General features: G+C 36.1%; 2 protein-coding genes across 5 annotated transcripts; one reads left to right on the plus strand and one right to left on the minus strand.

The window, feature by feature from the left end:
• Positions 1–14,056: 14,056 nt before the first annotated feature.
• On the minus strand, positions 14,057–44,490 carry LOC116586097 (wiskott-Aldrich syndrome protein family member 2-like). 2 transcript variants are annotated; one of them, XM_032335670.1, is made up of 2 exons: positions 43,646–44,490; positions 14,057–14,139 (listed from the first exon to the last, which is right to left on the minus strand). In XM_032335670.1, the coding sequence occupies exon 1, from the start codon at positions 44,297–44,299 to the stop codon at positions 43,967–43,969; it is 333 nt and encodes a 110-aa protein (XP_032191561.1). In that variant the 5' UTR covers positions 44,300–44,490; the 3' UTR covers positions 14,057–14,139; positions 43,646–43,966. The 2 variants fall into 2 exon arrangements, with proteins under 2 accessions (XP_032191561.1, XP_032191562.1); XM_032335671.1 differs by lacking the exon at positions 14,057–14,139 and adding an exon at positions 42,851–43,375.
• On the plus strand, positions 43,980–116,288 carry CHD1 (chromodomain helicase DNA binding protein 1). 3 transcript variants are annotated; one of them, XM_032335667.1, is made up of 38 exons: positions 43,980–44,085; positions 46,181–46,376; positions 52,770–52,847; positions 70,756–70,957; positions 71,892–72,002; positions 73,163–73,227; positions 75,160–75,309; positions 75,450–75,721; positions 77,036–77,261; positions 77,830–77,930; positions 78,151–78,329; positions 79,206–79,333; positions 79,776–79,992; positions 80,638–80,727; positions 81,717–81,907; positions 82,599–82,787; positions 84,075–84,237; positions 85,155–85,307; positions 87,877–87,948; positions 88,415–88,564; positions 92,334–92,482; positions 93,097–93,193; positions 93,297–93,392; positions 94,789–94,965; positions 97,474–97,634; positions 98,944–98,985; positions 99,768–99,898; positions 100,578–100,716; positions 101,143–101,293; positions 102,228–102,350; positions 103,171–103,299; positions 103,765–104,028; positions 104,383–104,523; positions 108,830–109,008; positions 111,177–111,273; positions 112,225–112,276; positions 112,690–112,900; positions 114,749–116,288. In XM_032335667.1, exons 2-38 carry the CDS (start codon positions 46,324–46,326, stop codon positions 115,092–115,094), a joined length of 5,475 nt encoding a protein of 1,824 aa, XP_032191558.1. In that variant the 5' UTR covers positions 43,980–44,085; positions 46,181–46,323; the 3' UTR covers positions 115,095–116,288. The 3 variants fall into 3 exon arrangements, with proteins under 3 accessions (XP_032191558.1, XP_032191560.1, XP_032191559.1); XM_032335669.1 differs by lacking the exon at positions 103,765–104,028; XM_032335668.1 differs by lacking the exon at positions 52,770–52,847.
• Positions 116,289–144,179: the final 27,891 nt, after the last annotated feature.

Raw genomic sequence — 144,179 nt, forward strand, 5'->3', positions numbered from 1 at the left:
TTGAAAAGGAAAACTAAAGTTGGTGGCATCACAATTCCAGACTTCAAGCTCCTATTACAAAGCTGTAATCATTAAGACAGTATGGTACTGGCACAAAAACAGACTCATAAATCAATGGAACAGAACAGAGAGCCCAGAAATGGACCCTCAATTCTACGGTCAACTAATCTTCAACAAAGCAGGAAAGAATGTCCAATGAAAATAAGACAGTCTCTTCAACAAATGGTGTTAGGAAAACTCGATGGCCCCATGCAGAAGATTGAAACTGGACCATTTCCTTACACCACACACAAAAATAGACTCAAAATGGATGAAATAAATCAATGTGAGAAAGGAATCCATCAAAATCCTTGAGGAGAACACAGGCAGCAACCTCACCTGCAGCAACTTCTTCCTAGAAACACCGCCAAAGCCAAGGGAAACAAGGGCAAAAATGAACTATTGGGACCTCATCAAGAGCAAAAGCTTTTGCACAGCAAAGGAAACAGTCAACAAAACCAAAAGACAACTGACAGAATGGAAAAGGTATTTGCAAATGACATATCAGATAAAGGGCTAGTATCCAAAATCTAAAAGAACTTATCAAACTCAACACCCAAAGAATAAATAATCCAATCAAGAAATGGGCAGAAGACATGAACAGATATTTTGGCAAAGAAGACATCCAAATGGCCAACAGCCACATGAAAAAGTGCTTAACATCACTCAGCATCAGGGAAATATAAATCAAAACTACAATGAGCTACAACCTCACACCAGTCAAAATGGCTAAAATTAATGAGTCAGGAAATGACAGATGGTGAGGATGCAGAGAAAGGGGAACCCTCCTATACCGTTCATGGGAATGTGAGGTGGTGCAGCCACTCTGGAAAACAGTATAGAGGTTCCTCAAAAAGTTGAAAATAGAGCTACCCTATGATGTCAATTGCACTACTGAGTATGTACCCTAAAGAGTAGTGATCCGAAGGGGCACACATGAACCTGAATGTTTACAGCAGCAATGTCTACAATAGCCAAACTATGGAAAGAACCTAGATGTCCATTAACAGATGAATGGATAAAGAAGATGTGGTATGTACATATGTATGTATGTGTGTGTGTACATATATATATATAAAATGCATGCAATGGAATACTATGCAGCCATCAAAAATGAAATCTTGGCTTTTACAATGACATGGATGGAACTAGAGAGTATTAAGCTAAGCAAAATTGGTCAATCAGAGAAAGATAACCATCATATGATCTCTCTAATATTAGGCATTTGAGAAGCAGGGCAGGAGGCTCGTGGGAGGTAGGGAGGGCAAAAATGAAACAAGATGGGAATGGGAGGGAGAGAAACCATAAGAGAGTCTTAGTCCTAGGAAACAAACTAAGGGTTGCTGGGGGATGGGAGGGGAGGAATAGGGTGGCTGGGTTATGGACACTGGGGAGGGTATATACTATGGTGAGTGCTGTGACTTGTTTAAGACTGATGACTCATAGACCTGTATCCTTGAAGCAAATAGTACATTATATATTAATTTTTTAAAAAGAAAGAAAAAAAAAGACTGAGTTCTAGCCAGTGAAATATGTGCACAAATGACATAAGCCACAATAAGCCTGACACACACACAAAAAACTTCTCATGTAAAGTCTTTTATCTGCTACCTGATTGAAGAGGTCTTGGAGGACCCAGAAATAGGGCAAATTCTGGACTCACCCCAAAATATTCGGAAGGCATCCAAACCAGAGTTAGAAAACAGGACTATTGAAAGAATGAGAAATAAACACACTATGTTAGGCCACTGAAATTTGGTTTGTCAATAATTCGTCAACTCTCTTCCAAGTGGAATTATTCACCTCTGGCTTTGTTTTCCACACTCTTCCCCTGTTTCTAGACTGGGTTTCCTTATACTTTCCCTAAGTCTGATATATGACATCTTAACTATTCAGGAATGGTGCTTGGTTTTAGGTTACTCCCAATGGGCAATGTAAATCCATAACGAAATTACACAAGATTACAAATAACAAATGTTCAGGGTGCTGATATTGTTCGGGATGAAGTTAAATTCCAAATATTTGTGTAAGCATAAAAATAATGTCCTATATTCTCCTTTCAGATGAGCAATATCCCAGAATTTAATACTTAGAATATTGGTTCCTATTAAATAGTTATTGTGATTTTACATGGTTTTACTTAAGGAATTTTTTAAAATTTCTTCTGAATCTATCTTCTCTAGTATGATTGCTCTCTCTTTAAAACCAACTCCCACGTATCTGTCACTGATGAAAACTCTAGAATTAGTTTTGGTTTTTAGCAAGCCCTGATTCTTCTAGAAGCATTTTTTTCAAAACTGGTTTTTGATATATCCACAATTGTAAATATGTAACCTAATCTTTATATCACAAACTTTTAGTCTCTCTTTAGGAATCTTAGTTCAGTGCTTAATAACAGTAGCATCACTATACGATCTGCTCTATGAAACACTATTTTGTGATAAATCTTCCCAGACCACCTAAGGGCTTTTTGTTAATATGTCCTTTTCCCTTTTTTTTTTTTCCTCCAAGCAGTTCACATTTAACCTTAAAGGAATCAGTTTAGTTCTGCTGTGCAGAAATGTCTTTATAACTTACATTCCATTGCTATAGTAGAAGTTTATTTTATAGTCGTTAATAGGCAACAAAGTATATCTTAAGCAAATCGCATATTAGAGATTCTATTTAAATGTCAAAGTGAAACTTTGTAATTTAAACAAGCTCATAATAATAGCAACAAGTTTCAAGTTCTGTGTATTTTCAGGATTTATGTCCCTTTATAGAGTCAGTACTCACTTGAAGCCATGGAGCATCAAAATGGTTCTCTAATAGTTGCAACATGGGCAGTCTTCCTGCTTTGCAGTAACAATTTCCATTCCATGTTTTCTAGCATCTTATTTTCTTCCTTTCAAGAGAGATATCCTTTTCTGACAAAATAATAACAGAATTCTCATCATCTCTTAATAATTACAATCAGGATGTTTCATAAAATTTATGTTTAATGTGACTAGACATCTATTTGATGAATTTTACTATTATTATAGTGTTGGGGGGTTGGTTTGTTTTTGAATATTTGTGATTCATCTAATCCAATGGGAGCATATACAATTATATTGATAAAACATTGGTAGATTTTGTTTTCAGAATCAACAAATACTATTCCTAACCATGAAGCTTCAGAATAATTTCTCATTGTATTATTTTTATGAACAATATGTATTAGAAAAAATGTTTCTAAATGGTTCTTTGATTTTTTTTAGACTTTATTTTTTTTTTAAGATTTTAATCCATCCATTAGAGAGAGAGAGAACACAAGCAGACAGAGTGGGAGTGGGAGAAGCAGGCCTCCGGCCAAGCAGGAGCCTGATGTGGGGCTCAATCCCAGGACCCTGGAATCATGACCTGAGCCAAAGGCAGGCACTTAATGACTGAGCCACCCAGGCACCCCCACTTCTTTTATCTTAATGACTCACGTATTATGTCTCTTTTCTGATTTCCTTTCACACATCCTAGTGGGCTATTTATTGATAACTTTGGATCAACATGACTACTGTAGATTCCTAATTATTCTTTCTCTCTCTAAAACTTCCATTTTCTGTACATAATGGCCTTCTTACTTTTTCTAAAATAATTACATTAGATCATTTTTTCAATCAATAACCTTCTATTGCTAACCAAACTAGTAATTTCTTGGTGAATTACATCTTACTCACTTTTGTAACTCTCACTCCTAGTACCAAGTTCAGCTATATTAAATGCACTTTTAAAGCTAATGGCTTTAAAATTATTCCAAGAAGGTCCTAGAGGAGTAGATAGCAAAAAGCAAGTAATACTGCAAGGGAAGGGAAAGTAAAGAAAAATTATATATAATGAGCTCCTACCGTATCATCTTATATAGTCCCCCAAACAGCCGGTGAGCTAAATATCATTACTCTCATTTCATAGATGTGAAACTAAAGCCAAAAAGTTACATGATAGCCAAGTGCATACAACTTGAAAGTGGCAAGCCAAAAGTCAAAGGTAGGTTTGACTCTAATACATTTTTGCCTCTTTCTCTGGTCTCAGGTCGTACCATCTTTGTTTTGAATCACAAGTATTGGTTTCTCAGCTAGGAGAGAAGGGGGAATTTTATGATAGGCAGAGGAAACAGTACGAACAAATAGGTAGTTATATACATGAGACATTTGGGAAAATTTGAGTAGCCAGTTATTATTGGAGCATAGTTCTACCACCACTTCCACTGGTGGATGATTGGGAAACAGGTGGACAGATGGGGGAACCTGTCAGTGTTCTAGAGCAGCACTTGGGATAGTGGGTAGAATTACCCACTAAATAGTTAGCCATATTAATATATATATTACAAGAGGTGTTCTGGAGCAAGATGGAGCTATCAGCTCTCTGATATTCAAAGGTAACCACTATTTTAATTTCTGAAATTTAGTTTCTGAATGTTATATTAATGGAACCATGCAATTATATTATTTAATGTCTAGTTTCTTTCAGCCAACATTATATCTTTGAGATCCCTCCATATTGTGTAAATGGAAATAAAGTATGTCACTTTCCTTTCCATTTTATGAATGTACCACCCATTATTTATCCATTGATTATTATTATTTTATTGTGGTAAGAACGCTTAACACAAGATCTATCTTTTAAACAAATTTTAAGTGTATATTATTTCTGACTATAAGTACAATGGTGTGGAGAAGATCTCTAGAGTTTATGCCTGTTGATTAATAACTCACTGTTTCTTTTTCCACCCAGCCTCTGGTAAACACCATTCTAATCTTTATGAATTTGATGATTTTAGATACTGCATATAAGTGAAATCACAAAGTACTTGTCTTTCTGTATCTAGTTTACTTCATATAGCATAATGTTCTCAAGGTCCATTCATGTTGTCATAAAATGCAGAATTTTCTTTTTTTTAAGGTTGAATAGTATTCCACTATACACACACACACACACACACACACACACATACACACACACACACACACACACACACATACACACACACACACACACACACACACACACCATGTTTTCTTTTTATTTATCCATTCTAATTCCATCTGGATTCCATCTAATTCCATCTGGATTCCTGTTTGTAGTCATAGGAAGTAATATTGTTATGAATTTCCAGTGTAGTTTTGATGTTTATGTGTGTTTATTTCTGTTGAGTATATGTCTAAGACTGAAATTGCTGTTCACTGAGGGTACATATGTTTAATTTTAGTAGGTAATATCATTTTCCCAAAGTTATACCAATTATACTTCTATTAAAGGGCATGAGAGTTCTAGAACAATACCAACACATGATATCCAAATCCTCATCAACTTTTAGTACTGATATTTTTAATTTAACCATTCTGGGAACTGGCTAATGTTAACTCATTAGAGTTTTAATTTTCACTTTCCTATTAACTAATGATGTTGAGTGTCTTTTCATATATTTATTGAAAATTTGGATATTATATCCTATGACATGTCTATCCAAGTTTCTTGTTCTTTTTACTATCGTTATCTTTCTTTTTTTTTTTTTAAGATTTTATTTATTAATTTGACAGAGAGAAATCACAAGTAGACGGAGAGGCAGCCAGAGAGAGAGAGAGAGGGAAGCAGGCTCTCTGCTGAGCAGAGAGCCCGATGCGGGACTCGATCCCAGGACTCCGAGACCATGACCTGAGCCGAAGGCAGCAGCCTAACCCACTGAGCCACCCAGGCGCCCCAATCGTTATCTTTCTTATTAATTTGTAGGGTTACTTTGTTATAAGCATTGCAAATTTTTTTCCTATTTATACCTTGCCGTTTCACTCTTCTATGGTAGCTTTTGATGAATAAAAGTTCCTAATTTTAATATCATCTACTTTGTCAATATTTGCCAATCTTTTCTTTATAGTTAATACACTTTGTAATACTGATTAAGAAATCATTGGATTTCTTTGGGAGGATAAATAAGAGGTGTTTTGAAGAATCAGGAGTCAGTTAAGGACAGGATCAAAGCGACACAGAAAAAGAACAAGTGAGCAAGGGCAAGTCAGTCAACTTTAGGTTCATGGCAAGTTCAGGGCAAGTCAGGCACCTTTAGGTTCATGGTATGTGGATGTACTGGTATTATTTAAGGCTACAGAGTTGAAATGGATACTACATATTACTCAGATCCCTTCTGCCAAACAGGGTTCAGTCTAAGTTTCTTTGGAATGACCTAAGGAAAACAGGTATGCATATTCAGAGGCAATCTCCATATGAGGACAATTGCAGCATACCAGCTCAGCAGAACACTACTTTCACTATATACTAGGATTCTCCAGCTAAAGCTATAGGTCCTAGATGTAGAGCAGGGTGTATGTTAGCCAGGTTTGGCATGAAATAAAAGATAACATGAAGAAACAGGTATCCATACTGGGAGGTGTATATACTAAAGGGTTGGTTCCCTCGGTGAATTATCTTAAAGAACCTTATGAATTATCCTCAAACAAGTACAAATGTAAATGCCTATATGTTAGGGAAAGCCATCCAGTGTTTTCCACGTGGTCTGTCTGCTTGGATATGTGATACAGGTTTGCATAAACTTTATATTGCTCCTTCCCCACTGGAGAGTAGATTACTCAGGTTTTCCAGTTTTAAGATTTAAACCAGCTTCTGAAGAAGGGATTGAAAGGAGAAAGAAATCTCTTTGCTTGTTTAATTGAAAAAAAAGCAAGAAGTTTATGATTTCAGGCATGACCAGATTTGGGAGCTTAAAGACAAATGACTGGGTCTCTCTCATTCTTTGTTTCTGAAGTCTATGTATTTATTAGTGACAGCTAATTACCACTGTAACATACTGGTAATGAACACAAGTTCTAGACCCAGATTGTTGAGGTTCAAGTCTCGGCTTTACCACTAGCTGTGAAACTTTGGGCAAAACATTTAGCTTCCTTTACTTCATTTCTGGATTGGGGATAATAAATATTTACCCTGCTTCTAAGGGCTATTGTAGACTAAACAACTAGTTGTATGGTTAATTAACACCAATTAATTGTTCAATTAATTGTTCAATTAATATCATCTAGCCATATATTGATTCTATTTTATTCTGCATTAATTTCAATCTTAGATAGGCTCTCCTTAGGCAAGCTCTCCACACACAGTAGCAAAATTGTCAACAACAGCTCAAGATTTTTAATACTGGTTTAAATCTGTTGTAAAGGAAGCTTTTCTGCCCCCCAACAATTTCAAATATAGCTCAGAATTTATCCTCTTGTCTTCTATTGTGTAGTTATCCATGGCCCAAGCACTATGGCTAGACTAATGTGATTCTCCAACCGGATCACATAATCACTCCTGGACCAAAGCTGGGGGAGGATCAGTCCCAACCTAATAAAGTGAATTGACAATGGAAGAGAAGCAATGCCTTAAAAAAAAGAAAAAACAAAAAAAAACTCATGTATTTACCATGAGAAAGGAGAACATCCTGGCCAAGCTAAAACATTAAATGTCCAACAGAAGCAGGGATCCTGTAGGTTTCCTTGAGCAGCTCATCCAGGTAACCAACAGGGCTTGTTCTTGGGAAGGCAGGATATAGGGGGAAAGAGATGGAAGCTTTGATGGCATGAATGTGGTGATTAGCTGAATGGGTAGAACAATACACTTTTTGAAAATTACACTGTAGCAGATTATGCCTTGGGTCTGCATAGTAAATGCATTGGAAATAATCTAAAACATAGCTGGAGCAGTAATTGGTCCAAGATGGTAGATGACAGACGAATGGATACAGAGATATAGAACTTTGAGCAGTGACTGCTGGAAGCATGAGGAGAAATGGGCTCAATGACAGGATATCAGTGTTGGGTACTTTTTCTTAATAAATCATATGACAATGACTAGGGGAACTGGAGGTTCAGTACAGAGAAAATGCTCTTGCTGGTCTGCCATTTTGGCGAATGCATCTACCAAGATTGTGATGTGGTCTCTGAAAAGATTCAAGCATTTCCCCAATCTAGGGTGATGATTTTGCAGATGGCCTAAGGGGTTGGAGTGAATAAAGAAAGTCTTCCAGAATTTCCTAATCCCAAAGAAAGAAATAACTGAGTAGTGCCATAGTATAGGGCATTGCATTTTTCTTCTTTTTTTTTTTTAATTTAAAATTCAATTAGCCAACATATATTATATCATTAGTTTCAGATATAGAGTTCAATAATTCATCAGTTGCATACAACACCCAGTGCTCATCACATCAGGTGCCCTCTTTAAAGCCCATCCCTCAATTACTCCATCCCCCACCCAGCTAGGGCATTGTATTTAGAGAAAGCACCTTTTTTTTTTTAAGATTTTATTTATTTATTTATTTATTTGAGAGAGGGGAAGGGTCAGAGGGAAAAACAGACTCTCTGCTGAGCAGGGAGCCTGATGCCAGACAATCCTGGGACTCCAGGATCATGATCTGAGCCATAGGCACTTGCTTAACCAACTGAGCCACCCAGGCACGCCTGAAAGAGCACTGAAATTTCTAAAAGCAACACCAGCATGAGAGTACAATTAAGACTTATGTTTGTACTTCCTCATTTGAATGATGGAGCATGGTGTTTTTGTCTAGTTTAGGACCTGATTGGGGTTATGTCTGGCTCATTACCAGACACTAAAAGGCAAAATCTCCACTTGTTTCTGCCTAATTGTCTCAGTTATTGTCAGTTGTGGCCAACTAGTGGACTCACAGTCTGGGCCAGCTTCCCAGTCAGCTCTCTCTTGAGGTCCTCCTGATCTAAGCCATAAGTGTGGGCCAGTTGCTCTTAGAAGAACCTAAATTCTGCATTTACACTTTCCAAAACAGATGTGCTAAATGTTCTGTTAAGGTAAGCTGGACATTTCAAACACAGTCTAGAAGATGGCCAGAAACCCCCATACAACTCACCAATAGGAAATTGCCACGATACCTAAATAAAAATGTGCATTTATCTATGCCTAATTAGCAAAAGACTAAAACTACTCTTTTTAAGTTCCATATTCATTCATTAGAAAAATAATTATTTATTTTTAAATTTTATTTATTTGAAAGAGAAAGAGCACCAGTGGGGGGAGAAGCAGAGGAAGAGGCAGAAGTAGACTCCCTACTGAGCAGGGAGCAGAAAAATATTTATTGAGCACTTATAGTATGCCAGAAAACTTTTCTTAGGTGCTGGGCATGTTTCTGTGATTACAGCAGATAAAAATTACTGCCCTCATCTAGCTCACATTCTAGAAAGGTAGGACAGACATTAAACATGGTAAGTAAAGTGCACATTATGGAAGGAAATGCTATAGTGTCTGAGATTTGCTTTAACATATACAGAAATAAAAGTAGTGGGGGTATAAGTTAAATAATGCTGGTAAAATATAGATAATTGCTGAAGCTTGGTGATGGAAACATGGCAATTCATTATCCCATTCATACACACCCACAGACAACACACAATTGTGATAAACACCACATAGAAAAGTAAAGCAGCATAGGAGAATAAGAAGTAGTTGGGTACAATTATAAACAAACCATGGAAAGGTGACATCTGAGCAAAGATCAAAGGGATAGGGTCATACAGTTATTCACTCTACTCAGATATATAGTAACGATGAGGTCTTTTCATTTTCTGTAACCCATCTGATCTTTCTTGGGAGTCCCCACTTGCTTTTGGGAAGCAGGAAAGAAAAAAAAAAAATCTACATTTAATCCAGTCCAAGAAAACCTCAGCCTCATCTACTTGTCTGAAAGGTAAAAGAAGATGAGACACTATGAGGCAATCTGGAGACACAAACTTCTAGTATCCATGGTGAACACAATCTTCTAAGTTAAATGTAACAGGTCTAAAGCATCTCAGTGTTTTCTGTGCATACAAGTCTGTACTTTTTTTTTTTGCCTAACCCAAGCTTATCATTTCTATGTTCTCATCTTTCTTCCACAATTTCTCTCCGCCTTACCTTCCAGTGGCTCCCTCCTTTTTCCCCCAAGGTGACAATAACTAGACTACAGATTGTTCTACCACTGTTTACCAATTACTTCATTTTCTTATTGTATTTTCCTATTTAAATATCGTGATCCTGAAGAGGAACTCCATTATTCAGGACACCAGGAGTGGGGCCTTATACAGCATCAGTCAGTTAGAGCCCGTCCTTTGATCAGATTCCAGTTGTGGTTTTTAGCTCATCCTCTGCTTATCATCATAATAATGAAAACATTCTGTACTTGCCTCATCCTTATCTATTTTTCAGAATGTCTTGGTAAACTTATACTTCCCCCTGAATTCAGTAATGAACTCAGTGACTTTATCCATTTTGTTTTTTATAACCTACATTAATGTAATTCCATTACAGATTTTTTCCTTCTGATCAATTCTACTCAACACCAAGAATTTGAATACTCTGATTCTTCTGATTCTCTCCCCCAAGCATTGTCCGACCCCTGTCATCCCCTCCAGAAGCTGACTTAACTTCTCTTTTTCCCAATTGAATCCTCCCTTTTTGAAAAAACCACTAGGCTAGTTTTTTGGTTGTTTTTAACTCTGATCCCAGTTCAGTGTGTTGTGAATAGTGTATTAAAAAGAGATGAAATTGTAGTGGATAAAGTATATCAAAATACATCGCAAACAATAAGTTTTTTATGGAACAGTTTTGTTTCAGCTATTATATTTATACTATATTTATAATGAATATAAGTACATTTGAACTGGGTTATAACACAATGTTTCCTATTGTGATTAGGGGTGCCCTGAAAGCCCAGTGGCTATCAGGCCTAGCTTTTGATATGTTAAATGCAAGTAAAAGGAGTTTAGGAAAACCTTTTCACTCTCCAGGTTTGCAAGACAATTATCTTCCTAGAGAGGGGTCAAGAAAGTCAGCTTTTGAATCTAAAGCTCATCAATGTCCTTTTTGGGGTAGCTTCTTCCGTATAATAGCCTCTAGCTCCTTCTGTGTAACAAGCCTCAAAGTAAGGGAGAGAAAGGTTGCAAAAAAAACCACTAAGTTGTATCATATTATATTATAAACTAGCATCCTATTAAATGTGCCAATTTTGAGTCTTAGGCTTCCATGTGGACTTGCAGTTGCTTAAGCAAGAACAGCATTTTTTTTTTCTCACTGACCCCAAGACATGTCTGAGGAATGAAGCAATGTTGGCTTGCAGATCCCTAGAACAGCTGTGGGAGAAACTGCTGCTACCTGCAGGAGAAGCAGTTTCTCTTTCTAACAAACTAATTCAGCCAGGTGGATAGGTATAAATATTATGGTCAGCATTTCCCTCCCTCACCCTGCCTTATCTTTGGGCTTCAACAGATGCACTTATCCCACTAGAACACTAGAATATAAGGGGTTTTGTTGACTACTATATCATTAGTAGCCAGAACAGCATCTAGCTTCATAGCATGTGCTTGTAAAAAAAAAAAAAAAAAAAAAAAAAATTGTTGGGGGAAAAAAAAAAAAAAACTGCTGACTTAAAGTGTATTTTTACATATCTTGAGGAAAAATATACTCCTATAATGAAGTTAGCAGCAGAATGTCCATAGTCCCCACAAAGGGATTAAGTGTTAAATTACCCTGGGCTGCAGACCTTAGAGCATGAGAATGACTATGGTAAGTAACTCCATTACCTGCAAAGGTCCAAAATAAACAAAGGCAAGTCAGAATCCCAAGATTCAAGAATTGAGAGTGGGAATTTACACACAAATGCCAGGTTCAGGAAGTGGAAATGATGGAATGAAGACTCAAGGAATGTATAAGAAATGGACCACAAACAGGGAAGTGGGTCCAGGATGATTTTTGCAAACACTGGGTAGTCTCTTATACAAGCCTATAGCTAAGTGACATGTGGTAAATTAGACGGATTAAGAGGTACAGGGTTGAAATGAGCAGAAAATGAGCAGATGGCTAAAGAAGTAAAATTGGATATATAGATGGGCTTTGGGGCAAAAAAAAAAAGAAAAAGAAGAAGTGAAGGCCTGAATAAAGCAGAGGAAAAACTAGATTTTTAGTTGATGATGAATTGTTAGTAAGCTCTTAAGGAAGCATAACAATGATTAAGGTAATCTACTTTGAGGAACTGGGAAGACAGTGATTGTATTAAAAAGGAATGGGGACCAGGGGGGAGCAGTTTTGTTCACTTTATGAGTTGAGTTTTAAACATATCTGTAGAAAATTCAAGTTGAGGGACGCCTGGGTGGCTCAATGGGTTAAAGCCTCTGCCTTTGGCTCAGGTCATGATCTCAGGGTCCTGGGATCGAGCCCACATCATCAGGCTCTCCGCTCAGTGGGGAGCCTGCTTCCTCCTCTTTCTCTGCCTGTCTCTCTGCCTACTTGTCATCTGTCAAATAAATAAATAAAATCTTAAAAAACAAAAACAAAAACAAAAAGAAAATTCAAGTTGAGAGGTCAAAAAGGCCTTTGGAAATTCTCCTGTGGATCTCAGAAAAGATTAGATTTGGAACTAAAGATTTAGGGAACCAATTGTAAGTACTAATGAATTTCACAGGGACAAGTTGAATGTAAAGATTGCTCATGGAATCATAGAAAAGAGAGTGAAGCACATAAGGATGAGGTAGTTTAACATGTAGGGGATAAATGGAAGATCATCCAGTAAAAGGAATGTAGATAAAATAGGAGCAGTGGTATTTAAGAAAATGAATTTGATATCCAAGTCTTGTGTTCGTCCTTCCCCCATGATTATGCCACATGTGATAGCTAAAATTAATCACCTCATTCAAATTTCTCTCTTCCTTTCTCTCCCCTATTTCCATATATGCAAATATATATATACACACACGCACACACACACACACACACACACACACACACACACACAACTATTGCAGGGCCGGATCCTTGGAAACACACCCTGAGATTCTGAGATCTGCATGTAGGAGGCCTGTTGGGGGTGGGGTTTTCTCTCAGAAACAAGATCTGTGAGCCCTAAGAGAAATAGTATTGGGTAGAGGGAGAATTTGAACTGTGATGCCATTGTAACACAGGCCTCCGTTGACCCGTGTGAGATCTGAAGCCTCCTCAGAGAAGCTCCCCATGTCGACAGAGGGAGTGTAAATGTGATGCAGGATCTTCTTCAGATCAAGAGGAATTTCAAGATTAGAAGGTAGCTATGAGAGGTCCCCAGCCAACACTCCAGGTGGATGTTAGCATGGGTGTCTCAGTCCTAAAGGGGTTGAAATCTGGGTGTTACAGCACAGCATCCAAGATTCTCATTTATATTTCTACAGGTACATGCACATGTGTATTTACTGATTCTCTGGTTCATCAGTGAGTATATAATAAAAAATGATTACTCAGGACAGAAGCATTTTGTTTGATATAGCATAAATACTCTGGTAAGCTGACTGACTGCACCTGCTGTTGTTGAGAAGCTACCAGTAAGAACAATTTTCCAACTCATATCCCAGAAGCCCAGAAGCAGAAAGAGCATAAACTTGGGTGGGAAAACCAAGGTTGGGGGATCTTATCTCTTCCCTAAGAGAAACAGTCAATAAAAATGTCTATTTTATGCCCTGATCTTTACAGTTTGCTCATATTGTAGCATCAAAACGGGAACTGTGTTGTATTACTTAGAGCCACCTATACAATAAGAAATATAATTTTGCCAGAAATTTTCAAAGCCTATCAAAGTTTCAAAGTTCTTACTAAGAATAATTTTTTTAAAGATTTTATTTATTTATTTGACAGACAGAGATCACAAGTAGGCAGAGAGGCAGGCAGAGAGAGAGAGGAGGAAGCAGGCCCCCCGCCGAGCAGAGAGCCCGATGCGGGGCTCGATCCCAGGACCTTGGGATCATGACCCAAGCCGAAGGCAGCGGCTTAACCACTGAGCCACCCAGGCGCCCCCTAAGAATAATTTTTAACCAACATACAGATGTAATATGCTGTGATGATTTTTTTTTTTTGGAGGGGACTTATACTGTTTCTGCTTTGGCTCACTTGGAACTCTCAGCAGCACTCTAAGACAGTGAGGGCCAGACTCTGGCCAGCACTCTGGTGTCTGGAGATGTTGTGCAAACAACCTATCCAGCGCTTTACCTTTTTGAAGGGAAGGAGGCCAGAACGATAGTTAAGAGGAGGGAAGGCCCCAAATGCACCATGAGCAGGGCAATGCAGAGTTCTCACGGGCTAAATTAAAAAAAAAAAAAAAAAAAAATCTAGTCAAGCAAAGTAATATAGACCTGAGATTTAATATATAATGATTTTTATATATCATCCAAACTTAATACTAATAGTGCAAAGCAAGCCCAAGACTTTTATGCTTTGTAAAAATATGTTTCGGGGTTGTCTCAAATCCTCTTTGTAAAGAATTCAGATGTATACAAATATTAACATACAAATAGAAATACAGTCAATGAAAATGAGGAATAGGATCAGGAAGAGGAAGAGGCATCAGATTTATTTGTGAATTCAGATTTATTGGTGAACTCAGAAAATATTAACTAATTCTGAGGGGGTAAACCTGATCTTATTCAAGCCTAAAGTTCTTCAGATCTCTTCTGAATCCACTGCAAAGTTCATAACTAGTTTCCATTTCATGGATGCAAATTAAACGGATGGTTTGTTGTGGTAATATGGACAAAATTAAATAAATTCTGCCATCAAGTGGTTAGGCAGTCTTAGAGGTATCACACACAATCTTTAGGCTTTCATCTTCTTACCTATAAAGTGAGGGGGTCAGACAATTACTAAGGATACTTTATGCTGTAAGGGATACATGAGAGGTTTAAATGATTCATTAGTAATAAATATAAAGAGCATGTAGCACATTACTGAAGGAGCATTTTAAAAGCAGAATTATAGGATTTTGGCTCTGAAATATATGTTAAGCTATAGAATTCTTGAAAGCAGTCTATTACTGCCCTCTCCTGTTAATTATATGGTGAAAATAAGAAATAAAACAGAAGATATGTGAAAGGTACTAAGAGGTACGTCACAACACACGCAATGTCACTAGTCATTTGGGAAATGGAAATTATGATCACCATGAGATATCACTTGATGCCTGTTAGAATGGCTGTCATCAAAAAGCAAGAGACAAGAAATGCTGGCATGGATGCTGAGAAAAGGGAGCACTTGTGCACTGTTGGTGGGATTGTAAATTGGTACAGTTATTATGGAGGATCCTCAACAAATTGAAAATAGAACTACACCATGGTGCAGCAATTCCACTTTTGGGTCTATATCCAAAGGTAAAGAAAACAAACTAGAGAAGATATGTACACCTCCATGTTCACCTCATTATTTACAGTAATATTATTTACAATAGCCAAGATATGGAACCAATCCAAGTGTCCATCAACAGATGAGTGGATAAAGTAGTTACCCCCAACCTAAACACATTCAGTTGAATATTACTCATCCATTAAAAACAAAACAAAACAAAACAAAACAAAAAACAAGGAAATCTTACCATTTGTTTTGTGACAACACAGATGAATTTTGAAGGCATTATGCTAAGTAAAATAAGTCAAATACAGAAAAACAAATGCTGTACAATCTTACTGTACAAAACCAAAAACCAAAAACCAAAAAATCCGAACTCATAGAAAAAGAGATCAGACTTGTGGTTAACAGAGGCAGAGAGATTGGGGGAGGGGAAATTGGAGGAAGGTGTTCAAACGATACAAACTTCTGGTTATAAGATAAATACATATTAGGGATGTAATGTACATGATGACTATAGCTAATACTGCTGTATGATATATAGAAAAATTGTTATAGTAAATCCTAAGAATTCATCACTAGGAGAAATTTTTTCCTTTTTTTCTCTTTTTATTGTATCTATATAAAGAAATTGATGTTAGCTAACTTATGATTGTAATCATTTCATAATATATGTAAATCAATCATTCAGTATGTCTTAAACTTATACAGTGATGTATATCAACTATTTTTCAATAAAACTGGAAAAAAGAAGTAAAACAAATATGAAGCATTTTTATTTTAAACTAACTTAAAAGATTCCTAACACCCGTCTCAGCAAATATTCATTTACTCACAAAAAGGAGGAAATATATTAAAATACGGCATTCATGTTGAGTTTGATCAAACATTGTAAATTTTTATAGTTAATAAAAAAGCCCATGACTATCATTGTATTAAGAAATTGATCCAAGGAAATAATATGCAACATGTGAGGCATCATGAATTCATGTCATTAAATGTCACTGTAGTACTTATAAAGCATAAGAGCATTTTTAAATGTCATAAAGGAGCACAGCTGATCTGGTCATTATTTTGCCTCTGAAAAAGCAGCAAGGAAATTTCTATTATATACATGCTTGCCAAAATCTCAAAGTTCAAGGGTGTATCGCAAATATCATTAATGTCTCCTGACAACTAATGTTCTTATTCGGTATTTGATTTAAATTTCCTGTTTTTATTTTGGGGTTTTTTGGTTGGGTTTTTTTTTTTTTTTTTTTGGTTCTTGTTGTTTTATTCTGAACATCAGAAATCAACATTTTAAAGATTTTTTTTAATTTATTTGTCAGAGAGAGAGAGAGAACCCAAGCAGGCAGAGCAGCAGGCAGAGCAGCAGGCAGAGGCAGAGAGAAGCAGGCTCCCCACTGAGCAAGGAGCCCAATGCGGGACTCGATCCCAGGACCCTGGGATCACAACCTGCGCTGAAGGCAGTACTTAACCAACTGAGCCACCCAGGCGTCCCCAGAAATCAACATTTTAAAATCGCAACATGAATACCCTTTCTTCTACATTCAAAATGCAACATTCCATTCACTCAACAACTATTTAAATTGATACGTAACTCACATTCCATAAAATTCACTACTTTAAAGTATGTAATTCAGTGTTTTTTAGCTAAGTCACAAGGGACAACTATTTATTGAACGCCTACTATGTGCCAGGTTTCTGGTTAATTTGATATTCATGAACTAACACAGTTTTCAAATTACAATATGAATATTCCTTATCTATGCCAGATAAATCAGGCAAGTTTGGAATAATTCTTAGTTCCTGACCAGAGATGAATTTAGCCAATGTGAAAAATGAAATATGCTTCCAGAGTTAAAAAGAATGCAGAGTGCAGTTAAGAATTGTTTCCCCTTTGGCATAGTCTGGCTTGCTCATGACCTTAGATTAAATCCCTGGTATCACCTGGATATGTGAAATGGTTTATAACCAGGTAGAACTGGAGATCATAGAATTTTAGAGCTGAAAGGTGCCTTAGAGATCATCTATATCTTTTACCTCCACTATGCAAATCAGAGAATCAAAGACCAGAGAAGGTTAACAACCAGCTCAAAGTCACAAATTCAGAGCAAAACTTTCAAATCCTTACATAATGCTTATTTCTCTATAACACATTCCACACTGTAATTCTCAGGTGCCCAGGATTCTTGGGAGGAACCAGTGGGACTTCTGGGATGACAGAGAAGTGACTGAGTCTAAGAGACTCTACAGACCTCCCTAACTTCAATTCTAACATCTCTACTTTTACTACTTTTCCATACAATTCTAAATAAGCTTTTGATATTTTAATATTGTGCATATTTGAAAGTCAAAAAAGGAAAGCAATTTTCATTTACTGACCTCTTATTTAGATATTGAAATCACAGAAAAGAAATATACTGGGTAAGTGATTGTATTTATTAACCGAATGCAAATCTATATCAAAAAACAGATTTCTATTGTTTCTGTAGTATTAATCTGAACTGAAAATAGATTAGCATCTTCCCAAGAACACTTGATTTTTAAAAGTACTTATAAGGATTTAAAGTCTACTTATGCCCAAAGGAGTCATAAAGATGCCTTGCCTAACAGTCTACTCAAATACAGTCTAATATTAGTATAGTACTACCAGTAACATAGTATTTATTTCCTAATGGAACTGGTCTTCCAGGGGTACAAAAGGCTGATCTGGCAACTGAATTTGGGGTGAAAAGAGTGGGGTGCAGCCACTCAAGAGATCAATGTTATTTGAAAATCATTTCAGTTAATGTTTCTCTGTAGACTCTGACACTTTCTTGAGTCACTTACTATACTAGTTTTCCCAAATGAAGCACCACAGATTGGGTGGCTTAGAAAACAGCCCAAGGTCAAGGTGTCAGCAGGGTTGATTTCTTCTGGAACTTCCTCCTTGGCTTGTTCATAGCCACCTTTTCCCCCTGAGTCCTTCCATGGTCTTCCCTTTTGTATCTGATCCCAAATTACCTTTTTATGAAGACACCAGTCACACTGAATTAGCTTCATTACCTCTTTCAAAACCTTATCTCCAAATGCAGTCACATTCTGAGGGATGGGGAGTTAGGACTTGAATATATGTGTTTTGGGAAGACATAATTCAGTCCACAGCACTTACCATGAAGCAATAAATGCTGCTAGTCAGTGTTTAGCAAGCAGCTCTCCAAAAAGGAAAAGACTTGAATTGCAGCATTTGCTTATTTCTATGGCAAAAATTCTCCCACCACAGCCAATTGCAAGCTACCAGTGTAATTTCTCTGACTGCAGATTTTGGAAGTGATGCAACACGGCACACCATTTTTTACTATTTCTACCACAGAAATATATAGATGTAAATAAACTTAAGAGATCAGAAGTCAGCTAACTTTTCCCTAGAGTGCCAGGTAGTAAATATTTTCGATTCGCTCAACTCTTGAATTGTAGCAAGAAAGCAGCCATGGGCAGCATGTAAACAGATGGGCATAACTGTGTTCCCGTAAAACTCCACTTTGCTTGACTTATTTCGCTAAGCATGATACGCTCTAGTTCCATCCGTGTAGTCACAAATGGCAAGATTTCATTTCTTTGGATGGCTGCATAGTATTCCATTGTGTATATATACCACATCTTCTTGATCCATTCATCTGTTGATGGACATCTAGGTTCTTTCCATAGTTTGGCTATTGTGGGATTGGGAGGGAGACAAACCATAAGTGACTCTTAATCTCACAAAACAAACTGAGGGTTGCTGGGGGGAGGGGGTTTGGGAGAAGGGGGTAGGATTATGGACATTGGGGAGGGTATGTGCTTTGGTGAGTGCTGTGAAGTGTGTAAACCTGGTGATTCACAGACCTGTACCCCTGGGGATAAAAATACATGTTTATAAAAAATAAAAAATTAATAAAAAAAAACCCAAAAAAACAAAAAAAACTCCACTTTGCAGTTGGCCTTTGCCTAATGATACAGACTTGGGGGGATGTAGTGTTCAAAATGCTTCTTCAGCAACTTTCAATCAGCACTCCATGGTTCAGCCTCCCTTCCCATCCCCTTGATCAAGTTCTTCAGCTTCTAGTTGCTGGCACCCCTAAGCCTTTCCAGGCTAGATCAGGATAGCCATGGAAGTATACTGCTTCTATCTCCCTTCAAGACAGAACTTGCAATTCAGCTGCAATTAACGCCATTAAGGTAACTGCCTCTACCTGCAGTATTTTCAGGTTTTAATACAGCATTCCAACTGAGGCAAACTCTCCTGCTCAGCCAATGACTGAGCATGGCGGTGGTACTAGGGCCCAGCCATCTTTGCTCAATGTAGGATTTCCCCAACAGGAATATTTGCTCCATAGCTCCGCATTGTGCTGGCTAAGCTTTTGTGGTATTTGTACCATCATCTGAAACCTTTCTTTCCCAATCCTGCTTTCTCTCCCTTCATCTTTTTTCCAATAGGCTTCCTGGACAACTAACTTAGTGCCATCATCTGTTTCTTGGAATACCCTGAGTGAGACACTTGGTAAAAGGAGTTGTCTAAGAAATCAGTAAGAGGGGGTTTGGGAAACTGGGTCTGAACTGTCCCACTGTTCGTGAACCTCACCACATGTGGTATCTGGGGCTTGGATAGTCTCTGGTACAATGTGGTGGCCCAGTTAAGAAAACATTCACCAGTTGTCACTAGGGAGATTCTCCTGAAGCAGAGGAATGCCATGACAGGGGCAAAAATGCGGGCAATTCAAAAGTGTGTGTAGGTGTATGAATAATAGATACAAGCTATTATTAGCTGGCTATTATTAAGTTGCACTGAGGCCTACAGAAGGTTAATGAAAACCAGAGAGCAGTTAACCAAGTGAAAACTACTTCCCTAGTGGCTTCCAAAGACACCTTTGCCTCCTGGCCTGAGAAAAACAGAAAAAGCTTTAACACCAAACCCAAAACTTAAATCAATCAAGAAGCTTTAAAAACAACTGAAGCCAAGGGTAGATAACTTGTTGGAAAAATCAGGACCCTCATAAACGAGGCATATGGAGAGCTGTGTGGATGCCCCCAAAGATTCTGAGAGACTTCCATGAACACTCAGAACCTACAGAAGTTGCCCACCTTTCTGGTTAAAAGCTAGCACTCCTGGACTCCTCCATGGCTCAGTTGGTTAAGCAGTTAAGCTGTTAAGTGTCTGCTTTCGCTCAAGTCATGATCTCATGGTCCTGGGATCAAATCCCTCATAGGACTCCTTGCTCAGGGGGAGCCAGCTGTTCCCCCCTCTTTGCTCCCTCCTTTCTCTGTCAAATAAATAAATAAAATCTTTTTAAAAAGTAGAAAAAGAAAAAAAGAAGCTAGCACTCCCCCACGCAGAAAGTCACCACAGTAAGTGCTTCTGAACAAAAGAGGACTCTCTAAGAAACTTAGCCCACCTTCTTTCATAGCTGCTACACCACATGGGAATATGCTAGGCAGCAAGAACTAGTCAGCATATACTGACCCAAAACAGGGGAATATTTGGGCAGGTTTTCAGAGCACTTGATCAAAAGAGCTAGAACATAAGAGTAGATAAGGGTAAGCTATTGACTTGTTGGCATTCTTGGGTTATGGGAATTCACAACCTGACAGGGTCCCAGGGGATGGTGAAAATCTCCTGTTAGGATGGATCCTAAAAGTTTGGAGAAAGTAATGGCCTATGCTGAGAGATGCTGAAATGCCTAAATTGTCACACCCGACAGTGGAGGGTAAGATTTAAAAGATCAGAGAAGTAGATATATTATGCGAGGCCAGAGCCCAGAATGGAAGATTATGTTCCATGAGAGGGTACATCGTTCTCCAAAACCAATGGGCATGCCCTGGTAAGAGAGGTATCACCCTCATGAAGAAGTTCAGTGACAGCTTACCTCTAAAGACCAGGGCTTATTGTCGGTGATACTATCATAAAACTTGGTTTATTAGTAGCAATGGGAATGATGGGGCCCAGATGCATAGCAGATCCAGAAGATAGAACTTAATACCAGAAGTCAGCATGTCACAATTATCATAATGACTGAGGAAATCAGCATGATAGCCAAGGGAGTTCGACCTGGAAGAAGTTGTGGAGATGTCTTCTAGAAGTGCCCCTAAGAGAAAAAAAAAAAAAAAATGATGGGCCGGCAATAAGAATACTGCCTAATGTATGTAATCAAAGAAAGGAAGAATGAATGAGGAGACCGAGCATGGTCACTATAGTAAAAAGTGTCATGACCCATTGCCCAGTTCCCAGACTGGAGCTAATATTTTTTAGACCCAGAAGCTATTGACTATAGAGGTAGTCAGGTTCTAGGAGAAAGGACTCCACAACACTATGGCAAATATATATTGTAATGATTCTTCTAGTCCTTCCCGCAAAAGGACCTAGGCCATTTTCTCAGGTGACTGAATACTGAGGAAAAGGAAGTGTCCAGACATTTCAAGGAAAATTAGACACAGGACGTGTGTTGACATCAATTCTAGAGACTGAGAATATTTTCTTGACCTCCCTATTAAGAGTAGGAATATATAAGAGCCAAGTAATAAATGTAGGCCTGGACAAATTTGGACTCACAGTAAGTACACTGGGTCTATGGAAACAACTAGTGCTCATTTCTTCAATCCCTAAATGTAATAATTGTGATTGACACACTAGGTGTTGGAGTAATCCCCATACTGGGTTTTAGCTTTTAAGTAAAAGCTATTTCAGTGGGGAAGACTTAGAAGTCTTGGAAACTAATACCCAGTGTACTTCTGACCCCAAAACGAAAAAACAATGTATCATATTTTGGGTATGCATTGTGGAGATGGGTGCTAGTTTTAAAGGTCATAAAGATGCCTGGGTGGTGTCCGTGAGAGTTAATTTTATGTGCCCACTTCACTGGGCAACAAGGTGCCCAGATAGTTGGTTAAACTTTCTGGGTTTGTCCATAAGTGTGTTTCTGGATTCAAATTTACATTCGAATAGGTGGACTGAACAAATTGCCCTCCCCACTGAGGGTGGGACTCATACAATCTACTGAAGGCCTGAATAGAACAAATAAGGCTAAGTAATGGAAGAATTTTCTCTCTCTGCCTGAATTCTTAGTCTTCTCCTGCCTTTAGATTCAGACTCAGACTGGAACTTACACCATCATGTCTCCTAGTTCTCAGGGCTTTGGACTAAGACTAGAACTGTATCATTAGCTCTCCTGCTTATTTGTACAGCTCTTGGGACTTCTTAGCCTCTAAAGCATGAACCAATTCGTTACAATAAATATCTTTTTATATATATCCTATTAGTCTGTTTCTCTGGAGAACCCTAACACATGGTCCCTATCATTTGTCTGCCCCCTGCAAAAACTGAATGAATCCTAGAGAATGACCATACCACTATAAGCCCAACTAAGTAGTAACTTTGACTGCAGGCCAAACTTGGCCTGTCCCTTTACTAGAGCATATTAATATGGCTTCAGTTATACAGTATATGATAATGCTGTAATACAAATTGTTTGCGGAACAATACTGTTAAGCAAACTGAATGCAGAATCTTCTGGATGTTTATGCTATTTCGCTTTTTTTTTTTTTAACTGTTTCATATATACCTCATTTATCTGAATATTCTTAGCCAGTTGACTTTCAGTTTTTCAAAATCATTCCACAAAAGTTTCAAAGAAACTAGATTGTCTTCTTAGTTCATCAGTTTATGTATTTTTTATTCAATTATATAACTGCAACAATGAGTACAACTAGCATTAACAGGCTTAAAAGAACAAATACATAATTTAAAATATGCAATTCAACTTACAGAAGCAGAAATGTATGTTGCACTAGAGTAGCTTTCCACATATAAGCGCTTAAAAGCTGCCGATGACAGCAATGTGTTTTACAGAGGGAATGGAGAGGGTGGGTTATTCCAAGGAGTTATAGTGGATTGAAGATTAAGTGGAGCTCAGTTATGAGGGTGTTTATGCTCAAAAAGGACATGATTTTCCTTTCCTTCTTCCTAGTCCCATGTATGTGTATATGGTGGGAGGTGGTGGGGAGAAAAGGCAGTGGTAGGGGAAATGTACTTTAGATCTTACCAACACTAAACAGATCTGATCTTACCGTCTCCCTGCTCCCAAAACATCATTAGTTCTCACTGCTCTGAAGACAAATGAAAACTCTTTAAGGGTGCCTGGGTGGCTCAGTTGGTTAAATGGCTGCCTTTGGCTCAGGTCATGAGTCTGGCATTGGACTCCTTGCTCAGCGGGGAGTCTGCGTCTCCCTCTCCTCCTACCAGCTGCTTCCCCTGTAGGTGCTTGTTCTCTATTCCTCTCATAAATACATACATACATACATACATACACACATAAATACATAAATAAAATCTTTAATGAAAGTAAAAAAACAAACAAACAAACAAATAAAAACTCCTTAAAAGTGGTGTGTCCCTTCACCAGCTCAGAGTCACTATGTTTTCTGTCATATTTCTACCTTGTGTCCCTTCCCCCACCAATCCTCCTGCCATGCCACTCAGTCTAGAATTAATTTTCCCTTCCTTTTTTAGGGTGACTACATAATTTACTATCCATAGTGGTAAACATTTAAGAGCAAATGAGAAAATGGGAAAAATTAAACAAACTGGGGTACTCAACAGACCTGTAATCCCCCTATTCATCATAGGCCCAATGATTTCCTCCTTTCTCTGACTCAGGGCTTAACGCTCAGAGAATGCTCCAAAAACCTTGGTTGAAATTGATTATATATTCAATAACCCTCTCCTGTTGCTGTTTTTATTTCCCTTTCCAACCTTGGTTACCAATAACATGTATAGCAACTTTGTGTGAATTATAAAATGTGCCCTTTCTTGCTGGCAGCGAATTCCAGAGTACATAGCAAGTAGATACAGGCTGGATTTCAGCCACTACTTTCCCTGCACGTGGGTATTCTTCTGTAGTGAAAAAATTACTTGATGTGTCTCCAACTATTTAACCTGCATAAAAATTAACTGGTGGTGGAAGATACTGAAACACTCCACTGAAATCTATGTCAGATGACATTTGAAATCTGGATGAGAAAAGATGCAAAGTGAATTTGTAGTAAGGGGAGGAAAGTATCAAAGATTTATCCAGAATTTTATGTGGAGTGACCATGAGAACACTGTGAAAATCTACTGGGGAGTAATAAATTTGCTTCATGTTGAAACAGGAAAAGATTTGACAAGGGGAACATGGGACCATAATATTATTTAGAGAAAGCATACTATCAATATCAATCTAAGAAAAAGAAAAGCCGATATTCTCACTGCTCAGAAACAGGCTATGACAACCATATGTATAAAATGTCCATTTTGTTTTAAGAAATCTATCTTAACAAACAAGCACTCAGTATTTTTTTTTTTTTTTGGTTGCTCAATACCTCTGTAACATAGTACATACATTTTAGATATTACCCCCTGGGAACTTAAAAAAAAAAAAAAGATGAGGGGCGCCTGGGTGGTTCAGTTGGTTAAGTGTCTGCTCATGTTGTGATCTCGGGGGTCCCCGGACCAAGCCTTGAGTCCTGCTCCCTGCTCAGCAGGGAGTCTGCTTCTCCCTCTCCCTTTTGCTCCTCCCCCTACTCATGCCAACAAATTAAAAAAAAAAAAAAAAGATGAAACTTCAAATTTCTTATCCTTTAAGACTCTGACTTCTTATGTATCCCACTCTATGTACCCCACTTCTGGATTACCATTCTCTACATTCAGAACAAAAAATACTTTGATTTTTAAATTGCCCATATTAAATAGTAATTAAAGAAATCATTTTTTAAAATGGACTCAATTTAAAATTCTAACTTGGGGGCTCCTGGTTGACTCAGTCAGTGAAGCATCTGCCTTAGGCTCAGGTCATGATCCCAGGTGCCAGGATAGAGCCCTGGCTCCCTGATCCACGGAGAGCCTACTTCTCCTTCTCCCTCTGCCAACTGCTCCCACTGCTTGTGTCCTCTCTCTCCTTGTCAAATAAATAAAATAATAAATAATAATAAAATAATAAATAAATAATAATAAAATCTTTAAAAAAACAATATTTATTGAAAGCTATTTCTTCATTTACATATTTTAGATAATGTCTCTTTACTTGTTAAGAGAAAGTAGGGATTTTGTCAGGTAAGATGCCTCAACTTCTAGTAATACCAATCCCACCCCATTTAAGAAGTAAGAACTGTGCTGATTTCCACAATTCAAAGTCCGGAGTTTATTGTGAACCTGAGTCAACTTCATTCAGCGACACTAGCTCCATTTCTCTGTGGTTGCCTCAGTTCTATTATCTTGGAATGATGTCCCATCCACAGACTGCCTTTCCCATGGGGCAAATGAACTGTAGTTCTTCCTGGTCTCATGCTAACACAGCTGATATCCAAAGGAAGAAAGAGATTCATTCTCTGATTTTTCAGATTAGAATAAAGAAGATTTCTTTTTCTGAATATCTAGACGAATCCCATATAGATCTTTACTGTGAATTGGGTTATATGTTTGTTCCTCAGCCATTCCCTATAACCTAGGGAATGCCATGGATTTACTGGCTCAGAACCACCCATCCTCAGATATTAGATTGGCAAGGGCAATTGGATTACACTAATCAATTTAATCAGACTGACCCCTAAAGTGGTCTTCATGGCCACTATGCAATAGGGAAGAGGTGGAATGGATGATGAACAAACAATGTCAACTTCCACTATAAGCATTCAGCACTCACATACTATGTCCACCCTTACCACTCCAAGGGTATTATATCACCATATTTAGTTAAATCATATTTAACTTCATGATAACCATGAAAAAGATGGCAATAGGGTACTATAATTTTATTATCTTTCTGTAGAATGTTTATACTTTACCTGTAATTTTTTAAAGATTTTATTTATTTATTTGACAGAGATCACAAGTAGGCAGAGAGGCAGGCAGAGAGAGAGGGGGGAGGAAGCAGGCTCCCTGCAGAGCAGAGAGCCCGATGCGGGGCTCAGTCCCAGGACCCTGAGATCATGACCTGAGCCGAAGGTAGAGGCTTAACCCACTGAACCACCCAGGCGCCCCTTACCTGTAACTTTTAATTGCTCTTAAAAATCCTACAAAATTTACTTTTAACATAGTCTAAGCTTTTTCAAATGTTTCACCCTATCAATTGACCAGGGTGCTTACCTTCTAGTAGGGGAGGAAACAATAGGTAAGTAAGACAAGGAAAATGAGGTAAATGTAAATCCTAATTGCTATTTTTATGAGGAAAATAAACAAGGGAACTAGAAAAAGTAACTGAAGAAAGCCTCATTAGAGAATGCTGTTCAGAGGCCCCTTTGAGGAAGTGACATCTGACCTGAGACCTAAAGGATGACGAATAGCCTGCATGAGAAGAGCTGAGAGCAGCATTCCAGGCCCAGAAACACCCAGAGCAAAAGCCTGGGAGGGGAAAAGCATTTGGCAGGCTTGTGGACAGAAAGGAGGCCAAGTGACCTGGACAGAGTGAGTAGGGGGGAGAATGATGGGGTAAGACTGCAGAGCAAGACTGAAGTCAGGTCATCCAGGCTCTTGGAAGACCAATGGAAAGAAAGCTGGATTTCTCTGAAAGGGTGTGAAACAGTGGAGCAATAGGATTTGCTTAATGTTTGTAAAGACACCCCCTGCATTCTTTGTTAAGAGTGGATTTAGGAGGAGGGTGGGGGATGGAGCCAAAATGGAAGTTATTGAAATCAGCAGGCTACTGGCTGCCACACTCTTCCTCATAGCAGTTCCACTAGACTGCATTCTTCATCCTATGTTTTTTTTTTTTAAAGAAGCTTGAATTGTTTTGAAAATGTGCAATCTGCTTCATTTATTAATGACTAGATGTTCATATAACCACTAAGACCAACAGAACATCAAACTTAGACAAAGTACTTGTACTTATTTTTCTTACTTATTTCAGATGAATCATGTAGGCTCACCTACTATCTCCTCTGAAAGTTTTGTTGGTGACATATATAAAATGATCATTCCATGTAATTTTTGCTTACATTCCTCTAATTAAAGTGATCTCCATTCATCACAGGAAAAAAAAAAAGGTGAGCCACAATAATAACTAATATTAAGAAATCATAAAATCGAATGGAGTTTTAATTTTTAAAAATAAAGCATTTATGCCTTATTATGTGATGCCAAATGTCTAAGTACTTCACATTTCCAGGTTGAAAAATTAAGATCTATGGAGAATTTAAAATATGAATAGAGATAGAGAAGCTTCTAGTTAAATGAGCACTTTTACTTCCTCAGTGTTAATACAGAAATTAGTATAAACAAACAAATAATTACTATGTGAGTGCTCCCCGGCACTGAACTCAAATCAGATTCCTTGCTGTGTCATAAACATAATAAGTACCCTCTGGCCTTAGGGCTTTTGTCCTGCTCTTCCTTCCACACAGAATGCCCCTGTCCCTGCCAAATATCTGCAAGTGTCTCACTTTATTCAGTTTTTGGCTCACATGTCTATAACCTTATCAGAAAAGCTCTCTGTAACCTTGTTTAAAATACCATCCCCATCACCCTCTAGCCCTCTCAAAATGTGTGTTTTTTCTTCATAGCACTTAACACTACCAGATAGAACATATGTTTACTTTCTGGCTCCCCACACAGGAACACAAATTCCAAAAAAAATAAAAAATTGAAAAAAATGCAATTTTTTTTTTTTTGGCTTTCTTGTTGATTGTTGTATCTCAAACATCTAAAACAAATAGCACAATACCTAGATGTTTCACATATGCTTGTTGAATAGGATGTGTCCTTATCAAATAAGGACCTACGTTCTTAGCATTAAATGAGTCTAGGCTGTCTTAAATTAATAATGACTCAACTACATTCTTTTCAACTGTAGACTTTCTTTGCCCCTAAATAGTGGATCTCAGGGTCAGGATCTGGGGCATGTCCTTCTTGTCTCCAAGAATATAAGCTCCTTTGAAGCTGATGTGATGACCTTGATTACTGGTCAAGTCCTGTACAGCTGTTCACTGCTAGTCATTCTTCTATTTATTGACAACTTTTTTTCTGGTTTACGCTCATATTTCCCCTTTCCAACACTATATATGATCATTCTCAGTGACTTTCAAAATATATGTAGCTGACCCACCCAATAGCAGTGTTTTTGTTTCTGTTTTTAAATCAGCATTTCTGTTTCTTTCTTAGGATTTCCAACTCTCAGCTTACATTGCCTACCTATTCTTGCATGATGCCTACTTTATCTATTGTTCGGAATGTATCAATCATTGTTGTTTTAAATTCTTTGATTAATAATTCCCAACAACTCTGCCATGTCCGGTCTGATGCTTACTCTGTCCTCCGTCTCTTCAAATTATGGTGTTTTTTGTTTTGTTTTGGTTTTGTTTTTTGTTGTTGTTGTTTGTTTTTTGTTTTTTGGGGTTTTTTTGTTTGTTTGTTTCTTGATATACCTGGAATTTTTTTTCTTGATAGTTGGACATAACATACTGGATAAAAGGAATTGCTGTAAATAGGCCTTTAGTGATGTGGTGTTGAGGTGTTGGTGGAGGACAAGCAATCCATAGTGCTGTGATTAGATTTCAGTCATTTAGTGTGCCTGTGTCTCTAGACTGTGAACCTTACAAGTGTTTCTGTTTTTTCTATTCCCTTGCGGTGGGACAGGATAACTAGAGTGGATAGGAGTTGGATATTTCCCTTCCCTTAGGTCAGTTAGGCTTTGAAAATAGCCCAGCTGGTTAGGCATTGGCTAACTAGTTTCTCCTGAGGACAGGCTTTGTTCAGAAGAACAGAATGGTCTGGAATATTTCTGAATGGCTCTTTTCCTCTCTCCCTGCAGAAGGCATAAAGGGATTCAAGTTAGATATTTATTGTGGGAACCTAGTCAAGCTCTTGGAGGTAAATCTCATAATATTTGGGGGACCCCTCTATGACTGTCCCCTGAAGTTACTTACAGACCTCTAGTTCATTGATACCCTCTTCCATTCCCACTACTTTTTAATTACCTGTATTCACTCCCACATTTACCCAGCGTGGAATTCATGTTTCATCATATAAGCATTCCTTCTGAAGCACAATCAAGTGCCTTGGCTCCCATCTCTCTCTGTTGAAATCATTTCACAAAATCTCAAACCTGCTTGAATTCAATCTGATTCTTTGTGCAGAGATCCAAGCTACTTAATAAAGAAATAATACAATTAGCGGACTCATTTCTCTCTAAATTCATGACCACAGACCACAAACGAACACCCAAGCCAAACTGGCAGTCCTACTATGCTTCCCTAGGAAGTTCATCTTCACATTTTCTGAGGTAGATATGTCATCTTTTTTTCCTGTTACCTCAGACTCCTTCACTCTCCTCATTTTCAGCAGATGATCCTGCTCCATACATAATTGATTGTGAATACAGAAACCATCAGAGAGGATTTACTTCATTTTCATTCCAACAGATATCCAAACCTCTCTGCATCCTTACTCACCTTCTCAGCCTTCTTTTCTGTTCCAATTGAAACAGTATCATTTTCCCTATCATGAGCAATTGTAACTCTTGACACCTATATTTTCTCCTCTCGGTTCAGCTCCTTCAGTTATTCCATTTGTCTACTACACATCACCAAATTTTCATTCTCTGCTTATTATTCATGCCAGTCTACCAACATACATCAGTATTTTCAACTAAAAAGAAATACTCTGTTGACTTACTTCATCTATTACCACACTGCTCTCTAACCTTTTCACAGCAAAGGTTTTGTGTACACACACACACACACACACAATTTTTATTTAAAAATTATATTGAAGTTTATGAAAAAAAAAAAAACCCAGCATTTCCTTCTCAGCTCTCTCTACTCTCAAATACCTTCAACCTGACTAGCTCTTTGATATTTATCTCCAGATTCCCAAACAATATTCTTGTTAGCTATTTATCGATATATTTAGATACTAATGTATCATAAATGAGGATCTCAACTCAAATGTTGTCATTCTTAAAACCCAAATTAATCTTAATTCCATTTTCTCTAAATTTCAAAGCTACTCCTCTAAACCTAACAGCTATTATACATTAGACTAGCTTTTTAAGTGGAGAGTTCGAGAGAGCCGCTTTCACTTTTGCTACTATTATCTATTTTTCTACATAGAAGCTACAACAATCTTTTAGAAAGTAAATCAGATTATGCTACTCTTTAGTGTAAAACCTTTCAATAGTATCTGCTTGTGTTTGGAATTAAACTGCAATGCTTTCCATAGGCCACAAAGCCCTAGATAAAAGGAGGTTCCTTGAATGTGTTTTTGAGTCCAGTATCAACTTCTCATACACTATGCTTCAGCTATACTTGCCTCCTTTGGTTCTTCACATATAACAACCCCCTTCTTACTCTAGGGTCTTTGCATTTGTTCTTCTTCTTGCTCTTCCCATGGTTCTTCCTACACTAAGTGCAACCTCATTCTACCACCTACAGCTTGAAGAAGACTTTTCTTCTGACCACCCCACTGCTCTTTCCATTTGCCTCCTTTTTAAATTTCTCTGACATTTTCCCCTGCAGAACCCATCCCAATTTATAACCTTATTTCCTTAATGATATTTATTTCCCTTCCCCCAAATAGAATGGTAACTCTAAGTGCAAAAATTCATTGTCCATCTTAGCACTTTTTTCCATGTCCCTACCCCAAGGGTAGGCATATAAAAAGCACCCAAGAGATATTGAAAAAGAAAGCCAACGTTGGTGGCATCACAATTCCGGACTTCAAGCTCTATTACAAAGCTGTCATCATCAAGACAGCATGGTACTGGCACAAAAACAGACACATAGATCAATGGAACAGAATAGAGAGCCCAGAAATAGACCCTCAACTCTACAGTCAACTAATCTTCGACAAAGGAGGAAAGAATGTCCAATGGAAAAAAGACAGCCTCTTCAATAAATGGTGCTGGGAAAATTGGACAGCCACATGCAGAAAAATGAAATTAGACCATTTCCTTACACCACACACAAAAATAGACTCAAAATGGATGAAGGACCTCAATGTGCGAAAGGAATCCCTCAAAATCCTTGAGGAGAACACAGGCAGCAACCTCTTCGACCTCAGCCGCAGCAACATCTTCCTAGGAACAACACCAAAGACAAGGGAAGCAAGGGAAAAAATGAACTATTGGGATTTCATCAAGATCAAAAGCTTTTGCACAGCAAAGGAAACAGTTAACAAAATCAAAAAAACTGACAGAATGGGAGAAAATATTTGCAAACGACAAATCAGATATGTCGTTTGTCCAGAATCTATAAAGAACTTAGCAAACTCAATACCCAAAGAACAAATAATCCAATCAAGAAATGGGCAGAGGACATGAACAGACATTTCTGCAAAGAAGACATCCAGATGGCCAACAGACACATGAAAAAGTGCTCCATATCACTCGGCATCAGGGAAATACAAATCAAAACCACAATGAGATATCACCTCACACCAGTCAGAATGGCTAAAATCAACAAGTCAGGAAATGACAGATGCTGGCGAGGATGCGGAGAAAGGGGAACCCTCCTACACTGTTGGTGGGAATGCAAGCTGGTGCAACCACTCTGGAAAACAGCATGGAGGTTCCTCAAAATGTTGAAAATAGAACTGCCCTATGACCCAGCAATTGCACTATTGGGTATTTACCCTAAAGATACAAACGTAGTGATCCAAAGGGGCACATGCACCCGAATGTTTATAGCAGCAATGTCCACAATAGCCAAACTATGGAAAGAACCTAGATGTCCATCAACAGATGAATTGATCAAGAAGATGTGGTATATATACACAATGAATACTATGCAGCCATCAAAAGAAATGAAATCTTGCCATTTGCGACAACATGGATGGAACTAGAGCATATCATGCTTAGCGAAATAAGTCAAGCAGAGAAAGACAACTGTCATATGATCTCCCTGATATGAGGAAGTGGTGATGCAACAAGGGGGCTTAAGTGGGTAGGAGAAGAATCAATGAAACAAGATGGGATTGGGAGGGAGACAAACCATAAGTGACTCTTAATCTCACAAAACAAACTGAGGGTTGCTGGGGGGAGGGGGTTTGGGAGAAGGGGGTGGGATTATGGACATTGGGGAGGGTATGTGCTTTGGTGAGTGCTGTGAAGTATGTAAACCTGGTGATTTACAGACCTGTACCCCTGGGGATAAAAATATATGTTTATAAAAAATAAAAAATTTAAAAAAAAAAGCAAGCACCCAAGAAATACTTGGATTAATGTTGTATTTTGTGGACTAAATATAAATTCAACAAGTTCAACTAAATTATATATTATATTCAGCAGGAGTGGGATGGTAAATAATAGGCCTTGAGATCTTAAAAGGCATGAGCTAATGGACCCACTTCCTGGTCAATTATTAGGATATCTGGCTGCACCTAATTTGGATTCTCTTTTACAATCTTCCAGAGCCACTCCTGACAAAGGACACTGAGATTCTTCCCTTGGGGCAAGGGTACCCACTTCTTGCTGGTGCAGATTGTTTTGTACTGGAGAATGAGAGGTGCTTGGGGGTTTGAGATAGTCTGTGGTCTGAGTCCACTTTGGGGTTTATGACATGCAACTGCTTTACTATGGAGAACTGCCTGCCAATTTTCTTTTAGGGAGATCTGTATTTAGCTAAAGCTGAAGAACTTAGTGGGTCAGGTTTCACCATAAGTTGTCAGTTCTTCTGGATTTCTGTTTCTTAGCAACAGCTGGGACTCTGTCCATCTTCATTGTTGGCTGCTTTAGCCTCAAAGCAAACAAGAGAAAAAGTGCATACAGCAACTTGCAGTTTGCCATTTAGTAATATTCCCAGACATACAGTGCATTCCGATCTTAGTAGCTATTGGTAGACCTTGTAAAGGATCATCACACTTTTGTGAAGGGGATGGCAGTGAAAAATGCTTTGATGGGAACTGAGAAATTGGAATACCTTAGTATCATTTGCTCCTTCTTGCAAGTCTTATTGCTATTACCAAAATTTCGCTTCCTGGAAATGTAAAACTTCAGTGTAAATGTAAATGTAAACTTCAATGTTAGAAATAAGGTGGTAAAAAAAGAAAATGTTGCAATTCAATAAACCGCTTAATTAATTTCTTTTTGGTGGGGGGAGGGTGGGAGAATGGGGCCGAGGGAGAGAGAATCTTAAGCAGATTCCATGCCCAGCGGGGCTCGATTTTACAACCCTGAGATCATGACTTGTACCGAAATCAAGAGTGGGATGCTGAGGCTCCTGGGGAGCTCAACTGTTAAGCATCTGGCTTTGGCTTAGGTCATGATCTCAGGGTTCTGGGATCGAGCCCCACATCGGGCTCCATGCTCAGCGGAAAGCCTGCTTGTTCCTCTCCCACTCCCCCTGTTCAAGTTTCCTCTTTCCCTGTGTCTCTGTCAAATAAGTAAATAAAATCTTAAAAAAAAAAAAGAAAAAAAGAAAAAAGAGAGTGGGAGGTTTAACTGAGTTACACAGATGCCCCTCCATTGACTAATTTCTTGGTCTGTTTCTATATTATCAGATCAAAGGCAAATTGGCTTCCAGTAATTGTCAAATCTGCTAAATTTGGCATAAATGGCCAAATTTGGTACAACTGACTTTCATCTAGGAACTTTGTTTAGAATGTCTTTTTTCTTTTTCCTTTTTAAAAGATTTCATTTATTTATCTATTTATTTATTTATGTTAAAAGATTTTATTTATTTATTTATTAAAGATTTTATTTATTTATTTGACAGAGAGAGATCACAAGCAGGCAGAGAGGCAGGCGGAGAGAGAGGAGGAAGCAGGCTCCCTCCTGAGCAGAGAGCCCGATGTGGGGCTCGATCCCAGGACCCTGAGATCATGACCTGAGCTGAAGGCAGTGGCTTAACCCACTGAGCCACCCAGGCACCCCAAAAGATTTTATTTATTCATGAGAGACAGAGGGAGATGTGGAACTCGATCCCAGAACTCTGGGATCTTGACCTGACCTGAGCTGAAGGCAGGTGCTTAACCTACTAAGCCACTCAGGTGCCCCAAGAACATCTCTCTTTTCTAATGTACTTTTTAAAAAACTCTACATATACCAACAAAGGCATGTGACTTTTTTTTTTTTAATGTAGCTAGAAAGTTCTCTAATGCCTTACCTCAGTGTATACATACTCTGAGTTCTAAGATACTATTGGAGAAAGCCTGGGTAAAAGAATCACAATTGTATTAACACAAGTTTAACAAGTTCTCATTTCAGGGCAAGAAAGTCTTCATTGCCTGCTATTCCTTGACTCAGCCAGCTTCAGTTTATCTGAGGTTTATTTTCTGTTCCATTCACACTCAAACTGGAGAAATATTCTTCCAGTTGCAACTGGCAGAAACCCACTTAAGCTAGCTTAAGCAAAGACATGACATTTTATTATAAGGATAAATTACAATAAATAATTCAAAGATAGGAAGCAAACTCAACCCTTTCAAGAGACTGAGATCAAGAAATGGAAACCTGTCAGGAATCAAGGCAGCTCTTACAGCTGTGTCTAACAGGTCAGCACTACTTCATGAAAGCACAGACTTGAGTCAGACAGCCCGAGTTTTATTTTAGCTTCAATACATATTTACTTTAGTCAAACTTCTGAGCTTCCTTACCTGTAAAGTGGGGATAATAGGACCAACCTCACAAAATTAAAACACTTAGAACACTGAGCGACATAGTAACATAAAATCATTCTTACTCTGCAACACAACTGGGATTCTCCACTTGCTGCTCCCAAGTAAGGCAGACGTGACCCAACTTCCTTTCTCAGAACAGATTAACTAATAAACATTCTCGATCTCAGTTTTACTCAAGACAATTTGATTGGTCCAGAGGTGTAATTGTTCAGCCTAGCTAAAGACAGAGGCATTAAGTTACCTAATACACATACAGATGCTGAGGCCCACCCAGAACATCTGTGAATTTTTCTCAGTGGTTGGGGAGAATCATGAAATAAGGCTAAAATCAAAATAAAACAGACAGTGGATTTTTCTTTTTTTTTCTTTCAAAGATTTTTATTTATTCATTTGAGAAGGAGAGCTACAGAAAAAGGGAGAGAGAGAGCGAGAGCAGCAGCAGGGGGAAGAGGCAGAAGGAGAAGCAGACTTCCAGCTGAGCCAGGAGTCTGACATGGCACTCAACATGGGGCTGGATCCCAAGAGCAGAAGGCAAATGCTTAACCATATGAGCCACTCAGGCACCCCTACAGTGGATTTTTTTCTATACTTCTCTTAACTCACTAATCTTCTGTTCTTCCATAGTCACAAAAAATACCAATAGAAATGACGTTATCAATGTCATAATAATGGATGAAGCAATGGTTCAAAACCAGATCTGACTCCAAAATCAAAATTTATTTTCACTAAACAATGCACTGGAGTTGTTCACAATGTGAATCTATTAGATAGTTAACCCCGCATTTAACCAAGCACTTGAGACACAAGACTTCAAGTAGTTCAAAATTAGGTTTCCCAGTTTCTTTCCCTAATTTTAAGAAATGGGGATGTGGCATATACACAGTAAAGTCAACAAAATTGAAATGTTCAGTTCAAACTTTTTCATATGTATACACTCATATAACCAGCCAGATGAAGGTCTGGAAGGACATTTCCATCATTTCATCACCTATGCTCCATCTAATACCTGTGCCCTGAGAGGTTACTATCCTTTTATCACCACAAATTAGCTTTGTTTGTTTTAAAATTTTATATAAATGGAATTACAGGGGCGCCTGGCTGGCTCAGTGGGTTAAAGCCTCTGCCTTCGGCTCAGGTCATGATCCCAGGGTCCTGGAATCGAGCCCCGCATCGGGCTCTCTGCTCAGCGGGGAGCCTGCTTCCCTTCCTCTCTCTCTCTGCCTGCCTCTCTGCCTACTTGTGATCTCTGTCAAATCAATCAATCAATCAATCAATCAATAAGTGGAATTACATAATATGAGTTCATGTTTATTTCACTCAACACAATACCTGTGAGATCTATCCATGCTATTGTGTGTAGCGATCTATTCTTTTTTTTTTTTTTTTTTTTTTTTTTTAAATTTGTCAGAGAGAGAGAGAGTGTGAACACAGGCAGACAGAATGGCAGGCAGAGGCAGAGGGAGAAGCAGACTCCCTGCCGAGCAAGGAGCCCGATGTGGGACTCGATCCCAGGACACTGGGATCATGACCTGAGCCGAAGTTCACTGTATGGATATACTTCACTTTTTTCAAGTTTGAGGCCGTAATGAATCAAACTGTGATGAACTTTCATATATGAGACTTTATCGGGACAGAAACTGCTGACATAGGGTAGACATAAGTTCAGCTATAATGGATACTGCCACTGATTTTTCAATCCCATTTACACTTCTACCAGCAATAAGAGTTTCAGTTACACTATATTTTCTTTTAAACAAGGAAAATAACATAATCAGTCTATTGTGCTAGTTACATTTCTTTGTTCTACACATGTGTTTTGTTTGAGATTCTTTTGTTGCTAATATCAGCAAGGCTGAGTTCAGGCTAAGTTGATGGGTAGGGTAGATCCTCCTTCACTTGCACCCTTACCAAACCACAACCCTACCCATGAAGATTTCACTAAAAAGTAACTATTTAGCTTGACATCTTTTATAGCAGGGTTTCTCAACAATGGCACGACTGTCTTCTGGGGCTAGATAATTCTATTGTTGGGTCTGTCTGGTGCATTAATGGATCTTTAGCAGTACCCCTGGCCTCTACCCACTAAATGTCGGCAGCACCTGCCATTCTATTGTGACAACCAAAAATGTTTCCAGATGTTGCCAAATGTCACCAGTGGAGCAAAATCTCCCCTTGGCCTATTACTAAACACTATTATAAAAAATAAATGTCCTGGGCGCCTGGGTGGCTCAGTGGGTTAAGCCTCTGCCTTCGGCTCAGGTCATGACCTCAGAGTCCTGGGATTGAGTCCTGCATTGGGCTCTCTGCTCGGCAGGGAGCCTGCTTCCTCCTCTCTGCCTACTTGTGATCTCTTTCTGTCAAATAAATAAATAAAATCTTAAAAAAAAATAAATGTCCTGGACTCTCTATACTTCATTTAAACTACTTTTAGTCAGTACAGTATTAATAAAACGATGTCCATAGTTTTCCAGTGCCATAACACAGAACCATCTTTTAAAAGGTGAGCTTTTAAAGAATGCATAGGCCAAGGCCCTACCTTAAAACAATGGAATGCAATCTCTTGAGGTAGGGCTTGAACATTTTTATTGTAGAGCTACCCAATATTTAATTCTAAATTTTGGCACAGTTGAAAACTTAACATATTTGTCTTCCCAGAAGTATATGCTTTAAAATAGATTTCTACAAACGATTTTTCAATTAGTAGAATATGAGGCATACATAAATGTGGAGACTAGAAGGCTCTCAGAAACTCTCAAATCACACCAGATGACCACCTGGAGCCCCTAACAATAAATAGTGGATGGTGCACCCAGGTGGCTCAGTTGGTTGGACAACTGCCTTCGGCTTGGGTCATTATCCTGGAGTCCCGGGATCGAGTCCCACATAGGGCTCCCTGTTCGGCAGGGAGTCTGCTTCTCCCGCTGACCTCTCTCCTATTATGCTTTCTCTCTTTCAAGTAAATAAAATAAAATCTTTAAAACAATAAACAGTGGTATCTAATGTTTAGTTCCTGATTGAAAAAATTACTTTTTTCCCGAAATCAGAACTTTAATGTATTTCCTTTTCTGAATGTTAATCCTTCCAGCTGACTATCACTAACTCTTCTCTAATCAACCTCTCAAAAGGACATTTCCCATTGTTTTTGAAACATCTGAAGTCTTTCACCTAAACAAATCCACAACCCTCCCCCACAATATTCCCCCCCACAACCCTCCCCCACAATATTCCCTCCCAAGTCAAAGTCAATGATTTTAAACTAAATGATCCACTTCAATTATCACATTCCACTCCAATCTGACTTCTGGCCCTATTCTTCCAACAAAACACTTCTAAGGTAACAGATGCTCATCGTGTTACTAAATCCAACGGATATGCTGACCTTATTTCAGTGATTCTCAACAGCATTATACACTGTTCACCACTCCTTTATTGAAGTACTTGTCTTTGTTATCCATTGCACAACACCCTTGACATCTGCAACTCCTTATCCAGCTCATCTTCCTTCTCCTAGCCAAAAATTAATTGAAGTTCTTGACTGCATACTCCTAGGCTGTCTTCCAAGTTTATCTCACATATACTCAAGAGTTTAATTTCTCCCCACACACCTAACAGTTTTTTATTCAGTCCAAATCTCCCTTCCTAGCTCCAGACTTCTATACCAAAGACTCTGACAAGGTATGAGAAACTCAGTAAGTCCCAAATTTATGATCTTCACACCTACCGGACTCCAAATACATTACCATTGAAGGGAATGCTATTATCATTCAGTTCCATGCCATTCTATTGTATGCGAAGCTTTCCTCCTCCTCCTAATCCTGAATCTAATTGCATTGACAAATCCTGTGGACAGTTCCTTCCAAAACTTCTCTCTCTTCTGTGACACTACCCTGGTCCATCAAATTATTTATCTTTAGTCAAATTCACTTAAGAATATTGTTTTTTCTTTGACATACCACCAATTTTTAAAGGCTGGAGTAAATTTTCCCATTTGCAAATCCTCCATTACCATAGTTTAAAATCCTTCAAAGGCTCCCTTTGTTCCAAGAAAAGGACACACTTAATTTTTATTACTTACTTTTTTAGAGAGGGAGAGTGAGAATCCCAATCAGGCTTGATGCCCAGCATCCATCTTACAACCCTGAAATCATGACCTGAGCTGAAATCAAGACTTGGACGCTTAACTGAGCCACCAAGATCAAACCCACTTCTTTACCTGGCTTTGGGCCCTGAAGAGCCTGGCTCCTATGCAGCTTCATCTCCTCAGTTCTGTCTGTTCCAGCAGTACTGTGCTCCTTGCAGTCCAAACCAGAGCACTTCTGAAAGTAAAAAATGCCTATCCTTGGCAAACTGGATTATAAATTGACCTAATCTCTCTGGCCCAGAATTTTTGCTCATATTATTTCTTTTACCTGATAAGCTCTTTTTTTCTCTTTTGCTTATCTTCTCCATATTAATTCTTCGGTTCTCCAAGGAGGTCACTTCCTTTGGAGACTTTTTTTAAAGATTTATTTTAGAGAGATAGAGAATGAGAGAGCACATGAGTGAGAGGGTGGAGAGGGAGAGAGAGAATTTCAAGCCGACTCTGCACTGAGCATGGAGGCCGGCAGAGGACTCTATCGCAGGACCCATGAGATCATAACCTGAGCCAAAACCAAGAGTTAGATACTCAACCAACTTAGCCACCCAGGCACCCCTGGAGACTATTCTGACTAGGACTCTCCATTATGAATTCTCACATGATTGATTCTTCATACCATTTTTCTCAGTTATGATTTTGCAGTATGATGGTTTCCTCTATTAGACTCTAACTCTTCTAAAGTAACTGTTTTCTTCTCTATTATAATCCCAAGGCAATCATCTCCCACCCAAGCAGAATGTCTGATACTCAATTTATTGAATAAATGTCAATAAATGTCAATAATAGTGTACTGGGGACACAGAGAGTCTCCACTCAAATCAAACCTGTAAGAGATTCCTTCATAAGATAGATGGGCTATATCCATTTACAATTTAAAAGTTAACTCTTTTTCTTTTTAATTTAATTTATTTTTTATAAACATATAATGTATTTTTATCCCCAGGGAAAGGTTAACTTTCTAATAACTTGAAGGAATGTGTGGCTAGAGTGTCATGTGTCTCCTAGGAATGATGGAAGGCAATGCTGGAGTCAGACTATGAAAAGACTAATTAAAATATAATGTATGCAAACCTGCAGTATATCTAAAAATATGTATTTAAAAAATAAAATAATAAAAAATGTGTATTTAAAGCAAGGAGTGATTTCATTAACTTCAAGTCTGAAGGAAGCTACAGGGTGAGCTAGAGGGAAAAACAGAGAAAGTGGGGCTTATAAAAATAAAGTAGTGGAGACAAAGAAAGGGTGAAAATGACATATAAGAGGTAAAATAAACAGTAACTAAAGGATCTGCAGGAGAGGAATAACACAGCATCAATGCACCAATTTGATACTAGTTAGTAAACTCACTTTTCTTACTCTCTGGGCATACTTAACTTTGAAATTAGAGGAAGTAGAATCTTTATATATAGTTTTCTATATATATTTATACGTGTGTGTGTGTGTATATATGTATATATACATATATATATATATATATATATATAGTTGCCTCTTAGTATCACCTCTAAGAATTTTCCACTTGAAGTTTAACTTGATTCAAGGATTTATCAGGAAAAAGCCCATATAAAGTAGCTATAAGCAAGGTGAATAAACCATTGGTGGATTTCTGAAAAATCCAGAAAAAAAATTTTCTAAACACTATCTAGAACCTAGAAATTCTGCATATTAGAAGAGGAAAGGAATGGGAGTGTCCAGCATGTACAGTTAGGAAAAAATTTCCTCAGTTACTGACTCCTGCACCCTGTCCAACACTGGGAACCACAGATCCTGTCATATAATTTTAATGATTAAAAAAATAGAAAATGTAGATTTTCATATAAGGTGATTTAGAATTTCATGGGTCCTATTTATAAAGGACTTGGTAAATTTAAGTATATTTGGAAACCCATTCCTCTGTTTAGAAAGAATCTGGGGTATGAGGACAGAAGTTCAGTTTTTAGGCTATTTTTTTTTTTTAAGATTTTATTTGTTTATTTGACAGAGATCACAAGTAAGCGGAGAGGCAGGCAGAGAGAGAGGGGAAAGCAGACTCCCTGCAGAGCAGAGAGCCTGATGCCGGGCTCTATCCCAGGACCCTGGGATCATGACCTGAGCTGAAGGCAGATGCTTAACCCACTGAGCCACCCAGGCGCCCCTCTAGGCTATTTAAATACTGTTCTGATTGTTTTAGCAGCTTCTCATACACAAATCCTCCAGGCAATAAGAACATAATTATGGAATTAAAATCCTATCTGGGCATCCAAAACGTTCATGAGAAAAGTTGCGTTTATGTTGAACACCCCACAATTCCAGATAAGTGGTTTTCAATCTATCTTCACCTATGGGTACCCATCAGTAACTACTCCTAACAGAGCAAATCAGAATCAAGAACCCACAAAGTACTGCCCTAAATTTTGTAAAAATAACATGCTTTCCAAAGAATATGAAATTTCTCAAATGGGAAATAATCAAGACTTCCTGGTTGACATTAATTTTCAAGGATTTTTGCTAGTCATGTGCTGAGATTATCAACTACTGTTTTTAGTACAACAGATAGAAATAAAGACCGAGTTTGTCCAAACAAAGTTAAACTAAAAATTTAACTGTGCAGGTAACAAACGGTCAAACTATTTGACTTATTATATATCTTATATATTATATATCTTGCCTTATTCATTAAATAACTTAAAAAAAATTAACTGGCAAGATTGTTCCCATTTTCCACTTACCCTGTATTTCCCCACATTCTCAACAGTAATTCTAAAATTCTGTGGAGTCATAAAGTATATTATGATATTACCAGAAATAAAAACCTCCAAGGTTCAGTATTTCGTTATAAATTTATTAAGACTTATTTTGCAAAAAAAAAAAGGGGGTCTATAGACTTTATGTGTAGTATATCACATCTAAATGGCAGTTTAAAAAGGTTTATGATGTGATTTCAGAAAAAAAAATATATATAAATCATACAATTCTTTTTTGTAAGATGATACAATATAGTACAGATATAATTCAAGTCTTTATTATCAGAATCATTCTTCTGATTACAAAATTCTTTATCTACCATGGTTACTGTTTTTCTGGGGCTTTTTCTTTTTACTTACCACACTAGTAATCCAATAAAGAAATTAGTCTGAGGCACAAGAAGACCCTATTGTTAAAGCACCTTTACCCTATTTTCAAAGCGTAACATTAAAAACTAGCAGTTAGTTCCTACTTTTAGGGACTTTAGAAATGGATATTTGTTATAATCTTATTCTTCACAACCCAGCACTACAGCTCTTTAATAACTAGGAAAAAAGAAAAGGTAGTGTTACATTTTACCACTTCATAATAAACATTTTTTTTTCTTTTCGAGAAGACCATGTATACTTGTTTGCCTTTCCCTACTTCCCACGGGTGAATACACTTCCATACAATGAACACATATTTGGAATTATGTTTTGAGATCTTTTCGAAGGCTTTAAATCAAACTGTTTCAACAGCTGGCGGACTAACATGACAATTTTCTACAGACGAAAAGAATTATTTTGGGAATGCAGCTACCGCATTCAAACTCATTTGGTTTGAAAGCTGGGACTTTGCACCAAATCCAATCAGTGGCGAATAGGATTAGAGAGTTAACCTCTCTGATTATCATTAGTTATCATTAACCTCCAGTGAGTCCAGACTGATCAATGAACTGGGGGGGGGGGGGGACAAGTATAAAAAGAATTTTGATTTTAAAAATGCTTTCAAGAAGAGTGAAGCCAGCCACCACCATGCTTGAAAGGTGTTTCCTTCCACACTTACAAAGGGTTGTAACTGAGGCCCGCAGCTACAGTTATGAAAGAAACCGTCAACTAAATTGCAGCAGGTTAAACCGACACAGTTACTAACATCCCGGAGTTGCTTTTCTGTTGCGAGTCCGCACCGCACCCTCCACCCCGCCCTCCAGGAAGAGAGACCTGGGAAGGTCGTAAAAGCTTTTTACTGAACCAGGCAAAGGCTATCCACAGATGGAAGTGTCACACGAGGTCAACAACTCGGTCTCTATTTTCCCCCATCTCCTCAAGAGCCCCGCCCGTTCGGGGTATCAGACCCCGGAGGGGGCCCGTGTCACAGGCCGCCTAAGCGTAGGAGGCGGCCGGAGGTGACCACAGTTGCCCAACAGTTGGGTTCCCAAGCTGCCTGGTGTGACGCATAGCCCCCTCCCCACCCCTCTGGACAGGCGCTCAGACTGGTCGGAGGGAGTGATGGTTTGGGGCCTGGGCAACCAGGTTCCACGCAAGACCCTGCTTCCTCGGCTTATCCAACTTGGCCTCCCGCGGCACCCCAGCCCCAACGTAGTTTTTAGCGTTTCCCCACCCCTCGGCTTCCCCCGTAGCCTCTCAGTCTCTCAGTCGCGATGTCCTTGCGTAATCGTTCCGAGTGACAGTAGCGTCCATACCCGCACGGAGCGAGCCTGCAGCTCCCACTTCCCGGAATTCAACTCCCGGCCTCTAAGAGAGGGCGCCCGAGCAAGGATCAGCAACCCACGGTCGTGGCCAGAGTCCGGCGGCCTCCGCGCGGCCAGCGTGCGCGCTCCCATTCCCGCGCGTGCGCGCACTCACCCTCAGCACCAATAGCTTTCCTTCTATACCCCACGACTCCACAACGTGGCCCCTCCCACCGCCCGCGCGCCTGCCGGAGGTGTTCGGCGTGCGCGCGCCCGTTCGCCCGCCGGCCCGCCTCGCGCGCAGTGGGGAAGGGGAGTGAGCAGAGGAGCTTACGTCGCGCGGGAGGCGGAGGCGACGGCGACCTCGGTGGTGGCGGCGGCGGAGGCGGCTACGACGGAGACGGTTGCGCTCGCTCTCTCGGCGTCATGGCGGCTGCCGGGAGCCGATAAGCGGCGGGAGCGGGAGCGCGCGCGTGGCCGCGGCGACGACGACGGCTCGTTACTTCTCGCTTTTGCTGCCTTCGCCGTTGGTGCTTCAATAATGAATTGATTGTTGGATCCGCTCCGCAGGGGATCGCGCGTTGGTGCCGCGGCCCGGGGCTTCCCCTTCCCCTCCGCGTCCTTCCCCTTCCCCCTCCTTCTCACGGACTCCGGCTTACCCCGAGACGCCCGCAGCCCGAGGACTCACTAGCGGCAGAGACCGCGGGCCCGGGCGCGGGGGAGGCCGCCGATCGAGTCGGCTCCCTCCGCCCCGCGAAGCCTGCACGCCCGCCGGTAAGAAAGGGGGCGGCGGGCGGGTCAGGATGTGGCGGGGAGGACGGGAGCCGGCCAGGCGGAGGGCGGGGGCGGCGCGGTTCCCGGGCGGCGGCCCAGAGGCCGAGCGCCGGGCGAAGGCCGGGGCGGCTCTGTGAGGGCCGGCAGTGGCTGACGGGCTCGGAGCACAGGGGGCGTGTGAGTGGCGAGCGCAGGCCGGCGCCAAAGAGCGCATCCTCGCGCCGGACGGTCGGGCAGCCGGGCAGTCGAGCCTGGGCCTCCTCGGCTTGGGGCTGGCGGGGCCGCGAGGGGAGAGCGGCGAGGGCTGAGCGGCGAGCACTTGCCGGGTGCTTTAGTCCCGCCGCGACCCGGACTCCCAGCACGTGGGGAGCGGCGGGGAGGGGGAGGGGGCGGCGGCCCGGGCGAGCCCGGGAGGGCGCGGGGCGGGTCTGCGGGAAGTTTGAGGCGGGAAGAGAGACCCCGGGACCGGGATGAAGGCCGGGAGAGGGACAGGGGTGGAGGGGGTGGGGGGGGTGGTGTTGTGCATCTGGTTGGGAGGCTGATTGGAGCGAAGCTGCAAAGTACGGATGCGGGAGGAGGAAGGTTTCCAGCCTCCTTTCGAGGACCGCGTTGAAAACTTAGCAGGAGCGGAGCAACTGTTAAAAGACGGGCGCAGAGAAGGAAGATTCAAAGAGGTTTAGCGTCTTAGGGGAAAGAGTCATTGTTAGGACGCGTGAAAGGCAGGGCAGAGCTGCTTGCGCCTGGAGCTTCAGAACTTAAGGGTGTTTCTCACACCCTTAAGTCTCCGAAAGAGGACTTAGTCGGAGAAGGAAGATGAGGGGGAAAAGGAAGTTTCACTGTACGGAGAAAGCCATTTTGAGGGGCGAAAGGAGTGAAAAGGAAAGAACGAAAAGAGTTGTGAACTTTCTCGTTGAAGAGAGACTTTGGGTAAGCGGCAGTTTGTTCGAGTACCTAGGTTTTTAGGACATAATTGTTTAATAGTAAAGGTCTTTGACTAGTTGGAATTAATATTTAACGTTAAGAATAAATGTTGCATGGAATAGTTACTTTTTGGATGACCGTTTCTTGCAGTCTACTGGACTGTAGTCTCTGGAGAAATAAAATTCCGATCAAGATGCAGAGTTTACTATAATTGGGTTGACAACAGCGTATTTTCCCCCTCTTTTTTGTGGAGTGGAAATAATCGTAGGAGTAAATTCTCTTTGCTGAGGTCGGCGGACAGCTCTGCTCTCAGGCGCCTGTCTCGGTACTTTCTGGCTGGGGAAGGATCTGACGTCTCCTTCCCCCGCTTCTTCCTCTCCCTCCCCTGCCAGAGATCTCCTTTGTTTATTCGTGGATGGCTTGTAGGTGACTCTCCAGTGTTGGACTGAAATCTTGAAAGGTGGAAATGCTGTGTCTTGGCTCATGATTTCTACCCCAAGCCCATTTCTTAATTAATCCTAGTGTATATTCTATTACTTTTTTTCTTTTTTTTAATGGAACCGCTGCAAGTCCAGACTGGATAACTACTATTTACATTTTATCTCTCTATTCTTGGTTTACCTGTGAAAGGAACACATTTGTTTTGACCTATACATTTTCCCCTGAAATTATATGATACACTTATATTCTGTTCTCATGTGAGCATTTTCAAAACTTTCCCCCACTTGGGTATATGAAGTTCTGGGTAATAGGAATTAGTGCTTGATTAAAGGTAACCCCCTCCCCCCCATTTGTTTGACCAAGTATCTAATAAGTCTAATGAGACTTCATTTTCTGTTCTTGGGATATGTATATGTTACATACTAGCACTTTGTTTTAGTTATCTGTTTAGAGTGTTTATATATGTGCATTGATACACAGTTGCAGTCAGTCTAAAAGTCTTATCACTCCACATGTATTTTAATTTCTTCTGTCAAAAATAAACAGTGGTACTAAATTCTAGTAAGTAGTCAGGAATGTATTTAATAGAAGCCTAAGTATTTTGAGTGAAAGACCCCTACTCCTCCCTTACCATTTCTAATTGTCTTAGGTAGATTTGTATAAGTTCCAGATAGACTTACTCATCTTTTCCTCTATAGGTAATTTTCTTACTTTCTCAATATATTTTCTTTAGGTGAATCAAAAAGGGCCCAGGAAGCCTATGAATGTTGGAGAAAATTCATCTGTGAATTTTTGATGTTTAAGGAGTTCGTATTTGTATTCATCTTTTAAACTGGGAAGATTTATATTTTATTTTAAAACTTCTTGGTATTTACAATGAATGGACACAGTGATGAAGAAAGTGTTAGAAACAGTAGTGGAGAATCAAGGTAAGCACTTTATTACAATTTTTTATTATGAAGAGAATGTAAAACTTGCATGACTCTTTAGTTTTCCTAGTAGGTGGCAGAGTTTCCAGATCAGATTCTTCCTCTGAGTTATCCAAACAGTAAAAAAAAAATTTCCTGATATATGAAGTTTTGTTGATAATACAGGTTTTATTTTTTTTTATTGGGATATACAAAGTTGAATTTAAATATGAAAAGTTTAGGTGACTTAAATCTCTTTGGAAGTTTATATTATTTGGTCAGTTATTGAAACTAGACCAAGTAAAAAGAGACCCTTAAATAGCTTTGACTATTGGTGCACTCTCCAAATAAAGGCAATAAGAAGTTCTTTACTCACCTTTTTTCTGGCATTTTGTCATCCATACATTTCCTGTACAGTATAGTAGCCACTAGCCACATGTGGCTATTTAAATTTGAACTATTTAAAATTACAGAATATTCAAGATGTGATCATTCAGTCATACTGGACGCATTTCAAATGCTGAAAGCCACATGTGACCATGATCTGTAGCACAGATAGAAAACATTTCTATCAGTGCAAAAGTTCTTTCGGCCAACGCCGATTGGGACGTTTGTTAGAATATTGCTGCAACCCTTTTTACCCCTCTGATTTTCTTTTTAAATTTCAGTTTTAATTATGTATGAATGAGTTACTTGAGCCATGTCTTTGCAAAGAAGACATAGTTAATGGGAATAAGACGTATTAAGCTATTTTAATGTGTAAGAAACCTCTTCAAATACAAAGACTTTAAATTCTTCTGTAGCCCCCAGATTTTGAGTTACCTGCACATTGATGGAGTCCATATAGTTATATACACTTATCAGTAGAGATCAGGTGTGAACATCAGAGCCAGACCCCCTGATTACTTTTCCCAGTTCTACTTTTTATTAGTTGTATAAATTGGGGCGGATGACTTTACCTCTGAGGTTTTGTTTTTTTCACTTATAGAATATGAATTACAGTATTATTTATCTTAAAGTTGAGAATAGTGAAGTGTTCTGTGGAAGGGGCTTAAAGTAGTTCTGATATAATGAGCACTCAGTATTTGCTTACTATGATTAGCATCATGTTTTAGGTACCATAGAATACTACATAACTGGAACTTTAATTATGGTGGTAGAGAAATGTGATGGACAAGAAACAGGAAAGTTTTGGTAGTTGGGAGGGTTGCAGAAATAATATTGGTAGAAGAGAAAGCAGTGTTACTAGTATATGACTAGAAACTTGGTGTTTTCTGGTCATGCTAGTGTGTACTTTAGTTTATCAGCTTTCACAGGTGCACTGTTTGTATAACAAAAACATCATAGAGAGAAAGGAACAATTATGGAAAGCAGCATTGTTTAGTTGAACAGGTATTGGTCTAAACATTACAAAACCTGAGCTGACACTGCATTAACTAGTTCTCTGAACGATCTCAACTTTAAAAAAGAATTGAACTAAATGATTTTGAAGTTTCACCTCACTACTTAATTTACAAAGTATAATAAGGTTTTAGACAATAAGAGTTGAAGAATCAACAGAGTTGAGAGGCTAAATTGGAAGAGTTTTGAATCTCATGTCTGATTCAAATCTCTACAGGTAAATTGACTATAGTAAGTGATTGTACACATTCTTTTTTTTTTTTTTTTTTTTTTTTTAAAGATTTTATTTATTTATTTGTCATAGAGAGAGAAGCGAGAGCAAGCACAGGCAGACAGAGTGGCAGGCAGAGGCAGAGGGAGAAGCAGGCTCCCCGCCAAGCAAGGAGCCCGATGTGGGACTCGATCCCAGGACGCTGGGATCATGACCTGAGCCGAAGGCAGCCGCTTAACAAACTGAGCCACCCAGGCGTCCCGATTGTACACATTCTTTTATTTCTTAGTGAACAATGAGATGGTTAAGAGGTAGAACTTTCTAGAGGAAACACAGGAACTAAACTACTCACAAACTACGAAATAAGACTCTTGAAAATAAATCCTCTAGTTGAGTATTCAGAGAGGTCATGTGCTGTTACATTCTGAGCCCTTATTTGTTCTAATAATGTTTTATGTATTTTGCTGCCATATCTAGAGGGGAGCAGTGAGATAGATTTGGTAGTATAAGTGAAAAAAGTTAAACCCTGTGAAATCAGATGTACTTAAAGGAATCTTTTGCAACGCATACTTATTTAAAATAACTGCAAATCATATTCCCTAATTATTCTGAGTTACTATTTCTAGTATACAGGTTTTACATGCTTCTGAGAAGTGTGGTTGTCAAGTTATCTTGTTCCTGCAACTGCCTTGGTGTTTATCAGGAGGGAGACCTGCTTCTCATCTGCTTTCATTTTCTTCCTTACTGCTGTTATGCTGTCTTTTTCCTTTGCTCCACTGTCATTGTTAACAACCCTCAACCACCATTCTCCCCAGCCACCTCCTGCCCGCAAAAAAACAGAACACTTCTAGTAACTATAAATATTACTATAGAGTGAAGAGAGGAGAAATATGCTCTGCTTTTAAAATTGATACATACTGTAAATAGTTTTTAAAGTAAAACTTGATTTTTATTGGGTAGAATTTTTAAATGGATTTTTGCTTTAGATTTTCTTTCTTCCTTTGTGGAAATTCCATTATGAAATGAAATAAAATTAAGCAAGGAGTCATTTGACAATTTTAGATGTTATAATTAGCTTTCTACTAAAAAATGGTTTTTGATTGTTTCCATGTGGAAAGCTGTCTATGACCACTGACTGAAAGAAGGAAGAATACACAGGAAGATGTCTCTTTAGCTATGCTATAACTGACAATTTTGAAACTTATTTACAAAGAAATGTGGGTCAGGATGCACCTGCACATCAGTTTAAACTCAGCGCAAAGTTTATTATATAACTGAAGTTAAGCTTTCTAAAGATGTTTTTGGAAGATTTCAAAGTACTGATTCTTGGCTATGTAGGTTTGAGGAAAAAACAAACAAACAAAAAAATCAAGTTTTCCAAATTCTGGTTAGACTTTTTATTTTAAAGTTCTCTTGAATGATTTAATCCTGGAATAATTTGTGGATGAAGACCAGAAATACATAGTCACATTTTACTACTCAGAACAATTTCTCTCCTTGACTGCAGATTAATTTTTAATAATCTAAAATTGTACATGTAAATATACAGTCACATTTTGCTACTCAGAACAAATTCTCTCCTAGCCTGCAGATTAATTTTTAATAATCTAAAATTGTACATGTAAATTTGATAATTTATTTGAATTACTTTAATTAGCATCTACATATGATGCTCTTGAAAAATTTTTACAGAGTGAGGGAGACTGTTAGTGATGTGCTGCAATGGTCTTAACCATTGTTATGGTGAATCTATGGCTGGCAGTTGAGCTTTATTAACCTGATTCCTAGAATTCTTTATTTCATTATAGCTTTTCATAGCATTAACAATGCTTGATTTAATATATACGTATGTTTTAAATATATATGTGTGTAAATTTTATATTTATTTTGAAGAACTCTGTCACACAAATTTCCTTGGCTTTATAGAAAATATTTTTGTTAATGTTTTATAGTTCAAATAACTATAACTGGATCTGAACTTTTAAAGTATTTCTTGTAAGCAAAGAGTAGGAAATATGATCAGTGGAAATGTTCTAAATGAAAATCTCCTTTTATAGAAATTCAGCTTCTTTAAAAGGCTTTGAGAAGCCCCCTAGTTTAAAGGACCTGTTAAGGGGCACCTGGGCAGCTCAGTGGGTTAAGCCTCTGCCCTCTGCTCAGGTCCTGATCTCCAGGTCCTGGGATGGAGCCCCACATCTGCATGGGCTCTCTGCTCAGCAGGGAGCCTGCTCCCCACCCCACCCCCCCCCGCCCTCTCTGCCAGCCTCTCTGCCTACTTGTGATCTCTCTCTCTGTCATAAATAAATAAAATCTTAAAAAAAAAAGAATTAAAAAAAAAAAGGACCTGTTAAATTTATTAACACCAAGTCAAAGTTAATTTGAACACAGGCCATGTTTCTTTACCATGTATTTATTTGTTAGTGTCTTGTTGAAAACTACTATGGTACACCATTTTTGATGTGTTGCATTTATGTACATTCATACCAGAAAGATTTGTTTTCATCAAAGTCAGTTTTTTTTCACTAAGTAAACTTGAATGATTTTTAAAGGCTATACCAGTTAAATGGTATTTTCTGAGCTGACTTTGCAGTTATCTCAGAGTTTTAAAAAAAAGTTCATTCTTAAATTTCAAATGTTTCTGCTAAGAAATATTTTAAGAAAGGCAGGAAAACATGAAATCACAAAGCCGGAATGGCTAGAAATCATTCAGTTAAGGAAACTGGTTTTTTAAATTTTCCCATGATGTAATTATTTGCAGGGAAGTATGGCTCTTTTACACCATTTTCTGTTAATCCCTGTTTTTCAGTTCTATGTAATTTCGTTTTTTCCTATTAGTTTTTTCTTTCCTCAAATATCCTATACTTGATCCTAGAAGATCTGACATTAAGTACCATTTCTTAACATTTTGAAAATTGAATAAACTGTTAAGCAGGAACTTAATAGGTTACTCTCTCTCCAAGTACAGTTTACTGAATTAGAATTTTCATAGTATTGTCTAGGATTGTAATTAATCTAGGTTACTGTAAAGTTTTGAGACTTTCAACTGGTAAGGATAAGAGAATTGTGTATGATTTGAGGTTCAAATATATTCCTTTTATCTGCATAGGCATGAGATAATGTGGAAGCAAATGTTAATGTGTAATTGTCCCTTTTTTATACTACTAAGGTAGTTGCTGATTTAAGATCATGGTGATGGGTTACATTTGGTATGGTTCTGTTTTTAAAAATAAGAGTATTGGGGCACCTGGGTGGCTCAGTGGGTTAAGCCTCTGCCTTCAGCTCAGGTCATGATATCAGGGTCTGGACATTGAGCCCCGCGTCAGGCTCTCTGCTCAGCGGGGAGCCTGCTTCCCCCCTCTCTCTCTGCCTGCTGCTCTTCCTACTTGTTATCTCTCTCTCTCTGTCAAATGACTAAATAAAATATTTTAAAAAATAAAATAGAAAAAACAAGAGTATTTCTTTGTAGGGAAGAGGTAAAGAATAAATAAGAAAAACCTTTTATCTTTTTATCTTTTTTAGAGAAAATTAAAAAAATGCATAAATAGAAAAGTTAAAGTTCCAGTTATAGTCCTTGGACCAATAACAGTGGCATCAACTGTGAATTTGTTGGAAATGTACAACCTTGGGCCCAACCCTGTCCCCCTGAATCAGAATCTTCATTTTAACAAGATTTCCAAGTGATTTTTGTTCATGTTAAATTCCTGTGTGTGTGTATAGCTACACACACACACACACACACGGAACTGTTTGGAGTCATTCATCACCTAGCCACTTACTTTTGTTACTGATGTTGTTATTTTTTTTCCTGGGAACCTCCAAAGGATGGTGTCATGGCCCATGCCAGCAAGAGATTGAGTACATTTCGTTTCTTTTGAATCAATAATAATGTGGCATGCAATGATTATTGAACTCTTACTCTGACTGAACCAGGCATGGTACACGTAGTGTACAGATTATTACATGAATTTATCATAGTTCATCCTCATAAAACTCCTGTGATGTATGCAGTATTATGATTCCTCCTCTACAGAAGGGGAAACCAGATTTATAGCCATTTTTAAAAATCTTTTTTAAAAAACTACTAACTAAATTCCACACTTTACTTGGATTTCATTGGTTTTTCCATTAATGCCACTTCTGTTCCAGGATTCAATCCAGGGTACCATGTTGCATTTAGTTGTCAACTCTCCACAGTATCCTTTGGTTTGTGAGAGTTTGTTTTTTGTTGATTTCCTTAAGTCTTAAAGTGCTGGCCAGGTATCCTATGGAATATCCTCCAGTTGGGATTTATCTGATGTTTTTATTAGGATAAACTGGGGTTATCAGTTTTTGGAAAGAGTATCACAGAGATGAAGTGCTCTTCTAGTCACATACATGGGAAGGGTAGTATCCACATGATATTAACCATCATCACATAGCCAACATAATATTTGCCGGGGTTCTCTATTTTAAGTTGCTCCTTTTTTTTTTTTTCCTCACACTGTATGCTTTGGAAGCAAGTGACTATGTCTAGCCCTCTCTCAAATGGTTGGGGGGAAGGTTGGAATTAAGCTCCATCTCCTACTGACAGAGAGTATCTGTATACATTAAGTGGAATTCTTCTGTAAAGAAGTCTTTTCTCCTCTATTTACTCATTCATTTATAGAAGCCTGGACCTCCATATGTGAATTTTATGCTTTGGGTTATAATCCAGTAAGTGGTTTATTTTGTTGCTCAAATTGTTCTAGCCTTGCCCATTGGGTGCTATCTTTCCAGTTTGCCTCTGTATCCTTTTTACATACTCCTCTATCTTTTTGCCCTAGAATCAGCCCTGGATTGAAGAGAGCCCTGGATCCTTTTATTGGAGAAAAGGGTGTTAGAAACCAAGACTTGGGTGCTAGGTATGCTTGTTGCTACCCAGGTATCTCTGCTTCTAGGTCCTCTCAGTGGAAAAAGCAGATAAGCTAGATAGTATATGTATATATACTAAACCATGTATATCTACGTATCTCTAGTATATCTGTGTATATCTGTGCATCTCTATCAGTATGCATATTAAGGTGGACATGAGTTTGTATTGATGTCTAATTCTGTACTACAGGATTCATCCTTACCTTCCTTTCTTGTTTGTTTGTTTCTTTCTTTTCTTTTCTTTTCTTTCTTTCTTTCTTTCTAAGATTTTATTTATTTATTTGACAGACAGAGATCACAAGTAGGCAGAGAGGCAGGCAGAGAGAGACAAAGAGAGGGAAGCAGGCTCCCTACTGAGCAGAGAGCCCGATGCGGGGCTCTATCCCAGGACCCTGAGATCGTGGTCTGAGCCGAAGGCAGAGGTTTTAACCCACTGAGCCACCCAGGCGCCCCTCTTTCTTGCTCCTTTACAACTGCAGTTTCCTTCAGGGAGAAACTTGGCTCTTATCAACCACCATCCCATCATGCACCAGATGCAGGTAAAGCAATTTTAGAATTTTTAGGCCACAGTCCCAGAAGAAATAAATTTATCAACTATAATACAGTATTTATGTACAGTATACAGTTTATATGATATTTAGCCTTACAGTTTCTAGTCAAAACACTGTTTTCTAAAGTTACTAATGTTAGTTTCTTCCTGCCACGCTCTTCAGTGTGGTTGTCATAAATTTGTAATAAAGTTAGAGTCATTTGGCACAGTTTGCATTCCATTCTCTGTTCTTCGGTCACATGGGTTGATCTTTTAAAGTTGCATATATTACATTTACTCTCTGATGTGCAGTTTCATGTGTTTTTAAAAAATTCACAGAATCATTTATCCACTACTCCATTACTGGGCAGAATTGTTCCTTCACCCTAAAAGTTCCCGTCTTTGACCCAGATCTGCTGAATCAGAATTTTCATTTTGACAAGATTCCCAGGAGATGTATATGCATATTCAATTCATATACATATAGGAGAAGCTATTCACCTGGGATCCTTCAGTATCATGCAGTGTTAATGAAGAAAGATTATTATGATTTAGAGGTGATAATGCGGTAGCTAGGTTTTAACACACAATTAGGTATGTTCAGATTCTTGGAACCATATAGGTAAACAAATGAGGTGGAAGAAAATGGAATTGAACAAAGTGCTAGAGTAATGTTATGGGCTATATGGGAAGTTTTCATGGAACTCTTTAATTTTTGTAACCTTAATGGTAAGAAATGATGTAGTGTGGAAAGAAGCAAGAACAAATAGTATATAGTCAGAAGTAGGATGGAGAGGAAAGTTTTTACAGAGTCATAGTCCCCCAATAAATAAGTGTAAGTTCCCTAATAATGTGTTGGACATGCTGGCTTTGCAGTTCTCCAGTCTGATGTTTATTCAGTGTTATGCTGAAGTTATTGAATGGTTTAGTCCTAAGCGAAGGAAGGAGAAAAAGAGAAGGATCGCTGAACAAATGTAACATGTGTTGACAGAGTAATACCCATGTAAACGGGTTGTCAGAGCCACTGGTTTTAAAGAGGTACTCCAGAAATTTATTGTACTGGAATCAAGTTCTTACATATGAAGACTGAAAAAAATTGCTGTTTATAGTTAAAGGTATCTTATCTTTCGCTGTAATATGAGGTGACTGCTTAGTCAAAAGTCAGCTTTAAATGTTAAACTGCACTTCAGAGTACTTTGGTGTGGATAGATTGAGATCTAAGCTATCATTGAGAATAAAGTACAAAGATGGTAAGCTCTGGCTAAACAGTACTGGCTTCTGGCACCTAGTGTCTACAGTACCTATCTCTCAGAGATGAGACATAAGGCACAAAAATAGTGAGAAGCTCTTTTCTAATGAAAACCATTCATGTTAGCTATTTCACATCTCTCATTTCTGCTTTCAGAAGTACAGTTCTCTGTCTTCATACGCTTAATTTAGATGATTAAGCATCAACTTTGTGGTAGATTGCATGAGATGTTAAAATTGGAGATTCTCCTGTGAAGTTTATAGTGAAGAAAGAAACCAGATTTAAATATTTGCAGTATCAAGTGGTTATAGTTAATACAAAGAGGTAATAGTGTGCTGCAGTTCAAAGGTGGGAGTCAGAGAAGTTTGATCATAAGGCAAATGGTTAGTTTATTATTTTTTAAGGATTTTATTTATTTGAGAGACCATGAGAGAGAGAGCGTGAGAAGGTAGAGGTCAGTGGGAGAAGCAGACTCACCATTGAGCAGGGAGCCCAGGGTGGGACTTGATGCTGGAACTCCTGGATCATGACTTGAGCCGAAGGCAGTTGCTTAACCAACTGAGCCACCATGTGCCCACAAGTGGTTAGTTTCTCTATCAAGCCCAGTGTTAGAATGAATTTTGGTTTTTTCAAAGAGATGTGTAAACCTGTGATGATCTTAGATTTTCTGCATGTTTAAAGTTCTGATAATGTGGCTTTTATGATGGTGAGGCATTTTGACAGGCTTAGGGGAAAAGCAGAGTAACTTTTATACCCAGGAAAATGTTGTTAGATGGCAGTAAATACTGTGCTGAAGAGTTATTATGTGAAGGGATGGGGCCATAGGACAAGAGTGGAGTTAGTCTGAATATCCCGAAAGGAGACTATTCTTTTTGTGCTTGAAGTAGATTATAGTATGATTATTGCCATTCGATGCAACTACTACAGTATTCCCATTTCTAATTGAGTAAATCTTCCATTAATAAAAGGAGGAAGTTTGATCTGAAAGGAAATTTTATAAGAAAAGAATTACAGTTGTATATGAGTATGAAAAATATAAATAATTTCTTTATTCCAGTTTTACCCTATATTTTATACCAAAGGATTGAACTAGTGTTCAGTAGCTTATCTCAGTCATATTATACTACATTGATGATTTCACTTTTTTTCTTAATTGAACAGCTTACAGTAAATGAAGGTAGTTGTTATGTGCAGCACACTCCTGTGTATCTGCAGACTGATGAAATACCAAATTACAAATAACTTTGTTGGAAAGTAAAGCATATAGTCCTGAGAACTTAGTTGTTCTGCTGTAGTATTCATTGACATAATAAAAACCATATACATAATTTCAAAAATCCTTTTTTTAAAGATTTTTATTTATTTATTTTGAGAGAGAGAGAGAGACTGAGAGAGAGCATGAGAGGGGAGGTCAGAGGGAGAAGCAGACTCCCCATGAAGCTGGGAACCCAATGTGTGACTTGATCCCAGGACTCTGGGACCATGACCTGAGCCAAAGGCAGTTGCTTAACCAACTGAGCCACCCAGGCGCCCCCAAAAATCTTTTTAAAACAAATTACTCAAATGGATAATCTCTTTAAAAATAAACTTTTAAATATAGACATTTATTTTGTTATTAGTGTTGACTGAAAAGTTGTGAATGGTAATTTTAAGCATATGTATAAATAGTGACAGTAGTAAAATGAACTCTCATGTATACATCATATAGCTTCACATTTTATCTCATGGCCAATCTAATTTAATCTCAAAATCCTCCCACCTGCTCAATTATTTTGAAGATTATTTTGAAATACAATTTTTTAAAGGTTTTTATTTATTTATCTATCAGAGAGCAAGTGAGCACAAGCTGGGGAGCGGCAGGCAGAGGAGACAGAGGGAGAAGCAGACTCCCTGCTGAGCAAGGAGCCTAATGTGGGACTCCATCCCAGGATCCTGGGATCATCACCTGGGCTGAAGGCAGATGCTTAACTGACTGAGCTACTCAGGTTTTCCTTGAAATACAATTTCTACAATTTCTACGTATGTTAGACTTCTGCATGATAGGTAATAGTAATGGGGAAAACAAATATTATAGTTAAGGTTCATCTCCTTGTTATAATTACAAATTATAGAATTGAGGAGCACCTGGGTGGCTCAGACTTTTTAAACGTCTGACTCTTAATTTCGGCTCAGGTCATGATCTCAGGGTTGTGACATCGAGCCCAGTGTCGGGCTCCTCTCTGGGCCCGGAGCCTGCTTAGGATTCTCTCTCTACCTCTACCCTTCCCCCCATTTCTCTCTCTCCTTCTCTCCTTTTCTCTCCTCCCCATTTAAAAACAAAACAAAACAAAACAAAACAACAAAATTACAGAGTTAGAGATGTGTATTGTTATTAATATTATAACAAATTTTGTATGTATTTTACGAAACTTAACATTTAGCGACTTGCAAATGTATATATAGTAGCCTTTATTTCTCATCTGATTCTCTGAATGTTTAGTAGAGAAATTTTGAATTTACTGTCTAACTCATATTCAACATGACTAAACCCAGTCATTTTTTAAATTAGTCATGCTAAATGTGACCCTTTCTGGCATCTAATTCTAGCAGTTTTATTATCGTTTATTTAGTTGGAGGCCTTAAGGTGGTAGAAGCATACTGTACTTTGAGTTTATAGTAGCATTTTGACTTGGATTGGTAATGTAGAATGCTAAAAGGAACCGTTGGGTTCCTTAGCCATAGCAGCAGCATTAGTTGGTTTTCAGAACCATGCAGATGGATAGATATATTCCAGGTTTTCTCAAACCTTTGGTATTTATTTGATGGCTTATAATAAAATCAAGTGGATACAGATTTTAAAATAAAGGTGGTATGGTCTCAGTTACCATCTACCTGAGCTCTTCTCATTTTTTAAATGACTACTCTAGGGTAATACATTTTAAATAGTAGGTCATAGTATGTTAAAGGATTAGGATCCGTTCTTACTGAAAGAGAATAGTGTAAATTAGAATAGAAAATACAGTGTACCTTTTTTAGAATACTAGTTCATCAAACTTTTATGCCTATGTGTGCATGCACGTGCATGTGTATACTGCATCATGATAGGAACTGTACATATACGAAATAGTCCAAGAAGTTTGAAAGCCATTGCCTTTGGCCACTAATACTTTTTTGTTGTTGTTTTAAGTATTTCCTCAGTACATACAGATTTCCATATTTTTTTTCTCTAGTCCTGTTGAAGTGAATAATGGTCTATAAAAACAACTAAAATGAAATCTCTGACTTAATGAATTCCAGGATATAGTTAGAAGAAAGACACATGAGGCACCTGGATGGCTCACTTGGTTAAGCTTCTGCCTGCAGCTTAGGTCATGATCTCCGCGTCTCGGGATTGAGCCCTGCTTGGCTGGCTCCCTGCTTGTGCTCTTTTTTTCTCTGTCAAATAAATAAATAAAATCTTTTTTTAAAAAAGAGATACATGTATACAAATAATTATAATATTGCGAAGGCGTTACTAAAAACATATGAGCAAAATATTGTGAATTTGTGGGTTGGAACAGTGATGTGCCTGGAGAAACTGGAGAAGGTTACATAAAGAATATGATAATTTTGAGTAATGTTAGAGCCAAAAGTTTTATCTCTTGCTTCAGAGAGGAATCATTCTCTAGAGTGAAAAGTAGGGGAAATACTACCTATACTGAGCTCTAAATCACTCCCTCCACAAAGCCTTGCCCCTGATTCCATTTCCCTCAACTCTAGTTCTTTAATGAGGAATCAGTCCATCTTTATATCTTTAATTTTCAAAAGTTTTACTTTTTCCCATGGTATTTTGTCTCTACTAGAAATTCTTACTCAGTATTTGTTTGTCGAAGAGATGAGCCAATGAATTCACATTATCTATGTACAGAACTTATTCTTACAAAAAATGTTTATTACATTAACATTATTATAGTATATCAGAGAACCAGTTAAGGTGTTCTCTATACCAGAAATTTACACTATTCTCTTTCAGTAAGACCTGATCCTCAAAACACAGGGGCTCAAAATAGTTACTTCTTTTTCATTCTCAATGAGCTTTACCCCTTGGGGTTTTTAAGGTACTGTGGCCCGTGGGACAGCTTTGCTATTCCTAATCTTAATACATGGCTTCTCTTGCTCTGTGAGCTGCCATTTTCAGCCAGCGGGAAGAAGATGGGGAGGGAGTGGTAGGGTTTAAGGCAAGTCACTTTGTTAAGGCTGTGATGTAAAAATCCTATATCACTTCTAGCCATATCCCTTTGGTTGGATGGAACCTGTTTACATGGCCACATCTAGCTGAAAGCTGGACATATAGCAGTGAAAACTTCAGGACAGTTATGTACTACTAAAGGTTAGACAAAATGGATCCTGGGTGAGTGAGGTGGAGCAAGTAGACACGAGCAAGAGCATATAAACATAAGGCACAAATAGAAAGAAATGTTATTTCAAAATAAATCACTCCTGTCATACTAAGAAATCAGCGACTTTCATTTTTCTTAATTTTCTTTCTTTATATGTATTCATCATTTGTACACTTTTGTTATAATAGTATTGGTATTTGGTTTTGTCACTTACTCTTCTCTGAGCCTCAGTTGTTTATTATATGAAAGTGAAAGGATTAAATTAGAACCCAGGATCTGGCACAGAGCACCAAGTAGTAATTATGATCTGTTTCCTTTTTTTATTAAGCAATTGGTATTGAAAACTTTAGTATATCTGTATGTTTAACTCACAGGCATTTTAGATATCTACATTGACAGTTATGACATTCTGAAGAACAGCTAAAGTAGTCCTTGGAGTAATAATTCTGATCTTGAACTCAGGAAAAAGAACTTTTTTTTTTCCTAATAGTCGTCAGTGTTGAGTTCCTATAATACATCAGACTGTATGCTTTATATCTCTTTTAATCTTCACAGTAATCCTTAAGTATGTTTATTATTTCCATGTGGCAGAAACTTGAGGCTTGTCTAAAGGGTGTACATATATAAATATAATAACAATGAGAAGGAGGAGCTAGAAAGCTAGGGGGAAAAAAATTGAACTTCAGAGCACTCATCAGGTTAGCTCTGAATTTTCCCCATAAGTGTCTTTCAAAAATTCTTTCAGAATTCCCCCAAAGAAGTCCTTTTGAATGGTTTTGACTCTTAAACAGTAATCAGGGGAGGGAACAAGGCATGAAGTAAGAATTTGGTGCAATATGTTTATTCCTTAAAATAGTTAATTTCTTTGTTTATGTATTACTGTGTTTGTCAGGCATACAACTTTCTATTAATATTTCTGTGGAAAATCAGTTTACCTTTTTTCAGTGTATCCTATAGCTTTCCTCCTTAGAGTCTACTCCATCTAAATACTATGACCAGTTTAAAAAATTTTGAAAATGTTAAAGTGGGGAAATGGCATATACAAGGAGGAAGATCTTGATGTTTGATGTCCTAGGGACAAAGGAAGAAAATAAAAGAATACATTATTTAATGGAATTAAAATGAGAAATCATTGATGTAAGCCTTTGATACAGGCATATGTTTGACATATATGTTTGAATACACAGCCTTTTGTTTTTTCCTTCCCTGCTATTGTTTTGAGAGTTTCTTTTTATTGCTCCTTGGTACTTTTGCACCCATCCAATAACTCTTTCTTTATTTCTTCTCTCCCCCCGCCCCCAGTCCTATACCACTTTCTTGGCTTTTTCAGTCTATTCCTGTTCCTTTATCAGGGCCAGTTTCTTCTTTTATCTGATGGTAAGGAAAGCAGCTGCTCATTGTTACCATTTTCTTAGATCACTCACATTTTATTCTTTATTCCTTTATGTGCCATTGCAGACATAGTTTCCAATTTCTGTGATAAAAAAAGCAAAAAAATACTTGAACATTTTTTTCTTGTAATATAGAAGAATCTTTGTTTATTCACTTGAGAATATGTTCTTCTCATCTACCCATTAGGCCTTGGTATTTTCTTTAAAGGATTGATTTGAGTGGAGAGTAAAGCGCAGAACAAGGAGATGGTGTTGCTATTCTGTCATATGCAAGGCTGAGCTAAACATAGATTCTCCTAAAGTAAAGTATATCCTACCCACAAACGCATGAGAATCCTAAATAAAATTGGGGAAATGGGCGAAAAGTAAGTGCATTGCTGAACTTCAGAGAAAACCTTCATGTGCCAGAACAAAAGGGACCTTAAAGTCAGCAGTAAGGAGCAGTAAGCTCTGAGCAAACATGGCAGTACAGGGAAGATGTAAAAAAGATGTAAATATACATGGTCTCTGAATAGGAGGCTGAGGTTGGAGTTGAAATTAAGTATTTGATTAGGGAATTAAGTCTCTTTAAAGTTGGGACCCTAGAAGGCTTGCCTGCTCTGGAAAGAATCTAGAAAAACTTCTATGTGTACCTTCAAGGACACTTTTTCTTGTTGTTGCAAAGATGAATTGGAATATAGTTATGAAGATATTTTGAAATCTATGAAGTGCTATTAAATTTTGTCTAGAGTAAAATGAGAGAAAGGGCCATAAGGGCCAGGCAGATAACGTAAATGAATGAAGATGTCTGGGTATAAGATACTTATTTGGGGGAGGTGACTAGTGAAGATCATATAGAGATTTGGTGATTATAGGCATCATTGTAAGGAACCAATGCTACTTGGATATAGACAACTGTGAGCATGTGGACAATGGACCTAGTTTTAGTGTTCTAAATATTCTGATTCTTCAAAATTATTTTACCATTAACAATTTTAAGTTAGATAACTTAAGAAAGAAAAAAACCCAAAAAGAAGAATAGAAGCAGAGAAACCAGGAGGAAAGAACAAGAAAATCATAAAAGATTTAGGCTTATGATGTTTTTGAATAAAAAGCAGAGAGGTAGTAGTATTAACTGTTTATTGAGTCACATGTTTTTTGAGTCTGTCAAATAGAGTTCTAGAGAGTAGAGATAGATTTAAGCAGTAACACTCCTATGATACAACTGGCTTATATTAAGCAATGTGCTAAGTGCCAGACTTCCTGCCTATGTATCTTATGTAATCAGTGGAGATCAAGAAAAACTTGATTGGAGAAGTGAAGGATAAATAGAGAAGGAATACTAGTGAAGACTGCAGAAGAGTTGCAAAAATAGTACCAAGAAATTCTTTGTGTATCTTTTGCCCAGATTCATTACTTTTTAATTTTTTGCCTTTATACATACATATCTGAATACTTGATACATAATGTAATACATATTTATTTTTCCTGAATTTTTTAAGAGCATGTTGCAAAAATCATGCCCCTTTAGACACTGATACTTCAGTATATATTTTCTAAGAACAAAGGTACCCCTTTACAGAAACCATGTATAGTTAATAAATTCAGAAAAGTTTACATTGATATAATACTTTAATCTTTAGTCATTATTCCATTATGGTCAATTATCCTTATCATTTTTCAGTACAGGTCCAGTCTAAGATCACATAATGCATTTGGCTGTCACGTCTCTTTAATCTGTAACACTTCTCTTTGTTTTTCATGACATTAGCATTTTGAAGATGATAGGCTAGTTATTTTACAGAATGTATTTCTCAATTTGTGCTTGTCTTATGTTCACTTATGATTAGATCTAAGTTATGCATCGTCTACCATATGCATCCCTGGCTAGAATACTGTGTAAGTGATGATACATCTCTCTCAAAAGTATATCTAGAGGCTTATGTTTCTGCCTGTCCCTATTGATGTTAGTTTTGATCATCAGGACAAGGTGGTACCTGGTTTTTCAACTATTTTCAAATTTATCTGTTATACTAAAAAGCAGTTTCTGAGAAATTAACTACAAGTATCTACTCATCAGACTCTTTCCTTGGATTTAGCTTGTATTGACGATTCTTACCTAAACCTATTTTCTATAATGATTGCAAAACGGTAATTTTCTAACACTGCTCTCCTGTTCACATTAATCAGTTGGCATTCAGAGCCCTATCAGAACCCTCCCCTGTCTTTCTTCTTGGTTAACTACCTACCTACCTACTTATCATCAGAATGGACTCAAGGATTCCTGTTTTATTTACTGGGGAATAACTTTTTAATGATCTCTTTTGATATTCAGGTCAATTTGGCCAATGAAAGTTTCTTGAGGGTGGTTCCTGTGTCCTGTTTTATTTTTTTCCTATTCTTTTAACATGTCCCCATTTTTTCTTTTCCTTCCTTTCCAAGTATTTTGCTTTTTGGCATAGGAAGATAGTTTAGATTCATCTTTTATTTTCCTGTCCCAAGAATCTGCTATTTTTTTTTCTTTTTTAAGATTTTATTTATTTCAGAGGGAGTAAGAGAGCATGAACATTGGGGAGGAGGAGAGGGAGAAGCGTGCTCCCTACTAAGCAGGGAACCTGATGTGGAGCACCATCCTAGGACTCTGGGATCATTCCCTGAGCCAAAGGCAGACACCTAACTGAGCCACCTGGGTACCCCTAGAATCTGCCATTTCTGAAAGGTCTCTCAGTTCCTGTAAGTGTAGAATAGTACTTAGCTATCAGGATCTGGGTGCTATGTGATTACAAATTTAACACTTCAAAGTGGATGTTTTTATATTGGTTAATAAATAGCAAATCAGAGGATATACTGTCATAAATACAAAAAGATATATGCACAGGGCCATCTTTTTGTATCAATGTGATATCACAGGAATGGAAGCAAAGCATGTTCATCATTGAGAGTCAAGCTGGAACGGTGATGATTTTACGAAAGGGAGTATGTGCAGTTGTATGAAGGAAGGGGGAACATATCTACTGCTGTGGAATGATCTCTAGAATAATATATATGTATATAATATATCATTTATTTAATAGTGTTAATATGTTAATGATTGTTTATAAAAGAGGGGATAGAAGCATACATTTCTTTTCTTTTTTCTTTTTTTTTCAAAGATTCTATTCATTCATTTGACAGACAGAGATCACAAGTAGGCAGAAAAGCAGGCAGAGAGAGAGGAGGAAGCAGGCTCCCGCTGAGCAGAGCGCTGGATGTGGGGCTCCATCCCAGGACACTGGGATCGTGACCTGAGCTGAAGGCAGAGGCTTTAACCCACTGAGCCACCCAGGCACCCTGAAACATACCTTTTTTCTTAAGCACAATTTGCTTACATTGAAAAAAGGGAAAATAAATTTAAAATTTTAAAAAAGAACTATAAGGGAGAAAGGACATAGTATAGAGGAGACAAGGATGGATAGTAGATTTTAACTAACTTCTGTAAACTCAAGTTGGACCCAGGTAGATAATAAAGCAAGATTAAATTGAGATGAATAAAAAAGTAGTCTATAAAATGAAAAAAAAAGCAAATGACTGTAGGTAAGCCAAATTGGTGGCTATATAGAAATAAACTATTTCAGGTGACATTAAAACAATAATTTGATTCTAGGAGTGTGTATTCCTGAAGGACAAAAAGAATTGTAAAGAAATCTTGATATTTAGTAATAATGTTGTTAATAATATCGGTATTATTTTGGAACTATTATATATAATCTAAGATAGACAGTAATTTTGTTAATGTTATTTGGAACCAAAAAACTCAACCCAAGTGATATTATAAATATAAAACTAAAGAAATAAAAACCCTGCAAATTAAAATTGGAAATGCTAGTATAAATTCTTAATGCATTGTCTCTTAAAGTATTTATTCTAGGACCTTCCATTAAAAACAAAACTTTTTAAAGATTTTGTTTGTTAGAGAGAGAGTGCACAGCAGGGGAAGCAGCAGGCAGAGGGAGATGCGGGCTCGCTGCTGAGGGAGGAGCCCTTTGGGAGTCTGCATCCCAGGACCCTGGGATCAAGATCTGAGCTCAGGGCAGATGCTTTGCTGACTGAGCCACGCACGAGCCCCTGAAAACAAAATTAAAAACAGTGACCAATCACTAGTTATAGGCTCAGTTAGGACTCAGATTGAAATTTAAGTTCTAATCTAAACAGAAGCAGGGCTTTTGATGAAATACCTGAATTATATTCTGAAATATGCAAGATGAGCCTGGTTCTTCTTGTCAGACCAGAAAGTGAGGAAGCTATTAAAGAGTACTTGAGTTCTTGTCAAAAGTACTTCAGAACTAATAAACCCTTCAGAACAGGGTTTCCTGTTGGCTAAAGATGGGACAATTTGGACATCAACAATGATACAGTGGATTAAAATTCATCAGATAATTCAAATCCATGAGTTAATGAGACAGATAAATTATTGATTGACTTGGAAAGGATGCTAGCAATTTAACTTTCAAAACTGACAAGGAAGAGAAATGAAAATGGCTTTCATGTATGAACTGTACCTTAAGGTTAACAATTACCAAAGTTTCTCATTATAGAAGTATTCCACCTATTAATGAAATTATATAATGGGTAAATAAAGGTAGATCACCATTTTACTGCCTCTAAATAAATAGATGATAAAGCAATTATGAGCAATGGCTGCTAAAAACATTAGATACAGAGCTTATAGGAAACTGTGTAATGAATAGATAAGGCTGAAAATGCCATAGCTGAAATTTAACTTCACTCAAAAAGGACAGCCAAACTTAAGATTCTTTTGATAGAAGTCTATAACAACTCAAAAATTATTCTTGCTAAGGAAAGCTGAATTTGAATCTGAGTCTCTTGATCTAAGAGTTTACAGGAACTATAAGGGCCAGGAAAATATGTTAATAACAAGGGTTGAAGTTAGCAAAATCTGAAAAAGCAAGAAAAACTACCTAATTTCTTCCACAAAATAAATTGCAAGAGAAAACGAAGAGGGAACTGTCAAATTAATGAAGGAAACTTAAAGAGTCAGAGAAAAAAAAATACCGTATGATTTCACTGATATGTGGAATTTAAGAAAATGAATGAGCAAAGGAAAAAAGGCAAACCAAGAAACAGATTTTTAACCAGAGAACAAACTGGTGGTTTCCAGAAGTGGGGTGGTTGGGGGGGGGGCTTAGTTAACTAGGCGATGGGGTTTAGGAGTGCACTTGTGGTGAGTACCTGGTGATGTTTGGAAGTATTGAATCACTATACTGTATACCTGAAACTAATATTATACTGTATAAGTAACTGGAATTTAAATAAAAACTTTAAAAAATGAAAGAAACTTAAAAAAATATGATTCAAGTACAATTTGTGAATCTCGCTTGGATTCCTATTCAGTCAGTTGAAGAAACAAAATTGTGACTAAAGAGGTAAACTGAACTAGATATTTAATATTATTTAATGTTTAATTTCATATTGAAATTCAGATGTAAGTGGTATTTTAAAGATATGGTACTGGTATTGTGGATATTTAAAAATAGTGTTAAACTTTTTATTTGTATTACCTAAATATTTATGGATTAAAATTTTAAAATGCCTGAGATTGTATGTGTTTAGGAAGCTGGATTATTTGAAATAAGATTGGTATATTGATAATTGTGAAGCTGGTTTTTAGATATATGGTAGTTCATTACATTGCTCTCTTGTTTGTATTTGAAGTTGAATATAAAAACAGGCCTGCAAAGAGACTTTAATTTGAATTGCTATTTTATTATTTAAATGTTGTATTCCTATTTAATTTTCCCTCCGAAAGCAATTCATCAGAGTGCCCATAAGTTTATGGTGGGTTTTGTTTTGTAAATTGACAAAGGTGAGGAATACAGTGTTTCTTTTAATCCACCACTTAATTGTAATGTGGTAGCGGGATTTAATATAATAAGGATAATGCTTAAGTAAACTCTTATGTGACTTATGTTGTATAGATTATTGATATTGGTTGTTACCTAAATAAATAGAACATTAGTTGGAGCTCAGCAATATTTCTTGTAGACCAAATATATTTGTGAATTGTACAAGCATTTGAACCCATATATTATCTTTGATCTGTTTGTTTATATGTACATCCAACCACCCATCAAAGATACTGAGCTCTTCATTTGGTGTTCAGTATACAAAGGACAACAAGTAAAAATTCCAACTCTCTTGAAACATATAGTAGAATATGAAAGATAGGATACCAAAAATACTACAGCGTTGTTTACAAAGTGTATGCACAGCCAAGATTGTGGTATGTACATAACGTTTTGGAAGTGTTGAGGAAGATACCTAATTTAAGGTTGAACTGAGAATAATGGAGTCAGGAAAAATGTTGAAGTGCCTCTGAGATGAAGCTCAAGTAGGAATTCTATAGTGAGGAAAGAAAAAGAGAAGTACGTGAGCAAAAGCAGGAAGTGGAAAGAGAAACTGGCTCTCAGAATTACAAGTAGTTTGCCATTGATAGAACTAAGGATTTAAGTGGGAAACTGGCTAGAAATAGGTTGGCAAAGACAAATTCCTGAAAGCCCTCATAGGTGTTTGCATTTTGTTATAGAAACACTGACCACGCCCAGATTTTTATTCTGGAAAGAGCATTTACAGGAGTGGGCTGAAACAATTACTTTAATAGGGAGGAGTTTTTCAACAATTTTAGCTCAAAATTTTTTGTCCGAATATAGTTTTTTTTTTCTGAACCTGTGTCTGTTTTTCCAAAGTTTTTAGGATTTTCTTTTTTAAAAAGTTATGTAAAACATTTACATGTCTTCAGTCTGACGACTCCCATTTCAAACCTTGTCCTGCTGTTCTTCCTCTGTCCCTCCCTCTGTAGATTACCATTTTTTTTTTTTTAAGATTTTATTTTTTGGTTGAGGGAGAGTACAAACAGGGGGAGCAGCAGAGGGAGAGAGAGAAGCAGGCTTCCCACCAAGCAGGGAGCCAGGTGTGGGGCTCGATCCCAGGACCCCAGGATCATGATCTGAGCCGAAGGCAGTTGCTCAGCTGACTGAGCCACCCAGGCACCCCTGTAGATAACCATTTTTAACTTTAATTGTTGTCATATACTGCCATTATTGCTATTTTAAAAATATGAGCAAATAATGTGTATTTTTCCCTTATGCAAAGGAAGCATACTATAAACATTGTTTTATATCTTGTTTTTTTTTTTTTTTAAAGGTTTTATTTATTTATTTGACAGAGAGACATCACAAGTAGGCAGAGAGGCAGGCAGAGAGAGAGAGAGGAGGAAGCAGGCTCCCTGCTGAGCAGAGAGCCCGATGCGGGACTCGATCCCAGGACCCTGAGATCATGACCTGAGCCGAAGGCAGTGGCTTAACCCACTGAGCCACCCAGGCGCCCTATCTTGTTTTTTTTTTTGTTTGTGTTTTACTTAACTATATTCTGGAGATTGTTCTGTGGCAGTATAAACTATTTCTTAATCTTTGTATACTCTTAATCCTACTAAAAACAACTAGATAAAATAAGTACTTTATATTTCTAATACATAAGGTAAAATACATTCTATAATAGGTTCGTGCCATTAGAGTAACCTGGATTCAGGCTGTTTTCTTTTATCTTCAGCCAGAACTACTATAACCTAAAGAATATGAAGGGAAAGATTCCTCCTTTCACTTAGAATTTTGATTTATTTTTAGTTTTTAAAGATTTTGTTTATTTATTTATTTGACAGACAGAGATCACAAGTAGGCAGAGAGGCAGGCAGAGAGGGGCAGGGAAGCAGGCTCCCTGCTGAGCAGAGAGCCCTATGCGGGGCTTGATCTCAGGACCCTGCGATCATGACCTGAGCTGAAGGTAGAGGCTTTAACCCACTGAGCCACCCAAGCACCCCTAGAATTTTGATTTATTAACAAAGAATTTTGACTAGCCACTCATCCGAATGACTAATGAAGACATAATCAAGAATAGAGCCCATGATAGTCCCCCAAATTCAGTCATTCCTGTCCACCTATTTTTTGAGTCTCTGTTGGACACCTTTACCTGTGTAAAGTTCTGTGGTTAAGTAATCTGGAAAAAAATAAAATGGTGTCTTAAGAAGCTTACAAGCAATTCTCCTTTTCTATCAATGACACATTTTTTTCTGTGTTTCCTAATTACTCTGTTTGACTTGCTTGTATATGTAGTGCTCCCTATACACCTAGATCACTTATCTTAAAATAGCACAGAACGACACTTACTGGTTGACATGACTGTCTCTCCATATGAAGTTAGAGGTTTTTTAATGCTAAGAATTTTGTATGCTCTTGGTCTTGCCAGTGCCTAATACATGATATTGTCTCTGTAAAGTTTACTGAGTAAATGAAAGTGGGTTGAAGGAAAAATAAAATTGTATGTCAGGAAAAGTATCTTAGTATTCGTGCTGAAATTTCTCAGAAGGGAAACAAGTAAAATATGGTAAGTGGGGTTGGTTTGTCACAAGGCACTGTGCTGATTTTGGATCTCTGGACCATGTGACCAATGGTTTAAAATTTTGGCAAAAGTGATTGTGGGGTGCCTGCGTGGCTCATTTGGTTATGCTTCTGACTCTTGATTTTGGCTCAGGTCATGATCTCAGGAGCAAGAGATTGAGCCCCCCTGTTGGGCTCTGCACTCAGTGGGAAGTCTGCTTAAAGATTCTTTCTTTTTTCCTCTGCTCCTCTTCTTACTTACATCCATGCTCTCTTTCTCTCTTTAAAATAAATGAATAAATCTTTTTTTTTTAAAAAGTGGTCTTGATATCATAGACTTTAAAAGGCAAATTTTTTCTGTTTCTGTGAAAATTTTATTCTACTCAATTCTTAGACTTTCAGATATGCAAATGTTTGCATTTTAAGCATTTAATTTATATCTAACTTTTGGAATCAGAAGTCTTTTTTCAAACTTTTATGTCTGTGTTTCCATGTGAAAACTAAACTCCTTGCTCTAGAAAAGGAGAAATTTTTATAAAGGAATTACTTTTAATATTGCAGTCTATTTCTTTAGAATAATACCTCCATCTGGTGGTATTTCTGAAAATTACAGCAGAGGATGATGAAGCTTGAGTTGAACTGTGTATACATAAACTACATTATCTGTTGTTTGTCATAAAGCTAGGTGAAATTAGGGGCGCCTGGGTGGCTTAGTCGTTAAGCATCTGCCTTCAGCACAGGTCATGATTCCAGGGTCCTGCTCTCAAGCCCCGGCATAGGGCTCCCTGCTCAGTGTGAAGCTTGCCTCTCCCTCTTCCACTCCCTCTACTTGTGTTCCCTCTCTTGCTAGGTCTCTCTCTGTCAAATAAATAAATACAATCTTAAAAAAAAAAAAAGCTAGGTGAAAGTACATTAAAAGGTGAATCAAACGTGTATATAAAGAATTTAATGCCCTTATTTTCAACAATTCAGATGTAAACACTATGTGAACAAATGGCCTTGGGAATAATAGTAATTTACACAGTCACCTGTATAGTCCTGACCATTTCTAGACTACTTTGGACTGAAAATTAGTAATGGGAAAAAAAGTGGCTTCTCAATGAACTGTTAATTGCTTTCACATGTGATATACAGAGGTTAGGAAAGATTGTGAGAATTTACTATTTCATATTTTTTACTGTGGAACCATGAGAGATTCAGTGATACTCCGAGAAGCAATTACTGATTTTTTTCTTTTAGTAAATTATATTCTATCATAGCTTAATTTCATTTTTTAATTTTTAAAAATTTTTTGAAAGATTTTATTTATTGGAGAGAGAGCGCGCGTTAGCATGAGTTGGGGGAGGAGCAGAGGGAGAGGGAGAAGCAGATTCCCCTCTGAGCAGGGAGCCGGATGTGTTGACTCAATCCCTAGGACCTCGGGATCATGACCCGAGCTAAAGGCAGATGCTTAACTGACTGAGCCACCCAGACACCCTTTTTCATAGCTTAATTTTAATAAATTATTTTCCCCCAGACTGGTAGAGTACAGGTATAATTTAAAAACAAGTAGAAACTAGTTTTTTTTCTACCTACGACTGAAAATTTTCAGTACATTGTTTTCTTCACACAATTTCTTCGTTAGAGTTCTTATGGTTAAATTGCCTTTTAAGGATAGGGACTATATGGCTTCAATTTCTTGTTTTCCCAAGTTTCTAGCTCAGGATTTTGTGTTTGATAGATTTTACTTATTATCTTGGAGGAAGATTGTGATCTGATGGCTTACGTTTTTGTCAAAACTGTACTAAATCTACAAAGTAAGTCATTTATTATAGATTAATATTCTTTTTTCTATCTGTTTGGCTATGGAATGTTGAAATATGAAATAAACGAGGCTTAAAGATTTGAGGCTTTCTGCTGACTTTCAGGGAAAATTAAATTCCTAATAAATTTTGTTTGAAATCTGTTTATTTTCAAATTGTAGCCAGTCGGATGATGATTCTGGGTCAGCTTCGGGCTCAGGATCTGGTTCAAGTTCTGGAAGCAGTAGTGATGGAAGCAGTAGCCAGTCAGGTAGCAGTGACTCTGAATCCGGATCTGAATCGGGCAGTCAGTCAGAGTCTGAATCAGACACTTCCCGAGAAAACAAAGTCCAAGCAAAACCACCGAAAGTTGATGGAGCTGAGGTAATAAATAAAGTATCCTGAAAGATTGATTTCTTGTACTACTTTGGGAAAATTTATAACATTCTTAGTCTAGCTTTTAGAAAACATTAATTTTAAACATGAAAATTTACTTTCTCAAACGTAAAGTATCTGTGGACTTGATTGGCGGGAAGAGAAGAGGTCAAGCAAGTACAAAATAAACACTTTCTAAGGCAGAAACTGAGTTTCATAAATATTCATTGTCTCCTGGATAAAATTAAAGGTTTTATGAGATCTTTCTGTTAATCTTAGAGTTTCTGATCTGTATTTTCAAGATCTTCAAAGGAGAACTTGTTTCCTTGAAGATAGCTTGGTAGAGTAGGCTAAGAGTCATTCTGTTTGAAAAAGGCTAATACAAGATTTACTAAAACCTGTCTATTCCTCATAATAGAATACAGTAGTGTTACTTATAGTACCAGTCATGATAAGATTTTGGGGCCAGAATGTACATCAACACATATCTTCTGCCATGGAGAAAATCTTACTGTCTAGTAAATAAATGAAAATAAAAGTCAGTTGAACTGAAACTATTTAGTGACATAGTTGATTTGCATTCTGACTCAAGCTCTTCATCGTCACCTCACATTAATTAAAAAACCAGGCAGCTACTTTTCCAGTAGCAAAAGTGTCACAGATTGTCAGTTTGTTTTTTGAAAATAATATGGAGCACCAAAGAATATATTGATTAGTATTGTTTGTTTATGAACTCAGCACACCATAAATTTTTTATATGCAACTAAAGCTCAGAATTTTATTTTAATTGCCATAATATTGTATTACACATAATGTGAGTACAGAAAAGAGTCTTAACTTATTATTTGGAGGCAGTGATAATGCTGGTACTGCTGTTCAGTAAATTAACCTTTTTTTGTTTTTTTCAAAATTTCATCCTTCACTGGTTATATTTCTGTTACAGTTTTGGAAATCTAGCCCTAGTATACTGGCTGTGCAGAGATCTGCAATGCTCAAGAAGCAGCAGCAGCAGCAGCAGCAGCAGCAGGCTTCATCTAATAGTGGAACAGAGGAGGTGAGTTTTCATCATGAAAGCTATGATTTTAGGGATGCCTAGGTGGTTCAGGGCATGATCCCAGGGCCCCGGTTCTCCTTCTCCGACTCTCCCTGTTTGTTTTCCACTCTCACCATGTCTTTGTCAAATAAGTAAGTAATAAGTAAATAAGTAAATATAGTAAATAAGTAAATTATTTTACTTTATTTTACAAATAAGTAAATAAGTAAATTATTTTAACAGTAGATACTATGCCCAATCATTTAACTAGGTGTAGGCGTTTATGAAATTATCACAGTGTTCTGAAAGGATGAGGAAAAAAGTATGTGTATCAAGAGCCTTGAAATATACATATGTTATTATCCAGTAATTCCACTTTTAGGAATTAATCCTAACAGACGTGTGTACATTTGCTTATCACAGCAAAACTAGAAATAAACTAAATGTGAATACTGTGAAAATATACAGACAAACGTGTCTGTTAAATCATTTGTATAGAATATGAATAAGTCACATCTTTTTTTAAAAGAATAGGCTGTAGATACAAACAGTATAGTTCCTGTGCATACGTAAGTACACCAGCATGTGTGTTTGTACAGAAACATTCAGAAAGAACTCTATCAAAAACTGTCTAATGGGGCAGGATAATATTAAATTTTAAAAATATTTTTATTTTAATATATTTTATTAAATATATGTTTATATATTTTTATCATATATAACACACATGTATTTATAAATATAAAATGTATATTTCCTATTTAATATTAATATATTAAATCCAAATTTGAATATACCAACAATTACAATTCCTTTTTGAGGCCATACTAGGCAAGAATAATGGTTTCTAGAGGTGGTAGATTTTAAGGTGTTGCATAAAATGCTGACACTGTGATTATTTACCTAATTTCAATGGCTGTGTTAAATAGATTTGTAATAAAGATGCTATTACTTTATGTGCTAATGGTACAAATATAACAACATGGTTATATATATAGTTATATGTATATATAGTTATTATATATTATATATAATATATATAGCATTGTATATATATATTATACATTATATATATAATATATATATAGCGTTATTGGCAAAGTGAATGTTAAATAGTATGACAAGCAAAAATTTGATACCACGGTCAAATTCTAATCATTAGCTTTGTTTTTTCTTTGTAGGATTCCTCCAGCAGTGAAGATTCTGATGACTCATCGAATGAGGTCAAAAGGAAAAAACATAAAGAGTATGTCATTTTGTTCAGCCAATCATTGTCATATCAGGAAGACCTTTTGATGTTGTGTTTCTTTATGAAAAATTGTCAAAAGTAGAATTATGTAAATTCTTGGCTCATGGCATCTTATTAGATTAATTTAAACCATTAATTTTTAATATCCATTTTTCTCTGAGGACTTGAGGTTTTTGTGCCACTTGTTTATCTTCTATAACCCCTCTCTCCTTTGTATTTTTAAATTCCAGAGTTCTACTTGGTCATAAAATCAGAACATTTTAATAACTTGGGAAAACTATGTAGAAGTGTAGGGACCGGTAGAAATTTAGGTAATTCTGTTAATTTATGTTAATAGCTATTTTACTGTTCATCTGCATGTGAAATTTACTTTCTATGTAGAACTCATTTAGAAACTCACTATAATTTCCTAAACATCCTGACTCAGAAGGTGTTTAAGAGTACTTCAGATTCTCAGTTCAGTTACTTAGATGGTCTGATTTTTTTTCTCTTTCATTTTGTCAAAAATATTATTCCATTGTCTTAGGTCTTATTTTTCTATTTGTCTTGAATATTCTGTAGTTTCACTTTGGTGTGTCTGGTCTGGATTTGTTATTTATTTATTCCACTTTATTTACTCATATATCTTTAATGTGAAGATTCCTGTTTTTTGGACATTTTCTTATCCTGTAAATCTCTCTGGTACTGTTATTAATATATATCAGTCATATTGGATTATATCTATTTTATATATCTGCTGGATCATCCATCTTCATTAATCTTTATCATGTTTTTTTATCCCTTTATTTCTGTGCTACATTCTGGCTAATTTCCTCAGATCTGTCTTTTAGTTTATGAAGTACATTTTCAGCTACTGTGTCTCATCAGCTCTCTAAACTCTTCCACTGAGTTAGTAATTTGTAAACTTAGCAGAGGTACAGCCAAATAATTTTTAAAAATTAATGATTTGGGATGATGGGTAGGCTTGGTTAAATATAAAAATCACTGTAATTTGTGTTCTAAAAAATAGTGAATTGGAGGTACTTTCATATATTCCACGTATTGCTACTTCTAATTTGCAAGCTCTAAAAAGATCTCAAGATAAAAAAGAAATTGCTGCTCATGTTTTTATCATAAACCGGATTTTAGCATATGTGCTTGCTTATGTAACTCTTGACAAAGTTATAATTGACACAAGAGATACAGAGGAATGGAGTAGAAGCAGTAGCTGTGAGAAAAGGATATGGTGTATATATAAGAATTTAATATGTATCTTCCACTTGAAGTTTATATTATAGTAGAATATTAACATGTGCAGCCAGTAATTTTTCTCTACATGTGTATTAGAATTAAATAGAATGAGTAGACTAAAAATAGCAATAAAGGTAAGCTGCTCATTGACTGTTGGTTAAAGTGGACTGATTTTTTTAATATACATTTTTCTATACTGTATTTTAGGCTTCTTAATGAACATGTACTACTTTAAAAATCAGTTTCAGAGTGTATATTTTTAAAAATCACAGTCTCCAGAGAATTAAAATGAATGGGATTAGAATTTTTTTTTTAGAGAGGGCAAATATAATTATACAAGATTTTCAAAATTAAAGCCTGTGATTCTTTAAATAGCATACTATGTTTTCATCCACAGAGATAATCAGAATAACATTTCCTTATTTGCCATTCATTGAAGTGTAACTAAATGATTAACAAAACTCTACAGTTATGGGAGAAATCTGTGAAGAATATTTTCTAGCATTTTTTTTACTCTACTCACATGTTAATATGTTCGTGTGGTTGAAAGCAACAGCTTTTTTAATAGTAACTGAAATGTAGTTCAGTTTGATTTTTTTTTTTGTACTTTTATCAGATGTATTTGTACTTTTATCAGATATATAAATTTGCTATACGATGTAAGGATAAACAAACATACTTTATATATTCTATATACAGTGAAGACTGGCAAATGTCTGGGTCAGGATCTCCATCTCAGTCTGGTTCAGATTCAGAATCTGAAGAAGAAAGAGATAAAAGCAGTTGTGATGAAACAGAATCTGATTATGAGCCAAAAAACAAAGTTAAAAGCAGAAAACCTCAAAATAGGTAAGTATAGTATGTTTTCAATTTGATCCTGAAAATTGTTGGTTACAGACGGTACTCTTTCTGTATATAGTGTCTTGCATCTTGTTTTATATGCTAGTGTTTCTGTGAAAAACCTCTATCCCCTGGTCTTCCCTACCTAGATCTAAGGCAAAAAATGGGAAGAAAATTCTTGGACAAAAAAAGAGACAGATTGATTCATCTGAGGAGGAAGATGATGAAGAAGATTATGATAATGATAAAAGAAGTTCTCGTCGCCAGGCAACTGTCAATGTTAGCTATAAAGAAGATGAAGAAATGAAAACAGATTCTGATGATCTACTGGAGGTCTGTGGAGAGGATGTTCCTCAACCTGAGGAAGAAGAATTTGAAACAATAGAACGTTTTATGGATTGTCGGATTGGGAGAAAAGGAGGTATTTTCTTAAAAAATATTTATTGTTTATTTCAGTAATATTTACTAAAGTAAATAAAGTATTTCTTGAAGTTATTTCAGTTTTGAAAGTGAAGAGGGTGGAAAATATACTTTGCTTAGCCTGAATATTTTCTTTGCACATGATCCACTTAACCTGACTGTGTTCATTGCAGACAATTAGAAAAATTCTTATAAACTATGTATTTCAGTTTTTTTGTTGTCATACCTAAATAATGGTTGTTATATAGGTACTTTCAGTTTCACAAATAGTTTGGCTATTTTTAAATGTTTTTTCTTTCATCTCTAATCTGTGGGTTTTTAGTTGTCTTGACATGCATTTTTTTTGGTTTTATCAAGATACGACATACAATGTATAAATTTAAGATTGACAGCATGACTTGCATACATTGCAAAATTGTTACCACAGGTAGTTTAGTTTATATTTATCCATCATCTCATATAGATATAGAATAAGAGAAGAAAAAGAGAAATTTTTTTTTCTTTGTGATAACTTTTAAAATCTACCATTAGAGTAGGTTTCAAATAAACTGTAGAACAGTGTTAACTATGGTCATTATGTTGTACATTACATCCCCAATACTTACTTATCTTAAAACAGGAAGCTTGTATACATCTACATTATTAACCCCCACACGCATCTGCTGGCTGCCCCAGGTAACTACAGATCTGATGATCTCTTTTCCTATGAGGTTTTTGTTTGTTTTAGATTCCATATGTAAGTGAGATCATGGTATTTGTCTTACTCTCACTTAATTTATTTAGTGTAATATCCTCAAATTCATCCACATTGTTGCAAATGGCAGGATTTCCTTCTTTTTGTGGCTAAATAGTATTCCATTATATATGTGTACCACATTTTCTTTATCTGTTGAGGGGATACTTAGGTTGTTTCCATGTCTTAACTGTTGTAAATAATGCTGCATTGAACATGAGGGTACAGATCTCCAACATAATGATTTTGGAGTTTTTAAAGGTGATTTTCCATATTTTATTTCCAGTTATCAGGCAGCCAGTCATTGGTTATTATAAATTGCTGTATGACTTTAGGTGTGCCACTGTGTTTTGACCTTGTTTTTTCTAATTTTAAAACTGAGGGGTTTAAATTAGATAATCTTTCCATTCTAAAATTTGGAGTTTCTTTTATGTATGTGTAATACAATTATCCTTACATTCTCTACACTGATTCTTTACTTATTTAAAAACATATATTTTTATTCATATTCTTGAATTTTTGAGTTGAAGGAAATGGTCTTATAACAGAATTACATGGAATGTATTGTGTTTTCTTTTTCAGCTACTGGTGCTACTACAACCATCTATGCAGTTGAAGCAGATGGTGACCCAAATGCAGGATTTGAAAAAAACAAGGAACCAGGCGAGATCCAATATTTGATTAAATGGAAAGGATGGTCCCATATTCACAATACTTGGGAGACAGAAGAAACCCTTAAGCAGCAGAATGTTAGAGGAATGAAAAAATTGGATAACTATAAGAAAAAAGATCAGGAAACAAAAAGATGGTAAATATGTTTTATATTTTACTTAATTTTTAACAGTTCAAAGATGATTACTAAGGTTTTTGTTAATAAGGAATATATAGTCAAGAGTCCAATAACCCGGTCAGTTAAGTGTCTGCCTTCAGCTCAGGACATAATCCCAGGGTCCTGGGATAACAGCCCCGCATTAGACTCCTTGCTCAGAGGGGAGCCTGCTTTTCCCTCTCCCACTCCTCCTGCTTGTGCTCACTCTGTCAAATAAGTAAATAAAATCTTTTTTAAAAAAATGCAATGACCTAAAATAACTATTTATAGATTTAAATTGTATTTGAAGGTAAACTTTTGGGAATAGCCATGTCTGAACTTCTTGTTAATGATAATCATGTAGAATGTGTCTCATATATATTATAAATGATACATTTTTAAAATTAAAAATTAATGATGCTTCACTTTATTTCTATTTCAGTTTCTTCATTATTCAGCTGACTCACATGATAGGTGGCAAATGGGAGATTTTGTGCTACAGATAGTATGGGGGAATGGTTATTTAGGGGAGATTTTGAAGTCTATTTGTGGATTAATAATCTTTCAGGTTGAAAAATGCTTCTCCAGAAGATGTGGAATATTATAATTGCCAGCAAGAACTTACAGATGATCTACACAAACAGTATCAAATTGTGGAACGAATAATTGGTTAGTAATAAATGATTCTCACTGAACTTTTATCTTTCCATGCTTGATCTGAAAAAAATTTAAATTTACTGCTTACACATCGAATACAGTAGTTTAGTCTTACTGTAATAGGGTAATGTAAACCAGATGACTGATTTTTGCTTATGTAGTTTTTTACTAAAGATTAGTCCTTGGATAAGATGCATTGTGAAAATAAATAAATATCTGATTTATCTCACAGCTCATTCCAATCAGAAGTCAGCAGCTGGTTATCCCGATTATTACTGTAAATGGCAGGGCCTTCCATACTCAGAGTGCAGCTGGGAGGATGGAGCTCTAATTTCCAAAAAGTTTCAAGCATGCATAGATGAGTATTTTAGCAGGAATCAATCAAAAACCACTCCTTTTAAAGATTGCAAAGTGAGTATTGTTTGGAATTTTTAACTAATTGAAAATAGTATTTACACATCATAAATATTACAAGCCCAAATGGAGAGTTAGATCCTGATTTCAGAGAAGCTAAGAGAGGGAACTGCTTGGTTGATAGATCTTAAAGGAAAGAGTGTTCTGGTGATTGCTCTGTGGTCTTAGATGTGGTGCTGTCTTTTAGCCTTGGTGAGTGAAACGGTCAGAAAGGTGATAAATTGGTGGCAGTAGTTCTGAGGAGTGTCTTGGGGAGACCAAATAAGGGAAATTCCCTAGAAAATAGATGTATATGCTTGCTTTAAAAGGTAGTGAATATTTTCTCTGAAGTTGGGAAAGAAAAGAGGGACATACCCATAAGAAAAGAAGTAGTACCCAGGACTACCTTGCCTAATATAAGATCTTTATACTTAGAGACATTATTAACCATAGTTTTGAGGGTCTGTATACTACTAGAATTTGTTTTCTTACTATAAGATTGAATTAAATTGATAATGGTAATTTAGAAATCAGAGATTTCTTTTAAGCCAGTTGTATGGTTTATTTCTAGGTCAGGGCTGCACCAGCAGTTAAATGAATGAATTTAAGATAGCTCTATCTTGCGAACTGTGTAAGACTGAAGTATTTCAGTAGGAACTTACTTATTTCTGTCATTTTTTTCTCCAAAAAGGAGGGCAAAATATTTCACTGTACATTGTTGTTACAGTAAGAGAATAGAGTCTTATTTGAGTGAATCTTGAGATTTTGAGTCATGGAATTTCTGAGCCTGAAATTTTAGAAAAAATTTCAGAATTTATGGTAAAAGCTAAGATTTTGATCTTTAAAAATTCTCTCATTTTGATAGTTCTTCTTACTCGTTTATTTCTACTAAAGGTATTAAAACAAAGGCCAAGATTTGTAGCCCTAAAAAAGCAACCATCCTATATTGGAGGACATGAGAGTTTAGAATTAAGAGATTATCAACTGAATGGTTTAAATTGGCTTGCTCACTCTTGGTGCAAGTAAGTATATTTTGAATTGTCTGTTTAATTTGAGGGCATACGAATTTTACAAATACAGGATTTGGAAAAGATTTACACCAATATCAAGGATAAAGACCGTTTGGTATTTATATGCAGGCTTTTGAATTTCCTTAGTATGTAAGTAATACTTAATACTAAGAAGAAAATCCAGTGGAGTTTGAGTTTAACCTGTTTAAGTGCTGCACTACTTCATATTATTGTTATTCTTTAAGCTTCCTTTGGACTAAAATGGCAAACTTTGTGTACTTCTCTCATACTATTGCAGAAGCCTTTACTTATTATTGATAGCTAATAAAAGTGATATATTTGTATACCTTTCAGATTAATTTTAACTGTTTAAATTTGTACGTGGGTTATGTGAAAAGGTTTCTTTATAAATTTGAATCTATTGTATACATAATTTTTGTTCTTAATTTTGTAGAGGAAATAGTTGCATCCTTGCTGATGAAATGGGCCTTGGAAAAACAATACAGACGATCTCATTTCTGAACTATTTGTTTCATGAACATCAATTATATGGACCTTTTCTGTTAGTGGTACCACTTTCCACTCTTACTTCTTGGCAAAGGGAAATTCAGACATGGGCTTCTCAAATGAATGCTGTGGTTTATTTAGGTGACATTAACAGTAGAAATATGGTAAGTTGTTTCTTCACAAATTTAGAAATCTAGACACACTAGTCTTTATAGTCCTAGTTTCTAGTATAAAACTTGCCACAAAGTATTCAGTACAATTGGCTGTAACAAAAGACAATTTTTAGCGGAGTGTTACTTTATGTAATATATATTTTTTTCTAATTTCTTATAGAAAGTTTCAAATATACATGAAAGCAGACAGAAGAATATAATAAATCCCTGTGTGTCCATCTCCAGCTTCACAGTTTTAATGCTCTGCCAGTTTTGTTTGATCTGTACCTCTACAGAGTACTTTCCTTCTAAATATTGTGAAGCAGACCTGTATATTGTATCTCATCCATAAATGCTGTTATAAAATGAATTAATCATTTATGTTTTATTAAATGAGAACTTCCTTCAGTGGGAAGTGTGTATTAAAAGCATGTCTGCTTTACTTTTATAGGCTTTGAGATGCTGTGCTGTTTGTATTTTTATTTGTAAGTAAGATGATTGTAGCTTGTTGGACTGTGTTAAGAATTAAAATGATTTTATTATGTAAACAAACATAGTTTTTTCTGTATTTTGGAGGGATTTTTTTTTTAGGTACTCAAATATAAGTGTACTTTTCTTAATGTTTGTCTTAAAATTATCTTCAAAATTTCTTGATAGATAAGAACTCATGAATGGATGCATCCCCAGACCAAACGGTTAAAATTTAATATACTTTTAACAACTTATGAAATTTTATTGAAGGATAAGGTGTGTATTACCTATGCTTTTCTGTTTGGAGTATATTAATTTTTGCTTTACCATATATTGTGGTTAGGATGAGAAGATAAATCATGGGTCAGAAGACCACATCCTCTGGGTCAAATCTGGCTTATATTTCATAACTTTTGAACGAAGAATGGTTTTTACATTTTTAGATGGTGTATAAACAAAGAATATGTGACAGAGACCAACACACATTTGTCTGCAAGAAGCTTAAATATTTACCATCTGGGTCTCTACAAGAAAAGTTTACCAACTATTGACTTATATAAAACTAGTTTGGTATAGTGTGTTGATTTGTAAGATCTTTAAAGAGAAGAAAATACCTGAAAGAATTAAGCCACCTCTGGGTGAAGCACTATACTAAATGCTTTATAGATGTTGTCTGTTTAGTTCTTTATAGTTCATATCTCAAGTAATTCCCATCTATTTTATAAGATACTGCTCTATTTTATTGGAAAGAAAAATTCTATCTCAAAAGAGGTTATGCAACCATTAAATAGCAGAATGAGGCCTGGCTCTGTTTTAAGTCAGAGACCCACATTTATATATTGGAGATCCATATATTATTTTTATGATATAAAAATTATACAGTAAATTATTTCTACTCTTGGAATAAGACATGTCCAAATTTGTATCCTATTTTCTTTCTCTAAATTGACATTAATAGAGGCTTCCGCTAGCCTTAAGCTAAAAATCTTTTGTGAAAAATTTTAAATGATACTATTTTAATGATACGATTGTTTTTCTTTTTCCTTTTTGAATGTGTAAGCTAGTAAAAACTTTCATTTGCCTTTCTCTGTTTTCGAATGAGTGAATTCGTCATCGAAGGAACTTTGTTTTGCATGTTGAGTTACTTTGAGGATTTCAGTAAATCTTGAAATATATAATTTTTATTTGAAAAAAGTTTGCCTGAGTTTAGTAATTTGAATTTAATTTTTCTCTTAAAATGTTAACTGTGTTCTGTTCATTTTAAGGCATTCCTTGGAGGTCTAAATTGGGCGTTTATAGGTGTAGATGAAGCACATCGATTAAAGAATGATGACTCTCTTCTGTATAAAACTTTAATAGACTTTAAGTCCAATCATCGTCTCCTCATTACTGGAACTCCTCTACAAAACTCCCTCAAAGAGCTCTGGTCTTTGCTACATTTCATTATGCCAGAAAAGTAAGATACGTTGGGATATATAGTTTTAATATTAGTTTTATATGTTACGCTTCACAGTAAAATAATTAATGTAGGTCATAAGGTCCATGAGAAGTTTTATTGCCCTAGAACATTAGATCACAGATTTTTAAGAAGGAAAATTAAAAAGGGAAGTGACATGCAGCAGTTCATATTTCTAATATTTTTTCAGTTTTGTAAATAAGCAAGTTTAAGTCATGTGTAATAAATTACAACAGTTCATTTTGCCCTTGTTCAAAATAAAATTCATTTGGAAAACTGAAACAGTATCCTTCTTAGTATTTAATAGGAGCAGTAATAACAATAATAATCCCTTTTTCTATATGAGGAAAATTAGAGTAGATAAAGGTCAGATAACTTGTTCAAGATGACAAATTCTTTTTTCAGAATTTTAAAATTCTTTGAGAAATATTGTAGTGAAAATCCTGTATTTGAAAATACTTTAATTTTAGTTAACATCTTTAACTCAAAGAGAATCATAATTTTATAAAACAGCTTTGTTTCACCTTTGGATACATGACAGATTTCTTGGAAAGGATGGTTCTTAGAAGTGACTAATAACAGCAAATCTCTTTTATTGAAAGTCTGTATTTTGTTTATATATGAGTACTCTCAAAAATCTCATATTCAATGACTTTTTTTCAGTAGTTCTTCCATTTCTTACATTTTTAAGGTTTTCTTCCTGGGAAGATTTTGAAGAAGAACATGGAAAAGGCAGAGAATATGGTTATGCAAGCCTCCACAAGGAGCTTGAGCCATTTCTGTTACGCAGAGTTAAAAAAGATGTGGAAAAATCTCTTCCTGCCAAGGTTGAGCAGATTTTAAGAATGGAAATGAGTGCTTTACAGAAACAGTATTACAAGTAAGCCGTAAACAGACCACGTGTTGGACATTTAATTCTAAATAACCCCCTGTAACCTTGTCTCATTGAAGTGTCCCCCCAACCCTGTAGTGTGTTCTTAGAGTAGTAACAATTGTTGAATTTTAGAATAGGTTTATTCTATAGGCTCTTGAAGCAAAGAAATTAAATGGCATGTTCAAGGCCATGGGTAACCTAATACTAATCATGATTAATTGTGTTTCTCTGTTTTGTGCTCTGTTACCATATAGAGGGTTCTGTTAAGTGTTAATAATACTTACCTGTTAGTGATACTAAGGCATTATTTTGTAGTTATGATGATTACATAATTGACAAACGTAGAAGCCAGAACAAGAAATTTAAAATTTTAGGCCCCCTGTTGAGGAATATTAATCATACTTAAGATCAATTTGTATGTAAGATCTATACAATACTACTTCTACTTCAAAGAATCAAAAGGTAATATTTGTCCTAAAAGCTATTTAAACATTTAATTGCATAAAATGCACTGCTGTATACATGCATTTGGATTCTGAAAAATTTATTTCATGGTAAAAGCTATAAGTACCATACATGAAAAGGAATATATTTTTTGCATGAATTAACCCTCGGGTTTGTTTTCAGCTCACAGACAGTCTTATTTTATCTCTAGCTATTCCCACTCCCTGCCACCCCATATCATTCTGAGGCATATCAGTGATAAATTTGTTTCATGTCCTTTCCCAGACTAACCTTATAGAAAGGAAGAAAATAAAAGATGTTAGAAGACAAAGTATATTGTGGTGAGAGGAAATGTTATATAGTTACATAAATAGTTTGGACTGATAAAAATAACCACCCATAATTTTTCTACAAGTTGCATATATATTGTTTAATTGTAATTTAGAGAAGGCAATGTGGGTAAACCAGGTATGCTCATGAGGTTTCTTACATGTCTATGTTTTGGTTGCCTAATGTAATAAAATTTGTAGGAAGGTTAATATAGATCATAGTTGATCCATTTTTGAAGTAACTTCGGGGGAAAAAGGATTAATACACTATACTCACTGTTACATTAAGCCTTTACTGTATGTTGCTCAGATAACAAGTTATGTGTTGTTTTCTCATTAATTTTATGAATGAAGTTCATTAGTCTTGTGAATGGGGTTTGGTCCGTTGTATATCCAGTTGTGAACTTTGTAATGGTGCAGTTTTGCTTTGATGCTTGATTGTTTTTTCATGATTTTAGAATTCATCCTGGTAAGTATTGTGCTGAACCTCATTTTTGTGTTATTTTTTTTCTTTAAACAGATGGATATTAACTAGGAATTACAAAGCCCTAAGCAAAGGTTCCAAGGGCAGTACCTCAGGCTTTTTGAACATTATGATGGAGCTAAAGAAATGTTGTAACCATTGCTACCTCATTAAACCACCAGATAATAATGAATTCTATAATAAACAGGAGGCCTTACAAGTAAGGATTTTAAAATATTGTTACTCTGTGGTAAAACAAAATTCTAGAAATGCTTATTGCAGTTATAACTGAAAATGGTACAAGGCTTTAATGTATTAGTTAAAATTTCTCTTTGGTTATGGTATAATTAAAGAATTTTTTTTTTTAGTCTTTATAAAAAAAAGCCTTTAAAATGATAATTTATTCAATTTATTATTTTGATCATTTTCTAAAAATGGATTTGTATGGACTAACAAGGTCTATCCAGCAGAAATCCCTTAATATATTCTTAATTGACAGAAATTCACTTCACTGAATGTGCTGAATTTGTGATATGGCAAATGGTAGTCTTGAGAAAGACATCTTAACCTCAGGTTTTACCATAACTGTCACTTCTGGAAGATGGATGAGAAGTATGCAGAAGGCACAACTGCCATCCTACTCCAGCAGTGCTTTAAAGTCCTAGTTTCAGTGACTGATATGTATAAATTCAAATATGTTTTGTTATTGTTTTAAAACCTTTAGTTGCTTAGTAGCTGTTTCTTTCAGTATATTGTTTTTCAAAGATTTTTGGAGAAGTAGTTGTAATGACTAGCCAGTGAAGTGAAACTACTGCCCCCATCCCCTTACCTCCAAAACATGACAAAACCTAGGTGCTGAATGACAAGGAAAATCCTAGCTGGCGTAGATCAGAGTGATCCTAGAAAGGTCCTAGAAAATTTTGAAAACTGAAATTATATTCTACCATTATAAAAACAATTTTGATTTCTAGAAAGGTCCTAGAAAATTTTATAAACTGAAATAAACTATATTCCACCATTATAAAAACAATTTTGATTTTAAATAATTAAAGAAGATGAAGTATTAAGTGGAGTATTTATTTAATGTGATTGATTTTTTTTCACATGATGTAACATTTGTAATTTAATGTTTCCTAGCACTTAATCCGTAGTAGCGGAAAATTGATTCTTCTTGACAAACTGTTAATTCGTCTAAGAGAACGAGGCAATAGAGTTCTTATTTTTTCTCAAATGGTGCGGATGTTAGATATTCTTGCAGAATATTTGAAATATCGTCAATTCCCCTTTCAAGTAAGCATTTCATTTTTTCTTTTTTGTTGACTTAAATTTTATCTGATTTTTTAAAAAATTTTTATCTGATTCTTGAGTGTATTCTACACAATTACCTTTGAAATTCTTCTGTATAGATTTTTATATAAACTGTACTTCTAAGATACTGTTATCTATTTTTAAAATTTCTATTTGTGGGGTGCCTGGTGGCTCAGTCAGTTAAGCTCCTGCATCTTGATTTTGGCTCAGGTCCTCTCATGGTCATGAGATTGAGCCCCAAGTCAGGCTCTGCACTGGCTGTGGAGCCATCTACCTCTGCCTTTGCCCTCTCCTCTCTCTCTCTCTTCCTCCCCGGGTGTGGGGGGGGATTTCTATTTGTTGTTCCTTTTTTTTCCTTTTTGACCTTACATTTAGCAGCAAAGCAATTTTTCTTCTCTCTAATTTTTATTTTAATTCTGTACTTCTCTGCTCAAATCAAAATGGCCAGACTGTTACAGATTCTGAAGAATAATGTTCTTATAGTTACTCTGATTACATAGCTTGCTGAATAAAACTACAGATGACTCTAAGGAAGGTACTAAAGACCAAATGGTCTTATATTTCATTTATTCATTATTTATTTTGAAATCTATTCAGTATAATTGAAGCTAACATGAATGAGTGTTTAATGTTAAGAGACAGGTGCTAATCTCAGTACTTTGTAATAATTTGTTTAATCCTTATTTAATCCTTTATGAACAGTCCCTAGAACCTAGTGAACTTCAATCCTGTAACTAGTTAATGACATATATTTACTGCAGGAAATAAAACAGAAGCAGAATTATAAGGATGAATCTCAACAGACATAATTCCTGCTCTGTTAGTATTTAAATCATAATGTGGGAGATAGATATTAAGCAGGTAATTATACATAAAAATAACATTACAACTCTGGTAATGTGCTTTGAAGGACAGGTTTTTGGTGATATGAACATGGTTGAGAAATAGTCATTCAGGCTAGGGGAAAAGTGGAAAAAGTATCATTGTTTTTTGTAACAGCTTTATTGAGATGTAATTTCCTTCCCATGCAATTCATGCATTTAAGTGTACAGTAAAGTGATTTTTAATATAGGCACAGAGTTGGGCAGCCAACTGCACAATCTTAGAATGTTTTATTCCCTCAAAAAGAAACTACCCTTCAGCTACCATTGTATTTCTCCCTATCACCCCTCTGTGCCCACCTCAACTCTCTCTTGGTTGTTTTTAGTCCCAACTAGTATATGTACATGGTCAAATAAAACAATAGAGTAAAGAAGTGCTTGTTGTCAGCAGTTCTGTGCCCCTTATGCCTTCTCATTCCCAGATTAATTCCCAGAGAAAACTATCTTTACTGTTCTTTTGGTCTAGTTATATTTCAATAAATGATATAGCCACTGTATTTTAAAAGTTTACTAATTGCAATTGTTAATGAAAAGGAAACAAATAGCAGTATTTAAAATATATATTTTGAGCAGGTGTTTAGTAAGCACTCAGTATATATCCAATACTGAGCTAAGTGTTTTTACTGTTTTCTCTCACTGAATGCTCTGAATGTTGTGAGGGAAATATACTATTATGATCATTCCCTGAGAACGAAATGAACAAGGTAAAATGTTAAGATCACTTGTCCAGGCACCCATGAATACTGAAGACACTCAAATGCAGGCTATTTGACTAGAACCCGTGGTGCCCCAAATCAGTGACTTTCATACTTAATCAGGGGGTTTTGGTGGATCTACCTCCCTCTTTCTTTCCCTCCCTCCCTTTATTTCCTTCCTTCCTTTCTCTCTATCTCTTTTTTTTAAAAAAATTTTAAAGTTTTTATTTATTAGAGAGCCTTCATGAGCAGGGAGGAGGGGCAGAGGGAGAGTGAGAAGCAGACTTCCTAATGAGTGCAGAGCTCATTGTGGGGCTCAATCCCATAACCCTGAGATTATGACCTGAGCCGAAGGCAGACACTTAACTGAGCCACCCAGATATCCCTGGATCCTGTTCTCAGAGTTTTTGATTCAGTAGATCTGGGATGGGGCTCAAAAGTTTGCATTTCTAATTTCTCCGGTGACATTGATGGCTGTTGGTCCGGTAACCACGCTGGACTTAATCAGCATTTATAAAACTGTGGTCTGAAACCAATTAATGGATCTGGGAATCAATTTAATGAGTTGTACCAATATTTTGAAAAAATGAAATAGATTTTAATATGTGAGAGTGTATCATGGTACATTGATTTCATGTAACTTGCTTTGAGTACACAGCTGTGTACTCATTCATATGTAAAGTGTATTTCCTACACTGAGACTCAGGTGAGATGGTAGCCATTGCCATTACTTACTGTTATAATCTGGGGAAATAGTTTTAGTGGTTAAGAGCACAGACTTGAGAGACAAAATGCCTGGACATTGTCTTCTCTCTTCTTAGGTACCTTATACTCTGTTACAGTCTTAGCAAAAGCAGTATAGCCTTTTCATACTTAATCTCATTGATTAAGTATCAGTGATTTTAATCTTGTTGATTTTAATATTTTAAAATATTTGATTTGGTTATATGCAGTATTTTGCTGTGTTCTTTCTAGAGATTAGATGGATCAATAAAAGGGGAGCTGAGAAAACAAGCTCTAGATCATTTTAATGCTGAAGGATCAGAGGTATGAATGCTTTTAAAATTGTGAATTATTTTAATCACTATTTTAGTTGTATGTGCTTTTTTTTTTTAAAATCATATTGTTGTTACCCAGTTTTGCTTTGTGAGGTTTTTAAAAATCAATATTCTCTTTTAAATCTGAAGAATTTTACCCTTTCTTTATAATACTGTTTCAGCATAGGACAGTTAATTTGATTCAGAATAAATTAGCCCACTTTCATTTAGAATTTTTTAAATTTGGTGTATATTATTCCATGTATATTTGTATTTAAGAGTCTTGTTGACTGGTTTTGCTAGAGGTTTTTGTATTTTAGTATTTTTTAAAACTACTTTCTTAGTTTTATTGGTGAAATTCTTCTAAATTCAAAAAAATAAATTATTAAATTCTCTAATTAATTAATCACAGTCTCTAATTAATAGATCACAGTTTAGAAGAATTTAAAATCGAGCCTATTTATAATTCCTTACAGGATTTCTGCTTTTTACTTTCCACAAGAGCTGGAGGCTTGGGAATTAATTTAGCCTCCGCTGACACTGTTGTTATATTTGATTCTGATTGGAATCCACAAAATGATCTTCAGGCACAGGCTAGAGCTCATCGAATTGGGCAGAAGAAACAGGTATTTTTTTTTTTCTTTAATTTTACTTTTGTATTCTTTTTTTATGATCATCAGTGTTTGGAAGTGATTTGGGTTTATCTTCCTGGTCAAGTCATTAGAACACAGTCATGTTGCTCTTTAACATGTAAAATACTAAGGAATTCAGATTTACCAAAAGAAGAGCTGGCAGAATTGAAGTAACTGCCAAAATAGGTTTATGCCCTCTCTTTTAATCATACATTTTGTTTACAGCTATAGAGTATCAATTGTTTTTCATTTAAAACCTAAACTTCAAAATGTTTTTATTGTAACTACTGAAAGAGATTTTCTTTAGTATATTGCTACCTCTTTCTTAACCTGTATTTTATCCATTTGCCTATAAGATTGCAAAAAAGCCATTTTGATTTTATAGTTTTTATACAGCTTTCTGATACTGTTATATTAGGCCTTGAGAAAAAACACCTGTCATCATTCTGATGCCTTGTTCTTTGTATTTTAATTCATTTACCTACATCTAGAGTAGTGCTTCTCAAACTTCTCCAAAGCAGGAGAGAACAAACAATAGAAAGACTTATGGGCACATATATACTGCCTTTTAAAGATTTCATGTTTTCTACTGAAAAATTTGTCCATAATTTTAAATTGAAAAAATATTTTGCCCAAATAATTCTCATAAAACTCTGATCAGAAATATATTATGCTTTAATGAAACAAGATGGGACTGGGAGGGAGACAAACCATAAGTGACTTTTAATCTCACAAAACAAACTGAGGGTTGCTGGGGGGAGGGGGTTTGGGAGAAGGGGGTGGGATTATGGACATTGGGGAGGGTATGTGCTTTGGTGAGTGCTGTGAAGTGTGTAAACCTGGTGATTCACAGACCTGTACCCCTGGGGATAGAGTATTATGCCTCCATCAGAAAGGATGAATACCCAACTTTTGTAGCAACATGGACGGGACTGGAAGAGATTATGCTGAGTGAAATAAGTCAAGCAGAGAGAGTCAATTATCATATGGTTTCACTTATTTGTGGAGCATAACAAATAGCATGGAGGACATGGGGACTTAGAGTGGAGAAGGGAGTTGGGGGAAATTGGAAGGGGAGGTGAACCATGAGAGACTATGGACTCTGAAAAACAATCTGAGGGTTTTGAAGGGACGGGGGGTGGGAGGTTGGGGTACCAGGTGGTGGGTATTATAGAGGGCACGGATTGCATGGAGCACGGGGTGTGATGCAAAAATAATGAATACTGTTATGCTGGAAATAAAAAATTAAAAAAAAAATTAAAAAAAAAAAAGAAATATATTATGCTTCTTTATGTAATTTTTTATACTCTGGAACAATATTGCATACCCCTAACTGAAAGCTTGTATTTACAGTAGTGGTTCTTAACATCATCAGACCCAGTGACTACTTTTACATCAGCTGTTTTTAGCACCTCCTTTCCCTTGAATTGAATGCATGAATTTGAAAATAATTTGAGTGCCCTAATAGCAATTTAGGTAGAAAAACAACAACAACCACCCAAAACCTTTTTAAAAAATACATATTTTAATATATAGAGCTACACATATGGGAAAATAAGAGCAGAACTCATTCTCCATTGGAAGTACCAAGGAAGGAAAGATCCAGGGGTATGTTGGTGCATAAGGGAATAGAAATTAATATTAAAATTAGGTCATAACACTTACTTGCACATTATAAAGAGAGGTGCACTTGAAGTAGGGATAATAGCATGCCAAGATAAATTACAGACTGCGGGAGAGGAGATGGTGAGGCAGTAAGGTAATCTTATAAGTGAGCTGGACCTTGTGAATAGTCCAATTAGACCTGTTTTATGAATGAGATGGGGCATAGTGGTTAATTGCACTAAACCTTCCTGTATTGAAATCCTTAACACATGGCTGGACTCATTCCATTTATACTACTTAGATACTAATTAAAGGCCACCACATTTTCCAATAGGTGATAGAAAATAAAGGATACATTAGAAGAACCAGTTAGATAAAATACTATAGAAAGTTGCATGGTAGACCTTTGGGAAGAATATCTGAATAAGATCATGAAATGATGGTAACACAGATTTCTTACATTTATGTTACAAAACTTTAAAAAAAATGTGATATAAACATGACTATATTTTTAAATATAATTTAATTATCATTTAACACATTTAAAATATATAAATATGGGTACATATTTTTATTAATGATTATTGAGCTGTATTTATTATTTGACTATTGGTGTATTATAATAAGATTGCTTCCTGTTCCTGGGTGTTTTTTATTTTTTAAATTTTTATTTAAATTCCAGTTAACATGCAGTATATTATTAGTTTCAAGTGTACATTATAGTGCTTGAACTCTTCCATACAACACGTGGTATGCCTTACAACAGGGGCCCTCCATAATCCCCATCACCTGTTTAATGCCCCACCCACATCCCCAAGGTGGTAACTATCAATTTGTTTTCTGTTGTTAAGAGTCTCTTTCTTGGTTTGCTTCTCTTTTCCCCTATGATCATTTGTTTAGTTTTTTTTCAAATTCCACATATATGTGAAATCAAGCACGTGCCTATGGTTTTACTAGTATTTGGTTCTAAATCTGACACAAGGTATTTCATATCTCTTATTAAATATTTATATGCAACAACTACAAAATGAGTATAGATGAGTAATACAGATGCATTTTATTGGTGACACCAGTACTATACACATTTGGAAATAATTTTTGACAGAGATCTAAATAAAATGATATCCTGTAATCTACTGATTTATGCAGTAGTTAAAATGCTGGGAAAAAAAGTGTGTGAATTAGAACTTCATTAAAACTCTTATTGTTTACCTTAAAATGGAATCAAATTTAGACTCAAAATAATTTAAAAGTTTTTAAAAATCATATATAAGACTTGAAAGACTCAAGATACTTTTTCTTTGTGCCTGAATGTCCAATGTCTCAGGTCCCTCTGCTCTAAAGTACTGGTAAACCTACCTGATGATTTCGAAAACTATGAAAATGTCCCCATAAATTTTCAGAATATCCCTATATGGTCCTACTGTTTATATAGAACTGCTGGTCTTGAGAAATAGGGCAAAATATCTACACATTAATTTTTGTTTGTTTTGGAAAGCTTTGTCTTATGGCAGGGTTTCATCATTAACATGGGAAATGATTCACAGAATTTTGGATTATATGAAATGTGAAATATTAATCAGAATTAACATAACTGATGTAAATTATCATATGTTTACCACTTTTTCCCACCTTCTTTTTTGCTAAAAAATAATTTAAAAATTACTGTCATTGCTTTTATTTATTTATTTATTTTTAAATATATTTCATAAAGATTTTATTTAGTTATTTGAGAGAGAGAGAGATCACAAGTAGCTGTAGAGGCAGCCATAGAGTGGGGCGGGAAGCAGGCTCCCAGTGAGCAGAGAGCCCAATGTGGGGCTCAGTCCCAGAACCCTGAGATCATGACCTGAGCTGAAAGCAGAGGCTTTAACCCACTGAGACACCCAGGCGCCCCATCATTGCTTTAAAAAAAAATAAATAAATAAGCGAATAAAATCTCCTGACCAAAGTATAAGGACACAGCCTCAAACTAATCTTTAAATTGAAGAAGTTTAGCTGTTATATATATTGTTTTTTTGTTTTTGTTTTTGTTTTAATTTTGACCAGTGAAAATTTCACGTAGGATGAGCTTTCCTCTATGTAGAGTATTTGGGTGTTCGTTAGCAAGTGAATCCTTTTTACTACATTTTATGTTTCATCATGCGTTTCTTTACAGGTGAATATTTATCGTCTAGTTACAAAAGGATCAGTTGAAGAGGATATACTTGAAAGGGCCAAAAAGAAGATGGTTTTAGATCACCTTGTAATTCAGAGAATGGACACAACTGGGAAGACAGTACTGCATACAGGTTCTGCCCCCTCGAGGTAGTTAGTTACTTTCATTTTTTTTTTTTTTTTTTTTTTTTTTTTTAAGATTTTTTTCGGTTAGAGAAATGAATCCGGGGCAGGGGAGAAGAGAGGCAGAGGGAGAAGCAGACTTACCGCTGAGCAGAGAGCCTGATGACACGGGGTTGTATCCCAGAACCCTTAGTTCATGACCTGAGCCAAAAGCAGATGCTTAACCAACACTGAGCCACCCAAGCGCCCTGGTAGTTACTTTAATATTAAAAAAAAAAAAAAGTAGACTCCTTTTACACTCATTTTCCTGAAATGTTACACAGTAGTACAGGCAGATCTTTGATGTATCATATTTAGTATTGTAATTCTTTAATTCTTTAAAGCACTGGAGTAATTTTTAAGCAAAAGCATACATTCAGTACTGATTTCACCACTCAAGTTTTATAAATCTTGGGAGAAATTCCTTTAATTTCCAGGTTTCAAGTTCTTATCTTTTAAAATAAGTGATCTTATAGTACTTCTCATGTCTAACTCTGTCATAACTTACATAAAGTTGACTGTGTCAATAATGAATGAAAGTGCAGTGTAAATACTAAATTGTTAACTGTTAATATTAAGCATTTTTATTTGTCTTTATTTAGTTCTACTCCTTTCAATAAAGAAGAATTATCAGCCATTTTAAAGTTTGGCGCTGAGGAACTTTTTAAGGAACCTGAAGGAGAAGAGCAAGAGCCCCAGGTAAAAAAAACTTTCCTCAAAATGTGCCATTTCTTTAAACTTATGAAGTATATTTACTTCAAAATATATTAAAGTATACTTAAAGATTTCTTTCTAATTATAGGAAATGGATATAGATGAAATCTTGAAGAGGGCTGAAACTCATGAAAACGAACCAGGCCCTTTAACTGTAGGAGATGAGTTGCTTTCCCAGTTCAAGGTAGATTTTCTTTCTTTTTAATTTTTCCTTCAAATTATCTAAATTGAGAGGGAGTTATTATTTTTTGTCATTTCATGTTTTATTAATCTCTTTATTAACAGTGAACATAATTTCTTATGATTTTTGTCTTAAAATTTGCTATGTGTTTGAAAATTTTTCTCCCTTACTTTGAGAAACCAGTAGCAACTTGTTTTGAAAAGGACCAAATCATTTATGAATAGGTACATTTAGTGGAATGAGGAGGGCTGTTATTCTAATTAGCTTCTAAAAAAGTGCTTGGCAAATAGCATATCCTCAAATATTTGGGTAAATGAGTGAACATGGTCTCTAATGGAGATTTCTATGACGGAAGGCTTTTAGCTAATGTTTGTTGGAGCAATTTTTGACATTAGATTGTTAAGCATTGTCACACCTCAGAAAACTCAGGTTAATCAGTCCATGTAAGCAATGAGCTCCTATTAGTACTTATAAATACCCCTGGTCTGGTAAGGGCTAAAAGGTTGCAAGGAGTCCTAAAGCAGAGTAAGTCAGCCAGCCTCATAGAGTAAGCTGTTTAGTGTAAAGAAGAAAGTTCCTCGGTAGCCATAACCCTAGAACTGAGGGTTCTAAGAAGAGCGGTTCAGTTTGTGTCATTTGTTCATTCAACAAATATTTATTGCATTCTCTCTCTCTCTCAAATAAATCTTTAAAATAAATAAAGACATGAAAGGATGAACACTGTTTGTAGTATCATCTCTTAACACAAGATAAGCATGGGTTTTTTCATCCAGTTTTTGTAAGTTTTATGTGCCACTATTGGCAGTTAGCTTTAATGAATCCATTCTGTGTACCAGTCTTCATAGTTCCTTCAGTATATTATTTAATCTTCACAAAAGTTAGTGAGCTTTTTCTATTCCTTTTTTTTTAACATTGAAGAAACCAGGAACCCAATATAACCTAAGGTTATCTATGGACCCAGAGTTCTTTTTGTCTTGTTAGTAACTCTTTGTACTACTTTTTATGATCATAAAAATAAGAATATTGGTTTGTTCTATAGCGCTTTGTACTTAATGGGCTGGTGTGCTATTTTCTGCAAAAGATGATTTAGCATGTTACTATAAATTATATTGTTGGTCTGTCAACTGATTTTGTTGAGCAGCAGGACAAAAGAGAATCATTCTATAAGTCTTTTGGTTTATTCTACTTTGACCTAAAAAAAAAAAATAACAAATAATAAAGAATATAGATAGCTTAGCAGTCATTTTTATTTAATCCATAGTCATATTCATTATCCTGAGGATATTTAGGTTTTATTGCCTTATTCTAGTATATCACTCCCTCTCCCCTAAAATGCAAAATATAATTTAAGGATGAGTTTTTCTTTAATGCTTATTCTGTTAAAATTCTGGAATTTAAGGTTGCCAACTTTTCAAATATGGATGAGGATGACATTGAGTTGGAACCAGAAAGAAATTCAAAGAATTGGGAAGAAATAATTCCAGAAGATCAAAGAAGACGATTAGAAGAGGAAGAAAGACAAAAGGAACTTGAAGAAATTTATATGCTTCCAAGAATGAGAAACTGTGCAAAACAGGTGATCTTTTAATTTAAAAGATTATGTCTGTTGTTGTAAGGGTATTCATACCTGGACTGATCTGGTTTTGTTTATAAAGCATGCTGGTCCATTGTTTCCTTTTGTAGTATTTCATCTGATTTAATAATTCTTGTCTCATAAAATAAGTTGGAAAGTGTTCACCCCTCCTCTGCTTTTGGGAAGAGTCTGTATAGAATTGGTATTCTTCATTAAATGTTTGGCATTATTTGTCAGGAAAACCATCTAGGCTTGGAGTTTTCTTTGTTAGAATTTTTAACTCTAAGCTCTTTTATAAATACAGAACTATTTACAATATTTCTTTCTTGAGTGAGGTTAGCAGTTTGTTTCTTTTAAGGAATTTGTCCATTTTATCTAGATTGTTGAATTTATGGACATGAAGTTATTCATAATATTCCCCCCCAAAAATCATCCCTGGTTTCATTATTTTTTCTGTTTCAGTTGACTTCTGCTCTTTTTTACTCTATTTGCTTTGCTTTACTTTGCTCATACTGTTTTTAGTGTCTTAAGATGTATTCTTAAGAATTTAATCAAAACCTTCCTTTTATAATATTATCAGTGTTTAATGTAAACTACAAGTTTCCCTGTAAGCACTGTGTTTTTTTTTATTCTTGCAAATTTTGATACCTGTTGTGTTTTCATTTTCATTCATTTCAGAGTATTTTCTAATTTGCCTTATGGAAGTACTCTTTGACCCGTAGGTATTTTTTTGTTGGTTTATTTTTGTTCTTTTTTGTTGTTACAGAGTTTAATTTAATTTACAAATATTTGGGAGATATTCTGATTATCTTTGTTACTGATTTCTCATCAGCATACCTTGTGTGATGTGAATTTTTAAGTTTTTTGCTGTTTATTTTATGACCCAAATGAAGAAAATAGGAGATTTTAAATAATGGTAACGGGGTCATGCCAGGTTACATGAGATCCTGCAACAAAAGGAAAGAAACTTTTTAATACTAGATTTTTTTTTTTGTTTGAATTAACTTTTGTTTTTTAGAATATTCAATTACAAGATTATTTGTCTTGATTACTGAGCTTTTTTGGTGCCTCCTTAAATTTTGAGTTTGAGGCAAATGAGGGAATTGCTTAGTCATTGTTCTGCTATCCTTCCCCCAGGGGTAGAGTGTTTTGTTTTCTTTTTCTTTTCCTGAAACTGTATTGTGTCTTTTGGTGAGGTGCCCAGTGAGGTGCCCTCAGTGCCCTCAGTGCGGAGAAAGCTACTCCTGTTCTCCAAGCCATCATCTGGAAAGAAAGTTTTTTCTTATCTCCTGCCCAGTGTTACTCATGAGCACCTGTTGGGAATTTTGCAGAGGAATGTCTGAGAGGGGGTGCAAGTTGTATTCTCCATGCCTTTCATTTCCAGGGATCCTATACTCTCATAGTCACCCAAATGAAGCCTTTAGCAAATTTTAGCTAACTTCTTTTGCCTGCTTATAACTCATGCTTTTCACAGGCGAACCAATGCTCAAGTTTTTTCTTTTCTTACAAACTCTGCTGTATTTCCTTGTATTTTAGACTATTAGATTGCCTTGTGATTGTGTAAGAGGAGTTAGGATTTTGTAATTGAGATTTGTTGTTAGGATTGGGGCATCCTATCAATAGGCAGAAGTGGAGCCAAAAAAAAAAAAATGTCTTTGGTCTGAAAGTGACATGTATGTAGTTTCTTGTTAGTGTTTATTTCTGCCAACCCCATGATGATTTCCTTTTATACTACACAGGAAGCACAGCATTATATTGCTTCATGTGAAAGGATGAAAGGAGGTTAGAATGAGGAAGAACTGACTACTGTCTTGACTTTAAGTTAGCTTTCAGCATATTAGGGGTTCAGAAAATGCACTGTGACTTTAGAAAAATTCCAGAGAGTTATAAAGATACGTTTTGATATTTCTGTTAAATAACTGGTGTTATAAATACTGTTGCTTTAATTCTTATTTTAAAAAAATTACCATTGAGGTTGTTTAATTCTATGTTTATGCTATTTGATTAATCGCTTATTAATAATTTTTCTCATTTTTACAGAAGAACAATTTTGGGGGCCCCTGGGTGGCTTAGTTGGTTAAGCATCTGACTCTTGGTTTCTTCTGAGGTCATGATGTCAGGATTGTGAGATCTGGCATCAGAGCCTCATTCTCAGCAGGGAGTCTGCTGGAGATTCTTTCTCCCTCTTCTCTCCCCCTCCCCTTCTCACATGTGAGCGTTCTCTCTCTCTTCTCTAATCAATCTTTAAAAAAAAAAAGACAATTTTGTATTTTCTTTCTAAGAGTGTTTTAAAAAATGTTTGGGGCCGTTAATAACTCTTGGTCATTAACCTGCCATGTTTTTCTCTGTTTTGTTTGCTTTTTTAGTTTTATTTATAGAAAAATTTTTGATATACAGACATTTGAATTTGTTAATTCTCTTAATCTTTTCTTTTGTAATGTTTTCTTTGCTCTTAGAGTTAGAAGGCTTCTTTAGTCTAAGTTAGGATAAATTTTTGTTTTCCAATTCCAGATTAGTTTTAATGGAAGTGAAGGGAGGCGCAGTAGAAGTAGGAGATATTCTGGATCTGACAGTGACTCGATCTCAGAAAGGAAAAGGCCAAAGAAACGTGGAAGACCACGGACTATTCCTCGAGAGAATATCAAAGGATTTAGTGATGCAGAAATTAGGCGGTAAGATGACACAAGACTATTTTACTTCAACTTGCTTTTATTAGAAGGTGAAATTTAAATGTACAAATTTCCATAATTTTCAAAATTAAAATGAAGATTTTAGAGGAGGCAAATATATGATAATTGTGTAGGAATTGGATGGTTCTGCTTTTGGGTCTTCATTATAGCTATGGAAAATAAAGTTTGGTATCTAATCTCTGCATGTTATTTATTGTTAGTCTACTTAGACTGCTAAATTTTTTTAATTTTATTAATGTGGTTCGGAATAGTGACCCTTTTGAATAATGAGTGTATATTTTAGTACATTGGATTTATTTATTAAAATTTTTTCCTGCATTTATGACTCCCAACATTACTATTTTTATGTGGGACTACTTTAGTTCCATATTTTTCTAGTTTTTTTTAACACTGAGGAGGTTTGCTTTTTGAAAGTAGCAATGTTAAAAGCATTTCTGATATGTCCAAGTAAGAATTGAGGTAAGATAGTCATGTAGGATAAATTACAGTTTTCTTTTAAAATATGTTTTTCTTTATATACATTTATATAAGGGGAATGGGATATCAGCCTGCTTTTGTTTATGTAATATTTTTGCTTATAAAATTTGTAAAAAGGTTTGCTTATTGTTATATTTTGAGAGTTTGTTATTTCTTTCAAGCCATTTTAACTCTTTTCTTTTAAATCATAGACCTGACCGATAAAGTTCTTCCTCATTCTTTCTACCAGAAAATTAAATATGTTGTTAGATTTTATTAAGGGTACTTTTATGACCACCTGATTTGCTGGACTTTCTGTCTTTAGTTGAAGAACATTTCAGCTTCTACTTTTCCTGGATATTTTCCCTCATCCATCAACCACTTGGTAGCTTTGTTCTTAAGTAAAATTTTTATTTTCCATTGTTGGTATTATACCATACATCTGAAATAAAGCTATTATTCAGTAAACTTTTATCAATACTTGGAATGTGAAGGAGGTGTAGTATGGTTGATAATTCTGGACATACTTCCTGTGGTAGCCTTGAACTTGTCTTGTGAAAATAATAAAGTAATTTCTAAAATAAAATTTAGCTTCTATTGTTTTATTTATATTGGTTTCTAAACATCATGCTGGGTGTTAAAATATGTCTTGTCTTACTTGGTATATATTAATGTTTTAACATTTTTGTCTTTAGCATAGTTTCTTCATTTGTGTTAATAGTAACAGTGCCCTGAATTAATTTTTGCACTAACAGCTGTTTTCTTTTTTCTGTATATTTATAAATCTATTTTTTAATGGATAACACATTTAAACCAAACATTTATTTTCTGTTAGGTTTATCAAGAGTTACAAGAAATTTGGTGGCCCTCTGGAAAGGTAAATATTTCATTCTTAGAATCACAGGACGTGTGTTATGTGCTTTCAGCTTTATTTACATATATTATTATTGGCTTTAACTACTTCATTAAATTTGCTTAAAAATCATTTACAAAGTTTTCCTAATTATAGTTCATGCTTAAAATTTAGTTTATCAGGACGGGGTGTGTGTGTGTGTGTGTGTGTGTGTGTGTTTAAGTTAATGGTTAATTTCAATAATTGTTGGTGACTTGAATATTCTTTGTCCTTTGTTGTAGAAGGCCCAATGTCTGAATATATAGTGGCAAAGACTCAAATTGGCTCAATTCTATTTTTTCTCTCCAGAACTCCCTCTTAAAGATATTTTCTGTTTTATTTTGGATATTTAGAGTTACTCTATTTATCAAAAAAAGTCCACATATAATTGGACCTGTCCAGATCAAGCCTGTGTTCAGGGGTCATCTTTATTACAATGTTTAGCCCCTTTAGAATTTAAAATCTGATTGGTTATGAAAAGCTTTTATAGAATTATTATATAATCTTCAAGTTGGAAGCATACCATTTTTTTATAATGAATTTGTTAACTTTATTATTCTTGAATAAATGCATACATAAATTGTTTTCCTGCCAACTTTTTAAATTTGAACTCCTTTTTTATGTATCTTGTGCCATTTATGTGAACTAGACTTTTTAGGGCATGTAGAGTGACATGTAGAGGTTAAGGTAGAGTGAAACTACTGTGTCTTAAATGCTACCACTTTATTCTCCATATTTACCTGAAAATTGTATTATTTCATTAACAGATTAGATGCTATTGCTCGGGATGCTGAATTAGTTGATAAGTCAGAGACAGACCTCCGACGATTAGGAGAATTGGTGCATAATGGTTGCATTAAAGCTTTAAAGGATAATTCTTCGGGAACAGAACGAACAGGTAATATTAAAGTGAGGGTGATTTAAAAAGAGAGATAAATGGAAGTTTCAAATAATGCTTTTACTGAGTTAGGAGGGTATTTACCTATTCTTAAAAGATGCTTTGAAAAACAAAGCAGGACCATACTGGGTAATAGGAAATGGGTAACAGAATTGTATTCTTGAAAGCAGTAGATTCTCTTTGTCTGATGTATTCTAACTAATTGGTAACATCAGAGGTTTCTGTATTTTTAGTATAGATGGCTGGGAAAAGGTAGTGTGCCTATGTGATAATGGCTTTGGGCATAGTTATTTAATTATGCTTATTTTGTAATTTACTTACATGAAAATATTTAGCTAAGATTTAGTAATGTATACTGAAAAAAATTATGCTTAGAACACTTATTTAGAAGGTAAGAGTATTAATAGATGTATCTTGTGCAATTGATAAAACATTTATGGAAATACTTTCTGTGAAATGCTTTCTTTGAATCCATATCTGCTTTATTGTAATCTCCATAGTATGTACTTAAAAATCTTGTGAAATTTAAGGTTTGCAGCAAGTGCCACCCCTCAGTAATATAAATAAGTAATACTTATAAATACAGTTAAATAGTAATGCTTATTAATATAAGTAATAGCATATCTTTGTATTCTGTAGAATTGTATATTTCATTTTTTTATGTCTTAAAAAAATTAAGGTGGTAGACTTGGAAAAGTGAAGGGTCCAACATTCCGAATATCAAGTGTACAGGTGAATGCCAAGCTCGTCATCTCCCACGAAGAAGAATTAATACCATTGCACAAATCCATTCCTTCAGATCCAGAAGAAAGAAAGCAGTGAGTTGTTCACTTTATCCATTGTAAATTATTTGTTGTTATTCAATAATTCGAATTTGTATATTTGTTATAAAAGTCTTATGTCATTGGCTAGTTTGAATGACAGGTTTTTAAAAATAAATAAAGCATAGTATTTTGAAGTTCCAATAACTCAAATATGTCCTTCAAAATTAATTTTTAATATGGCAGTTATAGGGACACCTGGGTGGCTCAGTGGGTTAAGCGTCTGCCTTCGACTCAGGTCATGATCCCAGGGTCCTGGGATCGAGCCCCGCATTGGGCTTTCTGTTCAGGGGGGAGCCTACTTCCTCCCTCTCTCTCTGCCTGCCTCTCTGCCTACTTGTGATCTCTGTCTGTCAAATAAATAAATAACATCTTAAAAAAATATATGGCAGTTATAAACTTGAAAGTGGTTATTTGATACAGGTATACTATCCCATGCCACACAAAGGCAGCTCATTTTGATATAGACTGGGGCAAAGAAGATGATTCCAATTTGTTAATTGGTATCTATGAATATGGATATGGAAGCTGGGAAATGATTAAAATGGATCCTGACCTCAGTTTAACACACAAGGTACTTATATATTTCTTGTTTCTGTTGACTACTGATACTGAATTAGATTTTTGCTTTTAAATTATGTTAGAAATAAACTCAATTGATAGGAAACCAAGGTTCCAACTAGCTGTATGACCTTGGCTTCTTGGTTTTCATGAAGGGGTTGAATTTGAATGTCTCAGATTTTGCTTTACCTCTGAAATTATATTTTTTTATTAAGGCATAGGTTTATTTTTCTTCATATTACTAGGTTTAAAGTAAAATTCTCATTCTGTCATATTATTCAAGAGCAAAATGATTTTCTTAAAATTATCAATGTTTAGGGGTTTTAGTGATTTGATACTACCACAACTAAAATCATTTTTTTGCCTAGACTGGAAAACACTGGAAGCATTGCCTTATTATCATATATCTTTTTATTTTTTACTTCTTCACAGTCACTTTTGATATTGGTGTTGTATCATTTGCTATCTGTGAAGCCAAACTGGAATAGCTTAAATTCCTAATGTAAAAATTTCTTCAGAGTATATGCTTTGGGTCACATACATAGCTGATACATTGTATTTGGTGAATTTTTGTATACTTTATAGTTAAATATACTGTCACTAAGAGAGGGAAGAAATCTAAAAATAATGTTTAATAACACTGGATGCTAAATATACTTGGACATTTGAAAGAAATTTCTAACCTCACACTTTATATCATTATTTTGAATGGAGGGTTTTTTTTTTTCATGTATTTATTTAGAACTCATTCCCAGGCAAATGAAATCTTTGCTATGGTGTAGGTATAAATAAAAAAATGTATTTTGCATTCTTACTGCATTCAAATTTTAACAGTTATAACTTGCAGTGAATTATGTGTTTCTTTAAATGTGTAAGCCTTATATATAGGCAATAAATTTCTCATATCATTTATTAAAAACAATCTGAAAAAATTAATTTCTTTCCAGATCCTTCCAGATGATCCTGATAAAAAACCACAAGCAAAGCAATTGCAGACACGTGCGGACTACCTCATCAAATTACTTAGTAGAGATCTTGCCAAAAAAGAAGCTCAGAGGCTTTCTGGTGCAGTAAGTTAATTTAGATGCTTAAAGAGCAGTTCACTTTTCAGTAAGATAAATTTAGTTTACTGAAAGTCCTAGATATCTGAGGCTAATATGACTTTATAAGTGTATTTTTCTGTCATTTGATAACTTTAATTGCATTTGATGACATTTTGCCCTAAGTTTTCTCTGCATTCCTGTTAAAACTGCTATGTCCTTTTTTCAGAAGTGGGATCCAGGTTTTTTTCCCTAATGTTTGGATAGGTACTGGGGGCAAGCTGTTTCAAGTAGTGTACTTTTTAAGAGATCGGGCCTCTATTACTCTTTTATTTGGTCGTATTGGAGAGCTAAAGGTACAGCATAAAGAACACTGAGCTTATTTATTAGGGGCAGGGGGTCCAAAATAGTAGGAAAAATACACTGAAGAGGAGGTGATTAGAAACTAACAGCCTTTAACCATTTGCATTATAACCACAATGTCAGTAACTACCTATGTACCAATAAAAATATTTGTAATGCTATCTCTAATAGGATCAAATTTAGTTTAAGATAATAGTAATTTAGGAAGGTGAAAAACCTTTCTTCTGTTTCTTTCAACTTCTGCTTTTCTCTAATCCTTTTTTAAGGGAATAATTAATTGTCATTAGTTCCTGTTATTCATAATATGTACTTGATTCATTAAGTTATATCACTTTTGTTGATTTTCTAAGATTGGTGTAGCATATTGTGATTAGACTAAGGATTGGGTTGGAATATCCATTCTTTTAGCTTTTTAGATTTAGTATTCAAGAATTTTTTTTTTAACTGAATCTGTGGATTTGGTTAGAATAAAAATAATTATTTTTAGGGAGGATCAAAGAGGAGAAAAGCAAGAGCTAAGAAGAATAAAGCAATGAAGTCTATAAAAGTGAAAGAAGAAATAAAGAGTGACTCTTCACCCCTGCCTTCAGAGAAGTCTGATGAAGATGATGAAAAGGTAAGAATGTGTTTTAGAAGGATATTTATAATATCTAATATATTTATATTTATATTAGAAAGGTACATAGCATGCTTTAGTATACTTAATATTTAAAATTTGAACTAAGACCTGAAATTTTACTTTAAGGTACTAAAGTTCCTTATTTGTAGTTCATTACATAGTCTCATGTATGAAATAGAATTCTACCCATGACTAAGAGGGATAGAGCAGAGGTCCTTCCTTTTTAAACATTTGCCGTTTAAATGAGGTTCTGTTTCCTTTCATTTTATTTTGAATTTTGAATGGGACTGGTTTACTTTAGTTTTTATAGGAAGGTGAACATTGCATGTATCATTATTAACGGGATTCTGGGTTATTTCTTTCTGAATCCACGTACATGCAATCCATAGTCTTGCAAAGAAAAGAAATTAGTCTTTGTCAAGATTTGGTTAGTAATACATTGGCCATACTTGCCCTTTTCAGGATGAGATCACTTCTGTGAAACATCCAAATAAAAAAATTAAAACAGAAAGAGACAGTGAAGAAAGACCTGAGCCAGATGTTTTTATAAAGAAGGAATCAGAAGAAAAGAGGGAAGCAAAAGAAAAAGAGAATAAAAGAGAACTTAAAAGGGAGCTAAAAGAAAAAGAGGATAAGAAAGATATAAAGGAAAAAGATTTTAAAGAGAAAAGAGAAAACAAAGTAAAAGAAGCTATACAGAAAGAAAAAGACATAAAGGAAGAAAAGGTATGCAAATCATAATATAAACTTAGAAAGTGACACAATCAGCATATTTACATTTTAGGAAAATAAATTGCCTATCATCCCAAATTAGCGTGAATAACCAAGTCCTTTAAAAATACATATGGGTATCTAGAAAAGGAGAAAAATTTTTTTTTTGTTTGTTTGTTTTTAAGCTTTACCTCTATGGTAACTTTACAGAGTGGATCCATTTTTGGTTTCCCAGAAAGATAAAATAGAGTGTGGAATGTGAACAAATCACTGTAGAATAAAGTAAGACAGTAATTGTCTTGTGGAAGTGTTAATCATTTTACCTTTGTTTTTGTTGGACTTTTGTTTTTATTTTCTCTTTTTCTTTAGTTGAGCGAATCCAAGTCTGATAGCAAGGAACGATCCAAGAAATCTTCAGTGTCAGATGCTCCAGTTCATATCACCGCAGGTGGTGAACCAGTTCCCATATCTGAAGAATCTGAAGAGCTAGATCAGAAGACGTTCAGCATTGTAAGTAGTAGACTTGCTGGTTATTAGTAAGAATTCATACAGTATTTTAATTGGCAATTTTATCTTCTGGAGCTTTTAATTTAGAAGTGTATTTGAATTGGGTAGTACTACAGTTCTGATTGATAAAGGCAATAGATTTAAATTTTGAAAGTTTTCTTAAATTTAGAATTAACTTGGAAAAGCTCTATAATAAAAACTTTAAGGAGAGGCATTTAGGGAATGCTTGGAGCAAACTTTTTTCCCTTCAGCTTTAGAATTGTAAACTTCTCTGTTCCTGTACCTTTTATCTTTGTAACATTGCTTCTTATCTATAGAATAGGACTAGCTTTTTTTCCCCCATCTTTTATAGAACAGTATTCGTAAAAAGTACAAAAAAAAAATTAGTGAAATTATTTCATTAGAAAAGTGAAAATAAGGGGAAAATGCAAAATGTAAGCCCCATTGTATTACTAGATTCAGTAGACATAAAATTACATTGTCAAATTCATAGAAACGTTTCTAAAATTTCTGCCTATTCCTTCTTGTGAACTAGTACAGTTTCATAGACCACTTTAACAACTTGGCTAAGAAATACTGGGTTTACATGCTGTCATGCTTTTATATTCATCAAAGTCCCCCTCTGCCTCTCCCTCTTACGCACTTGCATGTGCTCTCTCTCCTCTCTCTCTCTCTAAAAAGATAAATGAAATCTTACAAAAAAGAATACTTCCTCTTTAGGATCTCTAGAATCTGAATCTTTTTGTGTTTTGGTATAATCTTAAGTCAGTTTTATTGCTAGTATTAATCAAATGCTATACTTGAAAGATGGAAATTTTCACTTCTAAAAACACATTTTTGTTTTACCTCCTACACCGTTTTAGATGCCCAGGTTACCTTCTTTTCCCATTGTCTTCAACTTTGTACCCTAACTAGAGAATGTTGATCATTGAACCCATTTATTTATTCGTTCCTGCTAATTCCATGGCATGCCCATATTTTGCCCATATTTTTCATGCTCTTTAAGTATAGTAGTTCCTACCTCAGTTTTTTTCTCCTTCTTACTTTTGGCTGTTTACATCCCTCCAATCCTTAAGAATGTTGGAAACAGTCAGAATAAGCTACTCTTATTCCTGTTTTCCATCATACTTATTTGAACATATCTCTGTACTTTTCATTTTTATCTCTTACATGCTGGGATCCCTCAGCATCTTTTTAAGGTTAACCTTTCTTTTTTTTTTTTTTTTTAAGATTTTATTTATTTATTTGACAGACAGAAATCACAAGTAGGCAGAGAGGCAGGCAGAGAGAGAGAGAGGAGGAAGCAGGCTTCCCGCTGAGCAGAGAGCCTGATGCGGGGCTCGATCCCAGGACCCTGGGATCATGACCCGAGCCGAAGGCAGAGGCTTTAACCCTCTGAGCCACCCAGGCGCCCCTAAGGTTAACCTTTCTATTTGTGACCTGGTTCTTAATCTAGCCTCTCTCCATTTTCTGTTGACTTTTTTTTTTTTTAAAAAGCCTCTCTAGGGACGCCTGGCTGGCTCAGTCGGTTGAGTCACTGCCTTTGCTCAGGTCATGATCCCAGGGTCCTGGGATTGAGTCCCGCATCGAGCTCCTTGCTCAGCAGGGAGCCTGCTTCTCTCTCTGCCTCTGCCTACCACTCTGCCTGCTTGTGCTCTCTCTCTCTGACAAATAAATAAATAAAATCTTTTAAAAATAAAAAATAAAATAAAAAGCCTCTCTACTGGGTGGAAATAGGGAGGTGGTGGTGTGCTTTTGCTTTTCTGAAGTGAAGACTGAACGCTTTTGAACTGCTGCCCTTACTCTGCCTATTCATTACTGAGTTAAGTACCTCTTGCCACCTTTCTTTGCCTACATTTCCTCCTTAGTCTTCTGACTGGTTCATATAACTGCTGAAATGGAAAACTTCCTGTTGTGCCCAATGCACGAGTTTCTTCTCCGTCAACTTTTATGATTGATCTTAAAATCGCTTGTATTGTGGAGAGAAGAATGGAATAGTTTTCAACGTGGACTCTGTAGCCAGACTTTCTGAGCTCACATGATTAGGATTTTACTGCTATATAAATTTTATTTGGAACTAGCTCTGATTATTAAATTCAGTGGTCTTTTCTTGATCCTCATTTTCCTTTACATCTTTGCTTAATTTGACACCTCTTGATTTTCTTTGTGTCTTATTGATTTGTCTCCTAAATATCCTATGCAATTTAACAGTTAAGAAAGAGTACAGCCTTTGAGGTCAGACTTGGGTTTGACGGATGTCATTTCACTCTAAGCTTCAGTTTCTTCCATGAAATAAATAGTGTTGCAAAGGTCTACTAGCAGAATTAAATGAGGTGACTTTACACAACACATAGCTTCTAATACCTAGCAAGTGCTTTGTAAATATTGGTTATCATTGCTCCAATTCCCAGCTTCAGGCCTTGGCCTTAGCATAGATTTTGGTCAGGAATTCTTTTTTTCTTTACTGCTATCAGTCAATGAGCAAATCATATTGGCTCTTCCATACTACTTCAAGCTATATCCATCTCTGCCTTCAATTATTTCAAAAGCTTCTTAGCTATTTTTCACTGCTCCCACTCATCTTTTGCTTATACCCTTTTCATTCCTCAGCGCGTACTCCACACACAGCAGCCAGAGTGATAATGACTGTTAAAGAGAGGGTAAAGTCACCCCTGCTTATTTTTTTGCTTCAAATCCTTCAGAGAGTGGCTTTCCCTCACTCAGGATGAAAGATTCATAATAGGCTAAAAGATACTGCATCTGGTTTATTATTCCCATCATCTCTTGCTACTTCTAGGTTCCGGCCATACTGGCATTTATACTATTCCTTTGAACTTTCAATTTTTAGAACATATGTACTTGTTCTTCCCTCTGCTCAAAATCGCTTACTCTGTCATTTTCTTTAGATATATGCTCAAACATCACTCTTCTCTGAAGTCTTACTTGAAGTAGAAATTCCTCTACTTTTCTTGCTTTATTTTTCTTTGTCACCATCCAACACACTGCATCTTGTTTATTTTTTGGCTGTTTTCTCCTACTAGAGTACAGATTCCACAAAAGCAAGATCTCTTTTATTTATTGCTCTATTTCCTGGGTCTGGGATAATGCTTAGAACATGGTTTGCACTCAGATTACATATGTTGAATGAATCATTTTCTAGCAGAATATAAACTACCAAAATCGAGCAAGAAGCAGGAAATGTGGAGAACAGAGAGGAGTAATGCTGGAAATTAGAAAGGAAAAGATTTTCCCTTAATAAAAAAAAGACAACAGGCCTGGCAGAATTCTGATTTTAACTAAAAAGCATGTAATTCTAATATTATTTAAATTATTCCTGACAGAAGATGGATAACTTCCAAGCGATTTGGATAAATAAGTCAATAAAACAGAATAAAATACTCAGAAACGATTCCATACATATATAGATACTTAATAAGACTGGCCCTTCCATGGCAGTGATATGAGGATTTCTTCTTTAAATGATGTTGGTTCAGCTAAATATATTTTCTGTAGTTGATCCATCCTTAAAATTCTGGGAACTAACCCAGCTTTGCTTCTTGAGGATATCATTATTCATTTTCATTTGTTTTGCATTTGTATGCATAAATAAAATTTGTATAGTTTGATTTTTTAATAATACTCTTATTTTAGTTTTGGCTTAAGGTTATAGCTTTTATTGCACATGTTGGACTTTTAACTAAATAATACAGTTTTTGATATATCATCCTTTTATTTGCATGCCAGTGATATGTAGGCATTGGAAAAGGTTGGTTCCTATCAAGCATTCCCAGTTCCCTGACCAGCCAAAATATAAGAGCAAAATTCTTTAGCTACTTTCTTTTGTCCCAAAGGTTTAGAAGCATAGACAGTTTATACTAATAGCTACATTGATTTTAATAGCTTTACCAGCATTTTTATTTTATGAAGATCCTTATTTTTTATTTTATTCTATATTAGAGTGAATCTAAGATACTAAGTTGTGTTTTGAGATACATTATTTTTTAACATTCTGTGTTTAAGACTGCTTAATAATGTGTTACAAGGTATAAAGTAACCATTTTTATAGAAGGTAAGTAAACCCAAAGCTTTAACATACATAAAGATTGAATTTAAATGATAGTGGGAAAACCTTACTTTCTGAAGAAAATCTGAGAGAAAAAACCCTGATATTTAAGAGCTGCGATGCAAGCTTTAATGCTTATTTTAGCATCAAATAGTGTTATATTTACTCCTATAGATGTATTGAAGAAAATAGATCTTTGTTGAATTCTTATTTTTAATACGTGTTCTTATTTTCCCATATTTAAAGTGTAAAGAAAGGATGAGGCCTGTCAAAGCAGCTTTGAAACAACTTGATAGGCCTGAAAAAGGCCTTTCAGAAAGAGAACAATTGGAGCATACTAGACAGTGTTTAATAAAAATTGGAGACCATATCACAGAATGTCTGAAAGAGTATGCAAATCCTGAACAAATCAAGCAGTGGAGAAAGTAAGTGATGTGCTTTTCAGGAAACATGAAATTTGTAATTATGTAACCATCTATTTGTGTCTTATTATTTCAGTTTCTTATTCTTAAGTTTAGGTAACAAAATAATGTTTAAAGAGGTAGCCTGAGGGCGATTGTTTTCATTTTTTCCCTTTAACTTTAAAACTTTGTATTTGTGAATGATTGCTTAATTATACATCATGATAAGCCACAGGTGGCACCTCTTCCTTTAAACACAAAATAGTGAAGGGTTGGCTGGGTGGCACAGTCAATTAAGCCCCAGACTTCAGCTCAGGTCATGATCCCAAAATCCTGAGATTGAGCCCCGCATTGGGCTCCATGTGCAGTGGGGAGTCTGCTTGTCCCTTTCCCTGTGCCCCTACCTGCCTGTTGCCTGTGTTCATGTGTGTTCTCTCTCTGTCTCAAATAATTAAAATCTTTAAAAAAAAAAAAAAAAGGTAATGGAAACTTCCATTAAAATTCAGACTGCATTTTATTTTTAGAAATTTCTACAGTTCGCCAAATATTTCTTAGTAATAACTTTAGAATTTTGCAGTACCAAATAAATAAATTTATTGTTAATATAAATTTAGCAGTTCATCTGCTAGGTGTAAGTATACAGCCTTGTAAAAATTAATTTTATCAAGCAATGTAAAATGCTGACTTTTACTTTCCCCTTTATTTTAGAAGCAGCAGCAACACAATTGATCTTAAAATTTGGAAATCTGAGCTGCTATAATATACAAATCACTTAATGACTACCAGATCCAGATCAGTGTTAAGCCAAGCTACTAGACAAGTTAGGAATACTCCAAAATGACCACAACCCAGTCCTATCAGTTTATTAATCCTATCAGATTACTAGTAATCATCTGTAAAATAACATCATCTGTACTTGAAACCCTTTATAAACTATATATAAGGCACTGTATATTTTTCAACTGAATGATACGATATATTATGAGGAGGGGCACCTGAGTGGCTCTGTCCATTAAGAATCTGATTCTGGATTTTGGTTCACGTTGTGATCTCAGGGTTCTGAGATCAAGAACTCTCCGTCTACCCCTTTCCCTGTTCCCGTTCTCTTCTCTGTCTGAAATAAATAAATCTGGAAAAAAAAAAAAAGATACTTTGAGGAAGGAGAGGAAATAATCATAAAGTACTATGTTATATGTTTGGCTTAATCTTTTATTTATAGCTGGAATATATATACTAGAGTTTTAATGCTTTCCTTAAAAAAATACCATAAAACAGAATTCTATACATCTCAAGCTCTTTGAACTCACATGATGACTTCCAAACCACAGAACTATAGAACAGGGATACAGTAAAGTTCAATTATATATATTTATTAGGCTTAAATGGGAATATAGCCACATTATCTTTTTATATTCAAGATCCAAATTTAAAGTTTCTCTGTTAATGGGTCCCCTACAGTTGCTCTTTAGCACATTCTTTTTTTTTTTTTTTTTTTTTTTTTACATTTTATTGATTTATTTGATAGACAGAGATCCCAAGTAGGCAGAGAGGGGGAAGGAGGCTCCCTCCCGAGCAGAGAGCCCGATAAGGGGCTTGATCCAAGAGCTCTGAGATTATGACCTGAGCCAAAGGCAAAAGCTTTAACCCATTGAGCCACCCAGGCACCCCTCTATAACACATTCTTTAGGACCCTTCTTAAACAAGCTTAATCTACACTATCTGATGGTATCTTTAGTCAGACTACTAACATAGGTTATTTCTTTTATAGTAATAGGAACCATGATATGAGTCCCTTCCTGATTTGTAAGTTTATAACTTTTTGGTTTCAAAAGAGGATGGATTACTACTTTTCATTCTAAAAGATTATAAAATGAAAGGATTTGGAAGAGAAGTAAAACTTAATGTTTAATTTCATTTGGAGTCTTATTCATATGGGAGCACCAGCCTGGCTGTCTTTGGAACATGGAACTCTTGATCTTAGGGCTGTGAGTTTGGTGTTGGATGTAGAGATTACTTAAAAAGATTGGAGTCTGAACCATATAAAGTTTTTAAAAATACTAGAAATAATGTCCTTAGGCTTTTTTCCATAGAAGGCCAAGTATGTGTGTATGTGTGTTTCTGTCTAGAAGTTAGGGGTTCCATGAAAAGGCTTAATTTTTTCCACCAGACTGACTTACCTGTTCTTCTTCTAGAAACCTGTGGATTTTTGTATCTAAGTTTACGGAGTTTGATGCAAGAAAATTACATAAATTATACAAACATGCTATTAAAAAACGGCAGGAATCTCAGGTAAATTAATGCATCATATTTTTTCCATTAGTTTATGTTATTAAAACTGAGACATTCTTCCATATAGAAGAATTTAGTTAATAAATGTAGAAGGAATGAAGGAAATGCAAAATCAGTGTTAGAGCACAATAAAAGCTGTTACAGGTAGGATCTTCTGAAGGAAGCTAAAATAAGTGGTCATGAAAAGAAGATATTGGCATAGTCCAAGGGTATCTCCTCCAAAGTGTTTAAAAACCACCTTAAACATTTGATCAGGGTTAATAGCATAAACCCTCAGTACATGCACTAAGAAAGGTACATCACTTTTGTGGAATTCTTAGCAAAAATGCATACCTTAGTTTGATCATGAGAAAAATATCAGACAAACCCCAACTGAAGGATGTTCTATAGAATAACTGTCTAGTACTCTACAGAAGTGTCAAGGTCATCGAAGACAAAAAAACTAAAAAGCTGTCTGAGATTGGAGGAAATTAAGATAACACTTGAAAACTCATTTTTCATATGAATACCATATTGGGTCTTGGAGCAGAAAAAAGATTTTACTGGAAAAATGTAAAACTTGAATAAAGTTTCTAGTTCAGTACATAGTATTGTCCCAATGTTAATTACTCAGTTTTGACTATGCTGTGCTCTTTTGTAAGATACTAACATTAGGAGAAGCTGGGTAAAAGGCATATGGGAACTCTAGGTACTTTTTTTGCAGCTTTTCTGTAAGTCTAAAATTCTTTCAATTTTAAATAAAATGTTTTCATTTTAAAGAAAGTCATGGGACAGATAGTCTGTTTTTAAAAAAGGTATCTGGAAGTGATACATTTATATATTCTAATATATGAGGACTTCTTTCAACATCAGGATTTTCTTTTTAGGGTGGTTATTTTTTTTTCTTTTTCCAATTTTGTAAGGGTATTTGAAGCCACTTTAAAGATTCTTACGTATCTGCATTTATTTTAGCAAAATAATGACCAGAACAGCAACTTGAATGCTCAAGTGATTAGAAATCCAGGTAAGTGTTACTAATTGTTTTAGAGACTAAATTTAAAAATTGTTTTCCTCTTTCAGGTTTGTTTTATGCAATACCCACATTTTTCTATCAAATCTTGTTATCTTAAACAGTAATCCTTTTAGCTTATTAATCTTCCCATAAATCAACCTCTTGTCAGTTTCTAGAACTTACAGAATAATTGTTAAAGTGAATGTATTTTTAAAAATACAAAAATACAAAAAAAAAAAATAAAAAAGAGACCATTTCTGAAGTATTTAACTGTTGAAGAACTGATTTTTTTTTCTGGAGTTGAATTAGGTATTCTTATAATCTAGCAGCAAAGTTACTTTTGTACCATGGGTTTTTTTTTGTCTGTTTTCTCTTTGTTTGTTTTTACACGTCATTAACCAAAGCTGTACTCTTTTATCTAACAGATGTGGAAAGATTAAAAGAGAATACAAATCACGATGATAGCAGCAGGGACAGTTATTCATCTGATAGACATTTATCTCAGTATCATGATCATCATAAAGACCGACATCAGGGAGATTCTTATAAAAAGAGTGACTCTAGGAAAAGACCTTATTCTTCTTTTAGTAATGGTAAAGATCATCGTGACTGGGATCATTACAAGCAAGAAAGCAGGTAAACTGGACAATTAGTTTTAAAATTTTGCTTATTCATATCTTTTTTTTTTTTTTTTTAAGTTTGCAATACTCGACTTTGTATCAGTCAGTTCAGTATTCAGGTAATCATTACAAATCATAAGTGAAATAAAGGTGTTTGTTTACAAATAAAAAAATTGATACATAGTCCTTTTTTAATATTGAGAACTGAATTTCTATAAATTTTTTTTTAATTCTTAATTTAAGATCAGAGTGCTATAATAAATCATAGGATTCATTTTTATTGGTTGATTTTAGGAGATTATTGGCTCAAATACTCTTCAAAATACAATAATAGACTAAAATAAAAGCTCAGTGGAATATGACTGAAATTTGATGGGGGGAATTTTGTATTCCATTAAAAAATGGGAAAAATTAACTGATCTGAAAACACTTTACTGAGTTTGTATTTAATCACAACAATCTGGGAAGTCTTGAAATCAGAAGTTTTCTCTGTTTATTGTTGTTATTTGAAAACTAAGTAGTAAAAAACCTTATATAATCACAAAATACATTATTTGATAAAGGAATACTTTCATCAGTTAATTGTAATTATGAAGAGCAAAAGATAAAACAGAAGAATAAGTAAAGATCAGAAATAGAGAAATTAGTAGATTTTCTTTTCATTTTAGTTAGGCTCACTGCAATAATTTCTTCTGTCATAGAAGCACTGTCATAAATACAGCAATTCTGGAATTGCTCTTAGAATTAGAAAAAGCACACAAAACAAAAGGATCTGTTTACATGTTGTAGTAAATTTTTATAATTTCATAGGTTTATGGAACATAATTTTATGTTGTTTATAACAACAACTTTTCCCCAACTAATGAAAATTCTCTTCTGACAAATTAGTTCACAGACTGCATTTTAGAGGTCTTTATTTTTTTTCTGGTTAAAAGTTCATAAAAGGCTCTGATTTCAAGTGTATTCTGTATCATTATCTTAATCTCGACTTCCAGATAACTTAGATGCATTAGTATAACTTTTGCATAGGATAGTAGCAGCCAGTTGAAAAATGGGCATTTGAACTAAATGAAATAATTCAGACAGAGAAAGACAAATACCATGTGATTTCACTTGTGTCTGGATTCTTAAAAAAAAAAAAAAAAACCAACAGAAAACAAACAAAACTCATCAATACAGAGAATAAAGCAATGATTGCCAGAAGGGAGGGGGGGCGTTGGGGGGATAGGTGAATTAAGTAAAGGGGACTAATAGGTACAGACTTGCAGTTATAAATTTATATAAATTCAGATAATTATAATATATCAGTAATTTATATATTTATATTATTTATATAAATAATTTATATAATTTAAATAAATTCAGATAATTATATAATATATAATTATATAAATTTATGAATTTATGTAAATATAAGCTTATATCGGGATATAAAGTACAGCTTGGGAATAGTCAATATTGTAATTACTTTGTATGGTGACAGATTGTAACTACACTGAACCATGGTGAGCATTCCATATTGTGTATAATTTCAAATCTCTTTATGTTGTACACCTGAAGCTAATGTGATAAGTATAAGTTATGCTTTAACTAAAAAATAAAATGGGCATATAAAATAAGCTGCTGTCTGAGGTATTCTGTATGATTCACTTCAGTTTTGTGAATTGAATCATTCTTCTAGCAAGGCATGCAGAGATAGATCCAATGACTGAAGCTCATTTAGGAAGTTTTTGTAATGAAACACAGAGCTTATATCCAATTAAGAAGATGCCTTAAAGTATTTTTCTGTTTTATTTTTTAATTATTTTATTTGGAAATTTTAAATTCACATTATTAATTTAATCCCTCATTTATCTTTTATTAGGTATTACAGTGATAGAGAGAAACACAGAAAACTGGATGATCACAGGAGTAGAGATCACAGGTCAAATTTGGAAGGAAGTTTAAAGGATAGATCTCATTCTGATCATCGTTCTCATTCAGATCATCGGTTACATTCAGACCATCGGGCAAGTTCTGAATATACACACCATAAATCTTCCAGGGATTATAGGTATCATTCAGATTGGCAAATGGACCACAGAGCTTCCAGTAGTGGCCCCAGATCACCTTTAGATCAGAGATCTTCTTATGGCTCCAGATCTCCATTTGAACACTCAGTTGAACACAAAAGTACACCCGAGCATACCTGGAGTAGTCGGAAAACATAACAAAAACTGATACTTTGTCTTTCTGGACTTTTCTTTTAGCCATATATCATAAACCAACACAGTAATTGCCTTACATGACTTGAAAGATATAAACAGATCTTCTATCAGTAGCAGTATTGTTACTTCTTTCCAGGATACAAGGTCTATTATCCCAACAGAAGAGAAAATATTTTTATATTTAAGGATTATGCTGCACTGTACTACAAATACTGTAGTACTTTTTTTTTCTTTTTTAAAGAAATGGAAAATGTTTACTATTACAGGGACCTCAACACTGCCCTTCCATATAGGCTGGATAAAACTGTTTTTAAGTCAGTGATTTTAGACTGACCTCCATTTAAATTATGTTTGTATATGAACTTTACTCTGACCTGTGATCATGTTTCAGGAAGGAATGAAAGAGAGTTCTTTTCTTAATAAAGAAAAAACACTCAAGGACTTTGTTCACTTTCCAAAGCTACTTGTTTACATTGTACACTGCGACCACCTGCCGCTTTTCATCACAAGCTTGAATATTTAAATTCTGTACTTATATCTGTAAAATAGCCAGGAATTTCCTGTTTGTGATCTATTATTATGCCTTTTTACACACACACATACACACAAATGGCTGTAAATTATTGTAAATGGATTAAAATGAGCTTTCCTTACTTCCTTTCCCTTCTCAGGCTTTTTTTGACTGTTCCTTTCCCTACCAACTCAGGCCTTCTTATCATTTGAAAATATCAGTGTAATAACACTTTTTAATGATTTGTCTGATGGAATCATTGTTTAGAATGTAAAAAATGGGGAAAGGGGCCACTTAATTCCATTAGTCCTCTTTTTATATTGACTATTTTATTAGATACATGTTATTTCTTTTTTTTTTTTTTTCTTTTGTAGTAATATTGTGTTTGTAGTAACAAAATGGTGAGATAATATGTAAAATCTAAACTGCATGCTCTGGAAACATTTTTTTCAGATGCATTTGGTTTAAAAGGGTAGGTGTATGAACACTTTTCAGAATCCAAAATGGCCAAAAGTTATTGTAAATCCATTTGTTTTCCCTTTTCATGTGGGCAATAATGTCAAATGTGCTATGCAGCCAGGTAACATTTTAGATAAACTTGATTGACTTTTAATATAAACTGTTACAATGCACACTGATTGTATATAAAAACCTTATATATGACAAATTAAATTTAAGAAAAAGGATATGTGGGCTCCTGTAATTTTCTGCTGCATTCTTATTCCCTTAAGCACTTAACTTTTTTTTTTTTTTTTTTTTAAGTGATAATGTTTAGCTACCAGGAAAAAGGTATTTTGGTAAGCAGTTAACTATTGTCAATGTGTGGCACTACAACTAAATCTATTTTGAAGACTATATGAACAATCTATGAAGTAAAATTGAGATCATAGAAATCTTTGTTGGACTCTTGTTGGTTTCCTGCAGATTTTATTTTAGAATGCCTTATATTTATTCACAGATTTTTATTTTGTTATATTCAGTGGGAATTTTTGAGTCAGTGTGGCATACATTGGATGTGTTGCTATGCTGTAGCGAATTTGAATCTTAACTTCGACAAATATAAGTATATTGGTATATGCTTGTAATATTCTTAAATGTGTCCCTGTTGATTAACTGTGGGAACAGTCTACAGAAATTTATTCATAGATGGGTGTATTTTTTAGGACATTTTCCTTTTATCTATTTAGGTCTAAGATTTATCTGTACGAAACAAAGCTTCCCCGTCCCCCTTTTTTGGGAATAGTGATACCTCTTTTAGTTACCCTGAAGAATAATAATCTATTTTTCCCTGGCATATCAGATAACATAGCAAAAATAACTCAGTTTTTAAACATTAATTTATAATTAAATATAAAAGTGATAAAACAGTTTAGTGCCAGTGTACACTTTTTAAGCTTTTCCACTTTTTTCCATATTGAGTATAAATGATTAGTCCATAAGATAGCATTTAACAAGGAAATACAATACTTAATGAAATTGTAATATTAACACAGAAAACAGATCAGGGTTGGCATTTTTAATTCATTTTGTAGCTGGGATATTTGTGTTATATCCTATTGTACAGATTTCATAGAAGAACAATATTAACGTATTTTGAGGCAATGGAATGGCTTTAATTTCTTAATGACATATCTAGTTGACTATTTCAGTCACTTAATTAGTTGAGTTGAATGAAAAATCTAAAACTGTTTGTAACATTAATTGATGGAAAATATGTTCATTATTTGTAAGAAATCATCAATCCTGTAGAAAAGGAATAAGCCATGAACTTATTAAGACACAATGGAGAAGAACATTAGTGCATAGATATAACAGGGAACATTCTCTATAAATATGCTTAAATTTTGTCTTACATGCTTATTCTGCTTTGCTATTTTATTCATTTGTGTTTAAATTTTCAAGGGTGAGAGATTATGCATAGTACTGTACCAGTTAACCTCCACTTCAATAATATACAATAAATGATTCTTATTAAAAGCAATGGCCTCTTGCTTATAAAGAAAATATTCTTTGTTCAGGATATGTTAGAAAATAATTTTAGACTGGAAAGCTGTCGAAAACGAGTGTGAAATGATTCATTAATTTCAGAGTAAGTGGCTTAATAAAACAAACCTTTATAGTTGCATGAAATATGGTAGGTTACATATATGATAATTTATATAATCCACTTTTCTAGTTAAATAATGAAAGGGTTGTATAGATACACTGATTGACACTGATTTCATTTCTATGGATTTAAAGAATATGCACTGGGGTAATTAGCATAATTCCTATCTTCATTACTCTTTCTGACTAAATAATAATAGAGTTTTATAGTTGTAATTGTTTTGCAGGAAGTACAGTGATTTGGGAGTAAGGGTAGGTAGGGAAAAGCAGCTAATTTTTTTTTTTTAAAGATTTTATTTATTATTTTACAGAGAGAAATCACAAGTAGATGGAGAGGCAGGCAGAGAGAGAGAGAGAGAGGGAAGCTTCTCTGCCGAGCAGAGAGCCCGATGCGGGGCTCGATCCCAGGACCCTGAGATCATGACCTGAGCCGAAGGCAGCGGCTTAAACCACTGAGGCCACCCAGGCGCCCCCAAGCAGCTAATTTTTAAAATATGGGATTCTTTTGGACTTACCCATACTTCATTTGGAATTGTAATACGAACTCATAAATGTGGCTTGTTAAAATTTTAAGTAGTTTGTTTACTTAACAAGTAATGTAAAAAAAAATTTTAATGTTTCTAAATTGATATTTTAAGGTATTAATATAAACAACTATCAGACCCCATTACTGAATTTCAGACTCACATATTGTAAGCACTTAATGCAAGATTTGTGATGAACATGTTTAATGACAGGCAACTAGGCATAGTACAACAAAAATACCCTGAGGCAAAATAATGTCAAAAAAACTTCTTGTTAAAAGTTTAAAACAAAACAATTGAAATTATATTTTCTCCTGGCAATGGCTATAGTAATTGATTTGATAGATGCTTTATGCTAACTTTTTCTTCTTTTTTAAGAACCAAATAGATTGATTTTATTATAGGATATCTTTAGATTCTTTATAAAGAAAGACCTAAGGATAGGAGATCCTAAGCCTACATTAAAGAATCAAAGATAAGATTATTTGGTAAAGTAGGATTAAAATATACTTCTAGGTTTTTTCCAAATAACCTATACAAATTCTCAGTGGGACTTCATGTGCCATATTTTCTATCCTAAAGGCCTTTAGTCACCTTGTCCTTTAATCAAATAAAACAAAAAAACCACCAAACTTAACCCACCTTATTTTGAAATAAGACTGGTAGTTCAAATTCCCAAATGAATAAGATGCTTTTAATTCTATGTCCCAATCTGCATTGAGTCTTGATCTAAATATTAAATTGAAATGGTATAAGTTGTCTCCAAACAAAAACTTGAGTTCATAATGCTTCTCTTAAATGAGCTAAAATATTGATTGCATTGATGATCTACATTATCTGCCAGAAATGTGGATTGAATTGTAGTTTTATTATTTTAGACTACTGTTAGGTTTTCAGTCTGTTGATGAGCTGTGGAATTGACCTGACACATTGTTTTTTTCCTCTTTTTACCGTTCAAACTTGCTTTGTCTCTGGTGTTCTTCTATTTCACTATGCTGAGTTTAGGTGTGGTTTTATTTTTTTTTAGATCAGGTCTTGCCTCACCAGTTTCTTGGTACTTTCTGAAACCTATGGTATTACTATCATAATGTTTTTTTTTTTTATGTCTGTCCTCTGTCTCACCAATTTTACTGTTTTCCTTTAATCTTTCCATTTCTGTGCTGAATATCTTCAGCTTCAACTACTCCCCTGAACTCATCTCCACTTAGATATCTAATAGGTATCTAATCTTAAGTACGTAAAACCAGACTCAGCCCTTCTCCACCAGTAACATCAAACAACAACAAACAACTGCCAATCTTCCATAATTTTTGATAAATGAATGGGCTTGGCAATCATAACTTTATAATATGTGGCACTTAACCCCTAGCTATTTCTATTCTTTCCTGTCTCACATTACTCCTATTGTTTAGAAAACCCCAAAGAATACTTTTTGGGACTTTGCATTGTTGGTCATTCAGTCAAGAAGCCTTATATCTCTCCCTGATTTGTACAAAACTTGTTCCCTCACTTAAATAATTCAAGTCTGCTCACATGTCACATCAAGTCTCTAAACTGGTGCTGTGCCCTATCAATCATTTTTGAATCCCTTTTCTTTTCCTTCTAGCACTTGTCATTACTTGACTTTTTTTTTTTCTTTTTTTTCATTTGTTGATGGCTGCTTCCTCGTGAACATGTATGTTCCTTAGGGGAAGGACTTCATATTCACTGAGGTAACCCAAGTACCTAAAACAATGCCTCATGTATCAATTGCATTTTTTTCATTATTTTGGTTCTTTCCCAGAAATGCCATGTCCCATAAGTGGCAAGAATTATTAAAACTTTTGTCTTTCCATTATTACCTGATCTGTTGGTATATTTGGAAACATTTATATGCCTATCAGTATTTCAATTACTAGAGTCTTTTTACTATCTCTTGCTTTTTAACTCAACTAATAAAAATCACCTGAAACAGAGAAATACCTAAGTCTCATCTAGAAATTAAAGGTCTCAAGTAATAGGATTTTAGGGATTTGTAATATTTATTTTATTGACTTGAATAATAACAGAGGTTAATTCCCCTCTTAAAACACTATACTTCTATATAAATGAAAAACTTGTTTTTGTAACTTATGACTGCTTAGAAAGATAATGATACTTTGTGAAGAGATATTCAGAGATGTGGTATGTAATAGAAAGATAAAGAACATTTTAATATGTCTGTTCCTTAAATCTTTTGATAGGAAAAAATGTTTTTTGGTGGCATGATAGACTGTCCTATGCTACTCATAAGGAAAGAGTACAACTTATAAAAACACCATAAAGCAAGAGAAACATGCTACATTTGCAATGTCTTTAAGGTGAAATAGCCAAAAAAAATTCCCTCTCTGGCTGGTTTTTGATATTTTCCCATTAAAATTTTAGATCATGTTTATATAAGGTAAATGCATCCTTTTTAGGTATACATTGTAATAAGCTTTGACATATTACACAGTTGTTCAACCACTCAACATATTTAAGATACAAAAACATTTTCAGTACCTCAAAAAAGTTATCCCATACTAATTTCCCAGTACCTAGTCCCTGGCAACCACCGATTTGTTCCTACAGTTTTACATTTTCCATAATGTTATTTAAAGGAGTCATACAAAATATAAGGTTTTGAGCCAAGCTTTCACTTAGTAATAGTGTTTTTGAGATTCATCTGTGTTTTTGCATTGAGAGTAGCTCATTACTTTTTATTTTTAAAGTGCCATTCTTCATACAGTTTGTTTATCCATTCACCAACTGGACTTCCAGTCATTTGGCCATTATGATTTAAAGAATGCAATAACTGTCACATGCAAGTCTCTGGGTAGACGTCCTTCTAAACTTTGGAAGTACTTTGGAGTAGGACTTCTAGGTTGTATGGTAAAGTACGGTGTTTTATTTTATAAGAAAACTGCCAAACTATTTTTCAAAGCAGATATGTCATTTTATGTTCCCAGCAGCTATAGATGAAAGTTCTTGTTACCCTTTAACCATGTGAGCATTTTGTACTGTAGTGTTTGTTTATTGTTTTTGTTCTTTTGTTTTCATGTAGCCATTCTGGGTAGGGTGTCTAGTGGTAACAAGTAATTTGCATTTCTCTAGTGACTAATGGTATTCAACATCTTTTAATGTGTTTGTCATTCTTATTTCTAGTCTTCAAAAATTTTTCCAATTTTATAAATAGTATTGTTTATAGAATCCACATATCAAATAAATGCAAATTTTTTTTCTAGTCTATGGCTTGTCCTCTTCTTTTTTTTTTTTTAAAGATTATATTTATTTATTTGACAGAGAGAGAGAGAGATCACAAGTAGGCAGAGAGGCAGGCAGAGAGGGGGAAGCAGGCTCCCCACTGAGCAGAGAGCCTGATGCGGGGTCCGACCCAAGGCCCTGAGATCATGACCTGAGTTGGAGGCAGAGGCCCAACCCACACTGAGCCACCCAGGTTCCCCTATGGCTTGTCTTTTATTTTCTTAACAGTATCTTTTGAAAGGTTGAGTTCAAACATTTTTTTTATAAAATCAGTTTTTCCCTTTTTCTTCTGTGGTTTCTTTTTGCGTTAGAAATCTTTGCCTAACTCAAGATCACAAAGATTTTTCTCATATGTTTCTTTTAAAGGGATTATATTTTTAGGAATTGTATTTAAGTCTGTGATCCATTTCGAGTTTATTTTTGTATATAATGTACGATGAACAAAAGGTATGTGGGGTTTGTTTCAGTTTTTTGGTTTTATTTTTGGGATATTATTTGTTGAAAAGACTATCTTACCACTGTCTTGATTACTGCACTTAAATAGTAAATTATGGGAGCACCGGGGTGGCTCAGTCAGTTAAGCAACCAACTCTTGGTTTTCTACTCAGATCATAATTTTGGGGTTGTGGGAGCAAGTCCTGTCTCAGGCTCTGTGCTCAGCACAGAGCCTCCTTGAGATTATCTCTCTTCCTCTCCTGCCAACAACCCCCCCTCCCATCCCCCTTGGGTTCTCAATGTTCTCTCTCTGTCAGTAATAAATACAATCTTTAAATAAAACAATAAATTATGAAATCAGGTGATGTGAGTTCTAAATTTTGTTCTTCTTCAGTATTGTTAGGGCCTTCTAAATTCCTTTGCTTTTCCACATACATTTTAGAGTCCAATTACAACGTTCTACTGAAGTCTGGTAGGATTTTGATTGAGATTATATTGAGTGTATAATCAATTTGGAAAATATTGACAGTTTTTTTACTTAGGAGCACAGTATGTATTCCATTATTTATGTCTTTAATTTCTCATTGTGATTTTTCACTGTACAAATCTTGCTACATAAATTGTTAGAACCAATCCCTGTTATAAATGCTTTTTTATTACAATTTTTTAAAATATTTTATTGAGAGAGAGCATGAGGAGGGCAGAAGGAGGGGAAGAAAAAGAAGGGAATCCCAAGCAGACTCTTAGCCAAACATGGAGCCTGATGGGGGAACTCAATCCCATAACCCTGTGACCTGAGCTGAAACCAGGAGTCCAATGCTGAGTTGAATGAACCATCCTTGTGCCTCTTTAATTTGAATTTTTAAGTATTTATTGATTTTTGGAATTAACTTTTTTCCTGTAACCTTGCTGTACTCAATAATTAGTTCTAAAAGCTTCTTCCAGATTCTTTGAGATTTTCTACATAGATTATCATATCTTCTGTGAAAAAAGTTTTATTTGTATCTTTGCAGTCTTCTATGCCTTTTTTTCCTTGCCTTAATGTACTTCCTAGGATCTTTTTTATAATGTTGGTAAGAATGGACATTTATTGCCTTATTTCCATCTGGGATAAATTTGTTCTTCCAACACTGATTATGGTAGTAGCCATAGCTTTTTGTATATGACCTTTATCTTGTCAAGGAAGTTCCTTTCTAATTTTAGATTTCTGAGTATTTAAAAAAGTGACATTTTTTAAATATTCTTAAAATAACCACAAGTACTTATTCTTGGGATATGTGAACCTGTTGTACAACTTCTTAAATCATGGAATCAGATTGGAGACTACCACCTTCGTTACCTATTCTACTTTTACTTCCTCATATAGTACTTTTTAATCAGAGAAACCATCAAAAAAACAACTTGTAGTGGATTTTTTTTTAATGTAGTGGGATTTAATGATGAAAATTGAACTATCTCAAGCTGCTGGTTAGTATTTTGGACAGATGGACATTATCCATGTGTTTCTTTCAAAAATATAACATTTCTTGTAGCATCTCTGTTTCTGCTGCTTTTGCAAAGTACAGCACCAGTCTAGTACACAGTTATTCTTCAAAAATGCATTAAATATTAACTGGTTTCTTACTCTTTTCTTTCTTTTGGCTTAAGTTTATTTTTAAGTAATCTCTATACCGAACATGGGATTCAAACTCATGACCCCAAGATCAAGAGTCATATGTTCAAACTGAGCCAACCAGGTGCCTCTAACTGATCTATTCTTACTGCTTTATGCACTCTTTCTTCTTGTCTTGTCTAATATATGGTTCATTTAGATTAGTTTTCCCTTGGAGAATGTTGTCATTTTTTTTTTTTTTTTTTTTTTTTTTTTTTAGAATTCAGTTCACTTTGTTGCCTGGTGGTCTCTACTCTCTAATGGGTTCAGATAAAACTATGATTTTTTTAGATTAACTAATTTTTTCTTGTTAGAATTAGGAATGTTTATAACTGTATCCTAAGAAGAGGCACTCTAAAATGGATTTTTTAAAGTCAAGTTTATTGGGCATAATAGACATCCTACAGTAAATTGCATGCACCCTATGTGTGCAATTTGGTGAGGTTTGAGAAACATATACATTAACATAATCATGATACAGAATAATTTCCTGAAGTTTTTACTGCACTCTTCCCAGTCAATCTCATACTTGAACTGTGCCCAGGAAAACCACTTACTGATTGGCTTTATATGACTACAGATTAGGTATATATGTAGTTTAATAAGTAAATTAGTAAAATCACACACTTTTTGTCTGACTTCTTTTGTTCAACAAAGTGTTTTTGAGATTAGTTCCTGTTATTGCATGTATCTGTAGTTCTTTCCTTTTATTGCTGTATAATACTCCATTGTATGGATCTACTGCTCACTTAATGGGTTTCCAGCTTTTAGCTCATATGAATAAAACTTCTATGACCATTCCTTTACAAGTTGTTTTGTGCATATGTTTTCATTTCTTGGATAAATACCTTGGAAAATAATTGCTAAATCATATGCTAACACTGAACTTTTTTTTTTTTTTTATCATGCATTGCTCTTATCTTCTTTTTTTTTTTTTAATTTTTTATTTTTTATAAACATATATTTTTATCCCCAGGGGTACAGGTCTGTGAATCGCCAGGTTTACACACTTCACAGCACTCACCAAAGCACATACCCTCCCCAATGTCCATAACCCCACCCCCCTTCTCCCAACCCCCCCTCCCCCCAGCAACCCTCAATTTGTTTTGTGAGATTAAGAGTCACTTATGGTTTGTCTCTCTCTAAACACTGAACTTTTTTTTTTTAAGATTTTATTTATTTATCAGAGAGAGGGAGAGAGCAAGCACAGGCAGACAGAATGGCAGGCAGAAGCAGAGGGAGAAGCAGGCTCCCCGCTGAGCAAGGAGCCCGATGTGGGGAATCGATCCCCAGGACGCTGGGATCATGACCTGAGCCGAAGGCAGCTGCTTAACCAACTGAGCCACCCAGGCGTCCCTAAACACTGAACTTTTAAAGAAGCTGTCAAACTTGTCCAACATAGCTGTACCATTTTATAATACATGAAAGTTGCACTTGTTTTGCATCTTTGCCAGCACTAGCTATGGTAGGTTTTATTTAAAGTTATTATAGTAGTTATGTTATGTAGTCACATGGTTTTAATTTGATACTGATCTCTTCATGTGCCTTTGGGTATTTATATGTCTGAAGTGAAATAGTTATCAAATCTTTTGCCCATTTTGTAGTTGGATTATTTGCTTTCTTGTTACTGAGCTGTAAGCATTTTTTCTGTGCTATTTTTAAATAGATTATGGGATTTTTTTTGATAGGTTATATATGTATATATATATTTTAATTTATTTGACAGACAGAGGTCACAAGTAGGCAGAGAGGCAGGCAGATTGAGAGGAAGGAAAGCAGGCTCCCTGCTGAGCAGAGAGCCCGATGTGGGGCTCGATCCCAGGACCCTGGGATCATGACCTGAGCCGAAAGCAGAGGCTTTAACCCACGGAGCCACCCAGGCGCCCCTAGGTTATATTTTCTAAAGCAGTTTAGGTTCACAACAAAATGAAGCAGAAGCTAGAGATTTTGCATATGCTCGCTACTCTCATTATCCTCTCAATTATCAATATCCTCTGTAAGCATTTTAAATACCAGTCTTTTATTAGATGTATGTATTGTAAGTACTTTTTCCAAAGCTATAACTTGCCATTTTTTTCTTACGAGTAGTTTTCAAAGAACAAGTTTTAAATTTTAATGAAGTCCATTTTCCAATCTTTTCCCTTAATATTTCATACATTTTGTATCCCATCCATATAAGCTTGTGTCTACCCCACCGTCCAAAAATATTTTCTTGTACTATTTTTCTGTAGGATAAGAACTAGGAGTTGGGGCTCGCTTTCCTGCTGTGTGGCTATCCAGTTTCTCTGGCATCATTTCCAAAGAAGAGCAATTTTCCTCACTGGGTTATTTGAAAAAAAAATTATATATATATATATATATGTATATATATATATATGTTCACCACATGTGTGCATCTATTTCTGTATATTCTACTGACTATCCCTAAGCTAAAAATAAATAGTCCTTGATTACTATTTCTTTCTAACTCTTGAAGTCAGGTGCTTGAACTTTGTACATTTCCCAAATTGTTGTAGCTGCTCTAAGTCGTTCATATTTGTTGACCTTAAACAAAAGAGCCAGCTGTTTTATTAGCAAAATGAGTTTATTCGGGAATAGCAGAGGAATTGCATTTCAGGACAAGCAAGTTATGGTGGACCAGAGGCATGTCTGGGAGAACAGAGGAGAGGGGCTTGCTTTTACAGAAGGAAGGAGAAAGCTGAGAGGGCTGTTTCAGAGTGCTCATTGGCTGGGCTATTGCTAAATACGGAGAAATTCTTCCTTCCCACGGCTGGGATATGTAAAGTAAGTTTCTTGTTGGAAATGCTTTTATGGTGACTAGCATTACCTGAAAGCTCATGCTTCAGGGTTTCCCGATTCCATCTTACATGAGGTTTCTTTTATTTTCACATTTCCTACTTCTGATTAAGATCTTTGCTCAAAACATTGCTGCTCAAGATTAGATTTTTATATTTAGTGGGTTTTGTCCCTTGGTGCAGGAAGGACATTTACTGGTTGTCCTGTTCTACATCAGAGGGATAAATGCACAGGTTTCAAACCTGTGAGGCCACATTTGAGTAACAAGAAAGGTAATGAGGGAGAACTCTTAGGCATTTCCCATTTGAGGTCTGTACCTTAAAAAGTTGGAAGCATTGGAGAACATCTGTAAGTGCCGAGCTAAAAGCACCCTACTGGGTGTATCACTTCTGTAGAGATTTGACAGGCAAACAGGTGCAAAATTCAAAAATGATTATATAGCAGAATAATGACCCCAGTTTGTATGTATATAATAGTTCTAAACCATGAGCCAGACTTGAAGTCAACCAGCTAAAGAGCATACAAGGTTATGGTTAGAGGAAGGTTAAAACAGGGATGAGAGCCTCTGACTCTTAACAGCCTAAACTGATAGGTCTTGGGATCAAACAGAAATTGCTTACAGATAAAACCAAGGGATCCCTGACATTATGAGTAGATTGGAGTTTCTGGTAACAGAACTCGGGTCAGAGAGTCTTCATCTTTTTTGCAGCAGACTGGGTCAAGAAAGGAACGAGCAAATAAGGTAAGAAGTAACAACAAGGAGAAGGTAAACAGAACCAGGCTTCTGTCATTTGGGGGAAAGTTCTCTCCTTCACTTGTTTCAATTCCTGGAAATCTATTTTTCAGGCCACCAGTTGGTGTGCAGGATCAGTCAGGGTTTGGTGATTTTCTTTCTTCTTTTTTTTTTAGATCCAACACATGTACTCAAGAGTCGATTCCTTGGAGTTTGGCTGCATAAGGGTTGGTTAACAGTACTCGAAAGGGGCCTTTCCAAAAAGAGTTGCACTATGAAGTCTTTCTAGAGAGATATTTTCCAATAGACAAAATCTGAGCTGCAAGGTGAGATGTTTAAAGTCTTTGTCCCCTCGGGGACGCTGTGTAAAGATCGTTCTTCTAAAGCACAGTTTTAAAAATCAGGTGTTCACGATATCATCAAAAAGGAGTAGACCAGAGATTAGGGATTAATGGCAGTGCCTTTGGCCAGGATATTTGAAGGGTTTCTGTAATTTTGCTAATTTTGCTAATTTACAACACAGTGAAGTGTTGTAAAACCGGCCAACCAAACAGCAGGGACCTGTCGAAAACCTGCCCAGTGAAGGGAGTTCCCCCAGCACGACGAAAGTTCCAGAGAGAGTTCTTCAGGTTGGGATGATCTTTTCTAGTAGATCAAGAGCTTTTTTTGCTCTGAAATGAGGTGCCCTAAATATCAAACCTCCATTCAGGAATTTAAAGTGCTTGGGAGCAGTGTGAGCAGGTGTTCTTAAATTGTATTTCAGCAAGAGGGCAAAAAAAAAAAAAAAAAAAAAAAAAAGCAAAGTAGGCACTCCTTGCAGCCTTATTAATATATCCCCTCCACTGCTGTTCAGAAAGAATCATTTTTTCAGAATGCCAGTGATTCAATGCATGGATATAATCAGTAATGAGAAATTTGGAGTCTCTGGAAGGGACTGGATTACCATTTGGCCTAAGCCAGAATTTTCTTATTTTACCAAACGAACTATTATTAGAATTCCAATACTGTTTTTTCCTTTTCTAGGGCCAATGGCTGGGCACCTCTAGTCAACTTTTCTAGATTATCATTTGAAGGAACATCTCCGTGGACCATGACAGAATTTTGGTTGTGGGTTCCTCAGAGAGCCGTGTACTTGGTGGCATTTCTAGAGGCATCACTATTGTACAGGTAGATGCGGTTTTGCTGGCAGCTAAAACGCAAGCAAGCCCGCGTAAGACAGTTCAGACCGTTGGGCCGAGGTAACCAAGGGCAGAAGGGACTTCCAAAGATTTGATGACTTCCAAGCCTTCGGAACAGCATACTCAGCATAATATTTACCGTTTCGGTCCTTTTAAACACAGTACCAAATGTCAGTACAAAAGAGTTGGTGTTAACCAAAAGAATTTCCTCTAAGTCATCAGGCAGCCGCAGGAGGTGACCTGTCAGAGACACACAGTCCTGAGGAGTACCATCCACAGAGAGAGGGAAGGAGGGTGGCAAGGTAAAGATGGCGGATGTGAGGAAGTGGGCACGGGTAAGAGTTCAGGAAGGAGAGGGAAGGAGGAAGTTGGTCATTCGGATGTCCAAAGGCAGGGGGTTTTTAAAGCTTTCCTTTAGGGTTTTATTTCTAAAGATTTTATTCATTTATTTATTTGTCAGAGATCGAAAGAGAGAGCACAAGCAGGGGGAGCTGCAGTCAGGGAGAAGCAGACTTCCTGCTGAGGAGGGAACGGGATGTGGGACTTGATCCCAGGACCCTGGGATCATGACCTGAGCTGAAGCCAAATGCTTAACCCACTAAACCATCTAAGCATCCCTCCTTTAAGGTTTTAAAGACTAAATCATCCTGATCTTCCCAAATGATAGGATCAGGTTTTTGGTTTTTTTGTTTGTTTGTTTGTTTGTTTTCATTTTTTAATACAGTAGCCTGTTAACCAAGAAAACCTTGTAAATGGCACTTGGTTTGGGTTTGAATAAGTTCAAGGTGTATATTTGGATCTAAATGTAGTCCTTGTTCTGAAATTAGGTACCCCAAATAGCAAAGTTTAGTTTGAGAAAAGTGCAATTCCTCCTTGAAGACTTTGTGTCGCATTAAGGCTAAAAGTTTAATAGGTGGTTGCTGTCTTCCAGGAGAAGAGGCCCCGAGAAGGGGATCAAAGAAAGCAAATCCTCGGCATTTTGTCATAAACCAGAGGCCTCCAGGTAACTCTGTATGGTCTAAAATTGCTTTTAAATATTGGGAGAAGTAGGAAGGACTTTTGGTCATTCCTTGGGGGTACTAGAGTCTATTTGTAATGTCTTCCTTCCTAAATAAAAGTAAGGCGATATTGGCAAATTCCTATCCCCAGGGCAGAAGTAAGGAGGCCCTGAATCTTATAATCTTTTTTTTTTTTTAATAGATTTTATTAATTTATTTATTTGAGAGACAGAGAGAGAAACAGAGTGAGAGAGCATGAGAGGGGAAGGTAAGAGGGAGTAACAGACTTCCCACGGAGCTGGGAGCCCTATGTGGGACTTGATCCAAGGCCTCCAGGTCATGACCTGAGCCGAAGCCAGTTGCTTAACCAACTGAGCCACCCAAGGTGTCCCTGAATCTTATAATCTTTATTATGGGCTTGATGCCCTACAGCCTATTCAGTAGGGATCCACAGTTAGAACCTTTACTGTTGGGTCTCCTGTTGTCTCAGATGGAGCACTTAAAGATATTGAAGGGTTATTTGATTCATCTGGTTGCCTTATTTTGGTTGCTACTATCAAATTCCAGAAGTATCTCCCCCTTTTGGAGAAAGAAATTTTAGTGTGTTATTCTCTAAGAAATCTTGGCCCAATAAAGGGATAGGGCTGAGAGAAGTCAGGAGAAAAGGTTGCGCATCTCTCAGAGGGTGTAAATAAAAGGGAATAGGTTTAGGGACAGGAATGCACTAACGTTTATTAGAAATCCTGGTATTTGAACCGCTTGAATCCATCAAGGCAGGGACTGTTTTTGATAACAACAGTGACGTTGAACTCCCAACAGTGCAGCTCCAGGGTCAGTAAACAGAGAGATTCATTTCCAACCTGGAGAAAGATGGAGAAATGCTCCTATAGTTCCTCAGAGTCTTGTAATCAGGAAAAGGTTGGTTGGAGGGCCGAAGGCTCCTGGAGAGCTTAAATGGGTAACAATCTTTCTCCCAGTGTCCTAGCTTTTGCAGTAAGACAAAGACCAGACAAAGTTTGGCTTCGCTTAGGGGCCTCCATTTGTTGGAGTTGAAAATTAAGGATTTTAGTGGATTTCCTTCAGTTGAACCGCCTAGGTGTAGGGTGAGCAGATATACTCACTTAACCTAAGATAGAATGGACGTGGTTTTCCCATTTCATCCTGGTCGTTTTAACTAGAAAGTAAAGATCTCAGTTCAGCCTGTTAATGAACACAGAGCTGAAGCCAACCCAAGTGGATTCAGTAATGGTAAAAGGCTAGAGTTTTCCTTAGAAACAATTTAGAGTCAAATGTAAGAGTTGTGCACAGGCTCACTGGGTTTCTGAGTGCAAACCTGAATCTTATTCCAGTCAACAGGTTTTGGGAAAGCCCTAGAAATTGCCAGGTGAAGTCACTTAGTGATTGCAAACATGACCATGTAAGAGGGCAGGGGATTGGTCCTCTCATTTGCAGCTCCAGAAGTTTTCAGAATCGTCCTGCTTAGCTCTTTTCCTTCAGGGCTGGGCTTGGCCTTGGCCAAGGAGCTTGCGAACTAGCCGGTGAAGTCTGAGAAACCAGGTTGGTAAGTCTAAACAAACTATGTTAAATTCCTCAGCAATTAAAAAAAAAAAAAAAAAAGAATTATTTATTTATTTGACAGAGAGAGACAGACAGCACAATCAGGTAGAGCAGCAGAGGGAGAGGGAGACGCAGACTCCCTGCTGAGCAGGGAGACACCGTGGGGGCTCGATCATGAACTGCACCGGCTTAACTATTGAGCACCCCCAGGCACCTCTCCCTCCAGCAAATTTGTGGGGAAACTTGCTTGCTTTGGGAAAATGTTAGTCCAGGGGATATGCGAAATTAAGGATTTAACATTAGGGTCCTTCATAGGGTCTAATTTTAAAGGGGCAGATTCTAATGAGTTCTGAGGAGGAGGACAGGGAGAGCTTCTGAGAAAAAAGAGAAGTTCAGCAAGAGAGCTGGGACGGAGACGTGAAGGGCACCAGGGAGTGCGCAGAGTGGAAGAGCAGTCGTGTGGGGGCGGAGGAAATGAAGAGGCCTCTGACGGCTTTTTCCCTTTTTTTCAGCAGTTTATTTCCCCCGTCAGGCCCTCTTTCCTTTCCTTCCTCCCCTCCCTTCCTTCTTTCCTCACTACACTTTTTTTTTTTTTTAAGATTTTATTTATTTTATTTGATAGGCCAGAGATCACAAGTAAGGCAGAGAGGCAGAGACAGGAAGAGAGAGGAGGAAGCAGGCTCCCTGCTGAGCAGAGAGCGCGATGCGGGGCTCGATCCCAGGACCCTGGGATCATGACCTGAGCCGAAGGCAGACGCTTTAACCCACTGAGCCACCCAGGCGCCTCACTACACTCTTTTTTATGCTTGTTTTCATTGAAGTGTAGTTGACATAATTGTATTCTTTTCAAGAACACAATACATTGATCTGACAAGTACATGCATCGCTCACCGCTCACCACCCTGAATGTAGTTACCCTCTGTCGCCATACAGTGCTGTTATAAGTTCGTCGACTATATTCTCTGTACTGTGTTTTTCATCCCCATGACTTAATATGTTATTATTATTATTTTTTTTACTTTTTGGACTTATTTATTTATAACTGGAAGTTCGTACCTTTTAATCCCCTTCACCTATTTTGCCCATTACTCTACCCCCCTTCCTCCCCTCTGGGAACCACCAGTTTTTTCTCTGTATTTATGAATCCATTATTTTCTTTCATTTGTGTCACTTTTAGATTCCAGATATAAGTGAAATTGTACGGTATTGGTCTTTCTCTGACTTATTTCAGTTAGCATAATAACCTCTAAGTCATCCATGTTGTCACAAAAAAAAAGATTTCATTTTTTTATGGCTGAGAAATATTCCATTGTGTGTGTGTGTGTTGGTGTATGCACACGTGTATGTAGAGACATATACACATACACATCTTCTTTATCCACTTATCCCTTGATGGACACTTACATTGTTTCCATATCTTGGCTATCATAAATGAGGCTACAATTAACATAGGCGTGCACCTATCTTTTCAAAAGAGTGTTTTCATTTTCTTTGGGTAAATATCCAATAGTGGAGTTACTAGGTCATATAGTATTTCTATTTTTAATTTTTGAGGACTGGTGTACTCTTTCCATAGTAGCTGCATCAGTTTACATTCCCACCAACACTGGAAGAGGATTGTCTGTTTTGATACTAGCCATTCTGCCTAGCGTGAAGTGATAGCTTTTGTGGTTTTGATCTGCATTTCTCTGATAATTAGTGATGCTTAGGATCTTTTCATGTACCTGTTGGACATTTGAATGACTTCTTTGAAAAAAATGTCTTTTAAGGTCCTCTGTCCATTTCCTCATTGACTTATTTGTTGTCTTGGTGTTGAGTTGTATGAATTCAAGGTATATTTTGGATATTATTAATCCCTTATCAAATACATCCCTTGCAAATACCCTCTCCCATTCAGTAGGTTGCCCTTCAGTTTTGTTGATGGTTCCTCACTGTTAAAAGCTTTTTAGTTTGACATAGTCCCAATTCCTTTTTTTCTTTTTCTTTCTTTCTTTTGTTTCCTTTGCCTGGGGAGACAGATTCAGAAAAATGTTGCTAAGGCCAATGTCTAAGAGTTACCTGCCTAAGTTTTAAGGTCTTACATTTAGGTTTTTAATATATTTTGAGTTTATATCTGTGTATGCTACAAGATAGTGATCCAGTCAAATTCCTTTCTATGTAGCTGTACAGTTTTCCTAGCACCAGTTTTTTTTTTAATTTTTATTTTTTATAACATATATTTTTATCCCCAGGGGTACAGGTCTGTGAATCACCAGGTTTACACACTTCACAGCACTCACCAAAGCACATACCCTCCCCAATGTCCATAATCCCACCCCCTTCTCCCAAACCCCTCCCCCAGCAACCCTCAGTTTGTTTTGTGAGATTAAGAGTCACTTATGGTTTGTCTCCCTCCCAATCCCATCTTGTTTCATTGATTCTTCTCCTACCCACTTAAGCCCCCATGTTGCATCACCACTTCCTCATATCAGGGAGATCATATGATAGTTGTCTTTCTCTGCTTGACTTATTTCGCTAAGCATGATACGCTCTAGTTCCATCCATGTTGTCGCAAATGGCAAGATTTCATTTCTTTGATGGCTGCATAGTATTCCATTGTGTATATATACCACATCTTCTTGATCCATTCATCTGTTGATGGACATCTAGGTTCTTTCCATAGTTTGGCTATTGTGGACATTGCTGCTATAAACATTCGGGTGCACGTGCCCCTTTGGATCACTAAGTTTGTATCTTTAGGGTAAATACCCAATAGTGCAATTGCTGGGTCATAGGGCAGTTCTATTTTCAACATTTTGAGGAACCTCCATGCTGTTTTCCAGAGTGGCTGCACCAGCTTGCATTCCCACCAACAGTGTAGGAGGGTTCCCCTTTCTCCGCATCCTCGCCAGCATCTGTCATTTCCTGACTTGTTGATTTTAGCCATTCTGACTGGTGTGAGGTGATATCTCATTGTGGTTTTGATTTGTATTTCCCTGATGCCGAGTGATATGGAGCACTTTTTCATGTGTCTGTTGGCCATCTGGATGTCTTCTTTGCAGAAATGTCTGTTCATGTCCTCTGCCCATTTCTTGATTGGATTATTTGTTCTTTGGGTGTTGAGTTTGCTAAGTTCTTTATAGATTTTGGACACTAGTCCTTTATCTGATATGTCGTTTGCAAATATCTTCTCCCATTCTGTCAGTTTGTCTTTTGATTTTGATTAACTGTTTCCTTTGCTGTGCAAAAAGCTTTGATCTTGATGAAATCCCAATAGTTCATTTTTGCCCTTGCTTCCCTTGCCTTTGGCGATGTTCCTAGGAAGATGTTGCTGCGGCTGAGGTCGAAGAGGTTGCTGCCTGTGTTCTCCTCAAGGATTTTGATGGATTCCTTTCGCACATTGAGGTCCTTCATCATTTTGAGTCTATTTTCTGTGTGGTGTAAGGAAATGGTCCAATTTCATTTTTCTGCATGTGGCTGTCCAATTTTCCCAGCACCATTTATTGAAGAGGCTGTCTTTTTTCCATTGGACATTCTTTCCTGCTTTGTCGAAGATTAGTTGACCATAGAGTTGAGGGTCTATTTCTGGGCTCTCTATTCTGTTCCATTGATCTATGTGTCTGTTTTTGTGCCAGTACCATGCTGTCTTGATGATGACAGCTTTGTAATAGAGCTTGAAGTCCGGAATTGTGATGCCACCAACTTTGGCTTTCTTTTTCAATATCCCTTTGGCTATTCGAAGGTCTTTTCTGGTTCCATATAAATTTTAGCATTATTTGTTCCATTTCTTTGAAAAAGATGGATGGTACTTTGATAGGAATTGCATTAAATGTGTAGATTGCTTTAGGTAGCAGTAGACATTTTCACAATATTTATTCTTCCAATCCAGGAGCATGGAACATTTTTCCATTTCTGTGTGTCTTCCTCAATTTCTTTCATGAGTACTTTATAGTTTTCTGAGTATAGATTCTGTGTCTCTTTGGTTAGGTTTATTCCTAGGTATCTTATGGTTTTGGGTGCACTTGTAAATGGGATTGACTCCTTAATTTCCCTTTCTTCTGTCTTGCTTGTTGGTGTAGAGAAATGCAACTGATTTCTGTGCATTTATTTTATATCCTGACACTTTACTGAATTCCTGTATAAGTTCTAGCAGTTTTGGAGTGGAGTCTTTTGGGTTTTCCACATATAGTATCATATCATCTGCGAAGAGTGATAATTTGACTTCTTCTTTGCCGATTTGGATGTCTTTAATTTCCTTTTCGTTGTCTGATTGCTGAGGCTAGGTACCTCTAGTACTATGTTGAATAGCAGTGGTGATAATGGACATCCCTGCCGTGTTCCTGACCTTAGCGGAAAAGCTTTCAGTTTTTCTCCATTGAGAATGATATTTGCGGTGGGTTTTTCATAGATGGCTTTGATGATATTGAGGTATGTTCCCTCTATCCCTACACTTTGAAGAATTTTGATCAGGAAGGGATGCTGTACTTTGTCAAATGCTTTTTTAGCATCTATTGAGAGTATCATATGGTTCTTGTTCTTTCTTTTATTGATGTGTTGTATCACATTGATTGATTTGCGGATGTTGAACAACCTTGCAGCCCTGGAATAAATCCCACTTGGTCGTGGTGAATAATCTTTTAATGTACTGTTGAATCCTATTGGCTAGTATTTTGGTGAGAATTTTCACATCTGTGTTCATCAAGGATATTGGTCTATAGCTCTCTTTTTTGATGGGATCCTTGTCTGGTTTTGGATCAAGGTGATGCTGGCCTCATAAAATGAGTTTGGAAGTTTTCCTTCCATTTCTATTTTTTGGAACAGTTTCAGGAGAATAGGAATTAGTTCTTCTTAAATGTTTGGTAGAATTCCCCGGGAAGCCGTCTGGCCCTGGGCTTTTGTTTGTTTGGAGATTTTTAATGACTGTTTCAATCTCCTTACTGGTTATGGGTCTGTTCAGGCTTTCTATTTCTTCCTGGTTCAGTTGTGGTAGTTTATATGTTTCTAGGAATGCATCCATTTCTTCCAGATTGTCAAATTTGTTGGCGTAGAGTTGCTCATAGTATGTTCTTATAATAGTTTGTATTTCTTTGGTGTTAGTTGTGATCTCTCCTCTTTCATTCATGATTTTATTTATTTGGGTCCTTTCTCTTTTCTTTTTGATAAGTCGGGCCAGGGGTTTATCAATTTTATTAATTCTTTCAAAGAACCAGCTCCTAGTTTCGTTGATTTGTTCTATTGTTTTTTTTTGGTTTCTATTTCATTGATTTCTGCTCTGATCTTTATGATTTCTCTTCTCCTGCTGGGCTTAGGGTTTCTTTCTTGTTCTTTCTCCAGCTCCTTTAGGTGTAGGGTTAGGTTGTGTACCTGAGACCTTTCTTGTTTCTTGAGAAAGGCTTGTACCGCTATATATTTTCCTCTCAGGACTGCCTTTGTTGTGTCCCACAGATTTTGAACCGTTGTATTTTCATTATCATTTGTTTCCATGATTTTTTTCAATTCTTCTTTAATTTCCCGGTTGACCCATTCATTCTTTAGAAGGATGCTGTTTAGTCTCCATGTATTTGGGTTCTTTCCAAACTTCCTTTTGTGGTTGAGTTCTAGCTTTAGAGCATTGTGGTCTGAAAATATGCAGGGAATGATCCCAATCTTTTGATACCAGTTGAGTCCTGATTTAGGACCTGAGGATGTGATCTATTCTGGAGAATGTTCCATGTGCACTAGAGAAGAATGTGTATTCTGTTGCTTTGGGATGAAATGTTCTGAATATATCTGTGATGTCCACCTGGTCCAGTGTGTCGTTTAAGGCCTTTATTTCCTTGCTGATCTTTTGCTTGGATGATCTGTCCATTTCAGTGAGGGGAGTGTTAAAGTCCCCTACTATTATTGTATTATTGTTGATGTGTTTCTTTGATTTTGTTATTAATTGGTTTATATAGTTGGCTGCCCCACGTTGGGGGCATAGATATTTAAAATTGTTAGATCTTCTTGTTGGACAGACCCTTTGAGTATGATATAGTGTCCTTCCTCATCTCTTATTATAGTCTTTGGCTTAAAATCTAATTGATCTGATATAAGGATTGCCACTCCTGCTTTCTTCTGATGTCCATTAGCATGGTAAATTCTTTTCCACCCCCTCACTTTAAATCTGGAGGTGTCTTCGGGCTTAAAATGAGTTTCTTGGAGGACAACATATAGTATGGGTTTTGTTTTTTTATCCATTCTGATACCCTGTGTCTTTTGACTAGGGGACATTTAGCCCATTAACATTCAGGGTAACTATTGAGAGATATGAATTTAGTGCCATTGTATTGCCTGTAAGGTGACTGTTACTGTATATGGTCTCTGTTCCTTTCTGATCTACCACTTGTAGGCTCTCTCTTTGCTTAGAGGACCCCCTTTCAATATTTCCTGTAGAGCTGGTTTGGTATTTGCAAATTCTTTCAGTTTTTGTTTTGTCCTGGAAGCTTTTAATCTCTCCTTCTATTTTCAATGATAGCCTAGCTGGATATAGTATTCTTGGCTGCATGTTTTCTCATTTAGTGCTCTGAAAATATCATGCCAGCTCTTTTGGCCTGCCAGGTCTCTGTGGATAAGTCAGCTGCCAATCTAATATTTTTACCATTGTATGTTACAGACTTCTTTTCCCGGGCTGCTTTCAGGATTTTCTCTTTGTCACTGAGACTTGTAAATTTTACTATTAGGTGACGGGGTGTGGGCCTATTCTTACTTGATTTTGAGGGGCGTTCTCTGAACCTCCTGAATTTTGATGCTCGTTCTCTTTGCCATATTGGGGAAATTCTCCCAATAATTTCTCCAGTATACCTTCTGCTCCCCTCTCTCTTTCTCTTCTTCTGGAATCCCAATTATTCTAATGTTGTTTCCTCTTATGGTGTCACTTATCTCTCAAATTCTCCCCTCGTGGTCCAGTAGCTGTTTGTCCCTCTTTTGCTCAGCTTCTTTATTCTCTGTCATTTGGTCTTCTATATCGCTAATTCTTTCTTCTGCCTCATTTATCCTAGCAGTGAGAGCCTCCATTTTTGATTGGCACCTCATTGATAGCTTGTTTGATTTCAACTTGGTTAGATTTAGTTCTTCTATTTCTCCAGAAAGGGCTTTTATATCTCCCGAGAGGGTTTCTCTAGTATCTTCCATGCCTTTTTCGAGCCCGGCTAGAACCTTGAGAATTGTCATTCTGAACTCTAGATCTGACATATTACCAATGTCTGTATTGATTAGGTCCCTAGCCTTCGGTACTGCCTCTTGTTCTTTTTTTTGTGGTGAATTTTTCCGTCTTGTCATTTTGTCCAGATAAGAGTATATGAAGGAGCAAGTAAATACTAAAAGGGTGGCAACAACCCCAGGAAAATATGCTTTAACCAAATCAGAAGAGATCCAAAATCGTGAGGGGGGAGAAAGGGGATAAAAAGAGGTTCAAAAAGGAAGAAAGAGAAAAAAAAGAAAAAGAAAAAAAGAAAAGAATTTAAAAAAAGAAAACGAATAAAGAAAAATATAAAAAAGAAAAAATATACTATATTTAGATAAACTAGTTAAAAAATGTTAAAAAAAGAAAAGGGTAAAAGTTAAAAAAAAAAATTTTACCAGAAGGCAAGTAAAAAAAAAAAAATGAAAAATGAAAAAAATTAAATTAAGCTGCAAGGACTAAAAAAAAATCACAGGGAGAAAGCCATGAGTTCCGTGCTTTGCTTTCTCCTCCTCTGGAATTCTACTGCTCTCCTTGGTATTGAAACCGCACTCCTTGGTAGGTGAACTTGGTCTTGGCTTGATTTCTTGTTGATCTTCTGGGGGAGGGGCCTGGTGTAGTGATTCTCAAGTGTCTTTGCCCCAGACGGAATTGCACCGCCCTTACCAGGGTCCGGGCTGAGTAATCCGCTCAGGTTTGCTTTCAGGAGCTTTTGTTCCCTGAGCGCTTTCCGTAGAGTTCCGGAGGACAGGGAATACAAATGGCGGCCTCCTGGTCTCCGGCCCGGAGGAGCCGAGAGCCCGGGGCCCACTCCTCAGTGCGCCCTCAGAGAACAGCGCCCAGTTACTCCCGTCTGCCTGACCTTCCGGCCGTGCTCCGAGCTCACCGAGCCTGTGACCAGTTCAAGGTAACCCCGAGCTGCGAGCTTACTGTTGGCTCTGTCTCTGTAGCCGGCTTTCCCATTCCAATACCCGCAAGCTCTGCGACACTCAGACACCCCCGATCCTTCTGTAACCCTGCGGGACCTGAGGCCACGCTGACCCCACGTGGGCTTCGCCCCGGTTTAGCCTCTAGAGCGACGTCCCTCAGTGGACCAGTCTTTTAAAAGTCCTGATTTTGTGCTCCGTTGCTCCGCCGCTTGCCGGGAGCCACTCCCTCCTCCCGGGTCTATCTTCCCGTTGCTTTGGATTCACGTCTCCGCCAGTCCTACCTTTCAGAAAGTGGTTGTATTTCTGTTTCCGGAATTGCTGTTCTTCTTCTCTTTGATCTGCTGATGGATTGCAGGTGTTTGCAATCTTTAGATAAGCTATCTAGCTGATCTCCTGCTAGTTGAAGTAGTCTCAGCCTGCTACTTCTCTGCCATCTTGACTCCCTAGCACCAGTTTTTGAAGAAACTGTCTTTCCCTCACTGTATATTCTTGCTTCCTTTGTCATAGAATAATTGACCATGTAAGTCTGGGTTTCTTTCTGGACACTCTGCTCTATTCCTTTGATCTGTGTGTCTTTGTCTATACCATACTTTTTTTGATTACTATAGTTTTATTGTATAGTTTGAAATCTGGGATTGTGATACTTCCAGCTTTTTTATCTTTGTTGGTATTGTTTGGGCTATACATGGTCTTTTAAATTTTCATACAAATTTTAGATTGTTTTAGTTCTGTGGAAGATACTGTTGTTATTTTGATAGTGATTGCATTGGATCTGTTGATTTCTTTGGGTAGTGTGGGCATTGTAACAATATTCTAATGCATGAACATGATATATCTTTTAATTTATTTGTATCTTTGTCAATTTCTTTCATCACTGTCTTACAGTTTTTGGAGTACAGGTCTTCATTTCCTGGATTAAGTTTATTCCCAGATTTTTTCTTTCTGCAGTTGACTGTGGCTTCTTAATTTCTCTTTCTGATAGCTCATTATTAGTGTACAGAAAAGCAAGTAGTTATTATGTATTAGCTGTATATCCAACAAATTTACTGGATTCATTTGTCAGTCTGATAGTTTTGGGATGGAGTACTTAGTTAGCATTTTCTGTATATGTTGTCATGTCATCTGCAAATAGTGACAGTTTTACTTCTCTGGTGATTGAGATGCCTTTTATTTCTTGTCTAATTGCTGCTAGGCCTTCCAGTACTGTGGTGAATGAAAGTGATGAGAGTGGACATCCTTGTCTTGTTCCTGATCTTACAGGTTCATATTCTGATGCATGACGTGTATCCACCATTAGAGTGTGATACACAACAGTTTCCCTCACCTAAAAAGTCTCCATGCTCTGTCCTTTCGTCCCTCCTTTCCCCCGATTCAGGCAACATTGATCCTTTTCCTGTCTCCATAGTTTTGCTGTTTCTAGACTGTCCTAGGGCTGGAATCATACAATATGTAGCATTTTCTGATTGGCTTCTTTCATTCTGTAATGTGCAACTTAGTTTATTCCTATCTTTTCATGGATTGATAGCTAATTTCTCTCTAGTGCTGTAGAATAATCTATTGTCTAGATGTAATAGTTCGGTTATCCTTCACATACTGAATGAAGGATGTCTTGGTTGCTTTGAAGTTTGGGCAATTACGAATGAAGCTTTCGAATAAACATCCATGTGCATGTTTATGTGCAGGTTTTTGTATGGACCTAGGTTTTCAAACTCATTTGGATAAATATCAAAGAGATCATATGGTAAGAGTATGTTTGGTTTTGTAAGAAACTGTCAAATTGTCTTTCAAAGTGACTGTCCTGTTGTACATTTCTCACCAGCAGTGTATGAGAGTTTCCGTTACTCTACGTCCTTTCCAGCATTTGGTGGTGTCAGTGTTTTGGATTTTGGCCTTTCTGATAGGTGTGTTGGGATATCTTCTTGTTACTTTGATTGACAACTATATCCCTAATAATATAGGGTCTTGAGCATCCTTTCATATGTCCTTTTTAAGTTTTTTCATTTTTACTAGCACATCTGGATTAACGAATTTGAGCATCTTTTCCTATATTTCATATTCCTTTGAGTTTCTTCTGTGGATTACCTGTTTAGTTTGCTAATTTTCCTATTGCCTTTCTCATTTTATTGTTGATTTCTTATTGATTATTATCATTCCTTTGGGATGCTGGAAAATAAGTCTTTCACTGGTTTAAAATCTTGTATCTCCTCCCAATTTATTATCTATCATTAACTTCTACATGATATCTTTAATTGAACCCAAATTATTTTTTAAAGATTTTACTTAGAGAGTGAGTGAGGAAGCAAGAGAACATGAGCCATGGGGAGGGCCAAAAGGAGAGGGAGGAAGTAAGATTCCCCGCAGAGCAGGGAGCCAGACGTGGGGCTCCATCTGATCCTGGGACTCCAGGATCATGACCGGAGCTGAAGGAAAGATGCTTAACCCACTGAGCCACCCCGGCACCCCTGAACAAAAATTCTTAACGTTAATCAAATCCATTGTCTTTTCCCTGCTTGTGGTTTGTACTTTTGAACTTTGTCTATGTCCTTTTTCTGTACATTAGTCACAAAATACTCTTCAAATTATCTTTTCATTTTTTTTATGGTTTTAGATTTTACTTTGAAGTTTTAATTAATTTGGAAACTACTTCATTCAAGGTTTTAGGTAAAGATATAGTTTCATTTTCTCTGTATTGTGAACTATTTTTTGTAACACTGTATGATAATTGTCTTTCCTATTCCCATTGATTCTTGGTGTAACTTTTGACCTATATCAAGTTATTATGTATACGTAGTGGGATTTTGTGCTATTTTGTTTCAGTCATCCAGTTGTCTGACCACTTTATTACTGCATTACAAGAGCGTTACTACATGGGAGGGCAAAGCTACTCTCTCTCTCTCTCTCTTTTTTTTTAAAGATTTTATTTATTTATTTGACAGACAGAGATCACAAGTAGGCAGAGAAGCAGGCAGAGAGAGAGGGGGAAGCAGGCTCCCCTCTGAGCAGAGAGCCTGATGTGGGGCTCAATCCCAGGACCCTGGGATCATGACCTGAGCCGAAGGCAGAGGCTTAACCCACTGAGCCACCCAGGTGCCCCAAAGCTACTCTCTTTATTGTTCTCAAAAGTATGTGTCTTTAGGCAAATGTATTTTTTCTTTGTATATTATTTATATGGGTTTTAAGGTTTCTAATTAATTTGTATGAATTAAAAAGGCACAAGGGAAAGGTATGATACATTTAATGCAAAATTTCTCTGGTTGGTTTTGTTTTTTGGTCTATGCAATCATTATAAAAGAGTTAATGACTCCATTATAATGATATGTTTACAGTATGTATTTATGCCAGTGTCAGAATTAGAAAATATTTTTTATTTAAAATTTTTCTATTCCATACTTCTTAAATATTTTGGACTTAAATATATGGATACATTTAGATGTTTTGATTTGTAAAGAGTAAGGTCAGAAATTAAAATTCACTTCATTATTTCACTTAGTATAATAAGAAAATAGATATAGGTTAAGAAGAAAATAGTGGATACAGGTTAATTACTAGTGATGTCAATAGCAAATACATATTTCTTGACTTGGCCCTTTATTGTATAGTTCTGAACATATCTATGGTTTATTTGCTGCTTAGGTCTTTCATTTAGTTATAACATGGGAAAACATGTTTGGCAAAATAAGTTTTTCAGGTGTTAGGCATTTTCTTTCACCTTATTTTGTTTCTAGATGACCCTCACTATGGGATTAAATTTTCTGTTTGAGACAACAGTATTTTTGATATATCTGAGCAAAACTGGGAGTAAAGGACCCCAGTTTGGTAGAAGTCTCTTGACATCATAGCAAGAAATGTGTGTCTCTAAAAGCAGAATTTACAGTAAATTTACAGCAAATTTTCAGAATTTACCTTCTCACTACTCCGTACGCAGCAAGTTCAGGGTATAGTCCAGTGGTGATTATTTGTAACTTCTAACTGAAATAGAAGGGCCCTAAGCAGGTGCAAGTAATTTGCAAACAAGGTGTTCTGAAAAGACTCTAGTAGTCTGCTACTGACATGTAATATCAAATCGTCTTTCCAAAGGCCATTCTATGAGATTAGGGAAAAGCAATAGCACAATATACAGACTTTCTTTCTTTCATGAGACTGGCAAATGTGGGTAACTCTGTTATGTGTCAACTTGGTTAGTCTACCTTACATTCCTGAGAATTCCTTTTTCTCCATGTTGCCAGTAAGGCTGGACCACAAGGCAGATTTCTGAGGGGATCTGGAGAGTAGAATGAAGAGGCACCCTTTGTACTTTATGCAGCCAGTCACTTATCTGCTGACTCACCTCCTAGCATGGGCAGTGGCCAGCACTGCACCTGTTTCTGACCCCTTGGATTGATCAAAGGCCCCATTTCCTGCAGGATACTCCCTCAATGAATGTGAGGGCCAATAAAAATGGACATGATTTGTTCAGTCTGTTTTGTGGGCTCCAGCTCTTGCTTGTGAGTTTGGGATTCTTCCCTTCATCCTCACTTTAGGTCCGTCTTCCCTTCCTATTCTGTCTGACACATGCTCGTCAAACTCGAGCATCACATGCAAGGTCAGTTGCCTTTCAGAGACTCCTTAAGCATCCCCCACAATCGAGAAGTTCAAATCCTTGTACCAAATCCCATACTCTGTCATTCTTTTTTCTCTGATTATACCGTAATAAAAGCATGCATAGAATTTCCTTCTTAGCTGCATGCATTAAGTTAGTGTATGTACCTTAACAAATATAAGATTCTTATTTTTTTTCCCTTTCAGTTTGCATCTAGACCAGTGACTTTTTCTTCTTGAATTATTGAGAGCATTTGACACTGTTGTTTCTCACTTGCCTTGATTTTAAGACTGACTGTATAGGATTAATTTCCACTTCGGACAGCAAGTAAAGTAACAGAAAATCTTTCTCAACTGTTCTGAACACTGAGGGGAATTGACCTCCCATAGTTCCAAAGTACTTTGTCGAGGGTAATTACCAACAACTGAGTGATGTAATTGAGAACCCAGATTACTTCCTCTGTTACTCTCCCTTCTTTGAGACCGTGTCCTTCATCACTGCATTGCTGCTTTTGCTGTTCTAAGAAAAGCATCATGTAGCAAAACCAGGGCTTCTCTTCCTGTGTGTGTGGTGTTTTTTTTGTTTGTTTGTTTTGTTTTTTTTGTTGTTGTTGTTGTTGTTGTTATCAGCACAGGTACCTTTCTCAGAAG

This window comes from Mustela erminea, chromosome 3 (genome assembly GCF_009829155.1).
Source record: "Mustela erminea isolate mMusErm1 chromosome 3, mMusErm1.Pri, whole genome shotgun sequence".
Classification (NCBI taxonomy): domain Eukaryota; kingdom Metazoa; phylum Chordata; class Mammalia; order Carnivora; family Mustelidae; genus Mustela; species Mustela erminea.

What these genes read in the sequence shown, in the direction of transcription:
- LOC116586097 (XM_032335670.1), bottom strand. Translation starts at nt 44,299, where the DNA reads ATGCGCTCTTTGGCGCCGGCCTGCGCTCGCCACTCACACGCCCCCTGT.
- CHD1 (XM_032335667.1), top strand. Translation starts at nt 46,324, where the DNA reads ATGAATGGACACAGTGATGAAGAAAGTGTTAGAAACAGTAGTGGAGAA. An exon ending in AAATTTTATTGAAGGATAAG is followed by an intron (nt 80,728 to 81,716) that starts GTGTGTATTACC and finishes GTTCATTTTAAG; the next exon opens with GCATTCCTTGGAGGTCTAAA. An exon ending in CTCAGAGGCTTTCTGGTGCA is followed by an intron (nt 102,351 to 103,170) that starts GTAAGTTAATTT and finishes AATTATTTTTAG; the next exon opens with GGAGGATCAAAGAGGAGAAA.